General features: G+C 44.7%; 1 protein-coding gene across 1 annotated transcript; it reads left to right on the top strand.

The window, feature by feature from the left end:
- Window positions 1-38,159: 38,159 nt before the first annotated feature.
- On the top strand, window positions 38,160-103,161 carry BMP7 (bone morphogenetic protein 7). The gene is made up of 7 exons (XM_040437149.1): window positions 38,160-38,908; window positions 86,581-86,773; window positions 92,316-92,464; window positions 99,457-99,654; window positions 99,834-99,910; window positions 100,949-101,059; window positions 102,106-103,161. Exons 1-7 carry the CDS (start codon window positions 38,512-38,514, stop codon window positions 102,253-102,255), a joined length of 1,275 nt encoding a protein of 424 aa, XP_040293083.1. The 5' UTR covers window positions 38,160-38,511; the 3' UTR covers window positions 102,256-103,161.
- Window positions 103,162-144,179: the final 41,018 nt, after the last annotated feature.

Below are 144,179 nucleotides of genomic sequence, written 5' to 3' on the forward strand. Positions count from 1 at the left end.
CATGCGAACTAGTCGCGTGGGCTTCCCCCAACGGCTTGTAACCACCCGTCTTGCAAGGGGGCAGAGGGCTGCCTTGTGTAACGAAGAACTGCTCGCGGTGAAATGGAGAGACAAGCGTGACGTTTACATGCTCTCCTCCATTCACGCAGACACGACAATCCAAATTGAGCGAGCAACCCGTGTCATTGAAAAGCCCCTCTGTGTCCACGACTATAATGCGCTCATGGGAGGGGTGGACTTCAATGACCAGATGTTGTCTCCGTATTTAGTTTCCCGCAGAACCAGACGCTGGTATAAGAAGGTGTCTGTATATTTAATTCAATTGGCGCTCTACAATAGTTTTGTTCTCTACAGTAAGGCTGGGAGAACAGGATCCTTCCTCAAATTCCAGGAAGAGATCATCGAGAACCTCCTTTACCCAGGAGGTTCCGTGGCCCCATCCACCAGTGTAGTTAGCCGTCTACACGAGCGACATTTCCCCAGTGTCGTTCCTGGTACCTCAACCCAACCGTCACCCCGAAAAAGATGTCGTGTCTGTAGCAGGAGTGGAATAAGGCGTGACACCCGCTATTTCTGTCCTGACTGTGCTGACCACCCTGCCCTATGCTATGGAGAGTGTTTCCGGAAGTACCACACACAGGTACACTTAGCATAGGGATCACATCTCACCAGGACAGGCACACAGGGCTATTAGGGCCCATTCACTCACAGCTGCTGCAAACCTCTCCTTTCACCTGGGATAAAGTGCATAATGTACTTCGCCACATCTTTGGGCGATTTGCGCTTTGCACATTGTCCCATGGGGAAGGAGAGGTTTGTTCTATAAAAGGTAAAAAAAACTAAACAAAAAAAAAAATACCGGTAAGTAAAAAAGTTAAATGTTCAGTTAAAAAAGTTTAAAAAAAGTTTCTATGTTCTGTTCAACAGTTAATAAAGTTATTGCTTTGCGGCCTGGTTTTTTCTTTTTTGTTTTGTTTTTTTTACCTTTCAGGTGGACCAACCGATCGACCAGCTGCAGCACTGATGTGCATTCGGACAGAAGCATTGCGCTGCTGTCAGATTACACGCAAGTCGGTGTATGCGGCGCTGCAAGACGAGATTTCTCCTCTGCAGTAAAAGATACGTTTGCCGAGGCATATGAGCTGAGGAGGTGGCGGTGTTCATATACTTTGGCAAACACTTTGTATATATAAAAAAAAAAATCCCGGCAATGATTTATTCATCCACATCGATTGATGTGAATGGAGAAATCTGGTTTGCCAGGGCATACGAGCTGAAGTGGGTATGGATGTTGGGCGGAGCTCCTATGTCCTGGCAGACGCCTTTCCCCTCCTTTTTCTTTTTTTGGCAGAGATTTTTTCATCCACATTGATCGATGCGAATGAAGAAATCTGTGCCGTTCATTTTTTTCTTTCAGCCCAGAGGCTGAACGGAAAAAAAAAATCTCATTACCCGTATGCTCAATATAAGGAGAATAGCAGAAACTCCTAATGCTGGGCATACATGTAATGATTGCGGAGACCCTCAAATGCCAGGGCAGTACAAACACCCCACAAATAACACCATTTTGGAAAGAAGACACCCCAAGGTATTCGCTGAGGGGCATATTGAGTCCATGAAAGATTGAAATTTTTGTCCCAAGTTAGCGGAAAGGGAGACTTTGTGAGAACAAAATCAAAAAAATCAATTTCCGCTAACTTGTGCCAAATTTTTTTTTTTTCAATGAACTCGCCATGCCCCTCATTGAATACCTTGGGGTGTCTTCTTTCCAAAATGGGGTCACATGTGGGGTATTTATACTGCCCTGGCATTTTAGGGGCCCCAAAGCGTGAGAAGAAGTCTGGTATCCAAATGTCTAAAAATGCCCTCCTAAAAGGAATTTGGGCACCTTTGCCCACCTAGGCTGCAAAAAAGTGTCACACATGTGGTATCTCCGTATTCAGCAGAAGTTGGGGAATATGTTTTGGGGTGTCATTTTACATATACCCATGCTGGGTGAGATAAATATCTTGGTCAAATGCCAACTTTGTATAAAAAAAATGGGAAAAGTTGTCTTTTGCCAAGATATTTCTCTCACCCAGCATGGGTATATGTAAAAAGACACCCCAAAACACATTCCCCACCTTCTCCTGAGTACGGAGATACCAGATGTGTGACACTTTTTTGCAGCCTAGGTGGGCAAAGGGGCCCACATTCCAAAGAGCACCTTTCGGATTTCACAGGTCATTTACCTACTTACCAGACATTAGGGCCCCTGGAAAATGCCAGGGCAGTATTACTACCCCACAAGTGACCCCATTTTGGAAAGAAGACACCCCAAGGTATTCCGTGAGGGGCATGGCAAGTTCCTAGAATTTTTTATTTTTTGTCACAAGTTAGTGGAAAATGATGATTTTTATTTTTTATTTTTTTTTCATACAAAGTCTCATATTCCACTAACTTGTGACAAAAAATAAAAATTTCCATGAACTCACTATGCCTATCAGCGAATACCTTGGGGTCTCTTCTTTCCAAAATGGGGTCACTTGTGGGGTAGTTATACTGCCCTGGCATTCTAGGGGCCCAAATGTGTGGTAAGGAGTTTGAAATCAAATTCAGTAAAAAATGACCTATGAAATCCAAAAGGTGCTCTTTGGAATGTGGGCCCCTTTGCCCACCTAGGCTGCAAAAAAGTGTCACACATCTGGTATCCCCGTACTCAGGAGAAGTTGAGGAATGTGTTTTGGGGTGTCTTTTTACATATACCCATGCTGGGTGAGATAAATATCTTGGTCAAATGCCAACTTTGTATAAAAAAATGGGAAAAGTTGTCTTTTGCCAAGATATTTCTCTCACCCAGCATGGGTATATGTAAAATGACACCCCAAAACACATTCCCCACCTTCTCCTGAGTACGGAGATACCAGATGTGTGACACTTTTTTGCAGCCTAGGTGGGCAAAGGGGCCCATATTCCAAAGAGCACCTTTCGGATTTGACAGGTCATTTTTTTCAGAATTTGATTTCAAACTCCTTACCACACATTTGGGCCCCTAGAATGCCAGGGCAGTATAACTACCCCACAAGTGACCCCATTTTGGAAAGAAGACACCCCAAGGTATTCCGTGAGGGGCATGGCAAGTTCCTAGAATTTTTTATTTTTTGTCACAAGTTAGTGGAAAATGATGATTTTTTTTTTTTTTTTTTTTTTCATACAAAGTCTCATATTCCACTAACTTGTGACAAAAAATAAAAACTTCCATGAACTCACTATGCCCATCAGCGAATACCTTGGGGTGTCTTCTTTCCAAAATGGGGTCACTTGTGGGGTAGTTATACTGCCCTGGCATTCTAGGGGCCCAAATGTGTGGTAAGGAGTTTGAAATCAAATTCTGAAAAAAATGACCTGTCAAATCCGAAAGGTGCTCTTTGGAATATGGGCCCCTTTGCCCACCTAGGCTGCAAAAAAGTGTCACACATCTGGTATCTCCGTACTCAGGAGAAGGTGGGGAATGTGTTTTGGGGTGTCATTTTACATATACCCATGCTGGGTGAGAGAAATATCTTGGCAAAAGACAACTTTTCCCATTTTTTTATACAAAGTTGGCATTTGACCAAGATATTTATCTCACCCAGCATGGGTATATGTAAAAAGACACCCCAAAACACATTCCTCAACTTCTCCTGAGTACGGGGATACCAGATGTGTGACACTTTTTTGCAGCCTAGGTGGGCAAAGGGGCCCACATTCCAAAGAGCACCTTTTGGATTTCATAGGTCATTTTTTACTGAATTTGATTTCAAACTCCTTACCACACATTTGGGCCCCTAGAATGCCAGGGCAGTATAACTACCCCACAAGTGACCCCATTTTGGAAAGAAGAGACCCCAAGGTATTCGCTGATGGGCATAGTGAGTTCATGGAAGTTTTTATTTTTTGTCACAAGTTAGTGGAATATGAGACTTTGTATGAAAAAAAAAAAAAAAAAAAAAAATCATAATTTTCCACTAACTTGTGACAAAAAATAAAAAATTCTAGGAACTCGCCATGCCCCTCACGGAATACCTTGGGGTGTCTTCTTTCCAAAATGGGGTCACTTGTGGGGTAGTTATACTGCCCTGTCATTCTAGGGGCCCAAATGTGTGGTAAGGAGTTTGAAATCAAATTCTGAAAAAAATGACCTGTCAAATCCGAAAGGTGCTCTTTGGAATATGGGCCCCTTTGCCCACCTAGGCTGCAAAAAAGTGTCACACATCTGGTATCTCCGTACTCAGGAGAAGGTGGGGAATGTGTTTTGGGGTGTCATTTTATATATACCCATGCTGGGTGAGATAAATATCTTGGTGAAATGCCAACTTTGTATAAAAAAATGGGAAAAGTTGTCTTTTGCCAAGATATTTCTCTCACCCAGCATGGGTATATATAAAATGACACCCCAAAACACATTCCCCACCTTCTCCTGAGTACGGAGATACCAGATGTGTGACACTTTTTTGCAGCCTAGGTGGGCAAAGGGGCCCATATTCCAAAGAGCACCTTTCGGATTTGACAGGTCATTTTTTTCAGAATTTGATTTCAAACTCCTTACCACACATTTGGGCCCCTAGAATGCCAGGGCAGTATAACTACCCCACAAGTGACCCCATTTTGGAAAGAAGAGACCCCAAGGTATTTCGTTATGGGCATAGTGAGTTCATAGAAGTTTTTATTTTTTGTCACAAGTTAGTGGAATATGAGACTTTGTAAGAAAAAAAAAAAAAAAAAAAAAAAATCATCATTTTCCGCTAACTTGTGACAAAAAATAAAAAGTTCTATGAACTCACTATGCCCATCAGCGAATACCTTAGGGTGTGTACTTTCCGAAATGGGGTCATTTGTGGGGTGTTTGTACTGTCTGGGCATTGCAGAACCTCAGGAAACATGACAGGTGCTCAGAAAGTCAGAGCTGCTTCAAAAAGCGGAAATTCACATTTTTGTACCATAGTTTGTAAACGCTATAACTTTTACCCAAACCATTTTTTTTTTACCCAAACATTTTTTTTTTATCAAAGACATGTAGAACTATAAATTTAGAGCAAAATTTCTATATGGATGTCGTTTTTTTTGCAAAATTTTACAACTGAAAGTGAAAAATGTCATTTTTTTTGCAAAAAAAATCGTTAAATTTCGATTAATAACAAAAAAAGTAAAAATGTCAGCAGCAATGAAATACCACCAAATGAAAGCTCTATTAGTGAGAAGAAAAGGAGGTAAAATTCATTTGGGTGGTAAGTTGCATGACCGAGCAATAAACGGTGAAAGTAGTGTAGGTCAGAAGTGTAAAAAGTGGCCTGGTCTTTCAGGGTGTTTAAGCACTGGGGGCTGAGGTGGTTAAGGTGCATATTACTGTCAGGGGGCACAGCTGGCACATTACTTTGAGGGGGCACATAACTGGGCATAACTACTGTGAGGGGACATATATCTAGGCATAACTACTGTGAGTGGGCACATAAATGGGAATATTACTGTGAGGGGGAAAAGCTGGGCATATTACTGCGAGGGGCACACAATGTGGACATTACTGTGAGGGGGCACATATCTTGGCATAATTACTGTGAAGAAAGCACATCTGGCCATAACTACTGTGAGGGGCACATATCTGGGCATATTACTGTGAGGGGGCACATAACTGGGCATAGCTACTGTGAGGGGCATAGAACTGGGCATCACTACTGTGAGGGGGGCACATATCTGGTCATAACTACTGTGAGGGGGCACATATCTGGTCATAACTACTGTGAGGGGGCACATATCTTGACATAACTACTGTGAGGGGGCACATATCTTGACATAACTACTGTGAGGGGGCACATATCTTGACAACTACTGTGAGGGGGCACATATCTTGACATAACTACTGTGAGGGGGCACATATCTTGACATAACTACTGTGAGGGGGCACATATCTTGACATAACTACTGTGAGGGGGCACATATCTGGTCATAACTACTGTGAGGGGGCACATATCTGGTCATAACTACTGTGAGGGGGCACATATCTGGTCATAACTACTGTGCGGTAGCATAAAGGGGGAATAAACACTATGTGGGGGCATTTAGGGGACTGGGTGGCCAAACGCACACGGGCCGGCATCTGTGTTTAACACTGTGGTCTTCTGAATGAGCCCTGGCCCTGAAGACTGGCGGGAGGAGGAAAGAACAGGGGGTGACCAGGAGACCAAAGAAAGTGCTCCTCAGCTTCCAAAATGAAGGAAATCAAGTAAGAACAGCTCTGGAACACAAACTACTGCTCTAATAAGTGACAGAGCAGGAAGATTCACGAGAACAAGGACGGTTTCTTATTTTTCCACAATTCCTTTCTGCAGTGAGGGCTCCGCGGTTGACGCCATGTTATACAATAAAGAAATTAGCGTACAACCCTAGACTGGACCCCTACTCCATACTGTGTGACTGCACGGGGTATATCAGAGGCACACTGCCCGCTCCTCACCCGCTTTACCTCAGAGGTAACCTTCTCCAGTCACCACACAAACGGCGGGAGACCTGGATTTATAGCGATGACGTCACGAGACAACGCAGCCACCAGGCCCCACCCACCGGGAACACACGGGTAGGCGGGGCTTAGCGTGTTGCTGTATTGCGGTTGAAGCCAGGTACATGAGAAAGAAAATGGCTTCCTCCTCCTCCCCTCAGAGAAAACTAAGTGGACGATTTGGTGAAAAATGTACATAGAGGTGACTGACTATAGCACAGTACGATGTACTTCTGGTATGAGAACAGTTGTGCTGGGGTGACATTGTGTAGGACAAGGGCTCCTGCAGCTGACCCTGCTTTTCATCCTTGTGCTGTCTGCATTTTTTTGCGGATAGGACACTGACCCCTTTATTTCTATAGGGCCATGCACACAAAGATGTTTTTTGTAGATCTGTGTGCCCTTTCTGCAGTTTAGGCCCCATGCACGCTACCGTAGTTTTAGTCCGCATCATCCAATCCGTATTTTTTGCGGATTGGATGCAGATGAAAAACGGATATTGTCGTTTGCATGAGGCCATATAGAACGTGTCATATTAGGGACTGCATTGCAGGTGAGAATAGTGCGGTAGTGAGAAAAATACGCCATGTACGTGGAAGGTATCCATATTTTGCAATTCTGTGGTTGCAGACTGAAATACGGACACAACTGTGTCAGGCTACATGCACACGGCCGCTGCTCTGCCGTTCCGTGCATTGGGGACCGCAATTTGCGGTCCCCAATGCACAGGCTGCATCCGTAATGCGGTGAGCACACGGCCGGTGCCCGCATGTTGCGGACCCGCTGTTTGCTGGCCACAATACGAGCACTGCCAGGCAACGGCTGTGTGCATGAGGCCTTTGGCCTCTATCACACGACCGTATGACTTTTTCAGTGTTTTGCGGTCCGTTTTCCACGGATCCGTTGTTCTGTTTTTTGTTTCCGTTGTGTTTCTGTTCCGTTTTTCCGTATGGCATATACAGTAATTACATAGAAAAAATTGGGCTGGGCATAACATTTTCAATAGATGGTTCCGCAAAAAACGGAACGGATACGGAATACATACGGATGCATTTCTGTATGTGTTCCATTTTTTTGCGGACCTATTGACTTGAGTGGAGCCACGGAACGTGATTTGCGGGCAATAATAGGACATGTTCTATCTTTAACCACCTCAGCCCCCAGTGCTTAAACACCCTGAAAGACCAGGCCACTTTTTACACTTCTGACCTACACTACTTTCACCGTTTATTGCTCGGTCATGCAACTTACCACCCAAATGAATTTTACCTCCTTTTCTTCTCACTAATAGAGCTTTCATTTGGTGGTATTTCATTGCTGCTGACATTTTTACTTTTTTTGTTATTAATCGAAATTTAACAAATTTTTTGGCAAAAAAATGACATTTTTCACTTTCAGTTGTAAAATTTTGCAAAAAAAAACGACATCCATATATAAATTTTGCTCTAAATTTATTGTTCTACATGTCTTTGATAAAAAAAAAAAATGTTTGGGTAAAAAAAAAAATGGTTTGGGTAAAAGTTATAGCGTTTACAAACTATGGTACAAAAATGTGAATTTCCGCTTTTTGAAGCAGCTCTGACTTTCTGAGCACCTGTCATGTTTCCTGAGGTTCTACAATGGCCAGACAGTACAAACACCCCACAAATGACCCCATTTCGGAAAGTACACACCCTAAGGTATTCGCTGATGGGCATAGTGAGTTCATAGAACTTTTTATTTTTTGTCACAAGTTAGTGGAAAATGATGATTTTTTTTTTTTTTTTTCATACAAAGTCTCATATTCCACTAACTTGTGACAAAAAATAAAAACTTCCATGAACTCACTATGCCCATCAGCGAATACCTTGGGGTCTCTTCTTTCCAAAATGGGGTCACTTGTGGGGTAGTTATACTGCCCTGGCATTCTAGGGGCCCAAATGTGTGGTAAGGAGTTTGAAATCAAATTCAGTAAAAAATGACCTGTGAAATCCGAAAGGTGCTCTTTGGAATATGGGCCCCTTTGCCCACCTAGGCTGCAAAAAAGTGTCACACATCTGGTATCTCTGTATTCAGGAGAAGTTGAGGAATGTGTTTCGGATTTCACAGGTCATTTTTTACAGAATTTGATTTCAAACTCCTTACCACACATTTGGGCCCCTAGAATGCCAGGGCAGTATAACTACCCCACAAGTGACCCCATTTTGGAAAGAAGAGACCCCAAGGTATTCGCTGATGGGCATAGTGAGTTCATGGAAGTTTTTATTTTTTGTCACAAGTTAGTGGAATATGAGACTTTGTATGAAAAAAAAAAAAATCATCATTTTCCACTAACTTGTGACAAAAAATAAAAAATTCGAGGAACTTGCCATGCCCCTCACGGAATACCTTGGGGTGTCTTCTTTCCAAAATGGGGTCACTTGTGGGGTAGTTATACTGCCCTGGCATTTTCCAGGGGCCCTAATGTGTGGTAAGTAGGTAAATGACCTGTGAAATCCGAAAGGTGCTCTTTGGAATGTGGGCCCCTTTGCCCACCTAGGCTGCAAAAAAGTGTCACACATCTGGTATCTCCGTACTCAGGAGAAGGTTGGGAATGTGTTTTGTGGTGTCATTTTACATATACCCATGCTGGGTGAGAGAAATATCTTGGCAAAAGACAACTTTTCCCATTTTTTTTATACAAAGTTGGCATTTGACCAAGATATTTATCTCACCCAGCATGGGTATATGTAAAAAGACACCCCAAAACACATTCCTCAACTTCTCCTGAATACAGAGATACCAGATGTGTGACACTTTTTTGCAGCCTAGGTGGGCAAATTCCTTTTCGGAGGGCATTTTTAGACATTTGGATACCAGACTTCTTCTCACACTTTGGGGCCCTTAAAATGCGAGGGCAGTATAAATACCCCACATGTGACCCCATTTTGGAAAGAAGACACCCCAAGGTATTCAATGAGGGGCATGGCGAGTTCATAGAAAAAAAAAAATTGTGGCACAAGTTAGCGGAAATTTATTTTTTTGATTTTGTTCTCACAAAGTCTCCCTTTCCGCTAACTTGGGACAAAAATTTCAATCTTTCATGGACTCAATATGCCCCTCAGCGAATACCTTGGGGTGTCTTCTTTCCAAAATGGGGTCATTTGTGGGGTGTTTGTACTGCCCTGGCATTTGAGGGTCTCCGCAATCATTACATGTATGCCCAGCATTAGGAGTTTCTGCTATTCTCCTTATATTGAGCATACAGGTAATGAGATTTTTTTTTTCCGTTCAGCCTCTGGGCTGAAAGAAAAAAATGAACGGCACAGATTTCTTCATTCGCATCGATCAATGTGGATGAAAAAATCTCTGCCAAAAAAAGAAAAAGGAGGGGAAAGGCGTCTGCCAGGACATAGGAGCTCCGCCCAACATCCATACCCACTTCAGCTCGTATGCCCTGGCAAACCCGATTTCTCCATTCACATCAATTGATGTGGATGAATAAATTATTGCCGGGATTTTTTTTTTTATATATACAAAGTGTTTGCCAAAGTATATGAACACCGCCACCTCCTCAGCTCATATGCCTCGGCAAACATATCTTTTACTGAAGAGGAGAAATCTCGTCTTGCAGCGCCGCATACACCGACTTGCGTGTAATCTGACAGCAGCGCAATGCTTCTGTCCGAATGCACATCAGTGCTGCAGCTAGTCGATCGGTTGGTCCACCTGGAAGGTAAAAAAAAAAAAGAAAAAACCAGGCCGCAAAGCAATAACTTTATTAACTTTAGAACAGAACATATTAACTTTTTTTAAACTTTTTAAACTTTTTTACTTACCGGTAATTTTTTTTTTTGTTTAGTTTTTTTTACCTTTATAGAACAAACCTCTCCTTCCCCATGGGACAATGTGCAAAGCGCAAATCGCCCAAAGATGTGGCGAAGTACGTTATGCACTTTATCCCAGGTGAAAGGAGAGGTTTGCAGCAGCTGTGAGTGAATGGGCCCTAATAGCCCTGTGTGCCTGTCCTGTGAGATGCAATCCCTATGCTAGGTGTACCTGTGTGTGGTACTTCCGGAAACACTCACCAAAGCATAGGGCAGGGTGGTCAGGGCAGTCAGGACAGAAATAGCGGGTGTCACGCCTTATTCCACTCCTGCTACAGACACGACATTTTTTTCGGGGTGGCGGTTGGGTTGAGGTACCAGCAACGACACTGGGGAAATGTCGCTCGTGTAGACGGCTAACTACAAAGGAGGTTCGCGATGATCTCTTCCTGGAATTTGAGGAAGGATCCTGTTCTCCCAGCCTTACTGTAGAGAACAAAACTATTGTACAGCGCCAATTGAATTAAATATACAGACACCTTCTTATACCAGCGTCTGGTTCTGCGGGAAACTAAATAGGGAGCCAACATCTGGTCATTGAAGTCCACCCCTCCCATGAGCGCATTATAGTCGTGGACTGAGAGGGGCTTTTCAATGACACGGGTTGCCCTTTCAATTTGGATTGTCGTGTCTGCGTGAATGGAGGAGAGCATGTAAACGTCACGCTTGTCTCTCCATTTCACCGCGAGCAGTTCTTCGTTACACAAGGCAGCCCTCTCCCCCCTTGCAAGACGGGTGGTTACAAGCCGTTGGGGGAAGCCCACGCGACTAGTTCGCGCGGTGCCACAGGCGCAAATCCGTTCTAGAAACAAATGCCTAAAGAGGGCCACACTTGTGTAAAAATTGTCCACATAAAGATGGTACCCCTTGCCGAATAAGGGTGACACCAAGTCCCAGACTGTCTTCCCACTGCTCCGCAGGTAGTCAGGGCAACCGACCGGCTCCAGGGTCTGATCTTTTTCCCTCATAGATCCGAAATTTGTGGGTATAGCCTGTGGCCCTTTCACAGAGCTTATACAATTTGACCCCATACCGGGCACGCTTGCTTGGGATGTATTGTTTGAAGCCAAGGCGCCCGGTAAAATGTATTAGGGACTCGTCTACGCAGATGTTTTGCTCAGGGGTATACAAATCTGCAAATTTCTGGTTGAAATGGTCTATGAGGGGCCGAATTTTGTGGAGCCGGTCAAAAGCTGGGTGGCCTCTGGGACGGGAGGTGGTGTTGTCGCTAAAATGCAGAAAACGCAGGATGGCCTCAAATCGTGTCCTGGACATAGCAGCAGAGAACATGGGCATGTGATGAATATGGTTCGTGGACTAATATGACCGCAATTCAGGTTTTTTTGTCAGGCCCATGTTGAGGAGAAGGCCCAGAAAAATTTTAAGTTCGGAAACTTGGACTGGTTTCCACCGGAAAGGCTGGGCATAATAGCTTTCCGGGTTTGCGGTTATAAATTGTGTGGCATACTGGTTGGTCTCTGCCACGACTAAGTCCAAGAGCTCCGCAGTCAAGAACAGCTCAAAAAATCCCAGGGCCGAACCTGATTTGAGCCGTCTCAACCCGAACTCCAGACTGGGCGGTGAAAGGGGGAACTACAGGTGCGGCTGAAGTTGGTGACTGCCAATCAGGGTTTGCCAGCACCTCAGGGACTCTAGGGGGTCTACGGGCCTGTCTGCGCGGTGGCTGCGACGGGTTAACTACTGCACGTGCCACCGTACCAGCTTCAACTGCCCTTCTGGTGCTCGCTACTTCACCATGTTGTACGGCAGTGCTGGTACTAGGTCCAGGAAGGGCTGCGCTGCTGGTGTATGCCTCACCACGTGATCCGGCAGCGACAGCCCCACTCTGCTGCTCTTGAAGCGGATCCTGCGTAACCTGTGGTCTAGCGACACGGGGCCGGGTACGCCTGGTGCTGCCAGGGACCTCCTCGTCCGAACTTTGGGTCAGAGAGCCACTGCTTTCCACAGGTTCATATTCTGACCCGCTAGATTCGTCAGATGAGGGTTCCCACTCCTCATCCGACTGGGTCAGAATCCTGTAGGCCTCTTCAGAAGAATACCCCCTGTTTGACATTTTGGACTACTAAATTTAGGGGTATTCCCTGAGACTACCCAAGAAAAAAAGCAAACCTGTCTTACAAAGGGGAGGCTAGCGAAGTACCGGAGGCCGCTGCGGTTGATAAAAAATATCAAAACTGATTTTTTTATCGCCGCAGTGCGTGTAAAGTGAATGTGCAGTGATCAAAAAATAATTTTTTGTCACTGCGGTGGGGCGGGTGTGGGTGAACGCACGTGTGGGCGACCGATCAGGCCTGATCGGGCAAACACTGCGTTTTGGGTGGAGGGCGAACTAAAGTGACACTAATACTATTATAGATCTGACCGTGATCAGTTTTGATCACTTACAGATACTATAAAAGTACAAATGCTGATTAGCGATACGCTAATCAGCGAATAAAAGTGACTGCGGTGCGGTGGGGTGGGCGCTAACTGACGCTAACTACCTAACCAAGGGGCCTAAACTATCCCTAAAACCTATCAGTCAATACCAGTGGAAAAAAAAAAGTGACAGTTTACACTGATCACTTTTTTTCCTTTCACTAGTGATTGACAGGGGCGATCAAAGGGTTAATTAGGGTGCAGGGGGGTGATCTGGGGCTAAGGTGTAGTGTTTGGTGTACTCACAGTTCAGTCTGCTTCTCTGCTGGATCCAACCGACGAAAAGGACCAGCACAGGAGCAGAGAAGCCATATAACAGATCATATTTACTAATATGATCTGTTATCTGGCTTGTGATTCGATTTTTTAAAAATCAGCAACCTGCCAGCGACGATCATTGGCTGGCAGGTTGCTGATGCAATTCTCCTCGAACTTTTGCCGGCCCGCGATGCGCATGCGCGGGCCGGCTGTGACCGAAATCTCGCGTCTCGCGAGAGGACGCGCCGGCGCGTCCACTCGGAATGAAACAACCACCTCCAGGACGCGTCTGTGCGTACAGCGGTCCGGAGGTGGTTAAACGGGATGCATACGGAGTAGATTCCGTTTTTTTCCCGGAACCATTAAAATGAATGGGACCGTATACGGAACAGAAAAAACTGCCCGTAAGCAGAAAAAAAAAATGGTCATGTGTAAGAGGCCTTTTTCAGTGTTTTGCGGTCCGTTTTTCACGGATTCGTAGTTCCGTTTTTTGTTTCCGGTCTGTTTTTCCGTATGGCATATACAGTAATTACATAGAAAAAATTAGGCTGGGCATAACATTTTTCTATAGATGGTTCCGCAAAAACGGAACGGATACTGAAGACATACGGATGCATTTCCGTATGTGTTCTGTTTTTTTGCAGACTCATTGACTTGAACGGAGCCACGGAACGTGATTTGCGGGCAATAATAGGACATGTTCTATCTTTCAACGGAACGGAAATACGGAAACGGAATGCATACGGAGTACATTCCGTTTTTTTTTTGCGGAACCATTGAAATGAATGGTTCCATATACGGAACGCAAAAAACGGCCCGTAAACGGAAAAAAAAAAAACCGGTTGTGTGAAAGAGGCCTTAATGAGTTAAAAGGGTTTTCCAAGACTTGGGTACTAATGACCTATCCCCTGGATAAGGCCTCTTGCACACGAACGTTGTGTGCCCGTGGCCGTATTGCAGCCCGCATACGGCGGGTCCACAATACACGGGCACTGGCCTGTGTGCACTCCGCATCACGGATGCGGACCCGTCTACTTGAATGGGTCCGCAATCACAGAGACGTGGAACGAAAGCATGGATCGGAACCCCACGGAAGCACTACGGAGTTGAATGGGTCTCGATCCATCCCGGCCTCCTCACGGACGTTGCCCGTGCATTGGGGACCGCAAATTGCCCCAATGGACGGAACGGATGCACAACGTTCGTGTGCAAGAGGCCTAAGTCTTCCGTATCTGATAGGTAGGGGTCCGACACCCACCGATCAGCTGTTTGAGAAGACTGTCGTCTTCTCGCAGCTCCCCAATCACAGCGCCGTGCAGTGTATAACTGCTCTGCTTGTTATTGCACTCAACCCCATTTACTTAAATGGCGGTGAGATGCGCTTAGACCACGTGACCGATGAACGTGTCGTCACATGGCCTAGAAAAAGCTGTGACAATAGTGTTGAGCGAACTTGTGATTTGCAAATTTGGTATTCGGGATATCTAAGGATTCTATAATGGAGTCCGTTACCACGGACCGTAACGGAATTCTGTGACGGCATGTACCACGGATGCCTATAAGAGGCATTCTGTATTGCATTCCGTCATGGCCAGCATAGACTTCTATTATGATGGAATGCCTCTTATAGGCTTCCGTGGTACATGCCGTCATAGAATTCCGTTACTGTCCATGGTAACGGACTCCATTATGGAATTCTTAGATATCCCGAATTGCAAATCGCAAGTTCACTCAACACTATGTGCGAAGGCCTCAGAACAGCTGATCAAGCGTAGGTCCCGGATGTCAGACCCTCACCGATCCGGTACTGATGACCTGTCCTTGGAAAACCCCTTCAATTGTAATGTCTGTTTGTTCTTCCCTCTTGAGGAGGTTTTTTTTTCTCAATTTTGGAACATCATACATTTAAAATGGCGTAGATTTATTAGATGTAGTGTGTGTTTTATTATCACTGTAAAATATGCGTATACGTAAATTGGCCCCCTATTATCATGACTGAGTAGTACGACAGGAAATTCAACCCATAGTGCATTGCGGATCCGTAGTCCATTGCGGATCCGCCCCCCATAGAACTGCCTATTCTTGTCCACAATTGCGGACAAGAATAGGACATGTTCTATTTTTTTCCGGAGCTGCGGACAGGACGATCGGGGGCGCGCTCCGGAAATGTGGATGCGGAGAGCACATAGCATGCTCTCCGCATTCATTCCATCCCCATCGAGAATGAATGGGTCTGCACCCGTTCCGCAATTTTTTGACTCTTCTTTTTATAAACCCAGCATGTTGGAGCTGTTGGTGTTTTTTCAGGTATTTTCACCTTTTCTGTAACAGAAAATCGCCATGAAGAAAACGCTAGTAGGTAAACACACTTTACTCCTCTATTTGTGCCACACTTTGCTACTTTTCACCTCCCACAGACGCCACATTTACTATCATTTACGCCAGAAACTGGTGTAAAAGACAATTCAAATCTTCACCAGGTCATGACTTGGCTAAACCCTCAGGGCATTATTCCTGCACTACCCTGGTATTTACCCTTTAACCCCTGTACAGGGATCTGGACTTTGCTGCAGGAAAGCCACCAGACCACTATCTCTTGGGATAGTCCCAGTATAGTTGGCAGCTGACCTACTGAGGTCAAGGACACTGGTGCAAGCACCAGAGGCTCTAGGCACAGAAAACACACCGGAACTGCAGGTATAGTCTGAACAGTCACTTATACAGATAATAGGGCTTCTAGGAAACTGTACCACAATCGCAGAAGCAGTCTGGACAGTCTCTAATACTAGAACTGAGGATATTAGGCACCACAGAACAGGAGACACTAGGACAGAGATGGGGAACCTTTTACAGACCAAGTGCCCAAACTGTAACCCAAAAACCACTTATATATAGGAAAGTGCCAGCACTGAATACTACAGTCCAGTATAGTATATCTTCCATGTACTTTATCGTTTAGCTATAATAGCCTTACTACATTCAGTGCGCTGCCTATGCTGTCCGTAGGGCCCCCTGCACTGATGAATGGCAGGAAAAGTCTAAGCCATATTAGTGCACCATAGACCTTATCCAGGGACTGGGTGCCCACACTCTCTGAGTGCCGCCTCTGGCACCCGTGCCATGCCATAGGGTCGCCACCACTGCAGTAGGAGATTGGGCGGGCAGGTAGATACAGGAACCAAGGCTGTAGCACAGACGGGCAGACTAGGAGAACTTAGAGGGGTTGTCCCAGGAAAAATATTCTACAGTTTTCAAACCAGCCCCTGGATATAAATACTTTTGTAATTGCATGTCATTAAAAATGTATCATAGCCACTGAGTTATTCAATAAAATGTATCTGTATAGCGCCACCTGCTGTTTGTTTGTTTGTTTGGTCTTTGACCTGCTCACTGAGAGGGCTGCACATGCTCAGTTTCATCCTTCAACTGCCTCCTGAGCTGTGATAGGGAGAGCATGGACACGCCCCCTTAGCTGCAGCAGAGCAGACACTCCCCTTGAGCTGTCAGCTCAATATAAATCTAGCAGAGCAATGAATGAGGAGATCTCTGGACCCATGTGAGGTACAGGGCTGGTTCTAGCTTTGTTAGAGAGAGATTGTCATGTACTATATGATGTCTGATTTTAATTTTTTTATATTAGTTATGGGATAATCCCTTTAAATACAAACTTGAACTAAAACTGAATGGTTAGTGGAACACATGCTGGACAACACGGGTAAATTGCAAGGAAACCATTAAATCACAGTCTTCCAAAACCGTCACAGGGAACCTAGAAGCTCAGGCACCCTCTGCCTGGAGAGGGTGCCTAAAATACCCCAGGACCCTCAGCCATTGGCTGGGGAAGGATTTGCAGATGCGTGCACTGGACCTTTAAGAGGCCACAGGTGAGCACGTGCATGCCCTAAGGGAGCGAGACTGGAACAATGGAGACTGCAGCTTGCAGAAGTCGCCGGGCAGCATGGTGAGACGCATAGCAGCGGCGGGCACAGACCTCTAACCTAACAGTAACAAGGTGTTACAGTGATCCATCGCACTATGAAGGGAAAAAGTCGACACAGATGTGAAAGCGCCCCCTGCTGGCTGTGATATGAATTGAGTCAAAAATTTGACAAAAATGGAAATAAGGGTACTACTTGCGTTGTGAGGATCCGGCAGGAAGTTCCGTCGCAAACTGATATCATTTGTAGACTGATCTTGATGTGCATCCGTCTGACAAATGCATTGAAATTCCAGATCCGTCTCTCCCATGTCATCCGGAAAAACGGATCCGGTATTTATTTATTTTTCGAATTTTTAAAGGTCTGCGCATGAGCAGACTGGGAAACCGGATTCGGTTTTCCGGGACACTTGGTACCGGATCTGGCATTAATACATTTCAATGCTGCTGTATTTTCTCCGGCCAAATACTGTAAAGGGACTGAACTGAAGACATCCTGAACGGAATGCTCTTCATTCAGAATGCATTAGGATCAAACTGAAGCATTTTTTTTCCGGTATTGAGCCCCTAGGACGGAACTCAAGAATAACGCTAGTGTGAAAGTACCCTAACCAAACAATTGCATGCAGTTATTCTGGCATTTTGTAGCAGTTTTTTTGTGTGTGGGAACCCTAAAAGGCTCTATTCCCATCAGACTATTGGTTGACAGACGTTTTATGTCAACCTTGTAGTATAGGTTTCTTTGGGCGATGCTTTGTATTTGACTACTCATATTAGTGCTGGCACACCACACCTCCCCAAAAACATGCAGTCTCAGGCCCCATGCACACGACCGTCTGTGTTTTGCAGTTCGCAGATCTGCAAAATACGTGTGTGGTCCTTGTTGCATTCCCATTTTTGGTGGACAAGTATAGGACATGTTCTATCTTTTTCGAGCAAAATGCGGACCACAGACTCATTGGGTCCACAAATAAAATGCAGACTGCACATGGACCACATCCGTAATTTGCAGATCTGTGATTTGTGGACCCAAAAAGGATACGGTCGTGTGCATTATGTCTACGTTGGGAGTATGCGCTAGGAGTGTTCCCTGACGTAGAGGCTATGTTCCTGAAGTACATATTCTATACTTTTCCAGGACCAGCCAATAATCCAGAACATTTGATAATCTGCCACTTCTATCACACTGAGGCCACTGATACATCTGTCACATTAGTGCAGGGATCAGCAACCTTCGGCACTCCAGCTGCTGTGAAACTACAACTCCGAGCATGCAAACATGCTCAGTTGTTCTTCTAAGGCCTCATGCCCACGACCGTGCCGTTTTTTGCGGTCCGCAAACCGCTGATCCGCAAAAAAACAGAAGCCGCCCGTGTGCCTTCCACAATTTGCGGAACGGAACGGGTGGCCCATTGTAGACATGCCTATTCTTGTCCGCAAAACGGACAAGAATAGGACATGCTATATTTTTTTTGCCTAATTGAAGTGAATGGGTCCGCCCCCGAGCCGCAAAAACTGCGGCTCGGATGCAGACCCGAAAAATGGTTGTGTGCATGAGGCCTAACTCCCACAGAAGTGAATGGAGCACTCTGGGAGTTGTAGTTTCAGAACACCTGGAGTGCTGGGGGTTGCTGATCCCTGCAATAGTTCATATCTAGGCCATTCGCTCTTCCAGAGCTGGGTAAAGCTGGGTGACAACATCTGCTGGAGTTTTAATTGCGGCCATGCTGGCTGTCACACAACGTTCCCAGGAACATCTTAAAGGAATTTTTAGTTGACAGAAAAGGACAACTCGAGGGGTTATATTTCATGCAGATTTTTGGATTTCTCTAATAAGTTTTGTTTTGTGGCAGTAGAAGGCCGCCATCTAGACTGAGCTCAGAGATCATTGCTCCCTTGTGATATCGCGGCGCTCAGAGAAGTTTAATCTCCTTCCAGCATGAGTATTAAATATTAGCGGACGCTTTCTTCAGTGGAGTCCTGAGGGATCAGACAACTCTGAAGTACGTTACATGTTCCAGGAACATCAGATAGCGAACATAAGCGCGCCAGAACGTTTTTTTTTTTTTTAGTACTTTCCAGGCGAAGTGTCTGGCCTGAAGAATGACTTAAAGGGGCTGAACAGAGTTAGAAAAGTTTTTGCCAATAACAGTGTCACCCTTGTCTTCAGGTTGTTCGTGGTATTGCATCTAAGCCCCATTCCCTTCAGTGGAGCTGACCTGCAATACCGTATGGACAGGAGGGGCGCTGTTTCTGCAACATCTTGGCTTACGGACCTCTCATAGCTGGAAATCTAGACCCAAAGCCTTAAAATATTGTACTGTTTAAGGTGGAAATGGCGGATATGTGACAAGTACCACATAATGCAATTGTTGACTAAGTGCCATGAGAAAACCCTTTGATCTGCCATCCGGTAAGGCTACTTTCACACTAGCGTTCAGAGCGGATCCGTCTGGGGTCTGCCCAGACGGATCCGCTCATATAATGCAGACTTTGGATCCGTTCAGAACGGATCCGTCTGCATTATATTGTAGAAAAAAGTGTGAAAGTAGCTTCAGATGGATCCGTCCAGACTTTACATTGAAAGTCAATAGGGGACGGATCTGTTTGAAAATTTAGCCATATAGTGTCAAATTCAAACGGATCCATCCCCATTGACTTCCATTGTAAGTCTGGACGGATCCGCTTGCCTCCGCACGGCCAGGCGGACACCCGAACGCTGCAAGCAGCGTTCAGGTGTCCGCTTGCTGAGCGGAGGCTAAACGCCGCCAGACTGATGCATTCTGAGCGGATCAGCTTCCACTCAGAATGCATTAGGGCTGGACGGAATGCGTTCGGGGCCGCTTGTGAGCCCCTTCAAACGGAACTCACAAGCGGAGCCCCGAACGCTAGTGTGAAAGTAGCCTAAACCAGCACAGAGGTGAAATATAATGAATAAGAGCACTGCTACACGTACCGGCCAGCGCACAGCTGAGCTGAGGCTGCAGTGCTGAAAAGAGCAGCAGGGCCGAGTGGATAACTAATGAAAGAAGTGGTAGCACTATGTCATTAATGGCTGTGCGGACTGCTCAAAAACTGCTCCGCCATTGACAAATCACAACGAGGTGCCACTTTCATTAGTTATAGGCACCAGGGACGGACTGGCCATAGACCCTACAGGGAAACATCCCTGGTAGCTGATGCCCAGGGGGCACCTGAGTCCTCCTGATGGCCACCGGCCAGGTACATAAAGATCTAATGCTCTCAGTATTAGGGCTCATTCACACAAACGTATGTGTTCCGTCCCGTGCATTGTGGCCGCAATTTGCGGTCCCCAATGCACGGAGAACGTTTGTGAGGCCTCCGGGACGGATCCAGACCCATTCAGCTTGAATGGGTCCGCATCCCTCCGTTCCGCAAAAAGATAGGACATGTTCTATCTTTTTGCGGAACGGAAGTACAGAACAGAACCCCACAAAAGCACTCCGTAGGGCTTTCGTAGGGTTCCGTTCTGTGCTTCTGTTCCGCACCGCTCCGCATCTCCGGTTTTGCGCCCCTGTTCAAGTGAATGCGTCCACATCCATGATGCGGAATGCATACGCGCTCCGCAATGTGGAAACGGAACCCATACGTGTGTGAGCATGAGCCCTTTATGTAGGAGCATCAGGCACTTATGCACCTGGCCAGTGGCCGCAGCTGCCCCCCTGAATTCAACTGATCACCGTCCTCAGGATGACGATACAATTTCATACTGTGGCAGTATTTTGTACAGCACTGTGGTATTTGGTTCTGCACTATGGTATTGCTGGCCACGCAAAAAAATAAAATATATAAAATGATATACTGTGTATATATAATTTTATTGCATTATTTTTTAAAAGGAGCTCTCAAGTAGCGTCATATTTCTCGACCATCCACATTTGATAATCCAGAAATCTACTCCGCAAGACAGAGCCAAGAAATAATTAGCAAATTTGAATCAGGTAACCATTGATTTCCAGGCTCCTAATATTGATGATGTATCCTCAGGATAGGTCACCTGTATCCGATGGGTAGTGGTCTGACACCCGCCCCTGCCTTCTCCATTCAGCTGTTCCCTCCAGCTGCAGGCACCAGAACTAGCACTTTGAACGTAGACTGGAGCACTGCTCATTTCAAACTATAGCGGCCCGGTCCAGGTCCCTGCAGGCGCTGGTGGATGCAGGGAACAGCTAATCCATGGGGTGTCAGACTTTTATTGTACTATGGGATGCATGTAAACTGGTGTATGGCCCCCCTCCAGTCACAAACCATGCGACCGGGGGGGCCATACTCCCATTTAGGGTCCATTCACACGTCCGTAAGTGTTTTGTGGATACGCAAAACACGGACACCGGCAATGTGCGATCCACAATTTGCGGACCGCACATCACACACACTATAATAGAAAATGCCTTTTCTGGTCCGCAATTGCATTTTTTTCAGGAACGGAATTGCAGATCCCAAAAATGCGGATGCGGATCCCGGAAATGCAGATTCGCCACCGTTCCAGCCCTATTGAAAGTGAATGGGTCCGCAAATTATGGACGTGTGAATGGACCCTTAATGACAGAAACGTGGGAATTTAGCAGAATGTGATTGTCACAGTGGTGAATGGCCGCACGCTTTTACCTGCAAATCCGTTTAGCTTTTAACAATCAATTTGAGAACAAGACCAATTTTACAGCAGAGCTGGAAGAGTGGTGAGGGGGGGGGGGGGGGACCCACATAAATATGATGTCAGATGGCACCATTTCTCTACCATTTCCTTATCGCCATTTTCTTTACCCGCAGATCGTGGTGATCGATCCCACTGCAGTTGATCTGGCAGGACACTCATTTCTCTTCAGAGGTGGACGATGAGGTAAGCTAAAGCTTGTGGATGTTCCCAGCCCGTCCCTGTGGCGCAGATATACAGCAGAGTGTGATGATTTTTCGGAATCTGTGGAATGTTGGATCAGTCATTATTAACAATCTTTTGATCCCAATCTGCTCTTAATCTCCTTAACTTATTGCGCACTGCTTGACGTCATCACTGTACATCAGCGTAAGTCTCATTGGCAAACGCCGCAGGGGCTTATAGCTATTCTCTAGCAGGCCTTGCGTTATATTTAGGAACCAGGAGGCTCAGGATGAACAATTGCACTATTTAAAAGAAATGCTGTGGGAGATTATTTTTTATCCTCCATGATGTCAGTCTGTGATATTTCAGCCGTTGCAAAACTAGAAGTTCCACCTTGCCCTGTGGCCGAGGAGCCACAGGTTGGTGACCACTAGGGCCACAGTTTTGCAGCTGATGAAATGACCGATTGTTCTTCTTTCTCTTTTTTTTTTCATAAATATTGATGAGGATTCTTTCTGGCTGACAGGTGCAGTGTAATAACTGACTGACTATCTAAAATATACAATCATCTATCTGAATGAAGAGCTCTTTTATCTGTTGGGATCAAAGCACGCTCTCTGGGAGGATCGGACACCTGCGCTCATAAAAGACGCTTTATGCACAATTCAGAGGTCCTGTTAACCTCTTCAGGGTCTGAGGTATAATGCTGACGTATAAAGTAGGTCCTCTGAGGATGTATGTACAACTTAGGGTGGGTTCACATCACCGTTATGGATTCCGTTTTTGTTTTCCATTATAACATGGTTAGAACTGAAAATAACGGAATCCATAAGACGGAAGTCAAAACGGAATGCCTTTTTAAAGGCTTCCATTTTGCATTCCATCATAATACAAGTCTACGGGCAGCATAACGGATCCGTCCTGGTTTCCGTTATGCAAGACTGGACTCCTGCATAATAGAAACCAGGACGGATCCGTTATGCGGCTCATAGACTTGTATTATGAAGGCTCAAAACGGAATGCCTCTTAAAGGCTTCTGTTTTGACTTCCGTCTTATGGATTCCGTTATTTTCCATTATAACTATGTTATAACGGAAAACAATAACTGAATCCATGACGGTGATGTGAACCCGCCCTTAGACAGTTTAGGTAGCTGCTATGGTGCCTGGCAAAAGCAAATGTCATAGCCTCCTAATTCTGGTAGTGTGAACCTGCACAGACCTTCCAGTATCCATAGGCCCCACACAATCATCAAAAAAAAAGACAGCAGGCCAAGTGAGCAGTCTCTCCGCTAAGTGATAAAGAAAGGGGGCAAAGAAATTTCGGGGTTAGATGTGTGAGCATACATTTAGGGGCATTGGGCAGTTTATTGTTAAAGGGCATCTGTCAGCAGATTTGTGCCTATGAAACTAGGCACGCAGTATGGAGGCAACAACAAAGTCTTTGAATTAAACAGTTCAGTGTTTATTCACACATTAAGTAAATGACAAAACAAAAAGTCAGATTCAAGGAAAACAGTCACCTTGTGATTCTGGTGTTCGTTCACACCATGCAGCAAAGTAGAAGTCCTTGGACAAAGCAGAATCCACCTGCTTTCACACCAACAAGGTAGCAAACTCCCAGGTCCCAACACAGAGACTGACAGAGCTCCATTGTCCGAGAGGAGTAATCTACTACATCTGACAGTACTGCCTGTGTTTTATAGCCCAAAACCAAGACCCGGCCTGGAACATGGGGAGAAGTCACCCACCCAGCACCTTGACTACTCCCAGTAAGAGTCGTCCCGGGTCAGCTATTACAGCCATACTAGATAGCAACGTGTCAAAAGGCAACTGCTGCTAACACATGAAACCGGCTCTTACCTCACCGAGGCCAGGAACCTCGGTGACACATACATTTTCTATCATCTACAATCATCCCTTGAACCCTCCTACATACCTTCCCTTTTTGTTTAACCCTGAGGGGGTGAACACACGTCAAACAGTGTACCCGGGACAGGGCATTCGTGTTTCTTTGCGACCGGCCTGCCCTGTGTTCCACCGAAAATTTTACATTTTGTAGGGAGAGAAACCATCGGGTGACCCGGGCATTTCTGTCCTTGGCCTGGCTCATACATTTGAGAGGAGAGTGGTCAGTCACCAGGCGTACATTTCTCCCCAACAAATAATAGCGGAGAGACTTGAGTGCCCACTTGATAGCTAGGCACACTCTCTCCACTATACCGTGCCTGGTTTCGGTTGGGGTGAGCTTACGGCTGAGGAAGACAACGGGATGCTCCTCCCTGTTGACTTCCTGAGACAGTACAGCACCGAGGCCTACTTCGGAGGCTTTGGTCTGTACTATAAACTCCCCTTTGAAGTCTGGCATCACCAGAACCGGGGACCCACTCAGGGCTGACTTCAAAGCGGAGAAAGGCTCTTCCGCCTGATCATCCCAGTGGACCATCACTGACTTGCGTCCTTTCAAGAGCCCTGTCAATGGTGCGGCCACCGTAGTGAAGTGGGGGACAAACGTCATATAATATCCCACCGTTCCCAGGAACGACTTTACTTGCCTAGTAGTGACAGGTCGGGGCCAATTCCGTATTGCCTCTATTTTGTTCACTTGGGGTTTGATGACTCCGTGCCCAATGACATACCCCAGGTATTTCGTCTCCTCTAACCCTATTGCACATTTTTTGGGGTTAGCTGTTAGTCCAGCCTTTCGAAGGGAGTCCACTGCAGCCTGTACTTTTGGTAGGTGACTTTCCCAGTCGGTACTGTGAATGACAATATCGTCCAGGTAAGCCGAAGCGTATCGACTATGTGGACGCAGCATAATGTCCATGAGCTGTTGAAAAATGTCAGGGGCGCCATGCAGACCAAAGGGTAACACCTTATATTGGTACAACCCCTCTGGTGTGATGAAGGCAGTTTTCTCTTTGGCAGCCTCCATGACGTCTAGCCTCAGCATCATCTGCACTTCCTCTGAGATGGCATGTCGCTGAGCCTCGGGTACCCGGTATGGTTTTAGCCGGACTTTCGCCTGAGGCTCAGTGTCATGCCGAATTATGGAAGTGCGTCCAGGGAGATCCGAAAACACATCTGTGTTCCGGCTAATAAACGCCCTGGTCTTCTGAGCCTGCTTAGAGGAGAGGCTGTCAGCAATTCTTACTGTGGCAACCGCTTCCCTTGCTTCAGACAGAGGGGCTGAAACCGCTTCCCCTAGAAAACCTGGCCGTGGGCTGTCTTCTGTACAGGTTTCCCTATCTTTCCACGGTTTGAGTAAATTCACATGATACACCTGCTCTGGCTTTCGCTTTCCTGGCTGGTGTACCTTGTAATTTACCTCTCCAATTTTCTCAATTACCTCGTAGGGCCCCTGCTACCTGGCCAGGAACTTACTGTCCACGGTCGGCACCAGAACCAAAACCCGATCACTCGGGTAAAGATCCGGACCCGAGCCTGCCGATTATAGATCCGACTCTGGGCTCGCTCAGCGCCCTCCATATGCTCCCTGACAAGGCAAAATGGTCTCTATCCGCTGTTGCATCTTGGTAACGTACTCAAGGACACTTTTATGCGGAGTGGGTTGCTGTTCCCACGCCTCTTTGGCTACGTCCAACAAACCACGAGGATGTCTGCCATATAGCAATTCGAAGGTAGAGGCCTGGGGTACCTCTTTCACAGTGAACATGAGATAGGGCAGAAGAAGGTCCCAGTCCTTCCCATCTTTAGACACCACTTTTTTTAACATGGTTTTTAATGTTTTGTTAAACCTTTCTACCAGACCGTCCGTTTGCGGATGGTACACAGACGTCCGTAACTGTTTGATATGCAGCAACTTACAGAGTTCCCTCATGTCCTTGGACATAAAAGGGGTCCCCTGGTCATTCAGAACCTCTTTAGGTAGCCCCACTCGGGAGAACATCTCTATTAGCTCCTTAGCTGTAAGTTTAGCCGATGTATGTCGCAGAGGCATTGCCTCCGGGTACCGAGTGGCGTAGTCTAGGTCGACTAATATGTGTTGGTGTCCTCTAGCGGACTTCAGTACTGGGCCTAAGAGGTCCATAGCGATTCGCTCAAACGGTACCTCGATTATCGGGAGAGGTATCAAGGGACTGCTGAAAAGGTGCTGGGGGCTAGTTGCCTGGCAGGTCGGGCAATACTTACAGAATTCATCCACCTCCCTAAACACACTGGGCCAGTAAAACTGTTGTAGTATCCAGCTGGTTTACCCGATACAACATATCCTGATGAACCACAAAACTGGGGAACACTGACTCTGCCCCAGCTTGTTGTGGTTCACCATCTACTATTAATACATTTTCCCAGGCTCGGGATAGGGTTGGGTCCCGGTGTTGTGCAGTACCAAAATTATTCCCGGAGACATTGAAGTCTGCCAGCTCAGGCCCTGGCGGCAAGTCCTCTACGTCTCCCACCATCACACGAAGTGGCGGTCACCCCTACTGCTGGCCCTTCGGCCTCGGGTTCCCAGGGTTCTGGCCTCCCCCCGGAGCAAGGCCACTCTGCTGGGGTTACCTCTGTCTCATGGGTATCAGTCACTTTCGTAGCAGACCACAGTGCCGGGAAACCCGGGAAGTCTCTCCCTGTTATAAGTTCGCAGTGTAAGTTTGTGGCAACTGCCGGTCCCACTTGGTTAGAGACACCAGGGCGTTGGGATAGTCTTTTAAGTCCCCATGAATGCACATGACCCCGCCTTTCCGGCCAGTATACTCAGCGGACCGTACCAGGGGAGCCCTTACTAGAGATACCAGACTCCCTGAGTCCAGCAGGGCCTCTGCTAGAGTGTCTCCCACTTCCACCTGGCACAAGTGATTTAGAGTTTCTGGGGTACCCGCTGCACACAGCTTCCTGGCATATAACGATTGACGGAAGCCATAGTTCGTGTCCATGGGTTCAACCTGAGTCGGACAGCCAGCTCATACATGACCAGGCTCCTGACACCGCCAGCAGACTATTGGAGCCGGGTCCATAGTGGGTATATCCCGGGCGGGTTTGGTTGGCACAAGTCGCCGGGTCTGGGGTGGAGATTTACGGGATTTGACTGCCCCCTTCCCAAAAGAACCTTGTGATTCTGGTGTTCGTTCACACCGAGAGCAAACCGCAGCAAGCTGTGTTTTTCTTTCCGTCATGGGATGTGGAGCAAAATGGAGAAAGTCAATGGGGACGGATCAGTTTTCTCTGTCACAATAGAAAACTGATCGGTCTCCATTGACTTTCGATGGTGTTCATGACTGATCCGTCATTGCTATGTTAATACATATAAGATAATACAATCGGATCCGTTCATAACGGATGCAAATGTTTGTATTATCAGTAACGGAAGCATTTTTGCTGATCCCTACTGGATCCAGCAAAAACCACTAGCGTTTTTGCTGGATCCGATAGGGTTCATCAAAAACGCTTCCGTTGCTGATAATACTACCATCTGCATCCGTTATGAGCGGATCCGGTTGTATTATTTTTAACATACCCAAGACGGATCCGTCATGAACGCCATTGAAAGTCAATGGGGGACGGATCCGTTTTCTATTGTGTCAGAGAAAACGGATCAGTCCCCATTGACTTGCATTGTGAGTCATGACGGATCCTACTTGCTCCGCATCCCATGATGGAATAAAAAACGCAGCATGCTGCGGTTTGCTCTCCGGTTTGGGAACGCAACCAAACAGAACGCATTTTGGAGCATTCCGTTCTGTTCAGTTATATTTTGTTCCTATTGACAATGATTGGGGACAAGACAGAAGCGTTTTTTTCCTGTATTGAGACCCTATGACGGATCTCAATACCGGAAAATATTAACGCTAGTGTGAAAGTAGCCTTACCCACTTACGTCCAGTGGACAAAAGTTCGTTAGAAGGCATAGAGTGGTTTAAAAATGTAAAAGAATGTCCTCAATCCCGTTTCAACACTTATTGGGTCCCCTAAGCCTGGTGCATTGATTGGCAGAGCGGGCATATCCTGCCGTGTTCCCAGTGTGTCAAGACAGAATAAAGAAGTAGAGACCAGTTTGGACCCGGTAGTGCTGGAATGGGATCAGTGGGAAATTGGTGAGGATCACTTCTGTTCTTTTTAACCCACTCTGAGCCTTCTGCCAAAAATATGTCCCAAATTGGACACTGGCCTAGAGGTTTGAGATCTCAGCTTGCTGTTAGTGCATGGGAAGATTCTTCCTTATATCCAGAGGCTGAAAACCTGGCCTTATAGCTGAGAGCACATAGCAATGGTGTCCAGTCCATGTCCAGACTGACTGCGCTGCTGTACGTTTAGCTGACAGAGGATTGTCTAGACTGGATATAACTGTAGCAAACCCTCAGCTGTGTCAGCAGCACTAGGACGATACGGGAACCAGAATCTCACCGTTCACTGACATCAAGCAGAAATCTTGAAAATGAGAAATTGAAACCTATTACAAGGTTGCAGAATTGTTCATTACGCAATGATTAGGCTTCATACACATACAGCCCCTTTAGGCTAAATGCACACGATCAGGATGGCGCGCGGATTTTCCCCGCGGACTTGAGTGTGGAAAATCCGCACCGTAGATCATGTACATTGTATTCTAGGAGAATTTGAAGTTCTTAATGCACACAATGCAGATTTTTTTCTGCGCGGATTTTGACCTGCGGTGCGGATTTTAAAATCTGCAGCATGTCAATTTATTTTTATTTTTCCTGACCGGATTTTCTTCATTCACTTAGTAAAATCCACATGCGGAAAATTGGCACCAAATCCGCATGCAAATCTGCACCAATTGATGCGGATTGACCGCACGGATTTGCCTGCGAACACCTGTGGATTTCAGTGTGGATTCTCCGCACATGAATCCGGAACCCTTAATGAGTACTTTCTGTTAGTGTTCTCATTATTCCGCTCTGATTGAATGTCATGTGCTACAAATATGGAGGACAAGTTATTTTCTTCTCATTATCCAGGCCCCAGGACAGGGCGGGGGGGGGGGGGTTCTTGGCCATCTGACGTGTATCCATTACTTTGTGTCCGATGCTGTAAAAATCAGTGGCTCGCTGAGCATGTGAAGCTGCACGAATGGCTCGCAGGCCGCGCATGGTAACAATTTATGCATATTTTTTCTTTTTATTTATGGGGCCAGTAATGTAAAACCACTTTCTCTCCTCATGCAAACTGATTTTGGAAGCATTTGTTAAATTACTTCCATCGACGGGGCTGCGCTTCGCTGTAGAAGTTCATTTTAGTTAAACAGTTATATGGAGCATATGGTCCACGATGTTATCAGCCAGTTGGACCGGCTCCACCGATCTGTGAATGGCCAGATATGCAAATGAGGCTGGATCCCTCGGAGAGATAGTCGGGTTTGCCAGGATCAGCAGGATGTATTCTGGATTCTGAGGCTTGGTGTGATGTAACCAGGCTGGAGAACATGACAGCTAATGACAAGACTTCAAAAGCCATCATCTCTGCCTGGAACTGGCGTCTAACTTCCTCTAACGGGTCCCCCCCCCCCTGGTTTTATGTTGAAGTTGCTTAGTCAGACATGGTCCGACTGACATAGGTACAGGGCCCGTTCCAGTGTGTCAGAGCTGCTTTACAAGATAACAGAGTGGATACAGTATTAAGACTGAAAGATATGGGCACTTATGGGGGCACACTGCTTTTTACAGTCCGGTACATGGAGAGGTGCTGTGGTGTAAAGTATCAGGGACTCAATGCTCCTTTCTCTCGCCCGCAGAGACGTGACATGTGAAGTCTTGTTATGTGTGGATCTATAGGTTCAATACTGCACCCATACTTCTGTATGGGCCGCCCAGGATAAATTATACTCTGGGTGCAGAACACTTACACACTAGCACATGGGTGAACAGAACAATGACATACTGATACTTGGGGACAGGGCAGTGATACACTGACACTTCGGGACAAGGCAGTGACGGACACACTGACACTTGGGGGGCAGGACGATGACACACTGACACTTGGGGGGCAGCAGGATGATACTTATGGTATAGGGTGATGACACACTCACACGCACCTTCCCTTCATACAGCTGATCGTCGGGGGTACCGGGTGTCGGACCCCTGCGGATCTGATATTGATGACGTCTCCTAAGGATAGGTCATCAATATTTAGAGCCCAGAGTACCCCTTAAAAAACAGGTCACCACTGTGAGTTAGATTCAATGTAAGGGGCTGAGGTAATAAATTTCACACCTCACTAATATATTCTTAGAGACAAAGGGGAGGAGGTGTTCTAAGCTGATCTATTAAAGTACTAGGGGCCCGTGAAGTGTTCTTGCCCAGGGGTCCCCTAGAGTGTCTGTCCAATACACTCTACAACATGGTGAATAGGACAGTGACATAATGACACTTGGGGACAGGAGGATGACACACTGGCAAGATAGTGACACGTTGACAGGGGCGGACTGGAAGCTTAAAGTGGCCCTGGAAAAACACCTAAAAGAGGCCTCATCTTGTAGGTGAGTCCAGATTGACAGAAGACAGGGCAACGCAAGGAGGCGGGAAATGCACAAATAGGCAGAAGTAGTCGGGGCCAGCGGTACTGTAGTGCAGCGCAAAATGCCACTCCAGCAGAACCAGATACCACAGGGCAGCACAAAACACTGCTGCTGCACTGCAGTAGGCCCCTGTACCACCGTCCTGAGGATGGCTATACAGTTTAATTGTGGAGGGCACCTGCAGCCACCGGCCTTGTGGATAAGAACCTGATGCCCCTTACATGAATTACTATTGAGATCATCAGATCGTTAGGTAACCAACTGGTGGCCAGGAGGAAGGCTCAGGCGACCCCCTGGGCATCGGCCCACCAGGAAATATACCTGTAGGGCCTATGGCCCGTCAGCCCCTAATAATAATAACAATGACACATTGACTATTGGGGTAAAGGACAATGACACACTCGAGGTATAGGACAAAATGACAGGGGACTATGCTCTGGATATAAAGTGTCATTGAGCTGAAGTGTCCTGGGTCGTCCCCTTATGTGGTCGTATTTCACTGTGGGGACATCTGTAGCTTGTCTCTGAGCTGTCAGGGCTGCAGGAATGCTGCCACAAGTGTCCTTATCTCTTGCCTCCTGGCCAGATTAGAAGATCTTCTATCCCAGGCCAGATCACTAGCATTCTACACCAGCTGTGATGAGTGGACACATCCTTGTGAAGAAACACCCCACACATGTTGGAGAAATGCAGATGCATCCCTAGCTGAGCCGCATTATTCTATGAGATGATTCTTTTCAGACAGTGCCTGGAGTAATCACTACACCTCCTACAATGCACACCAACTGGGAGTGATCTGTAGCCCAAGCAGAAATGAGCAGTACACGATACAAATCAGATCCAAGTTAGGGCGCAATGGGGTGAATGGGGCCTATGATTAAGGCCTCATGCACATGATCGTTTTTCGCGTCCGCATCAGAGTTGCAGTTTTTGCGGCTCGGGTGCGGACCCATTCACTTCAATGGGGCCGCAAAAGATGCTCCGTTCCAAGGCCCCGCAAAAAAAAATATAGCATGTCCTATTCTTGTCCGTTTTGTGGACAAGAATAGGCATGTCTACAATGGGCTGCCCGTTCCGTTCCGCAAATTCCGGAAGGCACACGGATGGCTTCCGTTTTTTGCGGATCCGTGCTTTGCGGAGCGCAAAAAACGGCACGGTCGTGTGCATGTAGCCTTAGTCAGATGAAAGCAGCCACATTCTATATAACAGAACACTTCCAACCATTTTTCTCCCTACCATGTTAACAACCTATATATGACTGTCCAACGATTGGATGGCTATCTAGATGTAATTTTTTGAAGTTACTTAATGTCTTCTACTTCCTGTCCAGAGTCTTTAACTTCCTCGATCTGTTCGCTGTTGTAACAATCTTTGTCAGACCATCAGTCAGACCATGGAGGAGTGAGGGGTGGTTATTGCATCTCCCCTGTGCAGTCCCCGTAGTGTGGCAGGACAGGGCTTCTCACAAATGCACTTAGTCCTCATGCACATTTCCATATTTCTCTGTGTGCTATTGCATTTTTTGAATATAGCACACTGACGCATTCATTTCTATGGGGCCATACACACAGCCATATATTTTGCGGATCGGTGTGACCATTCCACACATTATAGAACAGGTCCTATTCTGGTCCATACTGCAGACGAGAATAGACCTTTCTTGTGATGGGAGTGAGAAAAATGTGGCATGCTCACGGAAGATATCTATATTTTCCGGATCTGTAGTTTGAAGACTGGACACAGTCGTGTGTATGAGGCCTTATCAAAGCAGTTCTCCCACACTCTGCTGTCAGTCAGTCCAATCCTCCAGGCATTATCATAATGAGATTACATGGCAGACAAACCCATCCCTGCAGCAGTGTTGTAAACTAAATGTATCCCCGTGTTTGTGTGGGTTTCCTCTGGGTGCTCCGGTGTCCTCCCCCACTCCAAAGAAATTCTGATATGGAACTTAGATTGTGAGCCCCATTGGGGACAGCGTGATGCTAATGTCTGTAAAGCGCCACAGAATATAGTATAAGTGCATATAATAAATAATGGTATAGTGTAGCCAAAAAAAGGAAACGTCCAAAAAAGAATATCTATGAATATTGGTTTTAAAGGGGTTGTCTCACTTCAGTAAGTGGCATTTATCATGTAGAGAAAAATAATACAAGCCGCTTACTAATGTATTGTTATTATTCATATTGCTTCCTTTGTTGGCTGGATTCATTTTTCCATCACATTATACACTGCTCGTTTCCATGGTTACAGACCACCCTGCAACCCATCAGTGGTGATCGTGCTTGCACAATATAGGAAAAAGCACTAGCCTGTGTGCGCTCCCATGGTCCCGGCCACCAGAGAGGCCGACGCTTTCTCCTATAGTGTGCAAGCACGACCACCACTGATGGATTGCAGGGTGGTCTGTAATCATGGAAACGAGAAGTGTATAATGTGATGGAAAAATGAATCCAGCCAGCAAAGGAAGCAATATGGATAATAATACATTAGTAAGTGTCTTGTATTAACTTTCTCTACATGATAAATGCCACTTGATGAAGTTAGACAACCCCTTTAAAGGGGTTGTCTGAGTGTTTAAAACTAATGACTTGTCTTCAGGATAGGTCAACGGTATCTGACCGACTCCCGGTACTCCTGCCAATCAGCTGTTTGAAGAGGCTGCAGCTCTTTGTTTAGCACTGCAGCCTCTTCCTAGACCAGTGACGTCAAGTGAATAAGGCTGAGCTGCAACGCCAAGCGCAGCCAGTATCCAATGGATTGCGCAGTGCTTGTTAGGCCTCATGCACACGGCAAACGGCGGGTCGGCAATCCACGGCCGCCGGCCGTGTGCACCACGAATGGGTTCGCAATTCCGGACATGCGGAACGGAGTCACGGAGTGGAACACCGGAAGCACTACAGAGTGCTTCCGTGGTGTTTCTTTCCGTTGTTCCGCACCGCAAATAAATATGACATGTCATATTTTTTTGCGGTGCGGACAGACCATGGACCCATTCAAGTTGAATGGGTCCAGCCCGCTGCACGGATGTTGCAATTGCGGTCCCCAATGCACGGAACGGCCGCTCAACGGCCGTATGCATGAGGCCTTAAGCTGTGATGAATGGGTCAGTGTGCTAGCCACAAAAAAATGTGGTTCGCACATGGAATTAAAATACAGTTGTGTGCACGAGGTCTTTAATGTGACAAGCCCTGTTCAGCTGCAGCCTCCTCAACTGATCATCAGGGTTTAGGGATTTTGGGAAAACACCTTTAAAATGAAACCCCCTTTTTAAAGAGAACCTGTCACCACAAAATGCAGTGCCACCTGCAGGCAACACGTTATTGAGAAGGAGGAGCTGAGAAGATTGGTATATATTCGTGTGAAAAGAATTAGTAAAACTTGTAATATACACATAAATGTCATATACTCACCAAGCCACGCTCCCACAGCGAGGCCGCCCTCCTTGTTGCTGTGCCGAGGACCCACCCATCAGTGCCGGTGACATCACCGGGCTCACTGCTGGGCGGAAGCCTCCTCATGGCAGCCCTAAGGAGAGCCCGATACGTCACGGGATCTCCTGAAAATGCCTTTGCCCTGCGCGATTCAGCCCAGGGCAAAGGAAAGCATCGAAACATGAACTGCTCAGCTGTTCATATCAGTGAAAATATGGGTTCAGCTCTGAACCTGGACAACTCCTTTAAGTATAGAAAGAGCAGAGAAATGCATATATTACAAGTTTTACTAAATTGTTTTCGCACAAAACTATATATCAATCTGCTCAGCTCCTCCTGATTTGTGGTGACAGGTTCTCTTTAGAGAATACGTCCCTGTACATAGTAAAATGATGCTCAGCCTAGTAGAAGGCAGTAAGCACAGGGACATGGGTAGAGGAGACATTTCAGGTAGATTTACACGCCTTTGGAATGCAGAAAATGTTGCCCTTGTTTTCTCACCTGAATTGGAAAATAGATTTTACATTTCCCGGACCAAATTGCTAGTTATCATATCACAGAGTCGACAAATCTTAACCATCCTTCGCTCATTTTATAGCCATGTTTCCAGTGCTTCACATAATGCAAAATACTCACCTCTGTTAAAGAGCAGGGGTGTTTGTTTCCTGCTTATCTCCTCTTATTGGAAGATGTACCAATCATGCTTATCTATGGGAGAGTTAGGACTTGGTTGACAGCCATTATGACTATCTAACATATTTTCATAAACCAGGAAGCCCAGGATGAAGGTAGGTCTTTCCGGGAGTGCTGCAGTGCAAGCGCGATGGGCCCCCACATATTTACAGTACCTTTAAACAGATTAGCGTTCAACTATTTTGTTTCTATTATTTTCCCCAAGATAAGCAACACCACATGTTCCTGGTCACAGCTTGTTCCTGATCCCACTCTAAAAATGATATGCAAGTTTGTTGAAGATAGCGGTTTACAGTTATCTTATGTCTACGACAACGTAGGGGGTCTTAGTTTGATCTTGGGAACAAACATCAAAATGATAGGAATATTGGGGGATAGTTAAAGGGGTTGTCCAGGTTCAGAGCTGAACCCTAACATATCCCCTTCTTCCCCAACTTAGCCCCTCTGACATGAGTATCGGAGAATTTCATGCTGTGATACTCTCCCTTGCCCTGTGCTGAACCACGCAGGGCAAGGGCTTTTTCTGGAGATGCGGTCACGTACCAGGCTGTCCATGGGTGAGCTAGGCATAGGCCTCTGCCTAGCAGTGATCCCAGTGACGTCACCGGCACTGATGGGCGTGTTGAGCATTGCCCTAGTCTGTAAAATGGCTAGGGCAGCACTAAAGCCCGCCCATCAGTGCTGGTGACGTCACCGGGAACACTGCTAGGTGGAAGCCTCCTACTAGCAATGTAAAAATGTAAACCAAAAAGTGCTCCGATGCTCATGTCAGATGGAAGAAGGGGATATGTCCAGGTTCAGCTCTGAACCCATACAACCCCTTTAAAGAAGTGGACCGAGATATAAGAAAAGTACAAACAGCAGATGGCGCTATACAGATACATTTTATTGAATAGCTCATTCTTAATTACATGCAATTACAGAAGTATTCAGATCCAGGTGCTAGTTTGAAAAATTTAGAATATTTTTGGTGGGACAACCCCTTTTAACGTCCAGAAATTAAGTGTAAGGACAGTATTCGTAGTCGGCTGTCACTTATCATTGGTGTAAGGAGATTTCAGGCTGTAAATGATCCTCTACCTGTGATTAGATGAGACAGAGATGTCACAGATAGTCCTGATGACGTCACTTAAACCACCATGACTCTGCTGCTTCTGCCTGGGACGATTCCTCTCACTGATAAGGACCTTATTTCATTCAGTAGCTCCCATGAGACCAAACTGTCAAGACCAGATCACCATCTTTGATCATTTCTACATATACAGTATGCAAAAATATATTGAATATTCAAGCCAAGAAGGAGGATGTAGGTATTGATGTGGTCTTTTAAGACGAGTAGATAATCATTCAGGCGATTGACAACACGAGTTACCTACCGACACGACGCCGTTTACATGCTTTGAGTTTTTATATAGGCTGTAATCACACTTGTGTCTTGGCTGGATGCTCTCAACAGATCCCAATAAACTGGGGTCCATCAGCTTCCATTAGGGTTTTGATGGGAAGACATATTGTGTCCCACATTGACCAATTTGCAGCTGCCGCAGTCTTTGTATTGTTCGTTGGAGACCAACACCTACTTGGTATTTGTGGCCTACCTGTCCTGAGTATATGCCGCTGAAGATTTTCTGCAGTAGAAAATCCGCAGTCTTTCTGGTGGAGATCTGCAGAAGAGAAAAACGGCCCAAACTGCGTGGTTTTTGTTGCGGAAATGCTGCCGATTTGAGGCAAATTTAATTTTGCATTGCAGAAGGGAAATTTGCAATTAGAAGCCCCAGCATAAGTTGATATGTTGCAGATATAAAGGGGTCGTGCAAACTTTTGAAGTTATCCCCTATCCACAAGATAAGGAACGACTAACTGATTGTGGAGGTCTGACCGCTGGGACCCTCGCCAATCCTGAGAACAGGGGTCCCGTTTCCCTGATCTGATGGAGCAGCAGGATGATCATGCGTCCTGCCTCTCCATTCATTTACTATGTGACAGTGCTCTGCAATTTCCGCTGCTCCCCTAGAGAAAGAATGGAGTTGCAGGGTGCATTCTCAATCTGCAACTCTATCAGATTGGAGAATTGGCAGGGGTCCCAGAGGTTAGACCCCCACCGATCAGTTAGTTATTCTACTTCAAACCTTGTCACAGCCCTTTTAAAATCTACACTACCGGTCAGTTTCTGTTGAAAATTCTTTTTTTTCCAGCGTGTGGATAAGAATTGCTAAAAAGGGATTCACTTTGCTGGTACTGTACAACGCATCCTCAGGCTAGGTCATCAGTATCAGGAAAACCAGACAGAATCAGACAACCCAGCTGCAAATGAGAGGGGGGCTGTATGTCTCCTCTATCTCCTCTGAGATCTGTGTTTTCATTATTTCTATCCTCCTATCACAAAGTATTTAGCATGATAAGCATCTGTCCTTGTCCGGAGACGGGAGTAGGGGGGGGGGGATTCTGGGACATTAGCTGGCAACAGTACGAGACCCTTAGGCAGCCTAATCTAACTGCAGACAAATCAGCTGTAATGTCCAGAACAGTTGTTAGCCGCTTCTGTATGTCTGCTCCTTGAAAAGTTGAGTATCACCATCTTTACACCTCCGACAGGAGTCATCACCCAACCTACGAAAGCCTATTGCACACGACTGTATATATTTTGTGGTCCGCAAAAAACATATCCGCAAAAAATATGGATGACATCAGTGTGCATTACGTATTTTGCGTAACGGAACAGCTGGCCCCTAATAGAACAGTACTATCCTTTTCCGTAATGCGGACATTAATAGGACATGTTCTATTTTTTTGCGGAACGGAAATACGGAAACGGAATGCTCAAGGAGTAACTTCCGTTTTTTTTGCGGACTCATTGAAGTGAATATGGTCCGCAAAAAAAACGGAACGGACACGGAAAGAAAATACGTTTGTGTGCAAGAGGCCTAAGATTAATGACAAGCGGAGCAGCAGGGCTGAGCGTTTAGGTTATTGCATTAACAAGGGAGAATCACTTTGCAGAAGTCTCAGGATTCCATCACATGGAGCAGATTTTGTTGCAGACATTTCTGCGGTATGTTATTCACAGATGATTGCTAGGAAATGCTGGGAATAACGGATGACATACTGAAGCCATGCGATGGAAAAACGGACAAACGAGACGCAGTTGGAGACAATTCTGATTCCACACAGTTGGAAAATTGTCCGTTTTTAGTGGACAGAACACACAAATTTTACATCGCTAATGCCTTGTTTACACATCTGATCAAATAACTGACGTGTGAACAAGGCCATATCTGAATGAACCCTAAGAAACTGTCTGAAGAACATCTTTATATGTCCAACCTGTGCAGAAAACACAGAGCGATGATGTATCATATGAGGGGGGCATTTTGGGATGAACAGACGGGTGTTCTGAAACTTCTCATTGGGTATAGTACAGAGTCAGCCGGCAGTGATGCTGATTACTCCTGACTCGCTTGATGTTGACCTCATATTCTTTCAGCAGATGAAAGCATTGTTAATTGCCTCCCCCTTCTCCTTTCCCCAATAGGAAGCAGCAGAAGACACACAGACAACCCTTAATCTGTTTACTTAACATTACCCGGCAGGACTTGGCCCACCCTTCTTCTATAGTAGTCCCTTCCAAACATCTCCAAAAGAATCAACCTGATGGGATTGAGCAGCAGTGCACCAAACTTATTTCTTTTCATTTTTTTCCCTGCTCGATTCCCTCCTCTTGGACTCTGCCTGCTCCTCCCATCACATTCAGTCTCCTGCTGGCTTCGTCTGCTGCCTTCACAAACCACCACTTAGACTTTGCTAGGGAAAGAGTGAAGACGCATCAAAAGGCTCTAGGAAAAGAGAACCTCAGGACCTGTCCACCTTCTTCTTTGCTGTCCTTAGACACACTCCAATCAACTCTCCAGCCATGACTGGCTTCAGCTGATGTGCAGAAAACCCACAAGAGATCCCAAGGACTTCAGTAGATGCACTGGTTTATTTAATGCTCTCCTATGTATGAACTCCCCTTCGGATAGAAGTGCAGGTGCTATAAGTCGTAGCCTACAGATCCAGGGGAAATGAATGTCTTCTTGGGGATCAAGGCTGGTTCCACGCTTCTCTGCAGCTACTTGTTGCTAAGGTCCATATTAGCTGATTTCACTTTGGACAATGAGGTCCACTCCAGCTTCATCCAAAGGAGGTTACGGAGCCAGGAGCGTCGGGAGATGCAGAGAGAGATCTTGTCCATTTTGGGGCTGCCTCATAGACCGCGTCCACATTTGTATGGCAAACAGAACTCTGCACCAATGTTCATGCTGGATCTATACAATGCCATGACAGTGGAAGAAGAGGAGGCTGAAGGGTTCTCGTATCCATACAAGCCCATATTCACCACGCAGGGTCCACCACTTGCTATTCAACAGGACAGCAATTTCCTCAACGACGCTGACATGGTCATGAGTTTCGTCAACTTAGGTGAGTAGTAAGGGGGACCCTATCTTTATTCTATTCTGATATAAGGGGGGCACCACACAATGTAGTTCTGGGTATATATTTGGCAGCTGAGTGGTTGACAGCATTGGAGATGTTTTGGTGGCATGTATAGGGCAATATCTCCTTTACCTTTGGACAGAGAATGCAACCACATTGGTCTCTGGAGGGGCTAATAGTCTAATTCCTCTGTAAGCGGTCAGTACAGGGGTCAATTTTCCTCATGCCGGCTGACATTACAGTGTTTTTCATCAGGCCACTGGTTGTTAAAGGGACATATCTGCCCTTGTAGCTGCTAGCCCGTCAGTAAGAATGTGAACCAACACGTAGTTTCCTTTTGAGTTGTTGTAGTCTCATAGATCGTCAACTTTCAGCATTGGGTCTGTATCCACCAGTCTGATGGGAATCCAATGAACCGAAACCTTATTTTTGAAGTCACTGTGCTGCCCATGACTGAGGCAGTTGGGCCACAAAGGGTTGAGACCTACGGTAGTTGCAAAGAACCAGGGCATGCCAGAATGTGAAAAGCAAGAACACAACCCAAAACATAAAGGCTGCTCAAAAATTCGATTGCTAGCTCTTCCGCTTCATCTGTTGCCTCTCCCATGATTCTATTCTCTGCTTGTGGAGGAGGGGGTTGACTATGAGTGGAATCTTGTCTGAAGCGCGCTGCCAAGGTATAAACTTTTCAGGTGCATGTGTCTTCTCGAAAAGGCACCATCCCAGCAGCTTCTTGGGATTGTACATGATCCGACAGGTTTTCAGCTTTCTCTTTGAAGTAGCAATTACTGTACAGGATAAGAGAGGGGAGCAGGAAGCTCCGAGTTCAAAGCACAGCCCTCAGTGATTCACTCCGCAACACTAAGCGCAAATGGACACACAGACCCATTAGGCGACATAATAACATCATCTTTCAAGCTGCCTGCCAGACCCCTTCCCTCCTGGAAACCGAAGTGAGCATACCGGAACCAAAAAAGCTATTTATACATATTATATAAGCCCAATAAGGTGCAGTAAGGATACTTCATATCTCCCCACACTTGTCTGTGTCTTTATGGAGTTGCCCTTTAACCACTAAATTTATCAAACTTGTTTCAGACCTTTTCTTGGTTGCTGCTACTACTAACAATTATCTGAAATGTCCCGTGTTGGGCAATGAGAATATTCAGTCTTTTGCTTCTAATGGACCCATGGATTCTTAAAATCGTAGCAAACGAATGGGCTGTTAACTCTTACTAATGTGTATGGGGGACTCCCGACTCTCCGATGATGTTGGGGGATATAGGACTTAAGCAGTTGGATTTCAACTACCCAGTCGTTCTGTTGGCAGATAAGCTGGCACAAGAGGAATCTGGCAGCAGCTTTCTTCCCTCTCCCCTTTCAAGGCACATGCATGCTTGGTCAAGTTGAGCTTGCAGGTGTATGGGGAGGATCAGGAGACATAGATGTCAGCCAAACGAGCATTTGACGAACAGCTAGCTAATTCGTATTGCCATTTTAAGATTGGTAAATTAGTGGCTGATATCAGTCATACATATAGATGCTGATGTCTCTGGAGGTCCTCAGCATTGAAGATATGTGATGTGAAGTTGTCATCATGAAGGACAAGAAGCTTTCTGCACTGCGTGCTGCTCACCCTATATGGTCCTTATAGTCACCCTCTCGCCATCCTGGAGTGGTTGATGAACGGGACCATAAGACTGTGTACACTAGCACAGCAAATAGAGAGTGAAAAGAAGGCAGTATTTCGAGCTGTAAAAATGCCATTTCATCTTTATTGCTTTACAGAATAGTGCGTCATTTTGAAATGTCCACAAATTACACTTCTTCGGTGATGTCACTTGTCCGCAACTTGTCTGCTGGTGAGTCACGCTTGTGTTTACCTTGTGACAAAATCTAGGAGTTAACATAGTGGCATCACAGAGATGTGAGTCATGGTGGAATTATTGTAATAGTATATTATAGGTCAGGGGTCAGCAACCTTCAGCACTCCAACTGCTGTGAAACTACAACTCCCAGCATGCACACTTGCTTGGCTGTTCTGGTTTCTCCCATATAAGTGAATTGAGCATGCTGGGAGTTGTAGTTTCAGTACAGCTGGAGTGCCAGAGGTTGCTCCCTGTTATGGGTTGTTCTACATCTGTTATTATTATTATTAGTATTATTATTAATAGTAATAAGATTTTCATTTACAGTGATCTACCCAGAAGACACACAGATTTCTAGAGACCTCCTTCCTTGTAGTTGCTCCTCTTGATGTGTAGGCTCTTTACCCTTTATTGTTACTCCTCCTGATCGCCAGGCTCTTACCCCCTGTTGCTGCTCCTTCTGATCTGCAGGCTCCTCCCCCTTTTTTTTTTTGCAGGAACCTCCTTTGCTCCTCCTAACCGTTGCTCCTCCTGATCTCCAAGATCCTCCCGCCTGTTGTTGCTTCTCCTGATCTCCAGGGTCCTTCCCCCTGTTGCTGCTTCTCCTGATCTCCAGGCTCCTCTCCCAGTTGCAGTAGTCACTTAAAGGTAATCTGTCAGCCCTGAGACACCCCCCAAACTACAGAAAGTGGTGTATAATGTAAATTACTCTGATTATGTAATATCTTCATACTCACTTGCATTCCTGAGCTGTGCTCCCACAAACAAGCAGAATGATGCATTGAGAGGACTCCTCCTGGACTCCTCTCTATTCTGAGTGTGTTTGGGAGTCCTGACAGCGTGTTATGCTGCTGGTTTGCGGGAGCGTTAAAAAGAATATGAAGATGCAAATTACATAATCGGACCCAGCATCACTTACACTATCCACTACTTACTCTATTTTGGAGCTGACAGATAGTGATGGATGAACATCGGCGATCAAATGTTCACGAACCGCGCCTTCGCATCGCACCCATTATAATAGCAGGCGAACCTGAAAAACCTTCAGGTCATATTTGCAGCCACCAAATACAAACTATGAGTGCACAAATAGTCCCACAACATAGACAATGATATACCAGAGGGGAATCATTGGCAAAAATTCCCACAAAAAATATGTATTTTAATCAGGGGCCATTTTTATGTGTCTTAAAGGGAAACTCTCACAAATGTGCCCTGCTGAAGCCTAGAAGAATTTTATTTCCTATCGGTTTGCTGTATACAAATGTGCAGCACTCCACGTTTTTGTATCCTGCAGAGTCCATTACAAAAATGCATACGTTAAGGCATACATTTTTGGTATGCATTAAATGGATGTGAACCCAGCCCTAGTGTCATAATAAGCACCAGTACACAGCGGAGCAGCGTGGCGGAGAGGGGAGACCGCCATGTACTGAAATAGCGCTACCTGGTCCTGGTGGTCAGGGATGAGAACTGTGTTTCCCAAGGATCATTTTTCTACTGGAAAATACAGGGCACAGTATAATACACTAGAATCTATATAATATAAAGATATTAGCCCTACCCCCGAATAATAATACAATTAGGTGGTCCTTTATTATATAGAAATACGTCTATGTTAGGTGTATTTCTGACACAGATTGCGGCGCAAAGGTCCTTAGCACCGCAATCTGTATATTTTTCCCGCTCATGCCAGGTCTAAAAAAGGATGGCGTGGGCAGGTAAAGGGATACAGTTATGGCCATCCAGTTATTGGATACCACTGCCATACATTGACCGGATAACACTTCTGTACAGTGACCAAATAACACCGCCATACCATGACCGGATAAAAGGTTGTAAGAGGGCACAGTACAGGGAATGACTAGGGGCACTGCACAGGGTGTGGTAAGAGGGCACAATACAGGGTATAAGTGGGCACAGTACGGGTTAGGGGCACAGTACGGGGTGGGGGGCACAGTCACATGACCCTGTGACATTAGAAGGTCCTGATGGTGAATGCGGTTCATACGCCACCATAATGAGAGGCAGAGGAGTGAGACAAGGGTGTGATTATGTGCTAGAGATAAAGTACAGGCCCCAAAAATTATGCAATAGGCATTCACCTGACAGCAAAGAACTTTGGATTCTGTGGCTGGAGGTACATTAGGTGGTCACAGGATAACTATGTAACTGTTGGCCAGTACATGCCCCAAAAATTAGACATTCACCTGACATAAAAGGCTTTTTATGCCGCTGTATATATAAGGCAAGGACCATTCTTTGTTCTGGGTGGTGGCGGGTATGTGTGGGCTGGCATGAGGAAATTCAATTACACGTTGTCATCACAGGTGTTGAATTCCTCCGAGATCCATGCCTCATTCATTTTTAAAAATGTGAGGTAGTCCACACTATCGTGAGCTAGATTAGTGCGCTTATTGGTCACGATCCTCCTGCTGCGCTGAACGTCCTTTCGGACAGGACACTCGATGAGGGGCAAGCCAAGAGTTCCATGGCAAATTGTGCCAGCTCTGGCCACAGGTCAAGCCTGCACACCCAGTAGTCAAGGGGTTCCTCACTTCTCAGAGCGTCCACATCGGCCGTAAACCCAATGCAGTTGGATACCTGTCGGTCTAGGTGTTCCCTGAGGCTGGATCCGGAGGGCGGCTGTCGATGGGTTGGCTGCAAGAATGATCTCATATCCAAAGTGACCAACACATCTTCAAACCACCCTCTTTTTGCAGGCACGGTAGGATTGTTACCCGCGCCTGTTTCGCTGTGGGTGGAAATTCCTCTGCCAGTGCCCGCAACAGCAGAATGCAGCATCTCTTGCAGCAAGGCCTGGAAATGCTGCATTCTGACAGCCCTCTGTGATGCTGGTAATATGTCCGCCATTTTGTATTTGTACCGGGGGTCTAAGTACGTTGCCATCCAGTACAGGTCCTTGACCTTTATGCTTTTTATACGGGGGTCCCTCTTCAAATACTGGAGCATGATGGCCCCCATTTGCACTAAATTGGAAGCGGTGAAGCGCTCTGGCTCCTGCTCATCGCCCAGGAGAATGTTGCCCTCGGTCTCCTCCCCCCAGCCACGGACAACACCAGGGATCCCCAAAAAGTTTAAAGCCTGCTCTTCTTGCTCCTCCTCCTCCTCCTCCCCCCAGCCACCATCCTCCTCTGACTCCTCTTCAGACTCCTGCTGAGCTTGGGGGGTGCAGCAGAAGAGGCGGTAGCAGTAGAAAAGGAGGAGTCAGCCGAGGAGGAGACGGAGGATGGAGTAGCAGGAGGAGAAGAAGAGTCAGGCATGCATGCAATCCGTGGCGGTAACACCAAATCCACACGGGTTACATGTTTGATGGGCGTCAGAAGGTTTTACCCAGTGGGCAGTAAAAGTTATGTACCTTCCTTGCCCGTCTTTGCTAGACCACGTGTCTGTGGTCAGATGTATCTTGGCACCGACACTGTGTGCCAGAGATATATTAACTTGCCGCTGAATGTGGCCATATAGTTCAGGGATGCCATTCTGGGAGAAATATTTCCTTCCGGGGACCTTCCATTGCGCTGCGCCAATTGGCCACAAATTTTCTAAAGGCCTCCGAGTCCACCAATTTATATGGCAGTAGTTGGCGGGCTAGCAGTTCAGACAAGCCAGTAGTCAGCCGTTGGGCAAGAGAGTTATCCGGCGTCATCATTTTTTTTACGCTCTAACATTTGGGCCACGGAAGCCTGCCTTGTGCCAGATGAACGCGACGACTGCACGGTGGAAGGTGGAATGGAGGACAAATGGGAGGGGAGAGAGAAGGAGAAGAGGCAGGACGTGGAGCACCAGGAGTGTGGCTTTGTGGGTTCTGACGGCATTGCTCCCACTGGGCTCGGTGATGGGAGGCCAGGTGCCTTCTTAAGGCGGTCGCCCCTAGGTGAGTGTTGGGCTTACCGCGACTTATGCGTTGACAGCACAGGCTGCAGATGGCAACACTATTGTCAGCAGCTGACACTTTAAAAAAAAAGCCCACACTGCGGAGCCATGTGCCCGGCGCCCTGGGAGCGCAAGATGTGACCGTGCATGGTGCCTGGCTCGCTCCAGATACATTAGCAGTCTGCTTTTTGTCTCCGGTGCACTGCGAGTTCTGCCTTCTTCTCCTCCTTCTCCCTATCTGCTGCTCCGTCTCTCCCTCTGAACTCCCCTCTTCTTCCTCTATTGTGGGCACCCATGTGATGTCCATCGACACGTCATCATCATCACCTTCACCACCACTGACATTAGAGATCTCGGAGTAGGAAGCAACAGCGGGGACCACTCTCCTTGGGCTGATCTGTATAAGACTTTCTGCTGAGTTTGTGCTTATACAAAGCAGTCCGTTCAAAGAAGCAGAACTGCAGGGTAAAGCATGAGGGGAGAACAGCATCTTGACCTCTAATGACACAGGAAGTAAATTTCAGCCTACCTCAGACGATGCAGCTAACCTGGAGTCCCTGATCATAGCTGAATAGTAAGTAAAGGTAGGGCTCGGTAACCCCAAGTATCAGGCAGTGATTAAAAGTGCCGGTATTAAAAATGATGTTCTCATTGCCCAGCACCCCCTGGTAGCTGCAGATAAGTGGTTGTTTATCTGTTCCTGAAAAATCTGAGTGAGCAATAGGGCTACCGTCATGCGTGTTGTAACCCAGCTTTTCGTAGCCCCTGAGTTGTGCAGTGTGATAGAATCCAGTGATTCTGCCTAATTTTCTTGCCATCACGTCATGATGTTGATCTGGGGCCAGTGTGGCCAAATCACCATGTGGCTGCAGTTTTACTAAGGGTTAAACCCATAGGACGTCTTGGTTGAAACAAGTGGAAGGCAAACATATGATGGGGAGGGGGATTATATATAAAGAGTAAGGAAATCAGTCATAAAATACGAGCACTGATCTGATTTGGTCACCAATGTTTTTGTGGTTTTCTGTGCGCCACGTTGGACACGTGACCACCTAAAAGCCTGTATTTTCACTCCAGCTATTTACAGCCACCTCTGCTGAAAGGCTACGTACAGTATGAGTCATAGCTGAGATCTCATCCCTTCATGTATCTGAGAGGTACAAAATGACTAAACTATTCCATGTAACTCGCTGTCAGGGCAGTTGGCAAACCGCTGCAGGGAGTTGTCCCTGGCAGGGAAGAGGTTAATCTAAAGACAGGACTGGGAAACGGTGGGGCCAACTCCTTGCCACCTTGCTCTGTCTAAACATATGGCTCGTATTGTGTAACCTCCCCTCTCTGATCAGAGGGCCCCCCCATCATGTTTCTGGAAATCTGATTAATAATGCTGGGGTCTGGCATCTTGTGATACTGCCAAGATATTGTGCACCTCTACAAGTAGGAGAGAAGGAAAATACGTACATGTAAATCTAAAAACAATGACAGAGACAGCAAAGTTACCAAGGTTATTTTTGTCATTTAAACCTATGGGTACGACCACACGATCAGGTTTCTACATTTAGTTTTGGAAGCCAAAACCAGGAGTGAATTAAAAAAAGAGGAGAAGTTGTATCTGTCCCTTTTTATACTTTCTCTCCTTTTATGATCCACTCCTGATTTTGACTTCCAAAACTGCATCAGGAACCTGACCGTGTGGCCGCACCCTAATGGTCCCATGGAACGGATGATCCGGCTCGCATTTTTTTGGAGCAGAACCCTTTGGCAATCTCCTATACACACTATGTGTGTATATAGACACGCCTATTTCATCACATCTGTAGACCCATAGAAGCGTAGTGACGTGAAGCGGCAGTCGCCTATACCGCATGCTGCATCCTCTGCAAGCCTTGACCTGGAGTAATTAAGGTTTATTTAAGCCAGTGGTGAGCGCTGATTTTCCTTCTCCTACTTGTGGGTTACTGCACTTTATTGCTGTGCGCCACCGATCTAGGCATGCCGGATTGAGGACCATGATAAGGTAGTGCCGCCTTTCATTTTTATTGTCTTGTTGCATCTCGCGTTTCAGCTTCACACCGATCCATCTTTCAGCTAGGCAGGCATTAGAGACTGATTCAGGATTCTCCAGCTCCTTGGAGAAGACCTATATGGGTGGAAGAGTTGACAAAAAAAAAAGTGGAAGAAGGTGAACATCAACAATTTAGATGAAGACAAGAAGTTATGAACACAACATTGAGAAGCCCAATGACCTAAACAGGAGGACATTCTAGAGAAAGTCAGTTCATAGAGGAAATCTTCTACATACAAAAAAGATGGATCCTGTTAAAGAAAGAGCCGTTTAATATCTAACGGAATTATAACATGCAACTTTATTTATTCTTAACAATGTTTTGATTACAAATATAGCACATGTTCTCAGTTTACATATAGAAGTAATCTACATAAATAGTGGGATTACTTCTGTAAGTGTATTCCATTACTTATCTTATACTAATCCTGAGTTACAGTCTTTAGAATACTCCGGAGCTGCACTCACTATTCTGCTGGTGGAGTCACTGTGTACATACATTACATTACTTATCCTGTACTGATCCTGCATTACATGCTGTATTATACTCCAGAGCTACACTTACTATTCTACTGGTGGAGTTACTGTGTACATATATTACTTATCCTGTACCAATCCTGAGTTGGATGCTGTATTATACTCCAGAGCTGCACTCACTATTCTGCTGGTGGAGACACTCTGTGCATACATTTCATTACTTATCCTGTACTGATCCTGAGTTATAGCCTGTATCATACTCAGAGCTGCACTCGCTATTCTGCTGGTCGAGTCACTGTGTACATGCAGTATGTTACTTATCCTGTACTGATCCTGAGTTACATCTTGTATCATACCCCAGAGCTGCACTCATTAGGCTACTTTCACACTGCCGTTCAGAGCGGGTCCGTCTGATGTCTGCTTAGACGGATCCGCTCCTATAATGCAGACGTTTGGATCCGTTCAGAACGGATCCGTCTGCATTATAGTTTAAAAAAATTTCTAAGTATGAAAGTAGCCTGAACGGATCCGTCCACACTTTACATTGAAAGTCAATGGGGGACGGATCCGTTTGAAGATTGAGCCATATGGTGTCATCTTCAAGCGGATCCGTCCCCATTGACTTCCATTGTAAGTCTGGACGGATCCGCTCGCCTCCGCACGGCCAGGCGGACACCCGAACGCTGCAAGCAGCGTTCGGGTGTCCGCTTGCTGAGCGGAGGCTGAACGCCGCCAGACTGATGCATTCTGAGCGGATCCGCATCCACTCAGAATGCATTAGGGCTGGACGGATGCGTTCGGGGCCGCTTGTGAGCCCCTTCAAACGGAGCTCACGAGCGGACACCCGAACGCAGGTGTGAAAGTAGCCTTATTCTGCTGGTCGAGTCACAGTGTACATACTTGACTTATCCTGTACTGAACCTGAGTTACATCCTGTGTTATGCTTCAGAGCTGCACTCACTATTATATTACTGAGGCCACTTTCACGCAGTCAGTATTTGGTCAGTAATTTTTTCCTAGAGAGAAAACATATTCTTGAAAGGATTTTTTCCGTGTTCTTCCTCCTCTCTATTTTAGAGCCACTCTGCTCACCGTACAAGTACTGATGCAAAATGTTGACCAAATCCTGATCAAGTGAAAGTGGTCTTATCCTGTGCTGACCCTGAGTTACCAGACAGTGAACACACAGGGAAATTTTAAATCTTATGCCTGTGGAATTGTGAGTGCAGCTCCGGAGTATAATACAAGATAACTATTTAATGTATTACAGTGTGACACCTTTTTTCTACAGATTAACTTGTACCTTATATAGTTGATCATTGCTGCTATACTTGAGCACAAGGTCCATGCTGTAGTTCAGGCATGCTCAACCTGCGGCCCTCCAGATGTTGCAAAACTACAACTCCCAGCATTCCCCAATAGCTGTAGGCTGTCCAGGTATGCTGGGAGTTGTAGTTTTTCAACAGCTGGAGGGCCGCAGGTTAGGCATCCCTGCCGTAGTCCATACGCTCACAGTGTCACTGTAGATACTCTGAAGTCTTTGAATCCTAAATCATTCAGCCTGCCTGTGCAGTACGCAACTCCAGCTCACTGGATTGGTGAATTCATGTAACAAGAGGCTATTTTTGTACATAATTACACGTCCTGTCCAGTGAATTTTTAAGGGCTGGTGACAGCGATACAGCAGGAATGAAAACATTGTAGTCTTGCTGCTTAAATACTCCAGTTATATGGAGAATATCTGCAAGCTACAGACAGGGAAAGCATTAATGCCTATATACACTTTTGCAGCAATTGTTACCGCTCTGCTGCATCTAAAATAAAAATAAAATAAAAAACAAGAAATTTGCAAATATTCTTGATTTAAAAAAAAAACTTGCATATTGTGTATACAGCACAAGCAGAGCTATGCATCTCCATGGTTACAGACTCCAAACAAACCCTGTGCAGTCTGGTCCTGCAGTCATACATACATTGGATAGGTTGCTAAGAAATGGATGACAGATGGGAGTATGACTGCAACATATGGTTTATTTGTAGTCTGTTACCATGGAGACACATAGCTCTGCATTGGAGCGGTAGATACAAACTGGTAGATTTTTAATCAAGAGTAATAAAAATATGATTGTACAAATCCTTTGAACTTCAGTCTTGTTTGTATCGAGTGCACATGTGGATGTGACATTATAGTATTTTATGTACATAAATCTGTCCAGTAGGGGTGCAAGTTCAGATTTTGCTCCTTGGTGGCAGTGGATATACTCCATTTCGTAAAATAATCCCCTTTGCGTCCAGTTTGAACGACTCAAATAGAGATACAGGGCATGCCATGAAGCCATTCCTCGCCACTGTGTTTGCACTGGCATAAAGGAATGTCTGGTACATTACACACAACTGCCCAAGGCTACTTTCACACTAGCGTTATTATTTTCCGGTATTGAGATCTGTCATAGGGTCTCAATACCAGAAAAAAACACTTGTGTTTTTTTCTTTCCGTCATGGGATGCGGAGCAAGAGAGATCCGTCATGACCCACAATGCAAGTCAATGGGGATGGATCCGTTTTCTCTGACACAATGGAAAACTGATCCGTCCCCCATTGACTTTCAATTGAGTTCTTGGCAGATCCGTCTTGGCTATGTTAAAGATAATACAACCGGATCCGTTCATAACGGATGCAGGCGGTTGTATTTTCAGTAGCGGAAGCGTTTTTGTTGGACCCTGCCAAATCCAGCAAAAACGCTAGTGTGAAAGTAGCCTATCCACCAACCGTCTACTACCCCTTCCCCTCAGGTTCAGGTGTTGGAAGCTGCTATAGCCTTACATCTGCTGTGTATTGCTTATGTTCTCCCAGCATTAATATCATCTCATCCCCTGTTCTTGTCCTAGTCATACGTGCAGAGTGCAGCTGGGCTGATTCGAACCATATGCCCATGCCACCAGCTGCCTTGATGAGGCCCCCTAGTGGACATCTGCGGCACACTCAGACACGATCAGGCCAGCATCCATGGTGCCAATTAGCTAACTCTCTTTTCTCGTAGCCTATTATCATTTCACAGAGAGCATTTTTTTTTCTTTCCCAAAGCCCTGAGGTTTTCCAAGCCGGGTAAACATGCCCTGGTGTTGATTAAAGTAATCAGTGTTGTTTACGGATCTCACTAAAACGCAGCCAAAAAAAGTCAAAAAAAAAAAAGGGCAAAAGCTGGAATTTATTAAAAATGGAAGAAAACTACCAGCAGGTACAGCGAGATTCCTTTAGTCTGTCGACTGATAGTCCAGATAGAACATGTGCTCAGAATAATTCAGTGTGATGGGAGCTGCACCAGGCCAGAGGACACCTCTAGTGCAGGGATAGACACTCTTCTCTGACTCTATACTATTGGTTGACTTAAGAATTGTGGCTAAATGTTGGCGCAAAATGGTGCATGTTAGATCCTCCCCTTTCCAGCAAAGCACCATCTACTTTCCACTAAGCCCTGCCGCCTTGCCGAGCATGTAAGATGAAAAGTATCAAAACCCTAGATACGCTAAATTCCACCAGTTTCCGACACTTTTTTAGACAGATTTTTGGCACAGATACATGCTGAACATGGTGTGGTGTATCTAAGCTTCTTCTGAGCCGATGTATCCAATCCTGGCATATGTGATAGTGTCTGCTGAGATGCTGTATTGAAACACATCCTGTATGATGCGCCTAAGCCAATTTATTATGTGTCATGCTGTCTGCTGAGGCTCTGTATCTAAGCCTATTATTTGTGATACTGACTGCTGTATATCTAAGCCTGTCATGTGCCATATAGCCTGCTGAGCTGCTGTATCTATGCCTTTTATGTTTGATATATTCTGCTGAGCCAATGTATCTTATCCTATCCCTGTGATTCTGTCTGCGTAACTGTCTGAGATGTGTGGTATGGGGTTGTCATGATACCAGAATTTGGATTTCGACACCGATACCAAGTTCAGTATCACAATACTCAATACCATAACAATACTATCCATACTATACGTTCCACTGCCCAGCCATGCGGCCACAACACACCCGCCATAGTGAAGCTCCATCAAACACCATAGTAAAGATCTATGACATGCACACACCATAGTGGAGATCCATGACACACCCGCCATGGTGGAGATCCATGACACACCCGCCATGGTGAAGATTCATCACACACCATAGTGAAGATCCATGGCACACACCATAGTAAAGATCCATGACACACACCATAGTGAAGATTCATCACACACCATAGTGAAAATCCATGGCACACACCATAGTAAAGATCCATCACACACACCATAGTAAAGATCCATCACACACACCATAATAAAGATCTATGACATGCACACACCATAGTGGAGATCCATGACACACCCGCCATGGTGAAGATTCATCACACACACCATAGTAAAGATCCATCACACACACCATAGTGAAGATCCATGACATTCATACCATAGTGAAGATCCATCACACACACCATAGTGAAGATCCATGACATTCATACCATAGTGAAGATCTATGACATACTCATCAGAGCTCACGGATCGCAGCAGCCCACACTTGTCTCTGTACATAGGCTGTAGCCAGATAGAACTACACAAGAATGTGCAGGTCAGAGATCCACACAAGTCCCCCTGTTGTCCTTCATCCCTGGGCCTGAGCCCCCTGCAAACATCGCCGCTCCCAAGACGGGACAGCTCTCCCCCAGATCTCAATCCCACAGCCTTCTTGGCTGCTGCCCCTTTTCCCCGGCTTCCCTTCAGACGTGTGGCCGCTGATGAGAACATGACATGTGTGGGGTAGTGCACGCACTATGTTCTCTAATCGGAAGTGCAACTAAGCTGCGCAATATAGAAATACTGGAAATGTCTGTATCAAACCAAACCGGGCATCAAAGTATTGGAAAAGTATTGATATTTCGATACGTGGTTCAACCCTAGTGTGATACTGTTTGCTGAGACACTGCATCAAAGCCCATCCTGTGAGACGCTGTCTTCTGGGCTATGTATCTAAGCCTGCCCTGTGTGATATTGTCGTCTTAGCCACTATATTGAAGCCCATCATATATAATACTGTCTGCTGTATCTAAGCGTATCCTGCATGATACTGCCTACCATATCTTACCCTATTATGTGTAAGACTGGCTGTTGAACTGTATATCTAAGCCTATCATGTGTGACACTGCTTGCTGAACTACTGTATCTAATCCTATTATGTGCAACACTGTCTGCTGACCTGATGTATTTAAGCCTACTGTATGTGATACTGCCTGCTGAGCCACTGTATCTAAGGGTACTTTCACACTTGCGGCAGGACGGATCCGACAGGCTGTTCACCCTGTCGGATCTGTCCTTCCGCTATTTCGCTGTGCCGCCGCTCCGTCCCCATTGACTATAATGGGGACGGGGCGGAGCTCCGGCGCAGTTCGCAGTGAGAGGCCGCCGGACTAAAAAGTCGGACATGCAGGACTTTTAGTCCGGCGGCCTTTCGCCGTGCTGCGCCGGAGCTCCGTCCCCATTATAGTCAATGGGGACGGAGCGGCGGCACGGCGAAATAGCGGAAGGACGGATCCGACAGGGTGAACAGCCTGTCGGATCCGTCCTGCCGCAAGTGTGAAAGTACCCTAATCCCATCATGTGCAACATTGTGTGCTGAACTGATGTATCTAAGCCTATCCTATCTAATACTGTCTGCTGAGCCACTGGGCCCATCTACTGAGCTGTGAATCTAAGCCTATTCTGTGTGATAGTCTGCGGTGCCTTTGTATCTAATCCTATCATGTATGACACTTTCTGTTCAACTGTTCTGTATCTAAGCCTATCATGTGCAACACTGTCTGCTGAACTGCCGTATCTAAGCCTGTTGTGTGATACAGTCTGCTGATCTGTGTGTGTGGTACAGTCTCATGGTTGTAGTAACATCTTCATTTATCAGCTCACCCTAAGGGCTCGTTCACACGACCGTATGTCTTTTTCAGTGTTTTGCGGGCGTTTTTTTTTTTCTTTTCAGTAGTGTTTCCGGTTCCGTTTTTCCGTATGGCATATGCAGTACACAGTAATTACATAGAAAGAATTGGGCTGGACATAAAATTTTCAATAGATGGTTCTGCAAAAATGGAACGGATATGGAAGACATACGGAGTACATTCCATATGTGTTCCGTTTTTTTTTTTTGCAGACCCATTGACTTGAATGGAGCCACGGAACGTGATTTGCGGGCAATAATAGGACAAGTTCCATCTTTCAGCGGAAATACAGAAACTGAATGCATACGGAGTACATTCCGTTTTTTTTGTGTGGAACCATTGAAATAAATGGTTCCATATACGTTTGTGTGAACGAGCCCTAAGGGTATATTCTCACAGTATTTTGCCACTCAGATTTCTGCACTTATTTTGCTCCGAAACCCACATGAAATCCTCGCACGTTGGTTTTGATCGGGCGTTGCCCCTCTTATGACATGTCACTTGCTCATACCGGAACCGCTGTGGGTTTACCAGATGCGAATTAGCCCCGTGGCAACCCAAACGACAAATCTGCATCACAAATCCTGGTCACGATTTTTCCACGCAGCGGTGAAGTTGTGTGAATGTAGCCTTAGAAAGAGAAACAGACCTGAAATTCTATTCCCTTCAAATGAAAAAAGCGGTCAGTTCTCGGGGCGGGCTCCTTTGAAGTGAGTGAGGGTGGTTGCTGCTATAACACTGCGGGACACCAGGAATAAAGGTTCTGTAAGAGCTGAAACTTTTCCTCCGGGGCGATATTTTATAAAGCGAGCACCGGTTACAGGCATGTGCAGCTGTAACCTGGCTTGTGTTAAGTCGTTCTCTCTGGAAGGGGGTGCACATTCCAGCTCGCTACAGGGCTCCCCCCTCCAGTCCTGCTGGTGAATTGCCAAAGGTTAACTGAGATGTCACAGCGCTTTATTTTCTGCATGCCGAGCTTGTAACATGTATGTAAAGTTACCCAGAGACTCTGCCTTGTAGAAGAAGTTCTGCTACTTAGGGTACTTTCACACTAGCGTTTTTCTAGGACGGAACTCTATACCGGAAAAGAACTGATCAGGTATATCCCCATGCATTCTGAATGGAGAGCAATCCGTTCAGGATGCATCAGGATGTCTTCAGTTCAGTCTTTTTGACTGATCAGGACAGAGATAAAACCGCAGCATGCTACGGTTTTATCTCCGGCCAAAAATCCGGAACACTTGCCGGAATGCCGGATTTGGCATTCTTTTTTTACATAGGAATGTTTTAGTGCCGGACCCGTACCGAAAAATATGTGAAAAAAATAAAATGCACGCAGCGATCTTTGTCTGGCCGCCCCTCGGCATATTTTCCGCGCTGCGGCCGGAGCTACGCCGCTCCCCATTATAGAGAATGGGGCCAAGTGGACGTCCAGCAGCTCACGGATGTACACTGTAATTACCTGTTCCCCTGCCGGAACGAGTATCGCCAGTATGAAACGGGACTTACTTGTGGATTTTGTGATGGATTTGGACACTGATTTTCCCCATATGTCATCCTTTGCATTCCAAATGGTGGAATCTGCACTAAGCATCCACACAAACAATTGACGTGCCGCGGATTTCAAAATCCAAACTACAGATTAATTTCCATGCAGAAAATATCTACACTGTGGGATTTTAAAGGAGTTTTGTGGTAAAAATTACTTTTTAATACGTTTCTGCATCATGGCCCCTGATACAGGAGACCTGCCAACAGTCGTGTGAGTAAGATCAGACAAATCGCATGTCTAGGCTACATGCACACGAACGTTGTTTGTTTCCGTGTCCATTCCATTTTTGTTTTTTTTTGCGAATAGGATGCGGACCCATTAATTTCAATGGGTCCGCAAAAAATGCAGACAGCACACCGTGTGCTGTCCGCATCCATATGTCCGTTCCGTAGCCCCGCAAAAAAAATAGAACATGTCCTATTCTTCTCCGTTTTAGGCATTGTTACAATGGATCCGCAAAAAAAAACAAAAAAAAAAACGGATGGCATATGGACCGCAAAACATATACACTCGTGTGCATGTAGCCTTATTTTGCATTCTTTTTTCATGTGGAAATTGACCTGCCGTGCGGATTTAGAAATCCACAGCATGTCAAGGATTTCGCCCTTTGCAGAAAATCTGCATCAAATCAGCAACAAAAACAGCAAATAACACATGCAGATTAGGTGCAGAAATCCACAAAAAAAATCTGCGTGGAAATTATGTTTGTAAACCTGCATTGGTGTGCACGTACCCTAAAAATCTAATCTACTTAGCTGGCACTGTATTACGCTGTGTGGAAAATCTGCACGTAATACACACGTGTGTTTGTGGCTCAAAAACGTTTTTTTTTTTTTTTCCATTTTTGTCCTAAGTGATTACTGTACAGTTGTCGCATAAATCAGGTGAGTTAAGTGCATTTTAATTCCTTATCGATGTAACTGATTTTAGCCTTTACGATCATTCACACGTCCGAGGTGACATGGCCTCTGAGGATATAAATGGCATATTTTGGTGCAGAGGAGTAATTAGATGACTAGATGCTTATCTTCTCTTTCCCCTTCTGGAAAAATGTCCCACACGTATATTTGACGATCTGATCGATAAAGGGTGGTGAGCAGTAGATATAATGAGCAAAATTCTATGTCTGGCCTCTATTGGGGTCATCTGAAACTATACAGGATCCTTCTGGTCTCCCTGCTCTTCACACAGACAGGTATATGCGGATTCTGGGCTTGTTTTAAAGTGCATATCCTTCCATTTAAAGGGGTTCTCCAGTAATAATGACATTATACCAAGTTCCAGCAGCCTGCCCCACTAAGCTAAGGATTTATACTTACCTTGTCATTCACGCTTCCTCTGGTGTCTCTATCTTCCCGTCTCTGCACTGTTTTCTTCCACCACAGCATGGGCATGGTCACATGCTCCACTGCAACCAATGAGTGGCTTCAGCAGTGACTTAGCTTCAAGCAGCATGTCACCGCTGAAGCCAGACATTGCCACGCTGTGGCAGAAGATGGAGCGAGGAGGACTAGAATGGCAGGTGGACAAGAGTGGGGCCGGCCGGGCGCTCCTCCTACTGGTAAGTGAAAGGTTTGTGCGGCGCATTGCTTATAGCACAGACCTGTCACTTACCAGTAGGAGGAGCGCCCGGCCGGTCACAGACATCGCAGGTAAGTATAATGCTTCTAAAAATTGCTAAGTAACCATGGTAACCAGGACTGCAGTAGTGCCCTGGTTGCCATGGTTACCGATCGGAGCCCCAGCGATTAAACTGGGACTCCGATCGGAACTCTCCGCTGCCACCAATGATCGGGGAAGGTGATTTTAACTAAGGGGGGGGGGGGAGATGTGAGGCCGCACTGGCCACCAATGATGGGGGATTCGGAACGTGATTTTAACTAGGGGGGGGGGCCGCACTAGCCACCAATGAATGTAATACAGGGGAGGGAGGGGGGTCTGCCCCCTCCTGCCTGGCAGCACCTGATCTCTTACAGGGGGCTAAGATACGCACAATTAACCCCTCAGGTTCGGCACTAGAGGGGTTAATTGTGCGGATCACAGCCCCCTGTAGGAGATCGGGTGCTGCCAGGCAGCAGGGGGCAGTCATGTACACAGTTCGTAGTATATTCTAACTTGAAGCGTCCCCATCACTATGGGAACGCCTCTGTGTTAGAATATACTGTCTGATTTGAGTTTTCACGAAGTGAAAACTCAGCTCTGAAAAAGTTTTTATGCAGACGGATCTGCGGATCCGTCTGTGTGAAAGTAGCATACGGCCACGGATCACGGACGCGAATGCCAATCTTGTGTGCATCCGTGTTTTTTCACGGACCCATTGACTTGAATGGGTCCGTGAACCGTTGTCCGTCAAAAAAATAGGACAGGTCCTATTTTTTTGACGGACAGGAAACATGGATCACGGCCGCGGATGAACAACGTAGCATTTTCCGAGTTTTCAACGGACCCATTGAAAGTCAATGGGTCCACAGAAAATCACGGAAAACGGAACAACGGCCACGGATGCACACAACGGTCGTGTGCATGAGGCCTAAACCAGTGCCTTAACATGACCCCACAAAAGAAATCCATAGGGTTAATGTAGGAGAGCTCGATGTAGGAAGCCACTCAATTGGACCCTAGTAGCCAACCACTTTTTTGGAAAATTGCACAACAAGATAGGTCTGACAACACATCTGTAATGAGGCAGGGTGCCATCTTGGAAGAAATCAGGAAATGTTCCATCCTCTGACAACATGTCTTCATCTAATAACCTTGCGTAATGGTCTGCTTTTAATGTTCCATCAATGAAGACAGGTCTCATAATTCAGGTACTCCTTACACCACCCATGCCATAACTTCAGGGGAGGAAACTGTCTTAGATGATTCCGTCCGGTGAGGGTTTGTGTTTCTCGGAAATTGGCAAGAACTTTGGCAATTGCCCTGTGGGTAATGGGAGGCCTGTGTGGGTGGCGTTGGTTGAAATCCGTTCACTGGAAATGAGGACAATGTCTGCTTGGGAAAACTCCATCCTACACGTCATTTGTACAGAAGAAAAATCATCGAGAATCAATAGAGTTACATTACAGGAGCTGCCCATAGATGATTAAAAATCTCAGACAACCCCGACAATGTCTTAAAATAAAAACAAGCGTTACTCACCTTTTCTCCAGTGCGCAGAATGGGGCTGTTCAAGGTTCTCCAAACAGCAGTGGTGACGGGGCCCAATATGGCACATGACCGCTGCAGCCAATCACTGTCCTAAGCAGTCTACAGCCCAGGACAGTGATTGGCTGCAGTGGTGACCTGCCAAATGCATTTGTATACAAACAGTAGTGGGAGTACCGGACCTGCACAGCAGAGAATGAAGCTGGAGAAACAGGCGAGTATAGCATGGCTTTTTTATATAATAAGACATGGTAGGGGTTGTTCTAGATTTTTTATTTTCTCGGACAACCCCTTTAACATGAAACAGACCATGTTTTTTCGGGTGAAATTCTCTAGCAGTCTGTTGAGTGTGGGGTGCCACACACCTACCTTCCCATCGGCAAAGCTGAACTTGAATCCAAGATGGCAGCCTTTAAGATGGCCACCAGGTTAATGACATGGCCGGACAGGCTTCCCTTTCACAGGGGTTGTCACCCAGCCTTCATTTATGTAGGGGTGAAATGGTGGGAGATGATCAGCACAACTCCTTGAACCAAACAGTAACAGCTCTAAAAGGTATAAGATTATCCGATATTCTGGTTAGGCTACATGCCCCCGAGTGAAAAATAAAAATACGTTAAAAACAGACACACTGTCAGTTTTTCATGGCCATTTGGCATCAATGTGTGCATCCGTTTTCTGGCCGTGTGTCTGTTTTTAATGTCCGTTTTGCATCAGTTTTTCATGTCCATGACCCACCCTTCTGAAAACACCCACAGGATTGTAGGCCTCCATCTTAAATAATGTCCCCATAGTGTCGGAATTTTTTATTTTTTTTTATGTCCCCAGCTTTAATAATGCCCCCAATGTAGGGCCCCATCTTAAATAATTTCCCCCATGGTTTAAATAATGCCCCCAAAGTGGCCCACCTCTGTTTTATTTTTGTTGATTTTGCAAAAAAACAAAACAAAAAAAAAACCCTCACCTTATCCACTTGCTCGCGCTGCAGCAGTCTCTTCTCTCTTCACTGAACAGGACCTGCCGAAGGACCTGCGATGTGCGCGATGATGTCACTGAGCGCTCCCACGTGGTTACGTCACCACGCATATCGCAGGTCCTGCTCAATGAAGAGAGAAGAGACTGCCGCAGCGCGAGCAAGTGGGTAAGGTGAGTTTTTTTATTTTTTAAACCCCTAAATGGCCATATAGATAAAGTGCACCCGTTTTTAATGGCCGTTAGACGGGTGCACTCCTGTCAATCGGCCGTTAAAAATGGTCCCATTGAATTCAATGGGGTCCGTCGAGCCGTGGAAATGGCAAAAAAATAGGACATGTCCGATTTTTGGATGGACGCTATTCACTGGCTGTTAAAAGAACGGCCATGTGAATAGCCCCATAGACTTTCATTGGTGCTAAAAATGGTAGAAATGATTCACTGTCATGTGCATGAGTAGTCTGCCGCAGATCACCCGATGAATGAGCGATAAGCTCGTTCATTGATGAAATGATTTTTGGTGTGGACACCCCAATCATCGTTCACAGGAAGCAGATTGTGCTGTGCCAGAAACAATGAGACTGCATGAGGACGAGCGATAGCAGTACCATCACTCCTCCACTGACGAGCAGGCAATTATCGGGAAGGATTGCTTTCTTCCCAGTAGTAATCTGCTCATCAGCACAGTGTGAACGCACCTTTACTCCTAAGGGTAGAGGAGAACACAAAATAAAGTACATTTTATAACCTGCCGCTGTCACTTTTCAGATTATATTGCAGTTCTCTGTTGGATTCAAAGGATTTCCAGATTATCAGATGCCATGTCATAGAGGACATCTCCCCAGACAGTATCTATCTCATTAATGGACAGATGTGCTTTCATGAACCTAGAAAAGGTGAATGTGAGAGCCTGCAGGAGCGATAATGGCCGCCTCTTTTTGGGGGATAGTCGGTGAACTGTCAGACCTCCCAGTATGTTAATCCCATGTCTGCGGAGAACTGTGTATGTTACCCTGATGCAGAGGCTTATTAGCCTGTCTACATCTGTACAGTGGATTATGGAAGTCATTTTTCCTGGGCTGTGGAGATTTCAATGATTTCAGCTTCGTAATTACAGTGTTGTTAGCAGGACGGTAAAGCAGAGCTGGATGTGTACGCTGCGCATTCTCATGTCACAGTGCGGCAGTATCAGTAACTGAGCGTCTGATCAGTTCACACTGCCATTGCCCTCTGTTGACGAGATATTTCAGTATGGTGTTATAACATGTACCTGCGGTTCCTGGCTTCTGTACTTTACACTTCCGTATAGATCCTAGCATTCAGCTAGTCACCCAGAGGGACCCCCCTGTGATCCTTCACAGGAATAATAGCACTGTGCTCTTGTCATGCTATTGGTCCTTACAGGTGTTCAGTCCTGGGTAAATGGAACAGATGTAAGGACCAAGGCAGTACTAGTAATTATATTATTGTACATAGGATGCAGTATTATAGCAGTTATATTCTTGTACCTAGGGGACAGTAGTATAGTAGTTATATTCTTGTACATAGGAGCAGTATTATACTAGTTATATTCTTTTTCATAGGGGTAGTTTTAGGGTCCATTCACACGTCTGCAATTCTGTTCCGCATTTTGCGGAATGGAATTGCGGACCCATTCATTTATATGGGGAAGAACGATGTGCGGCCTGGATCCGGAAATGCAGTCCTGCACTTCCGGGTCCGCATTTCCCTTCCCCCAAAAAATAGAACATGCCCTATTCTTGTCCGCAATTGCGGACAAGAATAGGCATATTCTATTAGTGCCGGCGATGTGCGGTCCGCAAAATGCGGAACGCACATTGCCGATGTCTGTGTTTTTGTGGATCCGCAAAACGCACACGGACGTGTGAATGGACCCTTATAATAGTTATATTCTTTTACATATGAGGCAGTATTGTAGTTATATTCTTGTACATAGGAGGCAGTATTGTAGTAGTTATATTCTTGTATATAGGGAGCAGTATTTCAGCAGTGATATTTTTGTACATGCGGGCAGTATTATAGTAGTCTTATTCTTCTTCATAGGGGGTAGTATTAAAGCAGTTACGGTATATTCCTGTACATAGAGGGCAGTATTATAGTAGTTATATTCCTGTACATAGGGGCAGTATTATAGTAGTTATATTCTTGTACATAAAGAGCAGTATTATAGTAGTTATAGTATTGTAGGTATAAGGCTGTGTAATAGTAGTTATATTCCTGCGCATAGCGGACAGTAATAGTAGATACATTCTTGTACATATGGGCAGTATAATAAAGTACTGTACATGGGGAGCATCGGTACAGTAGTTTTATTCTGATCCGTTGGGCCAGTAGTAGAGTAGTTACCAGGGGCAGTACTTCGTATTTCTGACTGAAATCTAATGTTGCTCTTTCTCTGATGTTTTTCTGTAAACCGTTAGGGGAGACCTAGTGATGTCTTTGACCTTGTTGGATGGATGGGTAGAGTGCCAAGCACCGCAGCTAATTATACCTTTTTATATTTCTTCATGGCAATGACATTTTATCTTCTAAAGGCCGACCCTGCTCCCGCACTGACATGATCTGGGGTGTATCACACAGATGCTGAGCAGAGGTTGTCAAATTAAATGCTTCTCCGCTTGAGGAATGATAGGGCTAAGAGCCTGTAACATCCTTACTCATTAAAAACTCTTTCCCTGATTACCTCTCAAGTCTTCCGCATTATGTGCTATCAATCTAGGGTCTAATATCCAAAAATGAAAGAGCAATTCCACCGACATTTCCAGTTAATTTATATCTTTGTGGTGGAGATGTCCAAAGTGTGAGCCAGTGCAAGAAATCCTAAATATGAATGCTTATGGCTGTGTGTGGGAAAGCGGCAGTCATAGCATGATGGGTATTGTAGTGTGTCAACAGGTTGCAAACCTATCTATACCTAGATAAATCTATAGAAATATATGTATATATGACAGGTATTGATGATATCCAATGAACACCGGCGGCTAACGTTTTTTGCGGATCTGCGGTTTGGGGACCGCAAAAAATGGCACGGTCGTGTGCATGTAGCCTTAGGGTGAGGTTTCTCTGCTTCCCTATTGGCTTCTATGGAATCCACAAACATTTGCTTTCCTGAAGTAACATGTCACTTTCCAAGCTTTTTTCAGTTACTGGAAAAAAAACTCTGAAATCAATGGGAAATTTTGGGATTTGAGTTTTGAATTTGGATTCAGCAGTAAAAAATGCAGATGGTTGATTTTAGCCGTGTGAACTACAGCCAAATGGTATTACAGATACAAATATTGATGACTCTTTGAGTTGAAAAATGACAAAAAAAAACTATTCTAAGTACTGTATTTTTTTTAGATTAGGCCACGTTCACATGTCTGGCAGCAGATCCAGCTGTTCCGGCAGAGAGCAGTCTGCTGGACTTTGCCGGATCTGGCATTTCTGGATGCTATAATTCACCACCCGATCCGCATTGACTGTAAGGAGGTCTGGCATGATGCGGCCGATTTCTGACATAACTGCCAGATTTTTGATCCGTCTGACAGCCAGCATTTGTGCCTGATCAGCTGGACCAGACTTCTGATTTGATTAGACCCCCAATCTTCATCAGACCTCACATCAGAGAGTAAAATGAATAAAACAACGTACCTCTCCTGCGCTCTCTTCCTGCACTCACCGCTCCTGGGTCGTCTGCCGGCGCCATGCTGCACTGTGACCTTACATCACACAGCGTCAGGTCATAGTGCACAGTGTCCTGATGATATACACAGTGGGCACCCGGAAGACCAGGGAACAGTGAGTACAAACAGCACGAGCAGCTCTTAGTCACCGCTCCATGCGCCTCCTGCATACTAATGAGCTCTTCCATAATATTTACTTTTGGGGGGAAAAAGTGCTTCTTATAAAGTGCAAAATACGGGCATACAGTTTAAAAAACACTAAAAAAGCGCATAAAAATTGTGTGCAGTAAACCTTAAAGTGTAAGCTCTTGCATTCAAATGAATTCAATTGCTTAAAGTTTAACTGTCGTATTTTTTTTTTTTTTTGGAGTATTGGATTGTGGTGATTAATATCTCCTTGGTGGCCCTATTTCAACTTTTCACTGTGTATTCAATTACCCCTTAATTCCACAGTTTTGTCCCCTGTACTGACTACTTTTACCTGTGCTTAAAATAGGGTTGCTAGGCATGGTCGTCTATGGTCAGATTACTGACAGCCAGGGACTGTAAGTAAATGATTAAAGCCAGGTCCTCCCCAGCAGCTGATAACAGTGCCTGGGCTGTGTGCACTTCTCCCTGTCCCTGTGCTTGGCAGACGATCCCTCACTCAGCAGAGCTGGAGAAAGCAGAGTTGAAACAGCGCACAACAGTTAAGGGAGATCTGCCATCTGCTCAGTGTATAAATGAAAGCAACATGTGGTAAAAGGACCCCTTTGTGCTGCAGGAGATTAACGCTTTAGGGGAGGGCTCTGGTTACTGATACTTTTGGGGGGGCTATTGTTACTGGCTACTGAGGGCAGGCGGGATTAGCCTCGGGGTGAGGGCAGTGGCGGCCATCTTAACTGAATAGTGAAATTGCAGTTTTATGCAGACTGGTTGCTAAGTGCTGAATCTTATTAAATATGGGGTAAGTCAGTCTAATAGTAACTGATTCTGGAATATCATGTTATTAGTAACTACATATATGAAAATTGAAATTAGGGTCTAAATGTGACAGTTATCCTTTAAATAGTAACTACATGACGAATATATACATGGGCCACTATTTTCTAGCACGTATACAGCAGGAAGCCACTCTTTATGGCACATTGAAGCATTTTCCCTCATGGTCGGTGTTAATCCCTCAGCCACCACGGTCCCCTTTGTCCCCTTCGTGTCTTCCCCTGGCGAAAATCCTCTCCATTTGTCCAAAATGAGTGGCTTGAATTAAGGTCTAGCCGGAGAGTATGAGGTTTTAGCGTAATGGCTTTATTGTTTTGGAACCCGAAATACTTCTAATCTGCGGCTTGTGCAAACATGTTTAACGTGTGTTAATGTGTTTTCCAAGCAGACCCTTTCAGCAAAATGCTGCTTGTCATTAATTGACATCAGTAGCACTGTACAGGATTTCAAAGGGTTGGCCAAACCCTGGTCGTGTTTCTCATTTCCTTCTACTTTCCTGTGTTCGCTATGCCAATTTTAATTTGTTCCCATGGAGGGACGAGTCCTGCCAAGCTGGGATTTTATATAGCAATGGCTGCATTTAACTTGCCAGCCATTAACTAGAGGCACAGATTTTTTTTTCCTACCCTCGCTGTTTCCTCACGCACTGAATGGTGGTATCTGCTTGTGATTAGAATGAATCCTTTACTTGGCTTTCGGTCATATCTCCAGGGTGGCAGGAGAGGTCTCTCCCAGGTTGAAGGACAATGAAGTACTGAATGGTCTGTTAGGTTCCCACAGTTTTTTGTACAGATTAAAGGCTTATTCACATGGCCGTTGTGGTTCCGTTCTGTGCATTAAAGGGATTCTGTCATGAGATTTACCCCTCTAACCTAAACATATGCTCATGTCCAGACTAATAATAAGAATCCTAAGCTGGCCTTATTAAACCTCACTGTGGCTCTATTTGCCCAAAAAACTGGTTTTTATAACCTGTCAATCACTTACTTAAGGTGCCCAAGGGGAGGTCCGTTAATACAGGGTGCCCGGCCGCACCTCTCGCCGCCCGGTGCCCAGCGCCGCCTTCCCTGTCTTCAGTGCCGCCTTCCCTGTCTTCAGTGCCGCCTTCCCTGTCTTTAGCGCCACCTTCTACAGCTCAGCGCCGCCTCCGCAATCCTCCCAGTCCCTCTGCCAGATCCCGCGCCTGCGCACTAGGCTCAGCCTAATGCGCCCATGCGGACTCCTGGCAGCGGCTTCGTTGAGCGAAGTGCGCATGCGCCGGCCTGATGCGGAGGATTGTGGAGGCGGCGCTAAAGACAGGGAAGGCGGAGCTGAAGACAGGGATAGCGGCACTGGGCGGCGAGGGGTGCAGCCGGGCACCCTGTATTAACGGACCTCCCCTTGGGCACCTTAAGTAAGTGATTGACAGGTTATAAAAACCAGTTTTTTGGGCAAATAGAGCCACAGTGAGGTTTAATAAGGCCAGCTTAGGATTCTTCTTATTAGTCTGGACATGAGCATATGTTTAGGTTAGAGGGGTTAAATCTCATGACAGAATCCCTTTAAGAAACGCAATTTGCGGCCCCCAATGCATCGGCAGCGTCCGTGCGGCGGCCAGGATGGATCGAGACCCATTCAACTTAAATGCATTTGTGATCTGTCCTCACTGTAAAAAAATAGTTATATTTTTTTGCGGTGCGGAGGCACGGAGAGAAACACCATGGAAGCACTCCGTAGTGCTTCCGTGGGCTTCCGATCCGTGCTTCCGTTCCGCATCTCCGTGATTGCGGACCCATTTAAGTGAATGGGTCCACATCCGTGATGCAGGTTGCAATACGGCCACGGGCACACAACATTCGTGTGCAAGAGGCCTAAGGGATACGTCACACACAGATTTGCCATGGAGGATTTTTTTCCTTTAACAATCTGCTTGAGCTTATTTCCATATACTGCATTTTTATAGCTTTTTCGTGGCTTTTTTATTTTTGAAAACATGGATGGATAGAGGTTTTTTTTTTTATGCAAGACGTTGCGAACGCCACTAATCTGAAAAAAGCGGGCACTAACCAAAAAAAAGCTTGTGTGTTGTACATTTCTTATATTATTATTTTAGCTATAATTTAACATCTGGAGCTGGGATTTTTTTAAGCCTTCAGCAAAAAAAACAGGTGCAGAGTCATGGACACCAAAGCCCATGGAAGCGCTTCCGTGGACTTCCACTCTGTATCTTACGAATTGCAGACCCATTCAAGTCAAGGGCTCCGCATCCGTGGTACGGAATTCACGCGGCCGATCCCCTTATATTGTGCAACCATCATTTGCGGTCCGCAGCACGGGTGGCTTACGGTCATGTAAATGGGCCCTTAAACTGGAAAAAAAATAGACAAAAAATTGCCACCCTAAAAATGCTTTAAAAAAAATAAAAATTACTTTTTTACGAGCAGAATGAAGCCTACAGAAAAGTGTGTATGCTGGAAGCCTAAATGGGTTCTCCACCTAAACTATGCAGTGGTTTAAAGGGGTTGTCTGCTTTTTACTATTGATGACCTATCCCCAGTACCGAACAACCCCTTGATCTTTCATTGCCTTCAGTCTAGTGTAAATTCTGCATTGTGCATAAGCCCTGTGTAAGGTGAGACAGAATGATTGCTTAGGCTGTACTGCAGGACAGCTTGTCTAGCAGCCAGACTGTCAGACATGATAGATCACCTGAGCTGAGAGAAGCAGGTTGGCACCATTCCACATCTCAGACTGCATTATTAATCAGATTTGTCTATAGAGAACCGCTTTAGATTAAATGACTTATTGGATAGCAGGTTGTAGATAGCCGATGTAAATAGGAAACGTTAGGGTTTTCTACATTTTTGTTTTGAGAAATCTAATAAAGCAGGACTGGATGGGGAACGACCGGCTTTATTAATCAGATTTTCCAACAGATTCTGTTAAGAAACCCTTTACCTTTTCAGCAGCTTAACCTGTCATGACCTAGTCCTGCTCACGATTCTGCAGCTTCTTGCTATGTAGAAATTAAGGCGTATTTCTTTTTGATAAATGACTCCCTAAAGTCTATACAGTCTCTGGATGTAAGCAATAAAGGTCATGTACTAACTTTCTACACCATCGCAAGTGCTGTTTTGTGAAAAAGTTTGCTTTTTCCGACACCCTAGTCACTTTTCAAAAAAGTGGGTAGGGAAGGATGACAATAGGCAGGAGCTCCGTGACCCAACTCATTTAACATGTGTGCCAGAAGACGGGCGTACAATACACCTGAAATCTACTCCCGCTCCTGCAACAGATTTGTACCTATGACACTGACCTGTTACATGTGCGCTTAGCAGCTGAAGACATGTGTGTTGGTCCCATGTTCATATGTGACAGACCACATTGCTGAAAAAAAACATGTTTAATATATGCAAATGAGCCTGTAGGTGAAATGGGGGCATTACCATTACACCTAGGGGCTCTGCTCTCTCTGCAACTGCCACGCCCTCTGCACTTTGATTGACAGGGCCAGGAGCGATGATGTTTTCACACAAATGATAAGGAGGACAAAAAACAGACATATGGACCAAACGTGGATCCTTTACTGACATCTTCACGGATATCATCACGAACACGAACGATGAATCCTAGCTTTTCCAGGAAGCACCCGGGACTTATCAGTGGGTTTAGCAACTTCCTAATATACACTGCTCAAAAAAAATAAAGGGAACACTTAAACAACACAATGTAACTCTAAGTCAATCACACTTCTGTGAAATCAAACTGTCCACTTAGGAAGCAACACTGAGTGACAATCAATTTCACATGCTGTTGTGCAAATGGGATAGACAACAGGTGGAAATTATAGGCAATTAGCAAGACACCCCCAATAAAGGAGTGCTTCTGCAGGTGGTGACCACAGACCACTTCTCAGTTCCTATGCTTCCTGGCTGATGTTTTTGTCACTTTTGAATGCTGGCGGTGCTTTCACTCTAGTGGTAGCATGAGACAGAGTCTACACCACACAAGTGGCTCAGGTAGTGCAGCTTATCCAGGATGGCACATCAATGCGAGCTGTGGCAAGAAGGTTTGCTGTGTCTGTCAGCGTAGTGTCCAGAGCATGGAGGCGCTACCAGTAGACAGGCCAGTACATCAGGAGACGTGGAGGAGGCCGTAGGAGGGCAACAACCCAGCAGCAGGACCGCTACCTCCGCCTTTGTGCAAGCCCTGCAAAATGACCTCCAGGAGGCCACAAATGTGCATGTGTCTGCTCAAACGGTCAGAAACAGACTCCATGAGGGTGATATGAGGGCCCGACGTCCACAGGTGGGGGTTGTGCTTACAGCCCAACACCGTGCAGGACGTTTGGCATTTGCCAGAGAACACCAAGATTGGAAAATTCGCCACTGGCGCCCTGTGCTCTTCACAGATGAAAGCAGGTTCGCACTGAGCACATGTGACAGACGTGACAGAGTCTGGAGACGCTGTGGAGAACGTTTTGCTGCCTGCAACATCCTCCAGCATGACCGGTTTGGCATTGGGTCATTAATGGTGTGGGGTGGGATTTCTTTGGAGGGCCGCACAGCCCTCCATGTGCTCGCCAGAGGTAGCCTGACTGCCATTAGGTACCGAGATGAGATCCTCAGACCCCTTGTGAGACCATATGCTGGTGCGGTTGGCCCTGGGCTCCTCCTAATGCAAGACAATGCTAGACCTCATGTGGCTGGAGTATGTCAGCAGTTCCTGCAAGACGAAGGCATTGATGCTATGGACTGGCCTGCCCGTTCCCCAGACCTGAATCCAATTGAGCACATCTGGGACATCATGTCTCGCTCTATCCACCAACGTCACGTTGCACCACAGACTGTCCAGGAGTTGGCAGATGCTTTAGTCCAGGTCTGGGAGGAGATCCCTCAGGAGACCGTCCGCCACCTCATCAGGAGCATGCACAGGTGTTGTAGGGAGGTCATACAGGCACGTGGAGGCCACACACACTACTGAGCCTCATTTTGACTTGTTTTAAGGACATTACATCAAAGTTGGATCAGCCTGTAGTGTGTTTTTCCACTTTAATTTTGAGTGTGACTCCAAATCCAGACCTCCATGGGTTGAAAATTTAGATTTCCATTTTTTAATTTTTGTGTGATTTTGTTGTCAGCACATTCAACTATGTAAAGAACAAAGTATTTCAGAAGAATATTTAATTCAGATCTAGGATGTGTTATTTTTGTGTTCCCTTTATTTTTTTGAGCAGTGTACTTTGTGCTCATTCCTGCCCATTTTCAAGATCTTTGCTTGCTGTCAGGTAGTTGAAACATTTTTATTTATTAGGACACCCTTTTCAAGTGGTCTGTATTGGTGACAGATTAAGTTTAATAATCTTATTTGAAACAACAGATTTTTCCGTCCTCTTTTCCCGGTCTCCCCTCCAGTTATTAGTCGCTGGGCGCTGCACTTTTTGTCTTGTGGTTTTACACTTTAAACGCCTTTTGCAAGTTTTGTTTAAAAACAGCAGGACGGTCTCTGTGAGCGATTAGAATAATGTAACAGTAGTGTGCGCTGACCGCTCGCCAGCACATTGAATATATTTTACATAATGTGCCCCTTACAGAGCTGTTTGATATATGCTGTCAAAACCCTTTAGGGCAGTGGTTCTCAACCTTTCTAAAGCCGTGACCCCTTAATACAGTTCCTCCTGTTGTGGTGACCCCCAACCATTACATTTTTTTCCTTGCTACGTCATAACTAATTTTGCTACTGTTATGAATTGTAATGTAAATATCTGATATGCAGGATGTATTTTTATTGCTACAAATTGAACATAATTAAAGCAGAGTAATTAATCACAAAGACAAAATGTTATATATTGTCAAATATTTATTTCTAATTACAAATAAATGAAATTTTGTATTGAAGCATGGTGTATAAATCAGTGGTGCTTCAAGTCCCCCCCCAAATAAATAAATCAGAAGTGCTCAGGGTCCCCCAAATAAATAAATCAGTGGTGCATCAGGTTTCCCCCAAATAAATAAATCAATGGTGCTTCATGTCCCCCCAAATAAATTAAGCCTTGCTCAGCCAAATAATTAAAATAAAATTAGCCAGGCTCAGCCAGGCTCAATTAAATCATTGGTGGCAGTGGTGCTCAGCGGCGGTGTCATTAACGAAAAAACTCAGACCTCAGCAGACAGGCGGCCCGACTTACCCGTCCAGACTTCAGGCTCCTTCAAGCACAAGCAGTGATAGGACATCACTTCCTGTGCGCGAGGATAAGGGGCCGCTGCCGTTGTGCGGGCGACCCACAATAGGAAGCCTCAGGCGACCCCCCGGAAAGGGCCGATCGACCCCCAAAGGGGTCGCGACCCGCTGCTTTAGGGTGTCTGCACACAGATCTGTAGTTTATGCAAATTTTCTTGCTACTTTTATGCAAATTGTTACTTGCTACTTTTCTTGCGGGTTTTGACATGGATTTGCCCCAGATCTCCTCCTTTGCATTGCAAAGCGTACAATCTGCACTAAAAATCCGCACAATTGAAATGCCGTGATTTCAAAATGCGCATGGCGCATATGCTTGCGTTTAAATAATGCTCTGTGTGCTTTACATTTGTAAAATCTCATTAAGGGCTCATGCACACGAACATGTGCCTGTTTTGCGAATGCGTCCACAATCCAGAAGGTGTGGTGTGGAACGGAGGCACTCCGTAGTGCTTCCATGGGGTTTCTGTCAGTGCATACTTTTTTTGCGATGCAGAGACACAATTTTTTTGTGGTGCAGATCATGGACGCCCTTCAAGTAAATAGTTCCTGCCTCCACATACGACGGCCTTGCCGTCAGTGCCCTGCGGGACGCAGCACGGTCCCGGCTGGCACATGTTCGTTCGTGTGCATGCGCCCTAACTTAGCTGGTACTGTATAATGTTTCTGATTATCCACACGAAAACCTGGGTGGAAAATCCACATGTAATCTATACAGCATGCATACACTCTTAGGCCTCTTGCACACGAACGTATTTTGTTTCCGTTCCATTTTTTGGGGGGACCGTATGCGGAACCATTCACTTCTATGGGTCCGCAAAAAAAAAAGTTGCTCCGTGTGCATTCCGTTTCTGTATGTCCGTATTTTCGTTCCTATTGTTGTCCGCATTACAGACAAGGATAGTACTGTTCTTTTAGGGGCCAGCTGTTCCATTCCGCAAAATACGGAATGCACACGGACGCCATCCGTATTTTTTGCGGATCCGTTTTTTGCAGACTGCTAAATATATATGGTCGTGTGCATGAGCCCTCAGGCAGGTTTCACATGTAGATTTTCTAGTGGTGTTACACGGCACTTTAGCATTTTGTGCATGTGTTTATTGCAGTTTTTTTGCTGTAAAAACTTCAGCTCCAAATGTTAGCTGAAGGTCTATGGGAAACGCAGGACACACAAGTGTTTTTTTTCCCTTTCTGGCTTCTTTTAAAAAACACAGTGAAGAGAACGCTAGTGGTAAGGCATATTTGGGGGTTATTTACGAACATCCCTATGCCAGTTTTTGGCGTAACAAAAGGTTGCAAGACCCCCTTAAATACCCGTGCATAGTGGGGGCTGAAACATTGACTCTGGCAAACTGACTAACATTTATGCCGGAAACAGGGTGTGGAGTCATTTTTCACTCCAGGCGCTTAGACTGTCGTAGGATGCACCAAATGTATGACAAGGTGCACACCTCGTCATAAATTAGGCACATCCTCCAGCAGTGCAGGGGAGCGTAAATTGCCGGTCTTTGTAATTGACCCCCACTGTGTGCAAAAAAACTGCACAAAGAACGCTTTAAAAAATGCAGGTAGCCAATAAGCCAAAAAAAGGTTGGTTTCGCATCCATTATTTTTTCATGCTATTTTTAACGTTTTTTGTGCGTCTTTTTTTCACTACCGCCAACAAAAAGGGCTATTCTCATTTGCAAGAATCGGATATTTTTCTATAATTTGTGGAATGGCCATATGGATCCGCAAAAATACGGATGTGTGCATGGCCCATAGATATGCAGATAACACGCGGATGAAAAATCCAGTTGTGTGCCGTTTTTAAAGCTAATGTCAGAAGCGGATTGTAAAGTGAAGGAAATTTTATTGGAAAGATTTCTGTTCCAACTTTTCTGAATCTGCTAAAGCATTGACTTAAAAAACTGCACTAAATCAGCACGTGAAAGTGCCCTAAGGGTATGAATTCACATGGCGTAAATGCCATGTAAAAAAAAGTATTTTGCAGTACCAGGATGTTAAGACATCTCATCCACATGCTAAAAAAATTCAGTTCCTTTTGTGCTAGAAAACTGCCATCAAAAAGCACTCCTGCCATGTTTACGCAAATATTATGCAATTTTTTGCTTTTTTTTTTATGCTGCTCTCACCACTTTTGAATAGCGGCAATGGATGGGAGAGTGCACATCTCTGTTTCTTTTTCCATTCTTCTGATCTGTCAGAAGAACAGAAAAAAAAAAAGGGATCCTGTAAAAAAAGATACTATAAGAAAAAAATGGATCCTGTGCATCCGTTCTGCACATTTGGCATCCTTTTGAGCCATTTTCGTTTGTTTTTTTAGACGGAAAAAAGTACTGCATGCAGGATTTTTTTTTTCAGTCTTAAAAAAACTGATCTCACACTGAAATGACTCACACAGATGCCAAATGTGCATAACTGATGCAAAGGATATATTTTTTTTTTTTTTACAGGATCCTGTTTGGTTTTTTTCCCCCTGTTTTTCTGATCCATCAGAAGAACAGGGAAAAAAAAAAAAAAACAGGATCCTGTAAAAAAAAATATATATATCCTTTGCATCAGTTATGCACATTTGGCATCTGTGTGAGTCATTTCTGGTGTGAACTCTCCCTTAGGCCTCTTTCACACGGGCGAGATTTCCGCGCGGGTCCAATTCGTAAGGTGAACGCATTGCACCCGCACTGAATCCGGACCCATTCATTTCTATGGGGCTGTGCACATGAGCGGTGATTTTCACGCATCACTTGTGCGCTGCGTGAAAATCGCAGCATGCTCTATTTTGTGCGTTTTTCACGCAACGCAGGCCCCATAGAAGTGAATGAGGCTGTGTGAAAATCGCACGCATCCGCAAGCAAGTGCGGATGCGGTGCGATTTTCACGCACAGTTGCTAGGAGACGATCGGAATGGGGACCCGATCATTATTATTTTCCCTTTATAACCTGGTTCTAAGGGAAAATAATAGCATTCTTAAAACAGAATGCTTAGTAAAATAGGGCTGGAGGGGTTAAAAAATAATAATAATTTAACTCACCTTAATCCACTTGTTCGCACAGCCCGGCTTCTCCTCTGCCTTCATCTGTGAGGAAAAGGACCTGTGGTGACGTCACAGCGCTCATCACATGGTGATGGACCATGTGATGAGCACAGTGATGTCACCACAGGTCCTTTTCCTCACAGATGAAGGCTGAAGAGAAGCCGGGATGCGCGAACAAGTGGATTAAGGTGAGTTAAATTTTTTTGAAATTTTTTTTTTAACCCCTCCAGCCCTATTTTACTTTTAAGAATGCTATTATTTTCCCTTATAACCATGTTATAAGGGAAAATAATTACATCTACACAACCTTGATTCCAAACCTGAACTTTAGTGAAGAAGTCCGGGTTCGGGTCTGGGTGCCACATTCAGTTTTTTATCACGCGCGTGCAAAATGCATTGCACCCGCGCGATAAAAACTGAACAACGGAACGCAATCGCAGTCAAAACTGACTGCAATTGCGTACCTACTCGCGCAGGTTTGCCGCAATGCACCCGGGACGCATCCTGAGCCAAAACGTGACGCCCGTGTGAAAGAGGCCTTAGAGCTCATGCACACAATCATATTTTTTTCCCATGTCCGTTCAGTTTTTTTTTGCAGCCCATATACAGAACCATTCACTTTAATGGGGCCGCAAAAACAACGGAAATGACTGTGTGCAGTCTGTGTCCGTATATCCACATGACCGTGCCGCAATAAAGAGAACATGTCCTATTATTGTCTGCATTACGGACAAGGATAGGACTGTTCTATTAGGGGCTGCATGTTCCGTTATGCAAAATGCGCATAGACACAGACGGTATATCACAGTCTGCTTAAACTAATAAAACACAAAGAATTAAATGTTACCATGTTTTTATTGAACACACCATGTAAACATTCACAGTGCGGGTAGAAAAAGTATGTGAACCCCTAGACTAATGACATCTCCAAGAGCTAATTGAAGTGAGGTGTCAGCCAACTGGAGTCCAATCAATGAGATGAGATTGGAGGTGTTGGTTACAGCTGCCCTGCCCTATAAAAAACACACACCAGTTCTGGGTTTGCTTTTCACAAGAAGCATTGCCTGATGTGAATGATGCCTCGCACAAAAGAGCTCTCAGAAAACCTACGATTAAGAATTGTTGACTTGCATAAAGCTGGAAAGGGTTATAAAAGTATCTCCAAAAGCCTTGCTGTTTGTTCATCAGTCCACAGTAAGACAAATTGTCTATAAATGGAGAAAGTTCAGCACTGCTGCTACTCTCCCTAGGAGTGGCCGTCCTGTAAAGATGACTGCAAGAGCACAGCGCAGACTGCTCAATGAGGTGAAGAAGAATCCTAGAGTGTCAGCTAAAGACTTACAAAAGTCTCTGGCATATGCTAACATCCCTGTTAGCGAATCTACGATACGTAAAACACTAAACAAGAATGGATTTCATGGGAGGATACCACAGAGGAAACCACTGCTTTCCAAAAAAAAACATTGCTGCACATTTACAGTTTGCACAAGAGCACCTGGATGTTCCACAGCAGTACTGGCAAAATATTCTGTGGACAGATGAAACCAAAGTTGAGTTTGGAAGAAACGCACAACACTATGTGTGGAGAAAAAGAGGCACAGCACACCAACATCAAAACCTGATCCCAACTGTGAAGTATGGTGGTGGGGGCATCATGGTTTGGGGCTGCTTTGCTGCGTCAGGGCCTGGACGGATTGCTATCATCGAAGGAAAAATGAATTCCCAAGTTTATCAAGACATTTTGCAGGAGAACTTAAGGCCATCTGTCCACCAGCTGAAGCTCAACAGAAGATTGGTGTTGCATTAGGACAACGACCCAAAGCATAGAAGTAAATCAACAACAGAATGGCTTAAACAGAAGAAAATACGCCTTCTGGAGTGGCCCAGTCAGACTCCTGACCCCAACCCAATTGAGATGCTGTGGCATGACCTCAAGAAAGCGATTCACACCAGACATCCCAAGAATATTGCTGAATTGAAACAGTTCTTTAAAGAGGAATGATCAAGAATTACTCCTGACCGTTGTGCACATCTGATCTGCAACTACAGGAAACGTTTGGTTGAAGTTATTGCTGCCAAAGGAGGTTCAACCAGTTATTAAATCCAAGGGTTCACATACTTTTTCCACCTGCACTGTGAATGTTTACATGGTGTATTCAATAAAAACATGGTAACATTTAATTCTTTGTGTGTTATTATTTTAAGCAGACTGTGATTGTCTATTGTTGTGACTTAGATGAAGATCAGATCACATTTTATGACCAATTTGTGCAGAAATCCATATAATTCCAAAGGGTTTACATACTTTTTCTTGCAACTGTATATAGGTAAGGCCTCATGCACACGACCGTTGTTTGGGTCCACATCCGAGCCGCCGTGCTGGCGGCTCGAATGCGGACCCATTCACTTCAAGGGGCCGCAAAAGATTGGGACAGCACTCCGTGTGCTGTCCGCATCCGTGGCTCCGTTCCGCGGCCCTGCTAAAAAAATATAACATGTCCTATTCTTGTCTGCGCTTTGTGGACAAGAATAGGCATTTATATTGCCGGCTTCCGTTCCGCAAATTGCATGTCGCATATGGGGTTCATTCTGCGTCACGGGGGGGGGGGGGGGGGAGGGGTCCGGTCGTAGCATGCACAGCAGCCGAGCTTCTCCCATGTTCGTTCGCCGGTGTGGCGGTTTGTTTTTTAAGCTATAAGTTCCACTGCATCGGCTCAAAGCCGTCAATCACTATGCCAAGGCGAGGGGGGAAACTCAAACGCACTCATATGAATCAGCAACGACTGAAAAACAAAAAAAAAACGTTTCTTTGTTCTGCTCTATCTCGGCCCGGGCTGCTTAACACCCAATTGTCTTTTTCAGGCTTCAGGTTCATCCTCCCCCCGATTCGGGGGTCCTGTTCTGTCTTATTGTCAACTAGGTAGACCCAGTCAGGTATCTAGGCAGGAGGCAGTCAAAAGCCTTATCAGGGGGACCGGCCACTAACTCCACTGCCAACACCTACCACCAGTTTTTCGGCGGTTCCAGTCCAAAAAAAAATACTTTCCGAACTACTGGGGTCCGTTGCCTGTCACGTCATTTAGGCTTACGTTTATTAATTACTAATGTCTGTCGCCTGTTACGTTTCAGGCTTATGTTTATTAATTACTACTGTCTGTCGCCTGTTACGTTTCAGGCTTACGTTTATTAATCACTAATGTCTGTTGCCGGTTACATTACTCAGGCTTACGTTTATTAATTACTAATATCTGTCGCCTGTCATGTCATTCAGGCTCACGTTCATTGATCGCTAATGTCTGTTGCCTGTTACGTTTCTGGCTTACGTTATTAATCACTAATGTCTGTTGCCTGTTACGTTTCTGGCTTGCGTCATTAATCACTAATGTCTGTTGCCTGTTACATTACTCAGGCTAAGGTTTATTAATTACCAATCGTTACTCAGACGTACGTTTATTAATCACCAATGTCTGTTGCTTGTTACGTCATTCAGGCTTACGTTTTACTAATGTCTGTTGCCTGTTACGGATCAGATGCAGACCAAAACTACAGTTGTGTGCATGAGGCCTAACAGCTTCTACCTTACCCCCTCCCTGTCCAGGACATGGACCAGGAGGAGACGTGAAGTGTGCTATAAGTAATGACAGCTATACCTGTGCAGAAGCCCAATACGGACTTCAGGGAGCTCAGGTCCAGCTGCTTCTCCACAATCTCCCCGTTCTCCTCCCGCAGATCCCCCAACTTCCTCTTCCGCTCACTCCGGGACTTGTAAGCCAGGATGACATGCCTGCAGTCTGGGCAGCTCCATCGCAGTCGGCTAGGCTATGCCGCTGTGCCCGGCAGATGTCCTGCCCCTCGGGGGGGAGGGGGGAGACTCTCTTGACCAATTTAAGAGACTAAGACCCTCGTTTGACATCCATGGAAAATTCATTTGTGTTCGGTCCACGTGTCCGTTTTTTGCCTTCCTTGTGTTATCCATATTGCACAGACACTGCTAAGGTAAAAATTAATTACCAATGGTCCATGAAACACTGACTGAACATGGATGCCATCCGTTTTGTATCAGTGGTTTTTCATGGACCCATAGACTTCAATGGGGTGTGTTTAGTCCACATCACGGGTCAACGTAGTGTGCATAGTGCGTGTCTCTGAAAAGTGATTTTGATCAGTGATTGTCAGCCACAACCAGGAGTTTTGTGTTTTTGACCCACTCACTGATCAAACACTGACCTGAGGCCTCATGCACACTAACGTATTTTCTTTCCGTGTCCGTTCCATTTTTTGGTGGACCGTATGCGGCACAATTCACTTCAATGGGTCCAGAAAAAAAAACTGAAGTTACTCCGTGTGCATTCAGTTTCCGTATCTCTGTATATCCGTTCCGCCAAAAAATAGAACATGTCCTATTATTGTCCCCATTACGGACAAGGATAGTACTGTTCCATGAAGGGCCAGCTCTTTCGTTCTGCAAAATACGGAATGCACACGAATGTCATCCGTATTTTTTGCGGACCGCAAAATACATACGATCGTGTGCAAGAGGCCTGACTGTGTGAAAACGGCCTTATGAGCTTAAATGACATCCTTAAACTGGCTAGAAAGGGACGCACCCAGAGGAAAGCCACCCATCCTTTCTGCAAATGTAATGCTGACACTGAGCAGCTGTGACTCCGACCTCACAGAACATGGCTGGCGTTCATGTTACCTATAATTAGGCCGGGCTGGAGTGTCATGGCTCTGGTATGCGGAGCCGGAGAAACTCGCTATAAGGTCCTTACCTTATGTAACATGCATTCAGCTCAGCAGTGCGAAGAAGGTGCGGCCTGTGTAAATGTTCTGCTTCACTGTCAGTGCAAGCGCTGAAGAGATGAATTAACAAGTGTATGACTGCCCATAATTGCCCCAAAACTGACCCCTCACCAGGAAAAGGAAAGTCGGTCATTGTTTCCCCTTTGCGCTGACAGGGGATTCGCCTAATGTAGGTGTGCTCCTCATCATAAATTAGGCGTCTTGCAACTTTTTTTACACCTAAAACTGGTGCATTTTGTAAATGACCACCAGTACAGTTTCTACATTTTTTCCAACATGCTCAACAAGAGGGTGGATCTTATAAGGAAAGGGCAGAGCTTTGCAGTAAAGAGGGCGGTGCCTAAGAGGCGCCATTTTGCACCAACAGTGCACCACAATTCTAGTGTAAAAATCGGTCTCAAGGTAAGCGAACCAATATCAGGGTCCATTCACACATCCGTATAAATGGATCCGCATCCATTCCTCAGTTTTGCTAAACGGGTGCGGACCCATTCAATTTAATGGGGCTGCATCCGTGGCTCCGTTCCGTGTCCCCGCAAAAAAGATGGAGCATGTCCTATTTCTGTGCGGACAAGAATAGGCATTTCTATCACAGGGCCGGCCATGTGTGGTCCGCAAAATGCGGAACGCACATGGCCGGTGTCAGTGTTTTGCGGATCCGCACTTTGCGGCCCGCAAAACACTGCCAGATGTGTGAATGGACTCTTAGCTATAGCGCTAGAGAAAAGTGGGGGTCATTTACAATGTGCGCCATTCCACTTTTCGGAGTGGTTTGCGATTTTCTAAATGCCCATGTTTTTACGTCGTCCTCGCCATTTGGGAGTGTCGGAGACATGTTGAGAGCTAGGGCCATGCCATCGTCCCCGGCATATATATTCACATTTACGCCAGTTTTAGGCGTTGAAAAGTGGACAAAAAACTACTCCACTCAGGGAGTGGAATAGTTTTTCATGATAGGCGCACACAGCAGGAGGATGCAGTTAATTTATGACTAAATTATTGTTAAAAAAAAGTCACAAAAAAGGGGATTAGCAACTTTTTTATGCCGAAAACAAGCGTAGTGCACTTTGTAAATGATCCTCAGTGACTCCCCCAGCAGAATAGTGAGTGCAGCTCTGGAGTATAATACAGGATATAACTCAGGAACAGTACATGATGAGTAATGTATGTGCACAGTGGGAAAGATTTATCAAAACTGGTGTAAAGGAAAACTGGCTTATTTGCCATAGCAACCAATCAGATTCCACCTGTCATTTTTCAAAGGAGCTGTGAAAGATGAAAGGTGTAATCTGATTGGTTGCTATGGGCAACTAAGACAGTTTTCCCTTACATCAGTTTTGATAATTCTCTTCTAGTGACACCTACGTTCGCGAATCGTCCCGGCCGATGTTCGTCCATCATTACTCTGGAGTATAATACAGGATGTAACTCAGGATCGGTACAGGATAAGTAATGTATGTACACAGTGACTCCACCAGCAGAATAGTGAGTGCAGCTCTGGAGTATAATACAGGATATAAATCAGGATTAGTACAGGATAAGTAATTTATGTACACAGTGACTCCACCAGCAGAAAAGCGGCTAATGCAGCTCAGGTGTATAATACAGGATGTAAATCAGGATCAGTACAGGATAAGTAATGTGTGTGTGTGTGTATATACATATATATATATATATATATACACACACACAGTGACTCCTCCAGCAGATAGTGAGTGCAGCTCTGTGATCAGTATAGATAAGTAATGTAATGTATGTACACAGTGACTCCACCAGCAGAATAGTGAGTTCAGCTCTGAAGTATAATACAGGATACAACTAAGGATCAGTACAGGATTAATAATGTAATGTATGTACACAGTGGGGGTAATTTAATAAACCTTGTCTTGTGTAAAAAATAGGGGTGGAGCGGAGGACATAGCAGAACTTTAGCCCCAGCTAAATTGAATACTTTTTAACCTGGTAACAGGCGAAAAAGTAGAAGAAAAACTACACAGCCAGGGGCTAATGTAGTTTTTCAGACAGACGCATGGGCTGCTATATATGCACCTAATTTTAGATATACACTATGGCAGGGCAAGGGGGACAACTAACACCGACGAAAAATGCCATCTTAGTAAATGTCCCCCAGTGACTCCACCAGCAGAATAGTGAGTGCAGCTCTGGAGTATAATACAGGATGTAACTCAGGATCAGTACAGGATAAGTAATGTATGTACACAGTGACTCCCACCAGCAGAATAGTGAGTACAGCTCTGGAGTCTAATACAGGATGTAACTCAGGATCAGTACGGGATAAGTAATGTATGTAGAAAGCAGTAACAATAGTCCATCTTCATTTATTCTATTATAATTGGTGGTGTGTGTACCCCTTTAAGGGATAACCATACCTTTAACATCAAGGAGTTTTATACATTCTGAGAAGACTTTGATTCCATGGCGGAGATACAGATCTCTAGGATTATGTGGAGAGAGAAGAAACCTTTCTATGAGTCCTGCACCTGCGCCTTGCTGCGTAATGATTTCAGGATGATGGAATCCAGACTCCAGGATGGATTATAAATTCTCATTTGATTTCATTTACTTCTGAAATGCTTGAAACCAGCTGTGCCCTGAAAAACCTGATCCATCAGCGTAGATTTGCTAAATTGAAGTCTCTTGTAGTCAAGGATGTCTTATTACATACTAGCGGTGATAGGTAGCCGGGGTAAACATGAAGAAATAGCCCCGCATCCCCTCCCCTCCTGCGGCCCAGAGGCTAATTGAATCCATCCCGATAATTTTTTTTTTCAGTTTACAATGATTTGATTGTTTGCTTAAGAGCCGCACATGTGCGGAGATTTAAGCGTTTAATTTACATTGAAGCCCGTTCTACTGCGATTTTCTTTGACATCTGGTCATTAGGAAAATTGAGTCATAATGTATACGCTGTAAGGGAGGGGCAGATGGGGTTAATAGGGCCATTTAGAGCGGGATTGCGCAATTAACCCATTCTACGCAAATCCACGTGGTCATTAGCGGTCTTCGCTTAGATGACAGCATGAGCTGTAATTGTAACCGGGTTTTTAAAAAACCAGACCTTAAGAGACATTGAGCAGGGAGGGAAATTTAAAGGGACAGGACAGTAAACATCCGACGCTTAGGAATGTTCAATGTCTAGGTAATGTCAGTATAATAGGTACTGTTACTTCATGTCCTGTACTCCAGTCGCATCCAGATCTGCATTCACAATTCCACCAGATGCCAGTTGGGATCCATCAGCATCATCAGTGCTATTATGTAGACCATGATGGGATTTGTAGTTTTACAACAGCTGGAGAGCCAAAGGTTGAGCATCCCTGATTTAAACCATTTTCTTTGCCTAAAACAGGTGTAGAAAATGATGACTAAGACGGACCTTCTGGCCCGTCCCCTTTCCCGCTCACTCCACATCCCCTTTTTTTAGACCTGGCATGAACTTTTCGGAAGCAGAGTCCATGCGGCACATTTACTAAAGTGTTTGCGCCTGTTTTTAGTGCAAAACATGCTGTTTTAGACAGTATTTCTTTTAGTCGCGTTTACTACTGAAATTGTGTCTGTTTTGGAGGCTCGTTCGACTATTTAGACTTTTTAGACTATGGCCTCTTGCAAACGAACGTGTGCGCCCCGTGGTCATGCTGCGGGCCGCAATGCACGAACACCGTCCGTGGGGCATTCACTTTGATGGGTCCGCGATCCGGCCGTTCCACAAAAAGATAGGACATGTTCGATCTTTTTGCGGAACGGAAGTATGGGACGAAACCCCACGGAAGCACTCCGTAGTGTTTCCGTAGGGTTCCGTTCCGTGCTTCCATTCCGCATCTCCGGATTTGCGGACCCATTCAAGTGAATGGGTCCGTGCTGCAGAATGCCCTCGGAACGGCACCCGTGTATCGCGGATCCGCAAATGCTGTCCGCAATACGGCAACGGGGCACGCACGTTGTGTGCAAGAGGCCTAATTCAAAAGTTTTCTAACTTTTGCGACTTTTTACGACCTATTTATTTTTTTCTACTCCATCCCAGGGCTGGCGTACTTTTCTTCGTCTGTTTTCAGTGTTGAAGTGCGACTTTTTTTGCGTTAAAAGTCTCACTTTCCAGGAGACATGCGACTTTGCTCCGTGAATAGAAAAATAGAACATGCCCAATTATTGTCCGCATTGCCGACAAGGATCGGACTGTTCGATTAGGGGCCGACCGTTCCGTTCTGCAAATTGCAGAACAGTCGTGTGCATGAGCCCTAATATAAATCTGTCTAGCCTAATTCATCAACGCCTGTGCGACTTAAAGGGAATCTGTCACCTAGAAAATGCATATTAAACCGCCAGCAGTACCTTATTGCAGCCTGTAGAATGATTATAAAGGTGTCTGTGTCTGTTCTGTGCAATGCGGCAAAAATAAAAATAAAAACTTTTATTCAACGGGCCACGCTGTTTAACGATAGTCTTGAAGTCAATGGGGCAGCGGCCTTCTCGCCTGAAGTCAAGCATGCCCCGCCCCCTCTACCTCCCCTGAGCACACGGCCGATGCCCGCATATCGCGGACCCGCTGTTTGTGGGCCGCCATACGGGCAACGGCCATGTTCATGAGGCCTAACACATGAGTGTCTTAGGTATTCATATGTTATCCATACTATAGCTATCATGGCTGCATACACAATCCATAATTGAGGTAAAAAAGGTTAGTGATAGGATCTGTCAGCAGCCCCAAGCCTGCTTCCTGATGGTTTCCAAACAGCATCATTTTATACTATGTGGAACACAATAAAAACAAACTTAAGAGCTTCTGGATATGGTAGGTCCCAGAGTAAAGTGTTTCTTCTTTCCGAAAGTTCTTTTGTTCCGTCAAGTTCCTGAAATCTGACCTGTCGATAAACTTGACTAAGGGTCTGCTTCCTGCGGTACATTGTTATGCCCCAGAATTGCCCACACATGGAGGGGTGCTTGTTTCGGATCACCTAACTCCCCCCATAAATAAACTTTGTATCTCCAGAGTTTGGCTTCTCCGTCTGCAGACTTCTGTCCAGCAATTGATAAACGTGTAAATTTCAGGAGACTGGCACGGCCACAGGCCCGGGCAGAGGCGCTGTTTATTCTGGGTGTGTGAGACTTTGATGTGCTGTGGAGATTACAGCCAAGGTCACCAGCAGAACATTAAAATATCGTAAAAAGCGGTGGAGCAAATATTACAGGAAGGATGCTGCCAAAACCATCACATAGGATCTGCAGCTTCCATCATTCATAAGGTGGAGCAGGTCATTAGCAACGCGGAGCATGGATGCCAGCCTCCGTAAACTGTAGGCTGCTTATTTCTTTCCAATAACACAAAATACAGATTGAAAATTAAATAACACCATAAAATTTTGGGCGGATAGTCATTTGCCTGTGTCTGTTATTTCCTCACAGTAGCAATACTTAAAGGGGCGGCATAGTTATCGATCTCACAGTGCTTAGTATCAACACTACATGTCCCTCAATATAAGACAGCAGGACGTGCTGTTATAAGGGAAAATAATACAGTGAATTTACTTTAATGGGGTCTGGGGTTGCTCATCCCTATCATCTCCTGGCAACCATGCGTGAAAATCGCACCGCATCCGCACTTGCTTGTGATTTTCACGCAGCCACATTCATTTCTATGGGGCCTGCGTTGCGTGAAAAATGCAGAATATAGAACATGCTGCGATTTTTACGCAATGCACAAGTGATGCGTGAATATCACCGCTCATCTGCACAGCCCCATTGAAGTGAATGGGTCCGGATTCAGTGCGGGTGCAATGCGTTCACCTCATGCATTGCACCCGTGCGGAATTCTCGCCCGTGTGAAAGGGGCCTAAGATCTGCACCTTTTTTTTACAAGTTGTCATACTCAAAATTAATGTTACTACAGGTGTCCACAGTAGTATAGTGAGCATATCCGGATTCTAACTTTTTACGGCTGCATTTCACATCTTCATTTCAGAGATGCAGCTGCCTGCATGCAACATATATTGTCTGGCCGAAACCCGGCATTCATTTAGGAAATTGGCCGGATCACGCCGGACCTCATTAGAGTCAGTGGGGATTCGGTAGTGAAGTAGAGGATCTGGCAGGATAATCTGTGCCGAAACAGCCTGCCGAATCTCCAGACAGAGATGTGAACAAAGCGTAGTCTATCCAGTCACCACAAGACTTGAATCTTTTGAGCAGGTTGGCTGTGGAGCCTATAAGCTTCTTTATAAGCAGTTTATCTCCACAGAGCTTCTACGCACACCTCCTCTTTAACACTAGAATGATTTTCAAAAATATATTCTGAACTTTTCTCTCCTTCTAGCTGGCTCGCTTTCTCTAGGGCTATGTTCTGCTGTCTCAGCACACTACTTTGTATAGACTTTCACGGTCCCTACACTGAATTTTCTAACCACTGCCTATAGGGTGGGTGACAACAGCCCCACCTAGAGACTGGTTGCTAAGGCCTGTTAACTGTAACTGCTTGGTACACAGAAAATGCATAGATGCAAAATAAACCACCTTCGACCTTTAACGGCCTACATCTTAGAAAATGCACATAAAAACCTTTTTGCAGTGTAGCACTGCCGTAGCTGTGGGACACTGCACTAGTCTGAGGTTTATAGTTATCTCAGGCAATACCTTTTAAGAGTTGTCTGCACAGTGAGGACAAGATGGTAGCTATGTTTGTTGTGTTCGGTAGTCCAGAGCATTAAGTGTAGGTTCTTATAATATGTGATAAAGAAGTGTTTCTTTACCAGCGTAGTTGAGTATTACGCTATTTTCACATTTGTGGCACAGCTTTCCAGCAGGCTATTCTGGCAGAGAACAGCCTGCCGGAGTTCTTCGGATCCGGCATTGCTGGATATTACTGGAATGCCCGCCAGCCCTATTAACCAGCCTCACAATGTTCCCCAATTCTGGACCCAAAAGATCACAGGTGACTTGGCACTGACAATACTGGGGTGTAAAGTTCAAGGGACCTCTGGTCTTCACCCTAGACACCTTGTGGGGAAGGTTGACATGGCTGTTTTTACTAAATAATTGTATTCCACAGTCTATGTTGTGTCCCCTTTTCCTATTAATCCTACTAGAAGTTTATGAATAAAGGTCCATCTGGGTGTTGCCAGTTGAAGATGTGTCCCTGCACAGTCTGACATTATCCACTCAGTGCTGCAGACTTTGCGGGGAACACTTCCCCCCCCCGCCCCCATCCCCCCCCCACACCAAAAAAATAAAAATAAAATAAAAATATTGCAACACCCAGTTGGTACCTTTACCCATAAACCTCCAGCAGGAATAATAGAGGGATTGTGCAAAGTAGAGTTATAAGAAGAGATGCTCTAGAATTAATACATGGGGTATGCAAGTATTTATTAAATCAGACATGTCAGGAGAAGTGACAGGACCTCTTTAAAAGGGTTCTCCAGGAATTAAAAAAAAATGAAATTAGTTAGATATTACTTTATTTTAAATATATTCTCAAATACCTTTCATTATTTATAATAACTTGTTTTGTCTGGGGAGCAATCATCATGGAAAACAAAATGGCCGCTGTCCCATTAGTTCACACAAAACCTGTCCTGATCACACATGAGGACAAGTTACTTTACAACACTGAGGTAAACAGCTGCCTCATGCTCCTCTCTGCTTGTCAGGGATTATGATCCTGAATACAGATAATAAGAACTTTAGCTGAATCTATGGGGAACCTAGTTCATAAGGAGACATGAAGTACAGAGAGGACGGACAGGACAGGCTGTGGTAATGGAGACTGTAAACGAGTGCTGCTGCCCATTAGCCACAACTCACCCTCCTCTTATGTCTCCTCATCATCTCCATTTCCACAGAGATTCCCCTGTATTCAGGATCATGATTCCTGACAAGCAGAGAGGAGGATGAGGCAGCATTATAGCTCATTGGGGTGAAGTAACTTGTCCTGCTGTGTGATTAGGACAGGTTTTGTGTGTACCGATAGGACGGCAGCCATTTTATTTCTCCGAATTGCTCCCCAGACAAAACAAGCCATTCTAAGGGCTGTTTCACACGAGCGGATGAATGAGACATATCTAAATGGACATGTAAGATTTCAGTAACATATAAACAGACAAGACATTGGACAAGGGATTAGGGGGGAGGAAAGGAGGGGAAAGGGTATAATTTCTGCTAAAGCGGTTAAACTTGCGCATCACGAAATGCGGCCGAGGAGCGAAAGACTTCCCAGGGGCCCCAAGTCTGCACATAGCGTGTGGTGTCTGAGGGCGTAATACAAATGAGATCTTCCAACCTCTGATACAAGGCAATTTCGTCAAACCACTCCTCAGGTGAGGGGGGGGGGAGAAGATTTCCAATGTCTGGGAATCACTGCCTTTGCTGCCTGAACCATATATTTTAGAAGGGATTTTTATATGCCGGGACGTTCAGGACACTGTCGAATCCCGCCTCATTTTTAAATGCAGCTCTGGATGTGACTGTATACATAATATAAAACTTGATGTTAATTGTAATCCATATAAAAGATTAAAGGGTTATTCCCATCTGGGACACTGGGGTCATTTATTCCTACGGGAGCGCTGAAGATTGCTGAGCTGTGCTCTCGCCTATTTTCTGATGTCCTATTGAAATGAATTCGAAGCGCACCGTGCAAGGGTGGGCACTGCTCCATTCGCTCCTATGGGGCTTATGGAAATAGCCAAACCAGCGCTCAGCTATTTTCGGTGCTCCTATAGGAATGAATGGAGGGCAGCCGTGCTTGAGCGGTGTGCCCTCTTGCACTTTGCGGGCTCTGTTCAGACATTGGGTTCATATCCTATGCTCTGCAAAATGAAAGGAGGAATCTGATTGGTTGGTATGGGCAACTAAGCCTGTTCTACTTTACACCAGTTTCGGTAAATCCCCCACTAAGTATTTTGATGTTCAAAAAGAAGCGGAGCTGCACTTTATGTCTGTGACTATTTACACACTCTACCTTACGTCATATCTTTCAGTGGAGCACGATAAAGAGTTCTTTCATCGGAGACGTCACCACCGGGAGTTCCGGTTCGATCTCGCCAAAATCCCCGAAGGGGAAGCAGTGACAGCAGCTGAATTCAGGATATATAAGGATTACATTCGAGAGCGGTTTGACAATGAGACCTTCCAGATCAGCATCTACCAAGTTCTGCAGGAACATCAAGGAAAGTAAGTGAATTCCTGAGAGAAACCACATCACAACAGACGTCATAGAGACATGTGAGAAGATAATATGTGGGGGGTCGAGTCTGCTAATTGAGACCCCCACTCCTTTCCTTTTAAAAATGGGTCATGGTGCACAGTAATGATCTTGTTCCCATCCCACAAATTAGGAGCTCCAATTATTTTTTGGTGATGGTATACGCCCTGTTGGGATTCAGCCACATTATTCAATATCTTGGCCCTTTTGTTCTATTTGTGGGGTCTCGGGCCATACACCCTCTGCCCCAATGTTATCTTCTGACATGTCTCTCCATAAGTGGGGTGGAAGTGCCCTTTAAAATGTAAGGGTGTCCTTAGTGATTGAATTCGCCCAGCTTTGATTAGATGCCGTACTGATCCTCAAAGTCCAGTTTGGACAAACTCCCTTTGTTCTAGGGGTCCCACAATAATGATATTATGGGTACAGGCAAATTGGCAGGGAACTTACTTTTTGCAGGGTATCCATTAAAGGAAATGTGTCACCAAAAATGTTATCTGCCCGATAGCAACACATATCTTTTTTCTAATTCTGTTCTAATTTTCTGATTGCTGATTTTTAATTCTATATCCTAAACATGATTATGGGGGAGGCCATGTTGCTTGAGGTGTTCTTAACAGCATTTGGAAAGCATTTGTAAAATTGTTTTATGTCTATGGTCTATAGACACAATAATCTGGAGCTGACCCTATTGATGTCTATGGGAGAGTTTTCTAGGCACGCTCTGTGATCTGTGCAGAGGTCATTGTACAAGGGAAGAATAGATAAGCTTTGACAATCACCTATTGTGAATGGTGGATCCTGTCTTATCCATATACAGCGGTGATATCAATACAGGCAGGATTAGGATGACAGATAAGCAGATAACTGCAGTAAAGTGATCTGTACCGACTAAGAAGTGCGCCAATTATTAGGCTTAGTGGCCAGTGTGAAAACTGCAGGATTTAATGCTTTTGTTTAAATATAGAAGTTGACATGGAAAATTAAAAATAACATAATCAAAAATCCTTTAAAAATATGATTCAAACAATAGGTCATTTTCTGATGACGCGTTCCCGTTAAAATCCTGCTCTTTGCAGAGGCTCCCTGCCCTGACCGCTGGAGGGGATCTCCAACGAGTAACCCCTGCCCATCAATACTCTCTACTAATGGTTGTTAATGAGAACCTGCTTTACGGTGCTTCCTATTTAAGGGTTGTCTGTGCAGTGAAGACAATATGGCTACCATCTTGTCCTTTGCTGTGGTGCGTACAGTCCAGTGACATCACCAGAGCATGATGTCATGCATATATTTTGTAGGAGTGTACATCGACTGTCATCTCCCTAGGCTGCAATGAAAGTAATGGTGGTTACATTGTCATCTGTATCCCGGCTGAAGAAAACTTTGATTTATTTTCAATTCTGGTTTTCAGCAAAGACACATCAATGGGGTCGACCTAATGGAAAAAGCACGCTGTGCTTTCAAGTAAGGTTTAGGTGAGGGCAATCAGTTCTGCTAAAGAATAAATCCAAGACCTCAGTCAACACAGATATAAGGGGTAGGGTGTAAATACAAAGACAGGTGACAGCAGTGTTACCCATGGCAATTAGGAAGATACTGACTGGTTGCCACTGACAACAGCACTAATATACCAGTCACCCCTGTCACCAATGACTTTATAAATCCATTTCCTTACTTATCTTGTATTTATGCTGAGTTACATCCTGTATGATACTCCAGAGCTGTACTCGCTGTTCTGCTGATGGATTCAGTGTGTACATACATTACTTTACTTATCCTGTACTGATCCTGAGTTACATCCAGAGCTGTACTCACTATTCTGTTAGTGGAGTCACTGTGTACACACATTACATTACTTATCCTGTACTGATATTGCATTACATCCTGTATTCTAATCCAGAGCTGCACTCACTATTCTGCTGGTGGATTCCCTGTGTACATACATTACATTACTTATCCTTTACTAACCATGAGTTACATCCTGTATTATACTCCAGAGCTCCACTCACTATTCTCCTTGTGGAGTCACTGTGTACATACATCACATTACTTATCCTGTACTGATCCTGAGTTACACCCTGTATTGTACTCCAGAGCTGAACTCACTATTCTGTTGGTGGAGCCACTGTGTACACACATTACATTACTGATCCTGAGTTACATCCTGTATAATACTCCAGAGCTGCACTCTGCTAGTGGAGACTCCATCAGCAGAATAGTGAGTGCAGCTCTGGAGTATAATACAGGATGTAACTCAGGATCTGTACAGGATAAGTAATGTAATGGCTGGCAAATGTACCCCCTAACCACTACTATCTTTGAGCTATCAAATGGCAGAGGGGTGCAGAGGTAGCAGTGTCATCTGGGTAACTTCTAGATTTCCTTACATTGCCTACTAGACATATTCAGCCTGTTGTATCGTGTTCCCACACATTTATCAACATCTTTATTTTGGTTTGTGAGAGATACATTATAATGGCCGACTCCTCCTCAGATGCACCAAAAGTCATCTTTTATTTTCTGAAAACCTACTCGTGGCACTTCCTCAAACCCTTGTTAGTTGCATTGTGAGTTCCAGGATGCTTAGCATTGCACGCCATCTCCGGCGGCCATGTTTTACGGCTCCCACAGAGGGCACGTGTGCATAAAGAATTTCAATAAATATCTGCGCAGTTCCCCTCCGCCTCGCAGCCACAGCCCTAGATCCATCTTTTATGAGCAGCATTTATGACTCTCTCCAGGCCAGCGTGCAGGTCATTACACCAAAGAATTTTATCCAGGGATTTTTTTTTTTGCCCCCCTGACAATATTTTAAGAGGTCAGAAACTCTCCAGGAAAGGTTTTTTTCCAGCTTAAAATTGATTTCAATAAACAAGCATGTAAAACTTTATATTACACAGCAAAGGGGGTCACAAAGAGGAGGGAGATCTGCGGGGTGAAAGGTAGAATCACATGGTGGAAGCGTGTAGAAAAGGGCTTAAAAATAGACGTTTCCGCTTATCTTTACACTGATTAAAAAAAGAGTGTCAAATTGCACGTCAAAGGGGATTTGCTATTAAAATAAGTGATGGCATGTCTAGTCTACCTTGTCTTTCTGTTCCTCCCTGTTTTCAAGATATCTGCTTTCTGTCAAAGGAAACCATCATTTTTACTATTATTATTATTATTATTAACAGTAGCAACCTTTTATTTACTATATTTTTTGCTCTATGAGACAAATAGAAGAATTTAGAGGAGGAAAACAAGAAAAAACTACCCAATCTTAATCAGACCTAAAATCAGACCCCCATATCCAACCCCTATTCCTTAACAGGCATGATATCAGACCCCAATTCAGATCCCCATTCCTCATTAGTCCTCAGATCAGGTGTAAAATAAAACTTACCTCTCCTGCCTCAGATGGTGCCAGCACTCTCGAGATCCAGTCCACTCTTCCTGTACTCATTGCTCCCTAGTCTTCTGCTGGCGCCGCTCTGCACTATGGCCTCATATCGCCTAGTGTCAGGTCATAGTGCACACTACAGCCTGATGCTGTACTCTGTGAGGACACAGCACAGTGGGCAGCCGTCAGAAGACCAGGGAGCGGTGAGTACAGCCAGCACCAGGAGCGCTATATTCGCCGCCCCCAGGTCCTGTTGTGTACCAATAAGCTCTTCCATTAGGCGTTCATTAGTATTCGCTTCATAAGATGCACTGACATTTTCCACCACTTTTTTTGGGGAAAAAGTGTGTCTTATAGAGCGAAAAATACGGTATATAACTCCAATTTATTACTCTGCTTTTAACAAATTAGAGAGTAATTACATACAGAGAGTATTACAGACTAACAAAGTGACATTTCAAACAAGTGAGGGCCCTGCTCACAAGAGCTTACAATCTATGAGGAGATCGGGGAGACACAAAAGGTAAAAGTGCTTGTTCTGTACCGTGGTCCCGCCATCTTTTAAAATTAAGGTAGTACGCATAAAACAGGATGAGATGGGGTTCTGAAGAATAATGGAAAGATAGTTTGGGAAGGGGGGCAAGGTTAAAGAAAAGCAGTGATATCAGGGAATGTGATGGCACTGCCTAAATCCATGTGTTTTTAGGACACGGTTAAAACTGTGTTAGGGTACTTTCACACTAGCGTTAAAGTTTTCCGGCGTTGAGTTCCATCACAGGGGCTCAATCCTGGAAAAAAACGCTTCAGTTTTATCCTAATGCATTCTGAATGGAAAGCATTCCATTCAGTATGCATCAGGATGTCTTCAGTTCAGTACCTCTTACAGTATTTGGCCAGAGAAAATACTGCATCATGCTGCGGTATTTTCTCCGGCCAAAATTCCAGAACACTTGCCGGAATGCCGTATCCGGCATTAATTTCCATTAAAATGTATTAATGCCGGATCCTGTACCAAGTGTCCTGGAAAAACTGATCCGGTTTCCCGGTCTGCGCATGCGCAGACCTTTAAAAATGCAAAAAATATATATATACCGGATCCATTTTCCAGATGACACTGGAGAGACGGATCCGGTATTTCAATGCATTTGTCAGCCGGATCCGCATTCGGATCCGGAAACAAATGCTATCCGTTTGCATATGGATTTCCGGACCCGGCAGGCAGTTCCGGCAACTGAACTGCCTGCCGGAATCCTCTAAAACGCATGTGTGAAAGTACCCTTAGTTGGGAATCAATCTGTTTGCCCAGAGTAATGCATTCCAGAGAAGTGGTGCAGCACATTGAAGATGAGAGTGGGAGGTTTGGATCATGGAGGAAGTTAAGATAGGTATACACATTAGATTAACCCCTTGACGACATCTGCTGTACACATACATAGGATGTCTTCTCTTTAAAGATGCGCCATAACTGCCGAGTGCCTGCTGTTTTACATAGCAGACACCTGGGGCTAATGTCTGCCATCACGTCTGTCTGGAGACATTTAACCCCTCAGATGCCGTGGTTAAATGGGACCATGGCATTGGAGTGCTGAAAGCCCAGGAGTGCTGCACCCCTGGGGCTGGAACGGCTCCCCCCTAAAGGTGATCGGGGAGCCGTTCATTCCCTGCAGCAGCCTCAGTCCCCCTGAAGAATCCAAGGCTGCCACAGCTTTTTTCCTATGAAGACCCTGCCTGTGGCAGTGATCCATAGGAATATAGCGAATCTCTCATAGACTTCATTGCTAATATAAAATATATAAATATAAAAAATATAATATATTAAAAATTTAAATCCATTTAAATAACGGAGCAGGAGAACGGAAAGGCTGAATGGTGATGTGAACGAAGCCTTACAGTGATTCTGATCTATTCCCGTATGTTGCTGTTTACATCCAGTGACTGAAAACCTTTATAGGCCTGATGCTTTTCACAGCTGAGTTTCTGTTACAATAATCCTCTATGATCTAAACAGTCTGGACTTTAGGTTGATACATTTTACTTGCACTGATACATTGTAACAAACTGCAAGCAGCTGCAGTACAGGTTTCCTTCTCTATACCCTGCCAATCTCCTAATCATTAGTGTCTTCCTAGGGATTCTGACCTGTTCCTGCTCGACTCCAGGACCATCTTTGCAGCTGAAGAAGGTTGGCTGGTTTTCGATATTACTGCCACCAGCAATCACTGGGTCCTCATCCCGCAGCAAAATCTTGGCCTGCAGCTGTCTGTGGAGAGCAGCAATGGTGAGTGATAGAGCACGATCTTCTTAAGCCTCTTTCACACGGGCATCGCGTGTGATGGCCGGATAGGATGCGCGTGCGTCGCGGGAAAATCGTGTGATTTTGCTTGCGAGTGGGGTTGCGTTTGTCAGTTTTTTGCCACGCGAGTCCAATGCATTTTGCACGCGTGTGAGAAAAAACTGAATGTGGTACCCAGACCCAGACACGAACTTCTTCACTGAAGTTCGGGTTTGGGTTAGGTGTTCTGTAGATTTTTATATTTTCCCTTATGACATGGTTATAAGGGAAAATAATAGCATTCTTAATACAGAATGCTAAGTAAATTATGGATGGAGGGGTTAATAAAAAAAATTAAACTAACATCCACTAGTTCGCGCAGCCCGGATCATCTTCTTTCTTCTTCTTTGAGGACCTGGGAGAAAAAGACCTTTGGTGATGTCACTGCGCTCATCACATGGTCCATCACCATGGTGATGGACCATGTGACGGACCATATGATGAACGCAGTGACGTCACCAAAGGTCCTTTTCTCCCAGGTCCTCAAAGAAGAAGAAAGAAGACAAGTCTGGCTGCACGAACTAGTGGATGAGATGAGCTACATTTTTATTTTTTAACCCCTCCATCCCTAATTTACTAATTCTGTATTAAGAATGCTATTATTTTCCCTTATAACCATGTTATAAGGGAAAATAATAAAGATCGGGTCCCCATCCCGATCGTCAACTAGCAACCATGCGTGAAAAACGTACCGCCTCCTCACTTGCTTGCGGATGCTTGCGATTTTCACGCCGCCCCATTCACTTCTATGGGGCCTGTGTTTTGTGAAAAACGCACAATATAGAGCTTGCTGTGATTTTCACGCAACGCACAAGTGATACGTGAAAAACAGCGCTCATGTGCACAGTCCAATTGAAGTGAATGGGTCCGGATTCAGTGCGGGTGCAATGCATTCACCTCACGCACCAACGCGGAATTCTCGGACAAGAATAGGACATGACTCATAATTTTTGCACGGCCACGGAACAAAGCAACAGATGCGAACAGCATACAGAGTGCTGTCCGCATCTTTTGCGGCCCCATTGAAGTGAATGGGTCCGCACCCGAGCCGCAAAAAATGCAGCTTGAATGCGGAACCAAACCACGGTTGTGTGCATGAGCCCTTATACATATGTTTAACTCCACTTAGTCCCTTGACTGTAGGACGTCTTTTTACACTTGCCGAATAAATTAAGACGTAACTTTTATTTACATATTTCTTTTAAACCTTAAATAAACATATTTTGTGAGACTTGTTAAAACTCTCATTAAGTGACAGTCTTTTGCCTCTACTTGTTTGTCATATCTATGTTGTTGAAAAAATTGCTGTCTGTCTCTCACCAGCAGCATTAGTGATAGAGCAACATAGTGGCCAGCTTGTGGAACATTATCATTGGTTACAATTGTATCTTATTTACTGCTCTTCTCCTGTATTTTCATAATAGGGCTAGACACAGTCTCCTACTGCGCTAAAAACACATACACATCTTCTGCCTCCTGACATGTTTCGCTGGTCAACCACTCCCCTGAAGACGCCGGTTTACCGGCGAAACATGTTGGGAGGCAGAGGGGATGTGTGTGTGTTTTTAGCGCAGTAGGAGACTGTGTCAAGCCCTACTATGAAAATACAGGGAAAGAGCAGCAAATAAGATACAATTGTAACCAATGATAGTGTTCCACAAGCTGGCCACTGTTGCTCTATCACTAAGGGTACTTTCACATTTGCGTTGTTGGATTCGGCAGTCTGTATGCAAACGGATCCATCTCACAAATGCATTGCACTACCGGATCCGTCTCTCCGGTTGTCATCCGGAAAAATGGATCCGGTATTTATGTTTTTCACATTTTTAAAGGTCTGCGCAAGTGCAGACTGCAAAACCGAATCTGTTTTTCCGGAACACATTAATGCATTTCAATGGAAAATAATACCGGATCCGGCTTTCCAGTATTTTCTCCGTCCAAGAACCGTACATTGACTGAACTGAAGACATCCTGATGCATACTGAACGGATTGCTCTCCATTCAGAATGCATTAGGATAAAACTGATCATGTTTTTCCCGGTATTGGGCCCCTAGGATGGAACTCAATACCGGGTAAAAGAATAACGCTAGTGTGAAAGTACCCTAATGCTGCTGGTGAGAGACAGACAGCAATTACTTCAACAACATAGATATGACAAATAAGTAGAGGCAAAAGACTGTCACTTACTGAGAGTTTTAACAAGTCTTACAAAATATGTTGATTTAAAGGGGTTGTCCGGGTTCAGAGCTGAACCCGGACATACCCTTATTTTCACCCAGGCAGCCCCCCTGAGGCTAGCATCGGAGCATCTCATGCTCCGATGCGCTCCCTTGCCCTGTGCTAAATCGCGCAGGGCAAGGGCTCTTTTGTTTTCAATAACACACTGCCGGGCGGAAACTTCCGCCCGGCAGTGTGTTCGGTGACGTCACCGGCTCTGATGGGCGGGCTTTAGCGCTGCCCTAGCTGTTTTATTGGCTAGGGCAGTGCTAAATCCCGCTCATCAGTGCCGGTGAGGTCACCGGGGTTCCTGGCAGCCCCATGGAGAGCCCCGGTACGTCACTGGAACTCCAAAAAATGCCTTTGCCCTGCGCGATTTAGCGCAGGGCAAAGGAGAGCATTGGAGCATGAACTGCTCCGATGCTCATGTCAGGGGGGCTGCCGGGGGGAAAATGGAGGGATGTCCGGGTTCAGCTCTGAACCCGGACAACCCCTTTAAGGTTTAAAAGAAATATGTAAATAAAAGTTACGTCTTAATTTATTCGGCAAGTGTAAGTAAAAAGACATCCTACAGTCAAGGGACTAAGTGGAGTTAAACTAACCAATATTGAAAACGTCCTACACTTTGTGAGAGGTCTATTGTATTAGTGTTATACATATGTGACCGATATCGGCTGCATCTCTTATAACCCTGCTGCGCTATAATAAGCTGACCACTTTTGAGCTACTGGCCCTTTAAAAGTGCATGTTACGCCTCATGCACACGACCATATCCGTTTTGCAGTCCACAAATCACGGATTCACAGATTATTATTTTTTTGTGAACACATTAACTTCAGTGGGTACTTGGTCCACATTTTGTGGACATATTTCTGTGCTTTCTGCAGCCATATGTCCTTTCCGCAAAAAGATAGAATATGTTGTGTACCTGGCCGCAAAATAGAGAAATAGACATTGAAGTCAGTGGGTCCCTCAAACAAAGAGGATGCAACACAAACGATTTGCTTATTTTGCGGATCCGCAATATGCAGACTGCAAAATACATCCGGTCCTGTGCATGAGGCCTTTTTCTTAGTGCTGTATTAGATGTAATTATATTTCTTTTTTATCGTTGTGCATCAAGCACCATTTTTCGTGCTTTTTGTTCCAAAACGCCATAGCCAAGTGTTACTTCAACGTCTATAGGAAATAACTGAAAAGTCAAAAGGGGAGATTTATCAGACTGGTGTAAAGTAGAATTGGCTTAGTTGCCCATAGCAGCCAATCAGATTCCACCTTTAATTTTTTTACAGGTCAACTAAGCCAGTTCTACTTTACACCAGTTTGATAAATGACCCCCAAAGTCTATACACCCAGGATTTTTATTTTTGCTGCTTTGTTACAAAATACATTATAAATACATGTAAAAAATAAATGCGTTAAGCGCATGACTTTTTTTTTTTCCAAGCGTTTAAAAAAGCTAAAAAATAGTGTGTGTGAGGGAGTCCTTAAAGGGGTATTCTCATCTTCCCTTTTCATACTTACCTTCCTTGAGCGCGACGTTCACTTCCTGGATTCTTCTCCGGGCCGCGCTTGCGCAGAAGACTGAAGATTTTCTCCCGGCCGGGCCATGCAATGTCCTGAACGCGCACGTGTCATGGTGACTGGTATAGTACAGAGCCGGCGTGCGTGTTCGTGGCTCTGTACTATACTGGCCAGGAAGAAGTCATCATGGCGCATGCTCGGCGGCGTGCGCGTTCAGGACATTGCCCAGCCGGGAGAGAATCTTCAGTCTTCTGCGCAAGCACGGCCCGGCGGGATTCGACAGGAGAGGTGGCCGTAACCAGGGGAGACCAAAGACAACATCAGGTAAGAAGGGACTTATTTTCTAAAAAAAGGGTGGGAATTGGGTAATAACATGTATTTAGAAAAATGATCACTGTCAAATCATTAACAGATTTAACAGTGATCATTGTGATGAGAATACCCCTTTAAGAAGGCAGGTCATCCTATTTCAGTTGACAGGGGCCCTATGATCATCACATGTGTTCTGCGGAAACCGCAGGAGATATTATCAGTGAATGGCGTCCGGAAGATAGCTAAGTGTGTGTTTACCCATAAAAATAAATGCCAGGAAAGAAACAAGAAAAAAAAAAGGAATAACCAATGGGATAATGAAGCCGGCATGTGAGCTGTGTGTCCTAACCTCGCTGGTAGACGCTGCACTGTACAATCCCCGGCTCTCTGGTCTGCAGATGTGTCCGGATGTGGGTCCGCTCTATGTACTAATGCAAGATTATCCATCCTGTTCAACCCCTTCAGGTGAACTGTTAAAGTGTCAAGTTCAAGATCTCTGCTTGTAGTCACTGAATGGAAACATCTGGCCTGGTTATGTGATGAGCTGCAGCTGTATGAATATCACACATCTGCATCACAAGTCTCTCCACCCTGAGAAAGCTCCTTACTACACTGATGCATTGTAACAAATCCCTCCCTGTAAGCAGGACTAGAACGCAAACAATTAAGGGTACTTTCACACTAGCGTTTTTCTTTTTCGGCGCGGAGTTCCGTCCTAGGGGCTCAAATCCGGAAAAGAACTGATCAGTTTTATCCTAATGCATTCTGAATGGAGAGTAATCCGTTCAGGATGCATCAGGATGTCTTCAGTTCAGTCTTTTTGACTGATCAGGCTTTTCAGAAAACCGTAACATGTTGTATTTTTACCTTTGGCCAAAAATCCTGAACACTTTGACTGAACTCCGGATCCGGTCTTTTTCCCATTGACTTGCATTAACGCCGGATCCAGCGCTTTGTGTTCAGTCAAACCGGATTCGGTTATTGCATGTTAAACCCAAAAAAAGTTAAAGTCCATAAATGGCGGATCCGTTTTTTCCAATGCATTTTTTCATTGTGAACAAAATCCTGATCAGGATTCAAATGTAATCCATTTTCACACGTTTTTCCGGATCCGGCGGGCAGTTCCGTGTCGGAATTGAACGCCGGATTTAAACAACGCTAGTGTGAAAGTAGCCTTAGACTGTCATTCATTGACAACAAGAGGAGATGTTAAACATGTCGTGAAATCAATGTTACAAACATAGAATTGAAAGCAGGATTATAAGATCGGGGTCAGCTTCTAAATGAACAAAACAGTGAGGAATATGTAAAGGCTATGTTCACCTTCATAGGCATTTTTTTTATGATTGCTGTTTTTCTAGATGTGTGACTGGTACTTTCACTTAATAAACCTTATCTCTTAACTACTGAGAGTCATAAACACTTATTTAAGCCACATTCTTATCAGCAAGATAAGGACTGAGCAATAATGTGTGTTTATAATGTTAGAGAGCAGAGGTAAGGAGCCCGACAGCTCCTGGGCTGACGAAAAGACAGAAGTCCAAAGGGTGCTACTAGAGCATGTCAGCTCTGTACAGAAAAAAGGACGATATATTTTTAATAAAGACTAATTTAAAAAAATGTTTTTTTGCTGAAAATGAGTAAAATGCAATAATAAAAAAAAAATTCCCCCCAAAGGTGTGCATAGCTTTTAAGGAAAACGAATAAAGTGAGCTGTTATCGGCTTTTTCTTTTGGACAGTTTCCTAAATCTCCCCCAGTGTTCCTATTCACTGACTGCAAGCATTGATCTGAAGAAAATATGCAAACGTTTATTACAAAGTTGCAAAGCTTTTGCATAAAACTGCACAATCCTTTTATATCCCACATCGCACTGCAGCCTCGGCATGCAGTGAATGGTCTCTCGGTGCTATTTGATCTGCTGGCAGCGGCTGTACCCCGGCTGCTGAGCGAGGGAGCAGCCCCCCTTCCATGTGTGCCTATCTCACACAATCTAGTAACACGTTTTACAGGCCGCATTTGTTTTCTGCACTGAATAAATTACCTGAGGCTGGAATTTAAGATTCCCCTGAGGAACATGGTTTACACTCGCACACGGTTCCTTCTTATTTTTTATACAGTTTTTTTTCCTTACATTATTTTGGGGTCTTTTTTCTGGTTTTAAAGATGGTGAACTCTGTGCAACCCTTGAGAACGTCAGGGAGCGGGGGGGGGGGGGGGGGGCTTTATTTGTTACCTGACTTTACTGCTTACTGTACAAAGGGCTGGAATAGGGGAGCAGTGACTGATCTCTCAGATGGTGCTCTCAAATTACTACGGTATCTATCCATCTCTATCGAATATCCATTTATCTATCGATCTATATATCTCTGTATCTATCTATTATCTAATATCCATTTATCTATCTATCGATCTCTGTATCTATCTATTATTTATCTATCTAATCTATCTATCTCATATCTGTCTGTCTATTATCTAATATCCATTATCTATCTATCTATTTATTATCTATCTATCTTTATCTAATATCCATTATCTATCTACTATCTATCTATCATCTGTCTGTCTATTATCTATCTGATATCTATCTATCTAATATCCATTATCTATCTATCTTTATCTAATATCCATTATCTATCTGTCTGTCTATCTATTATCTATCTCATATCTATCTGCTTCACATGTATCAAAAATATTCATCTTTGATGCAACATTTCAGTTCTGCTATAAACCCTTTTAGCAGAGATTGTCCATCCATCTATCTATCTCTCTTGCAATCTATTTATCTCTCTATCTATCTTTTCCAGATCTATTTGTCTGTCTGTCTATATTCTGTCTATTTACCTGTATTTTTGCTCTACCTATTCATTGTTTTTGTATTTTAGGTCAGAGCATTAACCCCAAATTGGCTGGCTTGGTTGGGACTAATGGACCTCACAACAAGCAGCCCTTCATGGTGGCCTTCTTTAAAGCTACAGAGATTCACCTGCGCAGTATCCGGTCAACAGGTGGGAAGCAGCGCAACCAAAACCGATCCAAAGCACCAAAGAACCAGGAGGCGCTGAGAGTGGCCAATGTGGCAGGTCAGTAGCGCAATGGATATTCCCGCTGCTGGCTTTATCCAAGGTTCACATTTTTCCCCCAGCAGAGTTTGCTTTTCGCTTTTGAACTGGAGACTCTGAGAATCTGTTATCTGTGGATGGGGCGATTTACCAGTTGGGAAGCTTCATTCTGACTTCACCTTTTTTCCCCATCCCTACAGAGAACACCAGCTCGGATCAGAAGCAGGCCTGTAAGAAGCATGAGTTATACGTCAGTTTTCGGGACTTGGGATGGCAGGTAAAGTCATTCAGACTCTTCCTAGTTGCGGTCTTTCTGCTTTTGTAAACTATCCCGTGAACATGAGATAAATGCTTCTGGCCTGGATACCTCTTTAACTAGACATTAGGTAGTTAGGTAGAACATTACCACTTCAGTTTATAGCCAGCACAAAATGAATAATGGCTTGGGCACTACCCTGGGCCCTTTCTCAGCTCATGCCACACAGTGATATCAGTGATTTTGTGCTTGTGCAAGACTGGCAAGTGCCAATTGAGACATACAGCAATCATCGCAGTGCAGCATTTACCATAGGTCTGTAGTGGACTCAGATAGGGGTGGGCGATATAGACGATATGCAATATAAACAATATAAATTTGGCCAACGATAAAGATTTCGTTTATATCGCCATATCGCAGTAGAACATGACATGCGCCGCTCTCGGCACTCACCATGTTCTCCTGAGCCGGCACAGTGGAGAAGGAGAGTGCCTCCCTCCCCACTGTGTGCGGCTGCCGCTGACCACCAATGAGAACAGACTAGGAGGAGGAGGGGAGGGACTGTGGCCACTGCGCCACCAATGAGAACAGAGAGGAGGGGAGGGACTGAATACAAACGTAGCCTGAGGGATTAATTGCGGCGGATCACGGCGCGCAGTAATAGAGGTCAGGTATGGGATATGGCCAGCATATGCAGGCAGCTATGTTTGTATTCGGGCATATTAACTATATTCATTGGTGGCGCAGTGGCCACAGCACAGGGCAGCAGGGAGAGTTTGAAGTCCTATTCACCCTAATAGAGCTCTATTAGGGTGAATAGGACAAGGATTCTAGCCCCTAAGGAGGCTAATAGTTATTAAATAAAAAGTAAAAATAAAAAATAGAATATATTGCGATATATATCACACATGCTTAAAATTATATCGCAATATAGATTTTAGGCCATATCGCCAACCCCTAGACTCAGATACAGTACCAGTCGGAGACCGCCCTTTCATAGACAGATACAGATGACCAGGTACCATGTATTTCAGTTTATATGATCTCTGTTTCACACAGGACTGGATCATTGCTCCCGAAGGTTATGCTGCATATTATTGTGAAGGAGAATGCGCTTTTCCTTTAAATTCCTACATGAATGCGACAAATCACGCTATTGTACAAACACTGGTAAGTTTTGTGTAGTGGTTCAGTCCGCGAGATTAAGACACAAACTGGTCACTGAGGTTAAAGGGGGCTGTTCAGGATAAGAAAATCATGACGGCTTCCTTCCAGAAACAGTGCCACACCTGGGTGACATGCCTAAGGCGTCGTTCGTATGTTTGGTCCACATCCAATGCGCATTTTTTGTAGATTGGATGCGGACCCATTCATTTCAATGGAACCGCAAAAGATGCAGCCCCGCAAAAAAGATACGGGATTGCGGCATGCACACGCCACACCAAGGATTCTTATATTGCATATCTGCGATTTGCGGACCGCAAAACAGATACCGTCCTGTGCATGAGGCCTAATATAGTTGTCAAACTCTATTGAAGTGAAACAGACTGAGCTGCAGTAGCACAATCAACCTGTGGACTGGTGTGTGGCTTCTTTTGGAAGAAATCAGCCATGTTTTTCTACTATCCTTTTTATGCCTCATGCGCACGACCATGTATCAGTGTCTGATCCACATTTTTTCAGATTGCAAAAGGACCCATTCATTTCTGAGTTTATAAAAAATGCATGGCACACGGATGTCATCTGTGTTCTATTCGCATCCATGTGTCCGTTCCACAAATTATAGAACATGTCCTATTCTTGTCTGTATTGCAGACAATAATAGTAATTTTTCTAATAATAATCGTTAGAAAATTGCCAATTGCACATGGAAGGTGTCTGTATTTTGAGCAACTGACACAGTCGTGTGCATGAGACCTTAAAGTAAATCTCCAAGCAGCTCCTCCGCATTGAAGCTCCTCACCTTAGTCTCTGTGCAGCATTTTCTCCATAGCTGTCTCTCCCTACTGAACTTGTGCACATCAGTCGCAAGTAGATTTGCAGTGTAAATCATGGAGGATGGACAGCATAAGCGCTTACTGAGACAGAGACTAAATTTACTGGAGATTTTTTAAATTTCGGGAGTAGTATAAATCAATATTTTGGCATTGCCTTTACTCTGTGGGGGGGAAGGTCCTTCATTACCAAAGCATGTTTTTTTTTTCATCTCCACACAGGTTCATTTTATCAACCCGGACACGGTTCCTAAGCCGTGCTGCGCCCCCACCCAACTCACCGCCATATCTGTTCTCTATTTCGACGACAGCTCCAATGTGATACTTAAAAAATACAGGAACATGGTGGTGAGGACCTGTGGATGTCATTAATAGTGAGGGTTCTCAAGTTCCATCTGCAAGATCCACCGCCATATTTGATCCAACCAGCTAAGAATTACCTGTCCAATCCCACCACTCATTATCTAAAGATCCTGTCCATTTGTGCTACCTATAGCCAAGGGTCGTGAGCGAGCTGTCACTGCAGTGCTAATTCTGCGCCTCCACTGCTGTGTACACGTCCTGTACTATTTCCCGGGAGAGCAAAGACGATGCAATGAAACGTCAGGTCTATGTTTTGCATCGTGATTGGAGTTCATAGACTGCACAGTACTTGTCAGGTTCTTCATCTTGGATTTATAGGATTTTCCTATGTCTTTGGTAGCTGCTGACACAAGATGGACTTGGACGATTATCAATATTTGGAGACATTAGACTTTGGTCTGTTGTGTCAGATTGGGGTCACTAGCAGTCCATACGCGGAAACTCCCTCAAGATGAGTTGATAGATAGTAATAAAAACAAAAAAAAGAATTCTAATGCGTCCTCTGTCTTCTGTGGACGTCACACTATATTACTTCCCTGTACAGAATGTAGGTGGCACTAGAGAGACAGTTTTTCTGTTTTTGGATGAACGCTAATTAGCATACTTTTTCCCAGGGAGCATTGCCTGTAAGACTCATTACACCAGCTGGGTCTCTGCAAGGAGAACCAGTACCGTCCAACAGCTTGTACAGAATGGAAATAACTCACTCTCATTTACATCTTGAGGTATGAAGATAAGTCCCATTGTCATGTTTTATGGATGTGCCTACCATCAAAGGGAAGGCTTACAGTGACATGTTGGAGGTGTCATCAATAAAGACCCTCACAGATAGCTAGAATGAAGCCTGGCACTGAGTTATGTCATCAGGAGTCCTTGAGATTCTGAAGTCATGGATTTACAGTCAAGGTATACAATTGGTAGATCATGGCGCGTCTTCAGTGGTGGTAGAACAGAAAAAGTCTCAGAGACAGGGAGTTGTTCAGATCATTGCACTCATTAGATCAGGACATTTCATTGTTTCCAAAGATGCTCTGCTAAGAGCTGTGCCTCTTTCCATGGCTTCGATCAAAACCAAAGGAACTTGAAGTCCCAACCGAGTGCGGTATATAACAATGGCAACAGCTATGGCTTTTGGTAGGTGCATGTCTTCTGGTCTCTATCCACCAAGGGACACAAAGCGTAATCCAGCACGCCACAATTGCACGTGTCTGTTTATTATTCCAGCCGAGAGAGTGCATCACATATAGCAATTCACAGCAACATTTCTGGCCTATATAATGTAGATTCATCTGTATGCAGGGCGGATCGGAGGTGTATTTAAAGTGTTTCTAAGCCGCCCTGCATACAGATGCATCTATAATCCTGCTTGAAAAAGGGCTCTACATTATATAGACCCGAAATGCGGTTGTGAATTGTAATACGTGGTGTGTCCTTCCTCGGCTGGAATAGTAAACCAACATGTTATTTTGCAGTTGTGGCCAATGGCGTGATATGTCACCAAGCTTCATATTCGTTTTGATTGTAGACTGGTGGACATTAATGAAGGTACACAACACTTAAATGATTATTGCTGGTATGAACACCCCACTAATCGCTTTGGATTTTCTTCCAAATTATTCCAACAGGTCTTGTTAATCTGAGTTGGAGACTCATTTGATATGTAGGGTGGACATCACATTGGGAAGATATTTTTCTATTAAACTATTCAGTATAGTAATTAGTAATGTAGTTAAATTCCAATAATCTGGTACCCAAAGGTCAGGAAATCCTTCTAATCCAGTGCACACTTTCTGGTCAGCATGAAATGGCCCAGTAGTCTAGCACAGTGTTCAACCTGTGTCTCTCCAGTTGTTGGTAAATTATAACGCCTAGCATGCCCTGACATCATTCTGCTCTCAGGACATGCTGGGAGTTGTAGTTTCACAAGAACTGGAGAGCCAGCCATTGGTTTAGCAAGTGGTGGCATCAGTACTTCATGTCTAGTACCCACCATTTGACAATCGCTTCCATACAGAGCTCCATGTGTCACTTTTATGGGGTTGAGCAGTACTTCATTGGTTAATCCAGACACAGGAACGTTAAGAAAGTATTTCCTTACACTTGCTGCTACTGACATGAGTTATGGGTAAGTTCGAAGCTTGCGCTGACCCGCACTGGTCCCCATTGGCGCAGATTACCCACCTCTGGTTTAATCCTCCAACATGGAGCCACCTAATAATGATGGATGACGGGGTAAGGTGACTCTGAAAATAACGTCTGTTCTGTGACCTCCTAAATCTCCACCAGATGCTTCAGTAAAGAATTTAAAATGTGACCCCTGAGCCTTCACCTCTCTCAGACCTGAGTGAAAATCAAGTGTGTTTGGTCTGTTTTGTCCCCAGTGGAATATATGTAACCTATACAGTCATGACTAGATTGCATTTCAAAGAGCGAGCCCTTAAAAAATCCTTCACTACCCATAAGTCATCAGCCTGAAAATAATTGGACATAAAGATGGATTCCATGGGTTTTACTTGGTGAACCTGATGAATAGATGTCAGTGGTGTGAAGTTTAAGTATTTCATAAACTTTTGTCCATAGGACCACTGACACTTGGGGCACAGGACACTGACACTTGAGGTACAGGACAATGACACTGACACTTGAGGTACAGGACAATCACACAGACACTTGGGGGACAGGACAATGACAAAAACACTTGGGGGACAGGACAATGACAAAAACACTTGGGGTACAGGACAATGACACAGATACTTGGGGTACAGGATAATGACTGACATTTGGGGGACAGGGCAATGACAAAAACACTTGGGGTACAGGTCAATGACACAGACATTTGGGGGACAGGACAATGACACTGACACTTGGGGGACAAGACAATGACTGACATTGGGGGACAGGACAATGACAAAAACACTTGAGGTACAGGACAATGACATTAGGGCTGAAACGATTCCTCGATGTAATCGAGGCAAAAAAATCACTCACCGCTCCGTGGCCTCCCGACTCGGCACCGCGCTGCTTTGGCCAGGGCCTTGCGTGCACACAACGTCAGTGCGCTGGCTGACGCTGTGTGTGACGTCAGGTCCCTCCCAGTGCATGCTGGGATGAAGACGTGTCTCCTGCAGACTCCATGTGTCGCTGCACTGCCAGGAAAGGTAAGTATATAGTTAGCGGCGGGGGCACCTGTGATTTGGCATGGAGGGGCTGATCTGATGGCACGGAGACACTGGGGAAGGGGGACATCATGGCAATCTGGATGGCATGGAGGGGCTGATGGCAGTGCCCTCATGGGGGACATGGAATGGAGGGGCTGATCTGATGGCACTGGGAGAGTGGGGGACATGGTGGATGGCACTGGGGAAGGGGGACATCATGGCAATCTGGATGGCATGGAGGGGCTGATGGCAGTGTGATCATTGGGGGACATGGCATGGAGGGGCTGACCTGATGGCACTGGAGGACATGGTGAATGGCATGGAGGCACTGGGGAAGGGGGAAATCATGGCAATCTGGATGTCATGGATGGGCTGATGGCAGTGCCATCATGGGGGCACTGGGGACATGGCATGGAGGGGCTGATCTGATGGCACTGGGGGAGTGGGGGACATGGCAATGGATGGCATGGGGGTCTACCTCTGTCCGGATCCCCATTACAGTCAATGTGCATCCAGCTATGACAGATGCAGCCAGTTAACTCCGGCAGTCTGTTCCACCATCGGAACAAACTGCCAGAGTTCACAACATAGCCTTAGATACACATTCTAGCAGAAGAACAGCCTGCTGGAGTATACCGTATTGGGTATAGCCGCATACAACCAGCTTTCTCTCATTGACTATAAAAGTGGTCCAAGGCCATCTGGTCATGTTCTGGCATACATGAATGCTGTAACAAGGCCGGACCTCATTACAGTCCATCACTGCAGCAGCCGGCAGTATCCAGATATACCCGATATGGTACATTTTGGCTGTTCTTCTGACAGAATGTTTATTGCAGCTGTGAAAGAAGCCTTGTGTGCAAGTATGTGCTATACTACTGTAAGAAATAAAAATATTGTTTTTATAAAGAAATATGTTATTTTAAGAAGGTTTTTCTTATTGGAGTACTCGATTAATTGTAAAAATAATCGTTTACTGCAGCCCTAAATGACATAGACACTTGGGGTACAGAACAATGACACTGACACCTAGGGACAGGACAATGACACTGACTCCAAGTATAGGACAATGACACTGACACTTGGGGGACAGGACAATGACAGACACTTGGGGGACAGGACAATGACACTGACACTTGCAAGAGAAGACAATCACTGACACCTGGGGACAGGACAATGACACTGATGCCAGGTATAGGACAATGATGGTGACACTTGGGGGACAGGACACTGACACTTGAGGGAACAGGACAATGAGTGACACTTGGGGGACAGGGCACTGACACGTCAGGTACAGGACAATGACACACGCTTGGGGGACAGGAAAATGACAATGACACGTGGGGTAATTACAATGATACACCGACACTTGGGGAACAAGGCAATAACATACTGACACATGGGGTAACTGGACAACAACATACTGACACTTGGGGAGTACAGGGCGATGATCTACTGACTCTTAGTGTGACAGATCAACTACACACTGACACTTAGGGTGACAATTACAGTTCAGGACAATAACCCCTCTGCTGCGGCATGGTAGGATAGCACACACTTAAGCTTACGGCTCTCTGATGCTATTTGGACATCACTTCCCACTTGACCACAGGACATCATTCCAGGTAGGCTTTCCTACATAGGTGATCTAAGCTGCACTTCCAACTTCAGGGCTGCAGAGTTTTACATTTTGGATGAGGAAATCAGTGACTCCTTTCTCCCCACCACCACCCTCCTGCTCACTGACCTTTCTCAATGCTGGGAACCCACATCTCTGGAACTAATACAAAGTGACTTTAACCACAGGCAGCTTACGTGGACCACTGATTCCCCCTCATGACTGGAAATAGCAGGTTAACCCCTTCTTGGAAGCCTCAGGGTCCCGGTGCAGGGATAATGTGACGACCTCTCTGGAGCATGACTGGCTGCAGAATGGTTGGACATTGAAATTATAGCTTTGGAATATTATAAGATGCCATCCACAAACTGTGCTAAAGGGGTGTTTCTGTGATAGTGTCTTATGACAAGTCACATTGATAGCGGTCAGACTCCTACTAATGTTCAGAACGACCTGGTCCATCTGCATTGAAATGAACCGGGCTGAAGTCTGGACATCTGTGTGCTGTCCCTTCTAGAAGGCAGAAAGGACCAAGTAAGGCTGAGATCACTCACAACAGTCTTATAAGACCTCAGATGAGTGTGGAAGACCGCTAGTAATGACAACCAAAGTTGAAAGGTAAGCAAACTTGTAACACCTCTCACGGTGACCACTTCTGAAACCCACTCCTGGCATATTTTTCTGTGACAGATGTTCAGTGTCCTTATTTAATGTCACCACCACACTGGAGATGATGTGGACCACTAGGTGGCAACAGATTTGGCTTATGAATTCCACTGGATTACACTGCTGAGAATAGCACCACATAGACGTGGTAAGAGGACAAGCTGGGTACACCTTTGCAGCTACTGGCACCAAAGTTCAGGCATGGAAAGGTCTTTATATAGACTGTGCCAACTGGATATTGGTTAGGAAACAGATGCATAGGCACACCTGCGACGCATGACACTGGCCATGGGTCCCTTAAAGCAAATGTTTTTTGTGACGCCAGTTGGAGTGAAGCAACAAGGGCACATGGCCCCTTTTAGTGATGTAGTAGATGGCACCCAGGTGTAGGAATGCCAGAGTGGTGTAGGGTGGCCTAATTATTCCTTAATGTTGGTGCACGTGTCACGGTGCTCCTACCTGGATACGCTGGAACCCAGGCTCTGTCATCCAAAGCAGAGCAAATAGGGGGAATAAGCGAGGGATTTGAGGCAATAAATTGATCCATACCATGTAATGAAGTTCAATAACAGCTTTACTTGAATAAATGTTTCTCCAACAGTTTCACGCTTTGTCTTGGTTCCCAGCATGCGTTAGCATTAACTCTGGCAGGCAGCAAACAAACTCAACTCTGCTACATCTGTTGCTCTCTGGCTCTGCTGTGCTGACAAGCTTACTGTATAACTTTGCTTTTTTCTTTATGCTGCAACTCCTCTCTAGTAATGCACATTGTAGTGGACTGAAATAAATGCATAAGATGACACTGTGTTAGCCCATAGAAGGCAGTAGCAGGGTTCGGAGTGGTAATGGCACTCTGGGTCATTACACACCCTGGTAAAGAGACAATGTACACATGGCAGCCATTAGAGAACCCAGGAGAGTCATGACTGGAACTAGGAAGCAGAGACTGAAAGCCACCAGCAGGAGAGTCTCCGGCCATGGAGGCTTCGCAACAGTAGACGGGGACAGCGGCCCGAGGTAAAAAAGGTATGACAGTTACTATGTATATTGGCCGTCCTCTTCGAGAGGACCACCCCATTAGCATGCCATCTCACTGTATGATATACCTCCTCAGTATGTATAACCACCTCTCTCCAGGCTGTTTTACTCCAGCTTGCCTAGCATCCACGTGAGTTGCTGTTTGGGTGACCAACATTTGGGTAAATTTACAAAACTTGTAGCAAGTTCAGTCTGCTGTACAGTAGCAGGGCTGGACTGGCCCACCAAAATACCAGAGGATCCTCTGGTGGACCCAGACTCATATACCATAGTGGGGCCCAAAAGTCCAGGAGAAACAAACATTTGGAGATGACTTTGGATTTTCTTTGAATCAAAAGTGTTTAGACGTTATTGATGATATGAGGTTTGGGCCCCAAGAATAAATTCCTCTGGTGGGTCAAGGAACCCCAATCCTACCTGTATAGTAGACTGCCTCTCTACACTACACAGACTTGTTTTAAGGCTTTAACACTCAAGGGGAAGTTGCAGCTTCAGGACACAAACAAGTGAAGAAAAGGGAGAAGGTAGAAGAACAGTTGTTTAAACTTATATCTTGCCCGGTGAGAGAGAGAGGCTTATTTTGGGCTGGAGTTCTACTTAAAAAAATCATGCAAAGTTGGATATAGCTAATTGATAACCTGAAAAGCACATTGCTGCTGAGGAGAACGTTTACCTTGAATCTCTCATTGCTGCTGATTTGTGATGTGTTTACAGACATCTGCAGTGTATGAAAGTTCATGATTGTTCCTGAATTACAGATGTCAACAGCTGTTTGAGAGAAGTAGGAGGCGAGGGGGGTAAATTAGTTCTGTTTACTGCAAAAATACTTCTGAGATAGAGTCATGACCATAAAAATAGACGCTTCAGGGGTGGGGGGATGTTGTGATAGAGCCCACACACAGGGGTACTTACAGATATCGCTCCACCTGGATGGGATAAAGTGCACCTCCATTTCTGCCCTCTAGAAAGGGAGATTTATTAGAGTTCTCTTACAGTTACAAGGTACTGATTAACTAAAGGAAATCTACTGAACACTCCAGACAAGCGCAAGACCCATTGTACACAGTACAGAGCTGCATTTTTATTATTTAGGACCACATTCTGTCCAAAGGTAGTTATAGTCATATACATAGAGCGCAGTATTATAGTAGTTATATTCATATACATAGATCGCAGTATTATAGTAGTTATATTCTTGCACATAGGAAGGTATATTATAGAAGTCATATTCTTGTACGTAGAGGACAGTATTATAGTAGTTATATTGTTGCATGTAAGGGGCAGTATTATAGTGGTTATATTCTTGTACATAGGAGGCAGTATTATAGTAGGTATATTCTTTTACATAGGAGGCAGTATTATAGTAGTTACAATATATTCTTTGACATAGGTGCAGTATTATAGTAGTTATATTCTAGTACATAGGAGGAAGTATTATAGTGGTTATATTCTATTACAAAGGGAGTAGTATTATAGTAGTTATATTCTTATACATAGAGGGCAGTATTATAGTAGTTCTAGTACGTAGTAGGCAGTATTATAGTAGTTATATTCTTCCATACAGGAGACAGTATTAAAGCAGTTATTTTCTTGTACAAATGAGCAGCATTATAGTAGTTATATTCTTAAACATAGGTGCAGTATTATAGTAGTATTTTTATTCATAGGAAGCAGTATGTTTTAGTAGTTATATTCTTGTACATAGTACAGTATTATAGTAGATATATTTTTATACATAGGGTCGGTGTTATAGTAGTTATATTCCTGCACGTAGGTAGAAGTATTATAGTACATATTGTGCAGTATTATACTAGACAGTGCTTGTGCAATACATATATACATTTCCTAGAGCTCAGAAGAAAAACTATCCAGATTAAAGAAAATATGAAATAAGTGCTGCAGAAAGATGGTTGGAAAAAATAAAAAAAAACACAAATTCAGCCAAACCTACTTTTACGATATATCTGTACTGTATAACTGTCCTGGCATCCTCGCACCAGTCCTCTTAATATCAGCTGTGCTCAGATCACATTGGCAATGCTATGATATCATAGTTACATAGTCAGTCAATGTATGGATGTATTTAGTAAGGTCTGTGAGGGCACTAATTACTCGCCCACTTTCTCTGTCCCCGGGGACCCAGGACACAGCTCTGGACATATCACAGGCCTAGAGGTAAATGGAATACATGTTCAATGCTGACAAAAGGAGTGGCGAGTGATGATTAAATGGCCCCATATCCGCTCCTCAGAGAAATGCCTAAAATAATACATTTAGCTGCAGCTCAGCCTGTTATCTCTTATAATGGTATCCCAGGTATGAGAGACTTTCAGCTTCAGGTCCTGTGGCTGCGATCCCATAGTAAGGCAGGAATTCACACTGGAGGCTTTCTAACCACTCTCAAGATTTCCTTAAACATAAATTAACCACTTACTGCGTCTCACAAGAACATATATCCTGTTTATAAACACGGCTTATATCAACCTTCCAGGATCCAGAGAAAATTCCCCGCATTTCTACAAGTTAAAGACCCCCATCATCACATTTCTAGTAAGGATAATGGGCCAGATTTATTATTTAAATGCACTATGTTTGTAGCGTAAAAAAAGGCACATTCTGCTCGTTTGAGATTTTTTAAATGCCACTTGCGCAAAAATTTCAGCATCTGGATGTAAACAGTTAGGCCTCTTTCACACGGGCGTCGCGTGTGAGGGCCGGATAGGATGCAGGTGCGTAGCGGAAAAAATCGTGCGATTTTGCCTGCGAGTGGGGTGAGTTTTGTATGCGATTGCTTTGCGTTCTTCAGTTTTTTCCGCATGAGTGCAATGCATTTTGCACGCGCGTGAGGAAAAACTGAATGTGGTACTCAGACCCGAACTCGGACTTCTTCACTGAAGTTCGGGTTTGGGTTAGGTATTCTGTAGATTTTAATATTTTCCCTTATAACATGGTGATTACGTCACCAAAGGTCCTTTTGCAGGTCCTGAAAGAAGAAGCAAGAAGAGGATGCCGGCTGCGCGATCAATTGGAACCGGTAAGTTATTTTTTTTTTTAAATTTAACCCCTCAATCTACATTTTAGTAAGCATTCTGTACTAAAAATGCTATTATTTTCCCTTATAACCATGTTATAAGGGAAAATAATACAGGGAATACACTTTAATGGGGTCCGGGGTTGCTTTCATCACTATCATCTCCTAGCAACCATGCGTGAAAATCGCACCGCATCCGCACTTGCTTGCGGATGCTTGCGATTTTCACGCATACCCATTCATTTCTGTGGGCTTGCATTGCGTGAAAAGCGCATAATATCGAACCTGCTGCGATTTTCACGCAACGCACAAATGATGCGTGAAAATTACCGCTCATGTGCACAGCCCCATTAAAGTGAATGGGTCTGGATTTAGTGCAGGTGCAATGCGTTCACCTCACGCATTGCACCCACGCGGAATTCTTGCCCGTGTGAAAGGCTCCTTAAAGGGGTTGGCCCATCTCAGGCTTTGATGTCATATGGTTAGGTTATGCCACCTGCACCTATCGGACATTGATGGCGCATCCAAACGATATGGCATCAATGTTTGAGCTGGGCCAACACATTGGTAATCCGTTCTCTTAAAGTGATGGCCTCTGGGACATCTTCCGATTCTGAGAATGAAGGGGCACAGCTCACTGTTCACAGAACTGCTATCGGTCCAATTGATTTGAGTTTCCACACGCTCAGCAGGTGGCCGGCGCTGCTGCACAAGAAAAGACCTTACTGGGGCTGCCGTGCTAAATGAGTACTGGAGCCCCTTCATTTTCAAGATTGGTTATGAGTCCAGTGGTCAGACTCCCACTGATCATAAAATAATGCCTTATCCTAACGACAGTACCCCTTTAATGTTTCCATTCAATGACAGTAAGCGGGGATCTTGAAAATGTTGACAACTTAATTCATCAAGCATATTAGAAAGTTTCAAAACTTAAAGTAGTAAACGAGGTGGACTGACCATAGACCCTACACGGAACTTTCCTGGTGGGCCAATGCCCATGGGACAGCTTGAGCCCTCATGGCTGCCAGACGGGTACATAACAATCAATCTGCTTAATGCAGGGGTGCACAACCTGCCCCCAGAGCCATGGTTGGCGGCCCCCGTCCTGCTGGGCAGAAACACGGCTGATCGTGCGATCAGCTGTGTTTCTGCCCAGAGCGCCGCACAATTGCAGGATTACAGCACCTGCTCCTGCACTGTAGCAAGAGACAGAGACAACACGAGACCCGAGGAGAAGGCAGAAGCAGTGTATGAGCGGCGCGCTGTGCAGTGTAGACCCGGCGATCACGTGATCGTCGGGTGTCAGGGACAGAGAACTGCAGCGCCTCACCAGCCCTGTACAAAGCTCTGCAGGCTTGTTTTCCCTGTAACTGGGGCTCCTTTGGATGCTCCAGTTACAGTGGAAATAGTGCAAAAAAAAAGTCTGTTTCCAAAGGTCTTATGGACCTTTTGGGGACAAATTAAGTGGCAAATATATATAAATATATATATATATATATATATATATATTGAAAGTAAAAAAAAAAATTAAACACAATAAAAAAAAAGTAAAAAGTGAAAAAAAAAAAAAAAAAAAAACAACTCCGTGTCACCCAGAGGTCTTTTAAAGACCTCTTGGGAGACATACAGTGCTGCAAAATATATTAAAAAAAAAAAGAAATTTTTTGCAAAAAAGATGTAAAATAAATAAAATACTATAAAAAAAAACTATAAAAAGGAAAAAGTGCAAAATAAAATTTCATTGTCATATTATGTGGCAAAAATATATTTTAAAAATAAATAATAAAGTGATGATAAAAAAAATACAAAATTAAAAAAAAATACAAATAAAAGGAGAAAAAGGAAAATGTGCTAAATAAAAGTCAGTGTCCCCCAAAGGTCTTTTTGTAGCAGAAATATATAAAAAAAAATAAGTTAAAAGAGAAAAAAAGTCAAATACATAAAAAATGCTCACACCAACCAAAACCATTACAATTATCCCCCCATTTATGTGAAACTATACATATTGTATAATAAAACGATCCAACACATATAGGGAACTAATTATAATAATTTGCATATTTAAATAATCTATAGTTTGTACAATATTTTTTTTAAGTAATTTTTATTCAGTTTCCCCCTAATAAAACTAAAAAATATATATTAAAAAGCCCTGTGTTATGTAATAAAAAGCTGCAAAAATTATTTTGGTTGTCCAAAAAATAAAAAAAGTTACAAGTGTGCGCTAAATCACAAAAAAGTGACTGGTCATCATTAAGGCCTTCCTAGGCCAGGTCATTAAAGGGTTAACCAATAAGTGCTTTCCCGGCTAGTAAGGCCTCATACACACGACCGTACCTTTTCTTTTGAGCCGCAGGACACCAGTCATGTGTGTTCTGCATTTTGCACAACGGAGTAACGGATGCGGACAGCACATGGAGTGCTGTCCGCATCTTTTGTGGCCCCCCGTTGACGTGAATGGGTCCGCATCCAAGCCAGAATAAAAAAAAAATGCTGCTCAGATGCCGACTAAAACAATGGCCGTGTGCGTGAGCCCTCAGGGAAAGTACTTACTGGTTATTGCAGGGCACCTACAGTATACCTGGGTGGCAGAAGGTGGTAATAACCAGTGAGCGCCGTCCTCTGCAGTGAAGTAGAGCGCTCATTTGTGAATAGGAGACAGAAAGGAAATGTCGCCACTTAAAGGAGTTTCCTAGTTAAAATGATTTTTGACCAGTTCCTGCAGCATAGTCCCTGACACAGAAGATTCCTACTTTCCTGCTCCGTGCTGCTCTCGCTGTCTCCATCCTCCTGTCTCGGAGCACCTCTCCAGCAAATGACTGGCTTCAGCGGTGAAACACTTCTTGTGGCCACACCACCACTGAAGCCAGTCATTGGCTGGAGAGGTACAAGTGACTATGCCCATATCCAACCGGATGTAAACAGCGCTGGGACTGGAAGATGGAGACAGCGGGAGCGCCAGGGAGCAGGAAAGTATGAATCAGGCCCATGCTGCAGGAACGTGCTAAAAATCATTTTTTACCAGGAAATCTCTAAGCCCCTGTTATTCAGGACAATTACTGGGAACAAGTCTTCATAGGAGCGCTCATTATAATCATGCCGCTGATCAGCCGATAAACAAGGAATCATTCGTTTGTCGGCTGATTTGCATATTTTATAAGGATGAAAGATGTACAATTATCGTCAGCACATCTCCCCGTGTAATCAGGAATGTGCCACCGATAATCGATAGAAGTGAATGAGGGAGGAATGACTGTGGTAGTGATCATTCCTCCTCATTCACCTTGCATTAGCCTGTGTAATAGGCTGATGCAAACAAGCACTTTTTTTTTTTTGCGGCCCCTTGAAATGAGCTATGTGACAATGCGGCCTCCAGACCAAAAAAAGTTGTCACCCTGGCTGGAAAACGCAGGTGCCCTCCTGAACTCAACGGTGTAGCCTATAGTTGAATACTGCAGCGGAGGCGGCAGTATTCTGCACTGCGGTATTTGGTTCGGCTGGGTATTTCTGGCCCCGCCTACTTGTGTCGGCCCTGCCTACCTGTCAGTTTGGATCCACCTACAACATAAGGCCACTTTTTTCCAGGGCCACTTTAAGTTCCCAGTCTGCCCCTGGTGGTATATCTTTACCCCTTAAAACCCTTAGGTCATGTCTGCGCTGTACAGGACTATACAGGAAGAATGATAGCGTCTGGTGTAACATTTCAGTCCGGTTAGGATCTTAGTCAGGGATATCTGTAGTAGGAAGTTGGCAAGTTGGTTGGTATATCAGCAGCGGGTAGCTGCATGTATTCACTATCTGGCGCTGCATGAATCTGCCAATCAGAAGGCGGGAGAGGTGACTCAGCCATGGCACTTCCTGCTTGAAAGAGTCTGAGGGGCGGGGAACTGCTTTCCTGTGTGCTCTCTCTGAGCATTCGATTGGCTAAGAGGGTTTAGAATTTGCATATTTTTTTTCCCGTATTGTTTTGCCCCTGCGGTAATATAGTGACTTTGCAGAGGATTGTCAATATGGAACGGAATTTTATAGGAGTCTATTCACACAATACCGCCTTATGCTGGACGTTTTCTAGACCTGCCTCTCTAAGAAAAAAACAATTGCGACAAAATCGCAGCCGTGTGTCGTAAGCCATCATTTTTCTGTATGGGAGCAGTGTACGGAGCCTCCGGCTGGACGCTCTCCTCGCTGCGATCCTCACATGTGTTTGCTTTTGTGGCCCTGCTGATAAACACAAATGTTCTGTGTTGTGTAACCCGACGCTGTTTATTTGATTTAGAAGGGCACCCCGCATTTTTGGCATAACTCAGACATATTCTTACTAATCGAGGCCAGCACGATTTGTCATAAGTACTATTTCCAGCCAGGATTTTTTATTTTTTTGCTTTTGCAGTTATAAAAAGAAACTACCCTTTACCATCGACGCTGCTGCAAACATCCGAAAAATTCCACACGTCACACCTGGGGAAGAAAGACCTTTAATCCGCAGCTTCATCGCTGACCTCCATCCGAATATTTGCTTTAGCTTATAATGATCCTCATCATGTGTTATACTCCAGTCACATACAGAGTTGCATTTATAGTTTGGCAGGCTTGGAATGTGTCATTAGTCCAGATGCCGATAAACCATACACTGCTACACTCCTATGCCTTGTCTGAAGAGGATGCTCTGTAAGGACATAGAACCAGCAGGGGCTGCCCCTAACAGTCCATACTTTCTCTACAGATGTTGAACCAGCAGGAGATCTCAGGTGAGTATTAAAGAGGTTGTCCCACAAAAAAATATTCTACATTTTTCAAGCCAGCACCTGGTTCTGAATACTTTTGTCATTGCCTGTAATTAAAAATGTGTTATAGCTACTGAGTTATTCAATTAAATCCATATGTATAGCGCCACCTGCTGTTTGTTCTTTTTGTCAGTGAGGTGGACGCACATGCTCAGATCCATCCATTAACTGACACCAGCTGCGGCAAAAGGGAACGCTCCCTGAGCTGCCAGCTAGTGATGAGTGTCAGGGGCTATATTAAAATTCGCAATATTTCACGAATATTCGAATTCGAGATTATTTTCTTGATTGCAAAAAATCGGCAATGTAATATTCGCGTAATGCGCGAGAAATACAGGCGTGGGTTACTTTTGCTACATTTTCCAAGCTGCTAGAAATTTCCTGAGACTGGAGAAAATGGTTGGCACGGCAGAACATTACAATAGCTTTATATGCAGATAGAGTTCTCCAATATATTCGCAATTGCGCAAATCAGCACTAATGATGCACATATTTTGGCGCAATACATGCAACTTCACATTTTAGCAGGTCTGACTACACAATACTGATTGGTGCACTAAGTATTGTTGTGAACTTGTGACATCACAGCACTAAGTCTATAGCATGTATGTATGGACAGCAGAACCTATGAGCTACACTATATCACTATCTAACCTACACTGACTATCTCCCACTAACTATCTGTATTATATATATAAACTAACTATCTAATGTAATGACACAGCAATGACACTGCTGACTCTCTTAGACCTGCAAAAAACTGCAGAAAATGGCTGCTGGGGAGGTTCTTATATAGTAAGGGGTAGGCAACTTTCCTATTGGTTGCTAGGGATGTTGCTAAGCTCAGACAAAGACATTGCAGCCTTCTCATTGGCCGAGAAGTATGAAGGGAGGTTACTGATGGCAAAAAAAATCTAGAATATTTGAAATTACGAATATATAGCATTATATTCTAAATATTCGCGAATTCTCGAAGTGCCGATATTCGCGATTAATATTCGCAATTCGAATATTCGCGCCCGACACTACTGCCAGCTTGAAATAAATCTAGCTGAGCAATTAGAACAATGAATGAGGAGATCTCTGGATCCATGTGAGGTACAGGGCTGGTTCTAGCTTTGTTAGGCCTCTTTCACACGAACGTGTGCGCTCCGTGGCCGTTTTGCGGATCCGCAATACACGGGCGCCGTACAGTGGGCATTCCGCATCACGGATGCGGACCCATTCACTTGAATGGGTCCGCAAATTTGGAGATGCGAAAAGGTGTCGGAACGGAAGCACGGAACGGAACTCTACGGAAGCACTACGGAGTGCTTCCGTGGGGTTTCGTCCTGTACTTCCGTTCCGCAAAAAGATAGAACACGTCCTATCTTTTTGCGGAATGGGCGGATTGCGGACCCATTAAAGTGAATGGGACTGCAAACTGCTGCGGCTTGCCCCACGGTTGGTGTTCGTGCATTGCGGCCCGCGCACACGTTCGTGTGCAAGAGGCCTTAGGAGGAGATTGTCATGTATGACATACGGTCTGATTTTCATTTTTTACATTAATTGTGGGATTGCCGAGATGGAACATCACTAGCCAATGCCAAAGCATTCTAATCTGTGGAGTCTAACATCAGAGGTCCCTTCCTGTTTTACAGCTGTGCTTCAAACCCCCCCTCGGCGTAGCAACATAACATAATTCAGAGTCATAGGACTTGTATAACTGGTGGCCACGACCGTATGTATTTAGTGGTCCGCAAAACACGGATCCGCAAAAAAAACGATGAAAGCCATGTGACGTCCGTGTTGCATCCGTTTTTTTTTTTGGTGGATCCATTGTAACAATGGCTCTCCTTGTCCGCAAAACGGACAAGAATAGAACATTTAAAAAAAAATTGTGGAACGGACTTGCAGACATACGGAAACGGAGTAATTTCCTTTTTTTTTGCGAACCCATTGAAGTGAATGGTTCCGTATACGGGCAGCAAATAAAACAGAACGGACACGGAAAGAAAATAAGTTTGTGTACATGAGCCCTTACTGAACAGGGAAGCACTGATTCCCCTTCATTCTAAGGATTGTTGGGGGTCCCTGCAGGTGTCCCTCCACTGGGCAGTGATTGATAGCTTATCCTAGTCATATGCCATCACTTACTATAATGGGAAAATCCATTTACCTAGAAGCTGGTAGAATTCTACATGCAGCTTTGGAAGTAACTGGAGTATAAGGCATGATATTGTGTATATAAACTGTGCACAAACATAAATTATATTTTACTGTGACGTCAGTACTACTTGTAATGTACCTACATTAAGATTCTTCTGATCAGTTATTAAAGGGACCTGACTAGTGCTGGTTTATCAAATATTCTGTATTATCGGACAGTTGTATGAAAGTGTATATCGTTCATTACATAAAGGTAACATAAAGAGCAGTAAAATAATAAAGTACTCGTTGGTTATACGGCTATCATTATGCTCAATTATTGGATACTGGTACAATTACTGGATTGTTGGACTTTCTGGATTATTGGATGCCAGATTTAAAGAGAACCTTTCATGGTTTTTTATTAATTGAGATTAATACCTTTACTTGCTGGGTGCCCCCCGCTGATGCTGCCACCCTGCCTGATTTTGTAAAATATCACTCCTACACCCCCCTGCAGTTTTCCCGCTCAGTATGCTAATACTGAGCATCGGTACAGGGAGGAGGAGACGCCAGGGTTTCTCAATGGGCGTGTCCTTTTCCCTGGCTATGCCATGATCCAATCACAGTGGAGAGCGTCACAGCCAGCGAGAAGGTGAGCTTTTTTTTCTCCCTGGCTTTGGCGCTCTCCACTGTGATTGGATCGCGGCACAGCCAGGGGGAAGGAGACGCCCATTGAGAAACCCTGGCGTCTCCTCCTCCCTGTACCGATGCTGAGTATTAGCATACTGAGCTGGAAAACTGCAGGGGGGCACAGCGGGGCGTAGGAGCAATATTTTACAAAAGCAGGCAGGGTGCACCCAGCAAGTAAAGGTATTTATCTCAATCAATAAAAAAACATGAAAGGTCCTCTTTAAGAAATGGTTGCTGCACATATAAACATGTCTCCATATTTTTCCCATGTTCTGGCAGACGTCTGGACATGAAGTGTTGGTACTTGGAGGCAGGAGCGGGCTGTGTGGGAAGAGACAGTTATAGTGGTAAGGAATGCAATTAAATAGTCATCATTGTAGCCGAAGCAGTGAAGGAAGAAGCCACATTTGACCCCAAGCACATTATTCATTCTGCATTCCGTACCCCAAGAGATACGTCTGCTGGATCAGATTTACAGTGGCACTGAGGGGCCAGCAAGTCCAGAATGTTAAGGCCCTGCAGATCCTGCGACAGAAGACGGCCTTTCATCATTGTAGATCCTATAGTACATCCTATAGTACATTGCTCGACCAAGCCAACGACATGAGCAATACCAACATCAATGTGATGGACAAGTTAGGCTAGGTGCACATATGCAGCAAATATCCAGCGTAGGAACAGAAAAACAGAATGGCCCAGTGGGTCCCATTGTCTATAATGGGGTCCTTGGTGTTTACGGCATGGATAATGGCCTACTACCGTACAAAATACAGCTGTGTGCAGTGCTATTTTGTCTTTTTTTTCTTGCCGAAATCTACAATAGAGGCTCCTGCCAGAACCCCCCACCAGAGGTGTGAACATAACCTTAAAGGGGTTGTCCTGGTTCAGAGCTGAACCCAGACAACCCTCCATTTTCACCCCGGCAGCCTCCCTGACTTGAGCATCGGAGCAGTTCATGCTTCGATGCTCTCCTTTGCCCTGCGCTAAATCGCACAGGGCAAAGGCATTTTTAGTTGTTCCGGTGACGTACCGGGGCTCTCCATGGGGTTGCCACTTTAAGTACAATCTCAGTGGTATAGCTAGGCGTTTCTTCACCCAGGGCAAAGATTTAATACTAGCCCGAGAGATTCGGAGATTCACATATATAATGCATCTATGTAACGCCAGGGACCAGATGCTACCGTGCATCTTATTAGTGTTGAGCGAATCGAACTCCACAAAGTAGTATTCGATCCGAATTTCATGGAAAATTCAATTCCCCGCGAAGCTAAATTTCCTCGTGCTTCGTGGTAACGAATCGATTTTACCTGAAATGGTGTAAAAAAAGAAAAAAAAAGAATTATACGTAGCTTGAACGCAAAGAGCCCGTCACCACCATCTTGATTGAAGATCTCGCATGAACTCCCGTGCATGGTAACGTATGATTTTGCGCTAGATCTTCAATCAAGATGGCGGCGGCCGGCTCTTTGCGATCAAATGGATGAGGTAAGTATGATTTTATTTATATATTTTTTATTTTACACCTGATTATTGCTATCAGATGCCGCGATCATGTATGAACGAGGCATCTGAGAGGTACAGTGAAGGGGGCCACGCAAACATTGCTCCATGTCACTGCTCCCACTGCTTACAAAGAAATGTGCTTTGTGACAAAGTAATTCGTCACAAAGCAAATTTTTGGGTAAAAGTCAGCAAAGCAGCCGAATTGAATTTTGCAATACTTCGTTCATCTCTTCATCTGATCTGTCTGCTGAGCTGCTGTATCTAAGGCTACTTTCACACTTGCGGCAGGACGGATCCGACAGGCTGTTCACCCTGTCGGATCCGTCCTTCCGCTATTTCGCCGTGCCGCCGGACCGCCGCTCCGTCCCCATTGACTATAATGGGGACGGGGGCGGAGCTTCGGCGCAGCGCAGCAGTGCACGGCGAAAGGCCGCCGGACTAAAAGTCCTGCATGTCCGACTTTTTAGTCCGGCGGCCTCTCACCGCGAACTGCCCTACTGCGCCGGAGCTCTGCCCCGTCCCCATTATAGTTCTGTGTTGGGGCTGCAGGAAAAAGAGCTGTTACCATCGCTTTCTACACTTAGAGGCTGGAGTCCGTGGAAGGCAGCACGATCACCTATTTAATGGATTGTGAATCTTTGTGAAATTAACCCACTTCGCACGACTGATCAGCGATGCCAAGGAAAGAAATCTACATACACAGTGGTGACTTTATACAAATTTATTAGTTTGTGTAATATTTTTTATATATCATGTATAACACTGTCTGCGGAGCTACTGTATCTAAGCCTATCATGTGTAATACTGTCTGCTGAGCTACTGTATCTAAGCCTATCATGTGTAATACTGTCTGCTGAGCTACTGTATCTAAGCCTATCAAGTGTAATGCTGTCTGCGGAGCTACTGTATCTAAGCCTATCATGTGTAATGCTGTCTGCGGAGCTACTGTATCTAAGCCTATCATGTGTAATGCTGTCTGCTGAGCTGCTGTATCTAAGTCTATCATGTGTAATACTGTCTACTAAGCTGCTGTATCTAAGCCTTTCCATCTGCTGAGCTGCTGTATCTAAGACTATCATGTGTAACACTGTCTGCAGAGCTGCTGTATCTAATCCTATCATGTGCGATACTGTCTGCTGAGCTGCTGTATCTAAAACTATCATGTGTAACACTGTCTGCTGAGTATGTGTGATACTGTATCCTGCATCTAAGTCTTTCATGTGTGATGCTGTATTCTGCAGTGGTGTATCTAAGCCTGTGATATGTGATACTGTATCCTGCATCTGAGCCTATCATGTGTGATACTGTCTGGTGTGCTGGTGTTTCTACATCTATTGTAACGCTGTCTACTGAGCTGGTGTGTCTAAGCATGACACGTCTGATACTGTCTGATACATCACTACAATCCCCATCATTAGGAAATAAATCCCAGGTCTTGTGCCCCCCCCCCCCCCCATTTACATGTATGGTCGGATTACTGGCCGCAAGACTCTAGTATTATTATACAGGGTGGCCCACGAAAAAGTAGCCCATCTCCAATATCTCCAAATCAAACTGCCTAATATTAAATCTCTCTTAGTTGCCCATAGCAACCAATCAGAGCCCAGCTTTCATCTCCTAGTGGGCTCTAATAAAATTAAAGCTGAGCTCTGATTGGTTGCTATGGACAACTAAGAGAGATTTACTGTTACGCAGTTTGATTTGGAGATATTGAAGTTCGCTACTTTTTCGTGGGCCACCCTGTAGAATAACTGTGCACTGTGTGGCCGTATACTGTGCTCATGTCCTGTGGAGGTCACTGAGTATTCAGTCTGTTTATAAGGGGAACGGTCGGTTCTTGTGGGTGTGATCATGTCCTCATCCAGAGTTCACTGCGGTTCCACTTTCACCAGATAAAATGTCCATGTGTAGACCAATGTGGTGTGGGAAAGGCCGGCTATGTCTGTGCTGAGTGTGTGGTTTTTGGCCACGGAGATGGGACCAGAATCGTTTACTTTACTCTTTCTTGCTGAAAACCACTTAACCTCTTGTGGAGATGGAGATGCGGCCTGGTTGTAAAGTATTAGCCTGTTAGAAGGCAGTAAATGCCACCGTTTAGGTAATAGGTACATTGGCTGGAGGTTAAAGTATGGAAACAGAAAACACAAGAAGGCAGGATCTGGAGATGTGAGGACCTTAGATGTACATGTGTATTCTATGTACATATTTTATATGGCGGCATATATATCTGCTTTGTAGTGTACCCTCATCCCACCATAACTCTGATAACCACCAGCTAGCACATGCCCATCCTAATGGCTTTTCTAAAACAGCTATGTAGCTTAGGTTCATCCAATGATAATTCTGATAACACCTCCGCACAAGTCAATCCAAGTCAATCTTATGATGATAAGATCATCCCAAGCTCATGCCACCGGTAAAGCTGCCCATACACACTGCATCATCATCAGCCAAACCCACCGACTTCCCCAGATGGAAAATGTTGAGAGAGAAAAGGATCAGGCTGTTGGACTTCAAGATGCCTGATCCATTTGTTTCCTGAGGTGCCTGGCATTGGCACTAGTCCCTCTCTCCATTTGGAACACATGTATGCTCGTCTGATCCAAGTGTGCATGTGTATGGAAGGAGATATTGGATAGCTGTCACATGAGCCTTCAGTAGCATCTAACTAAAGTATATGGCTTGCTTAAAGGGGTTTTTCTGATAAAAATGATTTTTTTAACAAGTTCCTGCAGCATGGCCCCTGAAATCGAAAATTCATACTTACCTGCTCTACGGCGCTCTGATCCTCTACATTGCTTCCGCTCTCTCCATCTTTCGGTCCCGCCACTATTTATTTTATCTGGCTGGCTATGGGCATAGTCACATGCACTGTACCAGTCAAAGACTCGCTTCAGACGTGACCATTCCCATAGCCAGCCAAATGCAAAAAGTGCCAGGACCGGAGGAAGGAGAGACCAGAGGCAACACGGAGGGTCGGAGCGCCATAGAACAGGAGGAGTCTTTTGTTTCAGGGGCCATGCTGCAGGTACCTGTTAAAAAAATATTATTTTTTTTTATCAGAAAACCTCTTTAAGGCCTCATGCGTATGCCCAGGTCCATATTTTGGTCTGCACAAAAAAAAAGGGATCCACAAAGTACAAATGACTTCCTTGTACAATTTGTATTGTTCTCACTTCTGTTGGCAGAGAGGACTATTCTCATCTGTAGATATGGACATGAATTGGACCTGTGCCGAGATTTGCCTAATTGGCACACAGATTCACAAAAGTACAGATGTGTACATGGCCCCATAGAAATGAATGGGTCAGTGTGCTATTTGTGAAACAAACAGATAGGACAAGGAAAAAAATACAGTTGTGTGAAGTAGCCCTAACTCTGATAACCCCTAGGTAGCACAGGTTCATTCCCTCTGTAATAACTACCAGGAACACAAGCTTATGCCCTTTGTAATAACTACTAGGTAGCAGAAGCTCATCTCATCTGTAATAACCATTAGGTAGCAGAAGCTCATCCGCTCTGTAATAACCACTAGGTAGCAGAAGCTCATCCCCTTGTATAATAACCACTAGGTGGCAGAATCTCATCTCATTTGTAATAACCACTAGGTAGCATAAGCTCATCCCCTCTGTAATAAATACTAGGTAGCACAAGCTCATCCCCTTGTGCAATAACCACTAGGTGGCAGAAGATCGTCTCCTCTGTAATAACCACTAGGTAGCACAAGCTTATCCCCTCTGTAATATCAACTAGGTAGTACAAGCTCACCCCCCAGTGAGGGTAGCAGAAGCTCATCTCCTCTGTAATAACCAATAGGCAGCACAAGCTTATCCCCCTTGTAATAACCACTAGGTAGCATAAGCTCATCCCCTTGTGTAATAACCACTAGGTGGCAGAAGATCATTTCCTCTATAATAACCACTAGGAAGTACAAGCTCATCCTGTCATGGTGGGGAGTGGGGGGAAACTCCCTATCGAACACCAATGGGAAGAAGGAAGATCAATTAGGCCTGGACACAGGGAAAAGGGAGCAGGTCACCTAATGCCACCTTAATCCTGGCCCTGACTCCTACCTGTATGAGCGGATCCAGATGGTAGGACGGCTCATTCCCAGGAACCTCGGACTCTGGAATCCATGAACAGCCCTAGGGATAAGATCAGAGCCTGAGACATCCCGTTCCTCCAAGACATGGAAGAACAGGAGTCTCCACTGGCCTAGATGCAAAGGAAGGGGGGGGGGGACAGTGAGCCGCAACTGGATCGGCAGGCAAGAACCGGAACCACTAGCACTTACCTGCCGCAGCAACAACAACTGGAACCCTTGCCAATGTACTGGAACCCCCACACCAACCAGGACACAGTACAAACAGCATACACAGGGATCCAGCACACCAGTAATTGCCTGGACCCCCATGCGGAAAGGATGCATGGCGGCCCCAGGCAGAGCTGCTCACAGATTTGTGGTTCCCCCTCCGGGGAACCCAGGGGCCCTCTCATCGTAGGCACAGACAGGGGGAATGTCTAGCAACCATGCTGGACAACAACACCAAACAGACCAGACATGGAACACAACACTAGACATAACACACCCTGAACATAAACCCACACCAAACAAGGAAAAGGAAGGTAGGGAAGAAGACATAGGATGACATCGGATGACATCGATGTCTACCTAGGTGGCCCTCACACTGCCCATTTCCCCTGAAGAAGCCAGAATACTGGCGAAACATGTCGGGGGGCAGTTGTAGTTTTTAATGAGCAGTCTCCTCCTTCACAGTGAATAAGTTGTGGTTAGTCCTGGACGGACTAGATTTCAATAGTGTGATCATTCAAACAGTTATGTCAAACACGTTATCTATCAGTGTCCACTAATAGTTTGTAGTGCCTCTAGCCTGTTAGCCTCTAGCTGATCTGCTGTGTGTATGGGTGCACCTTGCATTCCCTTGACAGTGGGGTGACGCTTCTTGGTTCCCACTGCTTCACACTGTCAAATTGACAGCAGTATAGAGCTAGTAATAGCCCTACAAACTGCAACGCTGTAGTATATTGTATCCTTAGTGAGAGGGTGGGAGTTAGTGCACTCTCCCGTGTCCTTCTCACCGTCTATTACCCTAACTCACTGTTGAAGTGGGGACTGTAATTTTAATTTAGGTTTTTGGTTTTTAGGAATAATTAATAAAGATAAGCAATATATTCACCCATCTATTGACATTCAGCTTTTTGTACATATAGTAATAAAAGTGAAGTTTTATATTAACCTAGGTCAAGATAGGTCTTACTGCATAGTTAGGCATTAGTTAATACAGTTGTTAAAATACCTTACCCAGGTTAGGTCCTAAATATGATTATATTAAAAGCCAGAAAGAAGCATAACTCCAGCGCATACCAAGGCTGGAGTACTACTGACCTCACGCTCACAGCACCGGAATTAGTAGAGCTAAGAGGCCACACCCAGAACACACCTAGCACCACACTTTAACCCCCAAACACACTAGACTGGGAAGGAACCAAGAAAGAAGGGAGAGAACAGAGATGCTAAAACACAACACGTTGCTCAAGGCAACCAGCATGCACTGCAATGTGCCACGGCGTACAACAACAAAAATGTGGCACAGCCGTGAAACATCGCCTCTGTAATAACCCCTAAGCAGCACAAGCTCATCCCCCAGTGAGGGTAGGATAAGCTCATCTCCTCTGTAATAACCAATAGGCAGCACAAGCTTATCCCCCTTGTAATAACCACTAGGCAGAAGAGCATCTCCTCTATAATAACCACTAGGTGGCAGAAGAGCATCTCCTCTATAATAACCACTAGGAAGTACAAGCTCATCTCCTCTGTAATAACCACTAGGTAGCACAAGCTCATCCCCCTCTGCAATAACCACTTGGTAGCACAAGCTCATGCCCCCTGTAATAACCATTAGGAAGAACAAGCTCATCTCCTCTGTAATAACTACTAGGTAGCAGTAGCCGATCTCCCCTGTAATAACCACTAGGTAGCACAAGTTCACCTCCTGTGTAACAACCTCTAGGTAGCAGAAACTCATCCCCGCTGTAATAACCACTAGGTAGTATAAGCTCATCTCCTCTGTAATAACCACTAGGTAGTAGAAGCTCATCTCCTCTATAATAACGGATAGCACACTGACCCATTCATTCTTTGGTGCCATGCACGCATCTGTTGTTTTTACCGATCCATGTGTCCTATGTCCAAAATTCTGTGGGTCTATAAAAACATAATGGATCACACATGGAAACCATATGTGATCAGTTTTTCACAAATTAATTGTCTTGGATTTTCCATGAACACTATTATGTACATAGAAACCTGTTGCAGCAACACCATTAGAATTTTGATAACCAGCCAAACATAATGGATGTTGAGAAGTGAATTACTTTGGTGCCTGACTGTCCGGAGTTAAATGGCCCCTTTTTGTCAAAGACATGACCCTGATTTTGGCTTACCTATATTGCCAAATTTTTCCCTTTGCTGCCATGTTCTTGTGATGCTATTGAAATTATTTAATTTAGTGATGAAATTTCAACCCTTTTGTTTTATTTACTTTTTTAATTTTCTAGATTTTTTTTTGCCAGTATTGGTATACCAGTGATAGTAAATAATGTGAAAGAAATATAGTGCTGAAAGGCAGTATGGTAAGTACCATATGATAGTGTGGTCATTAATCGGATTCTATTTTGAATAGTAAAGGGGTTGTCTGAGGCTTTTACTTAAAAGGGGTATTCCCATCTCAGACAATGGGGGCATATCGCATCTATCTCTAAAACGAAGCCTAACACGAGGCCAACAAAGTGGTGGCCAGTAGTGCTGGGTCCGGCCACCACCAAGCCTTCCTATTGGCCCACCGGAAATAGCACATTGCGCTCCCATTAATTTCTATGGAGATTTCGAAAATAACCGAGCGCACTGCTCTGCTATTTTTGGCGGGCCAATTGAAAATCTTGGTGGTGGTCAAACCCAGCACCATCTGCCACCTCTTTGCCGGCCTTGTGTTAGGCTTCGTTTTAGAGACTTCCCAGCGTTTCAGCAGTTCTTGCCCTATTGGGCAGACTAGATGGGATAACTTATCACAATAATGGGTAGCTTATTATTACTTAACGTTTAATTGTATCAAAAATTAAAATAATAGGCCCTTAAAGTATAGACTAAAAATCTATGCTGAGTGCAATTAAAGTGCTGCATACAAATCTCCTGTTAGCAGATGCCAATTAGGAGAAGGGGGGACCAAAAAAGGAAGGGGATAGTAATATGGATAGATTGAGGAGAGAGGATGCACAGTAAGAGGGACACACTGTTGGGTCACAGGCCCTGGGAGTCCCTAGCTGTCACTCCTTATAACCCTATATCCTATCACTAACCCTACGTCCCCCTACCTAGACATGGACTGCCCAACTTTGTCCGAGAGATAGCGTGTGGTCCCTAAGATCTAAAAAAGGAAAACAACCTATATCAGAAACAAAAGGGCACGAGTTGTAGACTGACAAACAACAGATATGAGGTGAACTATGCTGATTGTTGATATTGTAATTTAAATAAGCATAGTCCTCTGGGGTCAATGATAGATCCCAATATAGGTAAGCAAAAAATGTCCCGACGCGTTTCCTTGAAGGTTAGCAAATCTTCAGGGGACTATAACCTTTAGGTATGTAGGTCACTCAATCAACTGAATTATAGATATCACAGATTCAGTCGGATGTTACAAATTCTGTAAGAGGTATCCCTTAGATATCAAGACCACAGCCAATCCAGTAGTATACAGAAATCATGAAACTAAAGGATTTCAAGTCACTTCACCAAAAGTGGCTCAAAGTAGGTCTCGAGTCACTCTAGTCCAAGTGACTCAAAGTAACCAGTGACCACCTGTTTCAGGATCACTAGTAAGACACGGTGTATCAAATAAACCACCAATGTGGTCAAAGTCCAGGTAAAAAACAGTGTAAATAGCCTGGATTACATCACACTCAAAGATGTTAGAAGAGCTGGCTCTCAGGTGTTGAATCGGCTTTCTTGGTGTATTAACACCCACCAAATTGTATTCAAAGCCGTTCAACACTACGTGCAGAGAAACGCTAGACAGCGATGGTATTCAAACACAGAGTCAGCTAAGTACTTATCTGCACAATCTTGATGAATGGATTGTTCACAGAATAGGTGCGAATATCACTCCTTGGCATCCCGCGTGTGGCAGCTGCTGGATTGGCTGTGGTCTTGATAGCTAAGGGCTACCTCTTACAGAATTTGTAACATCCGACTGAATCTGTGATATCTATAATTCAGTTGATTGAGTGACCTACATACCTAAAGGTTATAGTCCCCTGAAGATTTGCTAACCTTCAAGGAAACGCGTCGGGACATTTTTTGCTTACCTATATTGGGATCTATCATTGACCCCAGAGGACTATGCTTATTTAAATTACAATATCAACATAGACCTGACAGAACAACAGACGTGCAGGTTGGGGGACACCTGGGAAATAGTGACCATAAAGTAATAACCTTCCAATTATCATTCAAAAGAGCGTTTCTACAGGGAGGAACAAAAATACCAAACTTCAAAAAAGCGAAATTTAGCCAACTAAGAGAGGCCATAGGCCTAACTAACTGGGACAAAGTCCTCAAAAATAAAAATACAGCCAAAAAATGGGATATCTTTAAAAACATCCTAAAATCTCATTGTGAGAGGTACATACCGTATGGGAATAAAAGGTTAAGGAACAAAAAGAAACCAATGTGGATAAACAGAACTGTAAAGAAAGCAATAAATGACAAAAAGAAAGCATATAAAACACTAAAACAGGAGGGTAGCACGGAAGCACTGAAAAACTATAAGGAAAAAAACAGAACATGTAAAAAACAAATAAAAGCGGCCAAACTAGAGACCGAGAGATTAATTGCTAAAGAGAGTAAAACTAACCCTAAAATGTTCTTCAATTATATAAATGTTAAAAAGTATAAATCTGAAGGTGTCGGCCCTTTAAAGAGTAATGAGGGAGGAGTCGCAGAGAGCGACGAGGAGAAAGCAAAGCTGTTAAATATTTTTTTCTCCAATGTATTCACTGAGGAAAATAAACTGTCAGATGAAATGCTGAATGTTGAAATAAATTCGCCATTAAAAGTGTCCTGTCTGACCCAGGAAGAAGTACAACAGCGACTTAAAAAGATCAAAATAGACAAATCGCCAGGACCGGATGGCATACACCCCCGTATCCTAAGGGAATTAAGTAATGTCATAGCCAGACCCTTATTTCTGATATTTGCGGACTCATTACTGACAGGGAATGTCCCACAGGATTGGCGCATGGCAAATGTGGTGCCAATATTCAAAAAGGGTCCAAAAACAGAGCCTGGAAACTATAGGCCGGTAAGTTTAACATCTGTTGTGGGTAAACTGTTTGAAAGTTTTCTGAGAGATGCTATGTTAGAGCATCTTAATGGAAATAAGCAAATAACGCCATATCAGCATGGCTTCGTGAGGGATCGGTCATGTCAAACTAATTTAATCAGTTTCTATGAGGAGGTAAGTTCTAGACTTGACAGCGGCGAATCAATGGATGTCGTGTATCTGGACTTCTCCAAAGCATTTGACACTGTACCGCATAAAAGGTTAGTATATAAAATGAGAATGCTCGGACTCGGAGAAAACGTCTGTAAGTGGGTAAGTAACTGGCTCAATGATAGAAAACAGAGGGTGGTTATTAACGGTACATACTCAGATTGGGTCACTGTCACTAGTGGAGTACCTCAGGGGTCAGTATTGGGCCCTATTCTCTTCAATATATTTATTAATGATCTTGTAGAAGGCTTGCATAGTAAAATATCAATTTTCGCAGATGACACTAAACTGTGTAAAGTAATTAACACTGAAGAGGACAGTATACTACTACAGAGGGATCTGGATAGATTGCAGGCTTGGGCAGATAAGTGGCAGATGAGGTTTAACACTGACAAATGTAAAGTTATGCACATGGGAAGGAATAATGCAAGTCACCCATACATACTAAATGGTAAAACACTCGGTAACACTGACATGGAAAAGGATCTAGGAATTTTAATAAACAGCAAACTAAGCTGCAAAAAACAGTGTCAGGCAGCTGCTGCCAAGGCCAATAAGATAATGGGTTGCATCAAAAGGGGCATAGATGCCCGTGATGAGAACATATTCCTACTACTTTACAAATCACTGGTCAGACCACACATGGAGTACTGTGTACAGTTCTGGGCTCCTGTGAACAAGGCAGACATAGCAGAGCTGGAGAGGGTCCAGAGGAGGGCAACTAAAGTAATAACTGGAATGGGGCAACTACAGTACCCTGAAAGATTATCAAAATTAGGGTTATTCACGTTAGAAAAAAGACGACTGAGGGGAGATCTAATTACTATGTATAAATATATCAGGAGGCAGTACAGAGATCTATCCAATCATCTATTTATCCCCAGGACTGTGACTGTGACGAGGGGACATCCTCTGCGTTTGGAGGAAAGAAGGTTTGTACACAAACATAGAAAAGGGTTCTTTACGGTAAGAGCAGTGAGACTATGGAACTCTCTGCCTGAGGAGGTGGTGATGGTGAGTACAATAAAGGAATTCAAGAGGGGCCTGGATTATTTCTGGAGTGTAATAATATTACAGGCTATAGCTACTAGAGAGGGGTCGTTGATCCAGGGAGTTATTCTGATTGCCTGATTGGAGTCGGGAAGGAATTTTTTATTCCCCTAAAGTGGAGAAAATTGGCTTCTACCTCACAGGGTTTTTTTGCCTTCCTCTGGATCAACTTGCAGGATGACAGGCCGAACTGGATGGACAAATGTCTTTTTTCGGCCTTATGTACTATGTTACTATGTTACTATGTTACTAACAATCAGCATAGTTCACCTCATATCTGTTGTTTGTCAGTCTACAACTCGTGCCCTTTTGTTTCTGATATAGGTTGTTTTCCTTTTTTAGATCTTAGGGACCACACTCTATCTCTCGGACAAAGTTGGGCAGTCCATGTCTAGGTAGGGGGACGTAGGGTTAGTGATAGGATATAGGGTTATAAGAAGTGACAGCTAGGGACTCCCAGGGCCTGTGACCCAACAGTGTGTCCCTCTTACTGTGCATCCTCTCTCCTCAATCTATCCATATTACTATCCCCTTCCTTTTTTGGTCCCCCCTTCTCCTAATTGGCATCTGCTAACAGGAGATTTGTATGCAGCATTTTAATTGCACTCAGCATAGATTTTTAATCTACACTTTAAGGGCCTATTATTTTAATTTTTGATACAATTAAACGTTAAGTATTAATAAGCTACCCATTATTGTAATAAGTTATTGGATTGAAGGGTTTAGCCCATTACATTGGTACCGGTTTGACCAAACCCTTATTTTGGTTGTTTTAATTGCAGACTAGATGGGCCAAATGGTTCCTATCTGCTGACACATTCTATGTTTCTATGTTTCTATGTCACATCACTAATTCCACAATCTTGCCTCTGATGACGTGACCACTCAACCGGCATTCGGATCCTCAACTGAGGTCCGAATGGATATGCTCCTGTGTTTTCCTGTTCAAATGCATAATTTTACACAGGAAGACACAGGAGCACATCTGGTCGGGGCTGCAGTGGAAGAGCCCATATGTTGACCAACAGGTCTTAATATGTTTGACCTGTTACTGTTTATTTTTTTCCACTTAGCTCCCATTTGTTAGCATCATGTTGGTACATTTTGAATTTGACCATGTTGGTACTATGTACCTTTACAAGCAAAAAAATATTCTGCCAGCAATGTACATCTCTGAAGTTTTCTGATGAATGTTAGTGGCAGTCTCTTGTACAAGCAATGGAAGATAGTGAACTTGTTATAATCATTACCCTAGCAACACCAGTTTCAAGCAGATTTCCAGTGAGGGAGATGCAATGGATGTGACTTTAGGTAATTTATTGAATGTACCTTGAGAAATGTTGATAGAGGTCAAAGGAAAATCCTCTCTCCGGCTCTGTGTTGCATGTCTGACAATCAGGAAAAGTACACTAAGTATTGTGGATAACAAATAACAAAGAATACAATTATGATAGATTCTAAATGAGAGCCACCTACGGAGACAGCACAAAAAATATAAAAGATTAAAAAAAAGAATCATTCATTTATAGCGATAGGGTATTAGGGAGTTTACTAATTTTGATAAGTCAATAAGTGAGATGGGTTGGATTGGGTTTATGTGTTGCATAGTTTAGATAGTGGTCTGGGTTCTAGAAGGACGAGCTGGTTGGATTGAAGCCGTTCACCCACTCTGGAACCCTTGAAGATGCGAGCATCCGCAGCGTTCTCATAGGCCCCCATATCCACAATTGCAAATTAGTAGTTGTTGTCAACCAAGGCCAACAGCTCCACTGAGTAAAAATGATGTTTGTTATTGTAGTACCAAGACCCTGAGCGATATGTGTTCTGTCCAGCGACTGATGCAGTTTGGAAACTGCTCAGAATCCATATAGCTGTGAGAAATTTGGAGCAAGTCTTGTGCTGTTGGCATGGCATCAGCATCTCCCTGAGTAGCTCGCAGATCACCTTGCAGGTCACATGGATGACAAGATGGTGGAGGTCGCCTCCACCTAAGCTCGAAGTATAGAAATGCAAAGGAGTTCACTGTTGCCAGTAATCTGCAAAAGGGAAAATAACACATTAAAAACTTTTACTAGCAATAATTGTTTTTACAAACACTATGTATGTGATATCGAAGATTTGATCAGATATTTATGAAAGAGATTACCATAAGGGGGTGACATGTCAGGAATGGGCATAGTAGGTGCTTGAATTATAACAAGATCTATGATGGTGACATGGTGGGATTGCCCAATATGGGCATTTATGTTTAAAGTAGCTCTATTAGAAAGATTGGACACAGGGAACGTTTATGCTAGGTCTATTGGGATCATGTAGTAAGATTGGGCAAAGAGGAATTTACCTTTATGCTAACTCTGTTGGGGTGACATGGCGGGATTGGGAAAAGGGGGCTACTGTAGCTTTATCAGTGGCACCATGTGTTATTACCTCAAGGTGCATATGAGCCATTCTTCTGGAGAACTGCAGAACTCATGTATGTGTCCCAGAAATTGTGACATTTTTTAGCTGCTGAAGCAGGTCACAATAGAATGTATGGAACCAGCGTCGTACTGGCCCAGAAGATCCTCTGGTGGGCCGAGGCTATGATACCATAATGGGCCCCAAAGGTCCAGAGAAAAAAAATATTTGGAGCCAAACACTTGCCATTAGGGTCTATTTCTTTTGATCAAACTTTTGATTAGACATTATTCATGCTATAGGGGTTGGTCCCTGAGAATAATTTCCTCTGGTGCGCCCAAGGAACCCCAGTCTGACCCTCTATGGAAATGCCCTTTAGCAGCCCATTGGGAAGCAATGGGGTAAACTCCATATCTCCACCTCCTCAGTTCTCCTTCCAGCAGGGTAGATTGATGTCCATAGCACAGAGAAAAAAGCTAGGGCAAAAGGACACAGTCCACATTTTCAAACCAAAAATCGGTAGAAACCTAAGCTTGCCAAGCAGCTAACAAAAAAGTTCTCCATGCTGTAAAAAAATTATAAAATTAAGCAATCATGTGACCATCCTTTCGGTGTTTACTGTGGGTTCATAGAAAATTTCCCTCCTTCCCACTACATATTTTTCAGAAGAGTAAGGCTAATTTCACACTACCGTTTTGGCTTTCCGTTTGTGAAATCCATCATGGGCTCTCAGAAGCGGTCCAAAACAGATCAGTTTTGCCCTAATGCATTCTGAATGGAAAAGGATCCGCTCAGAATGCATCAGTTTGCCTCCGTTCATTCACCATTCCGCTCTGGAGGCGGACGCCAAAACGCTGCCTGCAGCGTTTTTTTGTCCGTCCTGGGATGCGGAGTGAGAGGGATCCGTCCTGGCCCACAATGTAAGTCAATGGGGACAGATCTGTTTTCTCTGACACAATAGAAAATTAATCCGTCCTCCATTGACTTTCAATGGTGTTCAAGACGTCATGGAAGACATAATACACCCGGATCCATTTATGACGGATGCATGCGGTTGTATTATTGTAACGGAAGCGTTTTTGCAGATCCATGACGAATCCGCAAAAAACGCTAATGTGAAAGTAGCCTAAAAATACTCCTCTTACAATTTTTGAGGAATATTTTTTGCCGATGAGGAGTACGAAAGTTGCCATAACTCAAATAAATAATATGTCGGCCTACTTAATGTTAAGGTCTTTTTCACATCTGCGTTGGAGGCTTCATTCAGGGCCTCTGTCACAGATTCTGTCAAAAATACTGGACAAGAAAGCCTTGCATGCAGGAATTTTTGGCTGGTAAAAAAGACAAGATCCCGAATGGAAACTGTACGGACTCCATCATAGTCAAGCTCCGTTCGTGTCAATTATGTGCTTATTTTTGTTGTTCTGCTCATCTAACAAGCAGAACAAAAGAAAGAATTAGGTATGAACATGCCCTAAGAGGTTGGTATTTATGCAGGGGAACCATTACTTATCTAAATATAATTTCTCGCCTCCGTTCAGCCCCCTCCAAGTTACAGTTCCACGTAAATAACATCACTGCCCTCCTTTTAGCTCCTCCAACGTACAGTCCTATGCTGGGGTGTTGCTAGGTCAAAACATTTGGGACCTGGGCCCCTGATGTTTTGTTCTAGGCCCCCGAATGTACTTCCTGCCAGATAGATAGAACTGTATTGCCGTCCTCCGGACGGTAATACAATTGAATCTAATGCTCTGCAAGAGCTGAAGGACCTGTGATGGCATCACAGTCCATGTGATCAGTTCTAAATGCAGTAGCTGAGAAGGACCTGCAATGATGGCACCATCATGTGACCGGTGCAGGAGAGGAAGGCTCAGCAGTGAAGACTCAGAGAAGTCCTGGGAAGAAACTGTGGTGAGGTCTGCTACATGAGGAGAGGTAAGTGAAGGGGGAGTTGTAGTTATTTAACTGGGACTGTATGTTAGGGCTGAAGGGAGGAAATTTATTTACATTGGACAGTGGGGTGGAGTGATGTTATTTACATGGGAATGCATGTTGGAGGTGGCTGGGGAGGGAGTGATGTTATTTATATGGGACAAAATGTTGAGGGGTAATGTTATTTACATGGGACTGCATGTTGGAGGCGGCTGGGGAGGGGGTGATGTTATTTACATGGGACTAAATATTGAGGGGGTGATGTTATTTACATGGGACTGTATGTTGAAGGCGGCTGGGGAGGGGGTGATGTTCTTTACAAGGTACTGTATGTTGAAGGTGGCTGGGGAGGGGGTGATGTTATTTACGTGGGACTGTATATTGGAGAGGGCTGAAGAGATGATGTGATGGTATTTTCATGGGACTCTGGCGGAGGGAGGGAAATAATGTTATTTATATGGGACTGTATGGTGGAGGGGCTGAGGAAATATAATTTCTGAGGATACTAAATGGAGGAATATAACTACAGGGTGTACTGCAGGGGGCATTATAAATACTGGGGGCGCTTCTGGGAGAGTATTATAACAGTAGGGGGCAATATATATACTGGGGGCACTTCAGGGCAAGCATTATAACAGTAGGGGGCATTAAAAAATACTGGGGGCACTGTAGGGGCATTTTAAATCCAGGGGACACTATAGGCATTCTTATTACTACTGGGGGCTCTATAGGAGGGACTTATAGATCCACCTTATTTCTAGTAAGAGCACTGTGGGGGGCTTATAACTGCTGAGGGTTCTGTAGAGAGCTTTATTACCATTTGGGGAACAATAGGGGGGTCTTATTCCTACTGGGGGCTCTATGAGGGTATTATTAATACTGGAGGGCTCTTCTACTAATGGAGGTACTCTTGGGGAGCATTATCACTGTTGGGAACACTGTAGGGGGCAGTATTACTAATGGGTAGTGTTGAGCGAACTTGTGTTTTAAGTTTGGCGTCTAAAGTTCGGGTTATCGAAGTATCCCGGTATGGATTCCGCTACCACGGACCATAACGGAATTTAGAATCCATAACGGGATACTTCGATAACCTGAACTTGAACTTTAGACGCTGAACTTAAAACACAAGTTTGCTCAACACTACTAATGGGACATTCTTGGGGAGCATTATCACTGTTGGGGGCACAGTAGGGGGCAGTATTACTAATGAGGGCATTCAAGAAGGGAATTACTATTGGTGGGAATATGAGGAGCACTATTACTATGGGGCACTCCTTTTTCTTTAGGATAGTATTTAGGATATTGGGGAGTACAGCGAGCAGCAGGATAACACTGTGGGGACTCCAGGTTGGGGGATGATGCTAGAAAATTGAGGTGTGTCATACTCTGCAGAGATAAGGCGCGCTGAAAAAAGTTGTCTGGACCGAGTGGAGAAGATAATGACAGAGAAGATCTACATCAGAGGAGACGTCACCTGGGAGGCACTGGATGTGATAGGTATGTACTGCTGTATAGCTGTATAGCAAGTACAGTAAAATGTCTTCAGTTCTAGTGTTTGCGAGGGGGCAGAGGGGGTCCATCAGTCGACTTAGAGAATTGGGCCATATGCATTGGGGTTTGGGCCCCTGATCTTTTGAGACCCTAGCAACGCCCCTGGTCCCATGTAAATAACATCACCCCCTCCCTTCAAACCCTCCCAGATACAGTCCCATGTAAATACCAGCACTCCCTTCTCTCCAGGATATGGTTATTAAGCTCTTGAGAGGTGTCTGGAGTAAATGCAGAGCAGGTAATTATACAGTACCTGGCTTCCCTGTACTTTATCACTTGGCTATAATTGCCTGCTCTACATTCACAGCCCACCCGGAGGCTGCTCACCCCTCCCGGCACCACTCTGCTAGCATTGGCTCATGAATGGTGGGGAAAAGTCTTAATACACCTAAGAAGTTTTTAAAGAGTAAAATGTACTGTACAGGCGTCAATGAGGCTTGTACAGGCGTTATTGCAACCTCTTTTCAGGGTTATGGTTTTACGGTCACGTAAATTACAGTTCTTAAAAGAAACAAAACAGTATAACCCAGTCTTGTAAGAAGACTGCAGATCTGTAATTACACGCATTGCTGTATAGATTGCCAGGAGGCTTAGAGGGCACAGCCATAGCACAGAGCAGCATGCATCAGCAATTTTTTGGGGGTCTTATTTGGAATATAATTCCCATGTTATCAGTTCAGGATTTATTTATTTTTTAAAACAATTTTTATTTCGGAAAGATAAGCAGTGTACAATCAACACAACATGTTCATTACTCATGCGAGTTCAGGATTTTAAAGGGGGTTTGCAACAATGGTGTATGAACAGTACATACATAATAATTGCTTATTGTATTAAAAAGGGCAAAGGGTTAAAAATAATCATTATTCACAGCACTGATCCTATGCTGCTATCATTTCATCACTATTCTGATCCCCACTGCCCTTTAATTCCTGGTCCTGGGCTCGAAATAATTAAGAAATGGCTTAGGGTACATGCACACGTTCAGGATTCATGTGCGGAGAATCCGCACTGAAATCCGCAGGTGTTCGCAGGCAAATCTGTGCGGTCAATCCGCATTAATTAGTGCGGATTTGCATACGGATTTGCGTGCGGATTTGGTGCGGATTCGGTGCGGATTTTCCGCATGCGGATTTCACAAAGTGAATGAAGAAAATCCGGTCAGGAAAAAAAAAATTAATTGACATGTCGCGGATTTTAAAATCCGCACCGCAGGTCAAAATCCGCGCGGAAAAAATCATCGTGTGCATTGAGAATTTCAAATTCTCATAGAATACAATAGACATGACCTACGGTGCGGATTTTCCGCACGCAAATCCGCGCGGAAAATCCGCACGCAATCCTGATCGTGTGCAGGGGGCCTCCGACTGCCTCTTCAGCCAGTCACTGGAGCGGTGAGCCACCTCACATAGTTATTGGCCATGCCATTTCCTGTGAGTCAGGCCCAGGACCAGGAAGTGGAGAGCAGCAGGGATCGGAGCAGCATCAGAACGGCAGCAGCTAGGGATTGGGGGGGGGGGGGAGTAATGCATCTTCAAATAAGTCTATCCCATCAACTAATTACACTCTTTCTGGGACCAATCTATTCTGCTAAAAGGTACAGCAAAGTATATGCACTAATCCAGAGCCCAAATGTTAACATTGTAAAGGAATGTGTATAATTGTACTACAACCTCTGAGAATACTCAGTTCCATCCTCTAAGAATTACCAAAAGATACAGCAATGCATACTTGGCGGCACCTAGAATCTGTCTAGAAAGTTGCCCAAATGGGCGCAACTAGGTTTTCACAAGTGTCTTCAGTCTCATTTGAAAAGGGGCAGGGTTTAGCAGGAAAGGGGTGTGGCCTAAGACACATCTTTTTGCTCCAAGATTCTGCGTCAAACCAAGCAAACCAATAGTTGGTATAGAGTTAGAGAAAAGTGTCTATCCCTGCATCACATTTATCACCCAGTCTGAGCCCCTTTGATAAATCTGGTGCATATCTAGACAGTCTGGCTAAGTTTGCGCCATCTACAGTATTAATAAACCTGCCCCATTATGGGGTTTTCCAGGACTTTATTATTGATGAACTATCCTTACAAAATGCCATTAATATCGTATAGGGGGGAATCCTACTTCCGGCACCCTCACCGATCAGCTGTTTTCTGTTTCCTCCCCAAACAGCTCTAGTGCCAGAACCAGGCTTTTTACAGTTTAGTTACTGCAGTGTTGCTCCCATTCACTTGAATGAGAGCTGATCTGATATTGATGACTTATCCTAAGGATAGGTCATCAATAAATAAGTCCTGGAAATCCCATTTAAAAGGGTTGTCTGGGTTCAGAGCTGAACCCAGACACACCCTGTTCTCAACTCACTAACCGTGAATGAGTGGAGCATCAGGGTTTTTTACTCTTCGATGCTCGCCCTGTTTGTTTACATTTGGACACTGCTAGGCGGAGGCTTCCGCCTAGCAGTGATCCCGGTGACGTCACCGGCTCTGAAGGGTGGTCTTTCACACTGCCCTAACCTGTAAAAACAGGCTAGGGCAACGCTAAAGACCGCCCATTAGTGCCAATCCAGTTTGTGGCACTTGATGGATGGAACCGAGCATGTGTGACCACCTCAATAACATCACTTAGGTGGGCGCACATACTCAGTTCCATCCTTCAGAGAAATAAGAAAAAGAGCAAACAGCAGATGGCACTATACAGATACATTTTGTTTAATAACTCAGTGGCTCTAAATGTTTATTTACATGCAATTACACAAGTATTCGGATGCAGGTGCTGGTTTGAAAAATGAAAAATATTTTCCGTAAAGGGGTTTTCCATGACTTCAATATTGATGACCTATCCTTAATACAGGTCATCAATATCAGATTTATGGGGATCCGACACCCGGCTCCACGATCAGCAGGAGCGAGCTCCGATTACTGAAACTAACAGTGTATGGAGCTGGAATCACGGAAGCAGACAGTTCTGTACACTGTGTTGGTGGCTGTGCTGGGTTACTGCCACCGTGTAATGTGGAGGTTCGACTCCAGGAACAATCCACTGAATCACTGTATTAAGAGAGCCGTGGTAAGAGCAGTATACCAAGCATAGATCAGTACATTATATACCAGCTGTGTTTGGTATTGCAGCATAGGCCCGTTCACTTGAATGGGACAGAGTTGCAAATAGGCCATGTGACCATCATGATGTCACTGGCCTAGGAAGAGGCTGCAGCACTCTCTGGAATGCTGTGGCCTCTTCAGACAGCTGATTGGTGGGGGTACTAGGTGTCAGACCCCCACCAATCTGATATTGATCCAAAGGAGGGATCGAAGGCCAAGAAAACTCCTTTAATTAGCGAGTTAGTCACTTACCTGTATCATGTCTTTACTTCTTAGTCACAGGACCCAGGGAGATCATCTATTTCTTTTTATGGAATTTTATATTGCATTTTATAATGCTGATAAACTTTGCTAAAGCTTATATATTTTTTGATTTTTGTACTGGCACTTGCTTTACAAAGGCCTCAGTAAAAAGGAATCAAGAAGAGCTGTCTGAAAATGTGACATCGTAATTACAACATTCTCACCATTAACTGCCAAACACCGACCCCCCCCCCCCCAATCACTGCATAATTTATTTTTCCATCTTCTCTATAAGCAGATGTCACCAAGACCCTGGTGTGCTCCCATTAAACTCCATCTTAGCCTTGACTTTGCTGAAAGGAGGTTTGAACATCTGGGACTATGATGTCACCGTGAACTGTGCGATTATGTCATGTGTGCGCTGGACTGGGTCACAGATTCTATTTAAAGTTTAGTTGTGTGTCACCCGCCCTATGCAATCTGGTTTACATTAGTGATCGTATGCCACCCGCAGTCTGTCAAACGCACAACAGCTGTCCTACAGGAAGTCACCTCCTATTCAACTCTGATACTGAGGGGAGGATGGGGAGGGGCAGACACTGTTACCTCGCCTGAACAGGACGTCTTACATTTATCTTACTATTATTTGGAGATCAAGAGAGCAACTAAAACCTGGTTCTTGGAGGCTTACTCACAATTCAACTACCGGCTGCAGCTGGAGAACATTTTTGAGAGCTTAAAGGGGTTCTCCGGGAATTAAGAAAATGAAAATACTTAAATATAAATTTATTAGAAATATATTCCCAAATACCTTTCATTAGTTTGAAATGGTTTTGTCTGGGGAGCAATCATCAGGAGAAATAAAATGGCTGCCATCTTATTGGTACACACAAAACCTGTCCTAATCACACAGGAGGACAAGTTACTTCACAACACTATACTTAAGAGCTGCCCCATCCTCCTCTCTGCTCTACTTGTCAGGGATTATGATCCTGAATACAGTAATATGATCTTCACTGAATCTCTGTGGGAATGGAGTTCATGAGGAGACATGGAGTACAGAGAGGAGGGTGGGGATATGGCTGATGAGCAGCAACACTTGTATGCAGTCTCCATCACCACAGCCACACATTACCACAGTCTGTCCTGTCCATCCTCTCTGTACTTCATGTCTACTCATTAACTCCAATCCTACAGAGATTCAGCTAAAGTTCTTATCCGCTGTATTCAAGATCATGATCGTGACAAGTAGAGCAGAGAGGAAGATGAGGCAGCTCTTTAACTTTAGCTGTGATTAGGACAGGTTTTGTGTGTACTAATAGAGAGGCGGCCATTTTATTTCTAATGATTGCTCCCAAAACGAGCCATTATAACGAATGAAAGATATTTGGGAATATATTTATAATAAAGTACTGTATTTTTTGCCCTATAAGATGCACCTGGCCATAAGATGCACCTAGGTTTTAGAGGGGAAAAATAAGAAAAAAAAACCAACTCTTCTAGTCGTCACTACTGTCCAAGTTAATCAAGCTCAGTTGCTCAGAATCACTTGCATCGCTGCCTTCAGTTTCTTCATGCATATTGTCTTTGCAGCAAGCGGGCTTCAGGGACGCACGTGCGTGTGGATGGCTGGATGGGTACAGTAGTCGTACTAACTGTTTCCTGAAGCCCCCTGCAGTGACAGGTAGGTTCTTCTCTTTGGGGCACACTCCGGTTTTGGGGTTCTCCTCCTGATGGCAATTGTGTTGCCCTTAATGTTGCTGTTTTAGAATGTGAGGCAGGGTCCCAGTTGTCATGACACCAGCGCCTTGCGGTGCAAATGTAGTGTGGTATAATGATGAGACCGGTGTTAATATAACAAATCCACAGTACTTTACTGGAGTCGGTCAGCAGGTGATCCACACAAGCACTATTCACATAAAATGCAGTCTTTACAGTCGATTCACGTAATTCCCAATGGTTGTATATGGAGGCTACCTTCTCTCAATCAGGCTGCTCAATCTCTCCCTTTTCCAGCCTAAAGGGATCCACTTTCTCTATTGTTGTAGAAATATTAATAGTTGTAATCCGCTCGCATCAAACTTTGTGTAAGGAAATGTAAACCCCTATTCCCTCAACCGCAGTCAGAGTCAGACACAGGTGTTACCATCTTGAATTCTGAGCAACTCCTCTTCCTTCCCCCTCCCTAGTCTGTTTCTTTTATTTACTCACAAAAGGTGTAAAAGGGGCTGGCCCAAGACAAGGATACAGGAAGTGATGACATACAGGAAGTGATGACATAGAAAGATGAGAACATAGCCAGCTAACAAACACATGTATACAATAACCACTGGAGCGAACTTTATCCAGCCTTGCTCAGTGATCAATGCCAGATAAAGTTACTATGATCCTCATGCATGTTTATTTACAGGACAACGTCATTATCTCCAGGAGCTGATCAGGCGCACTAGAGACAGCAAACGCACGTTCCTTTCATATATTGTTCTCTTAACAAATGCATCCACGCTAAGCCAATAAATCCGCGTCTTGCGCGGGGGCCCTAGCCGGCGTCCATACATCAGCCAACAAAACACTGCTCTGCTGAACACATCAGTCTCCCCCAGCCCACAGCCCAGTGCTTAGCACATGGACCATTCGCCGACGGAGACCTCTGCGCCCAGCAGCTGTGACAGGACATACTTGGGAAGATATCCACTCCAATGGTTTACCCTGACACTGAGAGACATGATGACAATACACAATATATTAGAAACACATCCTAATAAAATTTCCACAACACTATCATCAGAACTTATATCCACAGTATCCTCAGAGAAATACAGTCTCTAAATAGCTTACAATGTTTCCACTACTGCAATCCCATTCTGTTGGCTAAACCTTCTATAGATCTTTTCCCTTCTGAGGGCTGGCACATAAGTTGCTTGTAGTCTGTAGGGGAATGGAATCTCCCTACAAGAGCTGCTCATTGCTGCTCTGAGGCGTTCACTCCTCAATAGTCAGCCATTAACTCCAGAGTATTCCTCCTAGAGAGGAAGGGTGATGCCAGCCCTGTCTAGCCTCATGAGACCTCCCACTCCCTATACAACCTTATGTGTTTTGTAGAACATGCACATAATAAATAAAATACAGTGATATTAACACTTTCAATGCTTTGCAGTGTATTTCAGGACACTGCATCAGGGGGATCTCGCACACTCTTGCCATGAAGATAGGTCACCTGGAAGACAGATAGAGCATGCATGCAAACAATTAAACTAGCATCAAGTCTCTTACCCTGCCTCTGTAACTCCAAAGTGTCTGTAAAGGAAGTCACAGTTTAATACAGGTACCTGGCAGGTAGTTTCCTTTTTGTGGTCTGGTCGGATCTTCGTTGCTGTTGTTCTTCCTCATCCTCAGGTGTCAACTTGGTTCCTCTTGATCCGCAGAGGACTCCTCATAGGATGGAACTTCTGGTTGACGTGGAGCTAGAGTAT

This window comes from Bufo bufo, chromosome 6 (genome assembly GCF_905171765.1).
Source record: "Bufo bufo chromosome 6, aBufBuf1.1, whole genome shotgun sequence".
Lineage (NCBI taxonomy): Eukaryota > Metazoa > Chordata > Amphibia > Anura > Bufonidae > Bufo > Bufo bufo.

Coding starts and splice junctions, on each gene's coding strand:
- BMP7 (XM_040437149.1), top strand. CDS start 38,512: ATGAATGTCTTCTTGGGGATCAAGGCTGGTTCCACGCTTCTCTGCAGC. Junction 86,774..92,315: donor CTGCAGGAACATCAAGGAAA/GTAAGTGAATTC, acceptor GTGTCTTCCTAG/GGATTCTGACCTGTTCCTGC. Junction 101,060..102,105: donor ACGCTATTGTACAAACACTG/GTAAGTTTTGTG, acceptor ATCTCCACACAG/GTTCATTTTATCAACCCGGA.